We start from the raw sequence: 144,179 nt of genomic DNA on the forward strand, positions 1-144,179 counted from the left end.
ACAGAACTTTTTTGTTCTCGAGTTCAGGAGGCCAAAAGTCCAGAATCAAGGCTTTGGCAGGAAAGTTCCTTTTAAGGGCTGAGGGAAAATCGTTCTATACCTATCTCCTAGCTTCTGGTAGTCACAGGCATTCCTTGGCTTGTAGATAGTTCTACCCTGTCTTCTCATCATTTTTTGTCTATGTCCAAAATTTTCCTTTTCATAAGGACATCAATCACATTGGATTGGGGATCAGCCTTATGATTTCCTGGTAACTTGATTACTTCTGTAAAGACCCTATTTCTATATAAAGTCACATTCTGAGGTGCTCAGGGCTAGTGCTATAACATATCTTTGTTGAGTGACATAATTCAACCCATAACAGTGTCTTTGCAGATGTAGTTAGTAAAGAGGAGGACATACTGAATTAGAGGAAGTTGTGAAATCCAATATAACTGGTATCCTTATAAAAAGAAGAAACAGAGACACAGAACGTATAATGTCATGTGTAGACAAAGGCAAAATTTGGAGTGATGCATCTGCAAGACACAGATTGGCAGTAATCATGGAAGTGAGGAGGGGGGCAGGAAACAAATTCTCTCTCAGAGCTTCCGTTCTCTGTGTTCTCTCCTTTTGGGTCTCAGATGCATGTATTTTATCCTCAAGGCTGTTTTTACTTCCCTCAATCTTTTTCTCCATCTGTGGTTTAGTTTGGAAATTCTTTATTGACTTGTGTTCAAGTTCACTGGTCCTCTTTCCAAATGTGTCACACTCAATTGATTTTTAAAGTATTTTTTAATTTTAGGATTCTTTTTCTCTTTTCCAGTTTCTAAATTTCTTCTGAAATTTCCCACATTTTGATGACATCAACTTTTTCTTTACCTTAAAAAAAAACCCCACTTAATATTGATGAACTTGTCTGCTAATTCCATCATCCAGGTCATCAGTGAGTCTGCTTTTTGTTGACTATTTAAAAAAAAAATAAAAGCTACTTTCTGGCTTCCTCATTACTTTTTCATTCTGTACTGGACAAGTCAACATTGTGATTGGTACATCGAACAGTTCGGTATTGTTATCTTCCTCTGAAAGCTGTTTCATCCAAGTTAGCAGACTGTTGGCAGATCAACTTGATGTTGTAGAGGCTTGGTTTTATATTTTGTTAGGTCTGGTCTTTCCTCATTTTGTCCTTGGCCCTAGGAATAGTGCCAGATCCTTAAGAAATGGTCTTTATTCCTACACAGGGCCTTGGATTTCAATACATAGGCATGCTTTGTTTTATTGCACTTTATTTTGTTGTGTGTCATAGATACTGGGTTTTTTTGTTTTGTTTTTGTTTTTTTACAAATTGCAGGTTTGTGGCAACCCACTGACCACCTCTGTTGGCACCATTTTTCAAGTGGCATTTGCTCACTTCAGGTCTGTATGTTTTTGGTCAGCTTTTTGGTAATTGTTAAAATATTCCAAACTTTTTCATTTTTATCATATTTGTTATGGTGATCTGTGATCAGTGATCACAACTCACTGAAAGGTCAGAGAATGGTTAGCATTTTTTACCAATACTTTGAAATTATGAATGTACATCGTTATTGATGTTTTTAGGTATAATGCTATCGCACACTTAATAGATTATAGTGTACATGTTACCTTTATATGTACCGGGAAACCAAAAAATTCATTTGATTTATTTTATTGCAATATTGGCTTTATTGCAGTGGTCTGGAATTGAGCCTGCAGTGTCTCCAAAGGTATGCTTGTAAAGTCTGAAGTGTTTATCAAGCTTCTCCAAATGGAAAGTTTTTTTCCTCTGGACTTCTTGGAGTCTCATCCTGGGAACAGAATCAAACCATTCAAGCAGTTGAGGAAATTCATATGCAGATTTGGGGGCTCCTCTGTGACTCCCTCCTGTTTTAGATATTCTCCAGTTTCCAGCCACTCTGCTCAGAAATACAGTCTCTGACTCCTCAGCCTAAGACAACAATCTCTTATGACCACTACCTCTAGTGTGTTGTGTACACTGGGAATGCTCTTTGGGAAGAGACCTACATGTTACCGTATATAGTGCGTCCTTTTTAATAAGGGCTGAGTCCTCTACATTTTGTGCCCTTTGTTCATTTTCCAAGGCCTTAAAACATTATTTAAAAAGCTGTCCAGGACTATTAATTTATTGGCAGGTTTAGTCTGACACAAGCTATTATCACTTTGCCAGAACTTTGTTTTGGTGACACATTGGTGGCTCATTTTCTTTTTGGTAGTGATTTCATAATTAATTTGTGAGCATATAGGGGCTTAGATTAAGGTTTCCCCCCACAAAAGAAATACTGTATTCTCATAGTTTCCGGCAAGTGCCATAAATCTAGATTCACTTTATTCTCTAGATCTGCAGACTTCGTAACTGTGGTTTTAAACTCTTGATCTATTTATAAAGCAGGCCTTGGGGTGCCTGGCTGGTTCAGCTGGTGGAGCGTGCCACTCTTGATCTTGGGGTTGAGTTCAAGCCCCATGTTGGGTGTAGAGATTACTTAAAAACAAAATCTACAAAGTAGGACTTATGATCACAGTGGTGGCATCATTCTTGTCACCATTTACTACCTAGAAAAAAGGCAGAATCTGTCATATTTTACCCTCTGGTTTCCTTTACAAGGCCGACTTCCCTTGCATCCTTTTACTTGTAGATAGAATTCTCTGAATTTTCCAGTTGTATGTAGGGATCTTTAGTTTAATTCCCCAATTTTGTTCAGGCCCAAGGCTTAAGAGCAATCATTCCCCCAAACTCTGGTTATTCTATTATGTTCTTAGGAGAGGAAAGGCTTTCATATCTAGCCATTACTTCTGTGGCTTGTGTATCTTTTTCCCCCCTGGACCTTAGGGATTTTCCCATATTGTGAGTCCAGTTTAGTATGTTTATTGCAATTTAGCCAGTCTTTGGGTATTTTGTAGCAGTGGAAGGCTTTTTAGAAAAAAACTTGATGTCAGCAGGGTAAATATTCTACTTTCTCCCAGCACTTTTTTGAGGCATAATTTACAGATGGCAAAATGCATATATCCAAAGTATATAGCTCAGTAATAAAACTTTACATGATCTAATTTGCCACTATCTAAATCAATTTATAGATTACTTCCATCCTTCCAGAAAGTTTTCTTACCCTACTTTCAAGTCTATACTCACCCAAAGGTAAGCACCTTAGGTTTGTTTGGCCTATTCTTGAGATTGATATAAATTTACTATGTCTAGCATTCTGTTCAATATTTTTTCTATTTATCCTTATTCTATCAGTGTAGACTAGCTTTTCAGTAACTATTTGATTATCCATTATCTTGTTGATTGATATTGGGGGAGTTTCCAGTTTGAGGGTTATTTTAAATCTGCTTTGAATATTCTTGTACGCATCTTAATGTGGGCATATCCTTCATTTCTCTTGGGTTTTATCCCTAAAGTGGAATCAGAGTAGGAATGTGTTTATTTACATTTGTAAGAAACTGGGAAGCTGTTTCCCCAGGTGATTATACCAACTTACACTTTTTTTTTTTTTTTACCAACTTACACTTCTGCCAGTTTCTGTACCTTACCACCCTTTTGGCAAGTGTGCCATGGTTATTTCCTGGTGGTTTCATTCTTCCTTCCCTCATGGCTGATGGTGAACACCCTTCCCTATGCTGTGTGCTTGGATAGCTTCTGTGAAGTGTGTATTCAAGTCACTTATTAACTTTTGTATTGTGTCGCTTTTGCAGTGGCTTTTAAAAGCTGTTTTTCTGCATACAAATCCTTTGTTATGTGCCCTGCAGCTGTTTTGTCCTCGGCTGCAGCATGGTTTTTGACTTTAGTATCTTTTTGATGAGAAGGATGTAATTTTGGTGAAATTTATCAGTTTTCTTTTATGGAGTTTATTTTGTGTCCTAAGATATCGTTGCCTATCCCAAGAGTCATGAAGATACTGTTTTCTTCAATAAGATTTATTGTTTTGTCCTTCACATTTAGGTGCTGTGGTCCATGTTGAAAACATTGTGCACTGTGTGAAAGCATCAATATTCAGAAAGTTTCCCTATGGAGTTGAGTTGTGTTTTTTTGTTGAAAAGCCAATGACCATATGCATGTACAAGTCCACTTCTTGATTCTCTTCTATCCACTGATTAGTCCTAACCCTACTACCACTCTCTTAATTATTATAATTTTAAAGCAAGTCATGAAATTGAGTAGTGTTAAATCTTCCAACATTTGCCCCCTCCTTCAAGATTAACTGGGTTGTTCTGGGTTTGTTGGATTTCCATATATATCTGCATATTTCTACAAGTTCAATTTTTTCATTGAAATTTGAATTTCTAGAAATTGATTTGTGGGATATAGATCTTGACATTATGCAGCCTTTCAATTCATAAACAAACATTTACTGCAGTGTTCCATAGTTCAGCAATTTTGTAGTTTTCAGGGTAGAAGTCTCACATATCTCTTGTTAACATTCTAGATATTTGAGTTATTTGATATGATCACAGATGGTAAGATTTTAAAATTTAATTTTTAATTGTTGCTAGTGTATAGTCAATACAACTCAGTTTTGCCTCATTTCCTGCAAAATTATTAGTTCTGGCAGATCAAGCAAATTCCTCTTGATCTTCAGGAAGTCAGAATGGGAGAAGTTTTACATAACTGAAAACAAATCTCATTTTCCAGAGTAAAAAAAAAAATGGTTCATTCTTTGTTACCACCTGAGAAACACTACTTTCTGATTTTCTTTCTCCTTAAAAGAACATGTAATTCTGAGTTCAATTTACTCTTGGTGTGCTTCCTGAAAGATGGGTGAGCACCAGATCTTTACAGAGGAACTTCTGTTTCTCACCTAAATGTAGAATAGGGAAATAAGGACATGGCCTACCTGCTGCGCTTCATTTATTTTTTCAGGATGCCAATTGGAATGACTTTAAAATGGATTGGGATGGGAGGAAGGTGAATAAATTTGAGAGACTGATTATTCTTGTTATATTGGTGAATTCTGCATTGGTCAAATAATAATCTCCTCTTCTCATCCTTTGCTTTCTGATTCATTCTTTTCTTCCCAATTTGACTTAGAGTGATTAGCATACCGCCTGATCTACAAATAGCTGTAATGAATAGGGATCCATTTTAACTTCAAATAAAACCAATGTAAGGCACAACTATTTAGTAATAGTTTATATTTTCAAAGTATTTAGGAATTCTTTAATTAGAAAAATAAAGGCAATGGGATTATCTATCAGGTTCTAAAAGTACCCATGAAATAAATCACTCAAATCCCCCTCTTAAAAAACAAAACAAAACCTTGAATCACATTGCTATTGAAGCTTTCTTACAATAAGGAATAAGGCCAAGCTATACTAGAGTACAAAAACCTGAAATTCTGAGCATGAAAATAATTTATTAGACATCTGGTTTATTCAAACATTAGGCCTACTGAAGACAGAATAAACAGAGCTCATGGAGTAGGAAACAAAACAAAAAACCAAAACCACCCATCCAGCACCTGCTTCACTGCAAATTTCCTGGGGACAAAATGTATTCATTCTGTACTACAGTCTAACCCTAAAGCATCCATATGTGCTTGATGCTGATTAACTTGAATAGGAGATGAAAAACTCTCTACACTCAACTCGGCAAGTAGCATTAGTGATGCAACTTTCAGAAACATTCTTAGGCACAAGAAATAGCACTGCCTGCAGTGAGAGTCTATGATAAAGAAAAGAATATCACTAAATATATTCTTACAAATAAGAAAGAAAATACAAGCGCTTTTGCCAATGGACTGCTTTACATATCAGGGGAAATGTCATAATGAGATATTCTGTGAAGTTAAAACACTAATTGTTATACTCCAGTTTTAATCGATTCTGAAGTTATGCTGTGGTATTAAAAACCAGAGAAAAACTCAATTTAATCTAAATGGAATTTAGGGAAGAAATGCAGGACTAATCCAGAAGAACAGCTGCACTTCTTTGATTAACTCATTAAAAAAATGTCAAACGTTTTCAGTCAAATTTTATTTTAAAAAAAAAAAAAAGATCACCATTACAAGTCAAGAACCTAATCTAAATATGCACTTGACAATAAAGCACATTTGAGTATGGAGTGAAAAAAGTTTTCAAAAAAATCATCAAATGGATCCTCTCCAAATACCCAAATAATCACTTCTGCAGGCCTTTTGTTGAGTGGACTCATCAAGAACTGAAGATTTATTGCTGTGAAAACAAATCTGTAGTACAGTAGTATGAATCTTGGGTATTGAGCATAATCAGCTGAATCAAGTTAAGAAGTTCAAAATCTAATTAATAAGAAATTTGTGTGTGTGAAAGTTGATAAGCCAGTTGACCCAAGAGCAACTGGGATCTAATCTGTTCAGTGAGACCAGACAGTATGTTAAATCTTCATTCTTTGAAGGCAATTAAAAATTACAATTTCAACAGCCCATAAACCAAATAAAAACACTGAAGAAAGCAATTAAAACTACGTTCAAAGAGCCTTTTTTTTTCCAGCTCAATTTCAGCACCCCAAGGAAAAAAAAGCATCCATGACTATCACAGATGAAAACAAAAGGTCATTGGAATCCGTTATTTTCCCCCACTGAGGTATAAAATCTATATAGAAATTTGATACTATACTATAACAAATTGTACTTCTCATATTTCTGTTTTAATTTCCTTTAAACCCTGTTTAATATAGTTTTTTCTTAAATTGTAAAAATGTTGTTTTCATGATTCTGAAACTGGTTCCAGTTTTTCACTTATTTTTATATCAATATCTAGTATACTGGTTACCAGTCCTAATCAGAAAAAAAAAATCTTAGAAATCTCTTCATTAGGACAGCACATTCAGCGGAAGTTACTGACGTGCAAGCAAACCATGAAAGGTGCAGCTCTCCAGAAAGCACATTTTGTTGACTGCTTCACTGTCTCAATATTCTTGACAATGATGCTTGATGAAAGACTCTTCCCTTCGTGTAAACATCAGTGTGCGCAGTCTCGCTACTCTGTAGTTTCACGTCCTCGGACAAGAAGGCTGGTTCACAGCTAGTGAAGAGCGAGAGGAGTCTGTTTTAATGGCTGATAAACCTTACATCCCCGCAGGAGGAAAGCACTTGTCCTTTTTTGCTACTTAAGAATGTGGCAGAAATGTATGCTGAGGTAGCCCAGTCAATCCTTTTTTTCTTTTTCTTTTTTTTGTAAATTTGGTCTCAGAATATTTCTGGAAGGGTGACGTTTCGAAGAAGCCACTGTTGGGACCGGCTTCCATTGCAGTCTCTTATGCTGGGCACCTGGCTGTCCTCTTCTGTGGCTTTATCCAGGCACTGATTACTGTTCACATGCTGCAGGGTTAATTTCTGGAAGTGACAGAAAAGAAATCTTAACATGAATGTGACCAAAAAAACCCAAACATCTCAACCATCATTTCTGGCGAGTATTAAACTGCCCTTATAGGAAAAGGTGTCTACGTTAAGACCGCCTTAAGAGCTATGTGTGATGGCGAAAGACATTGGGGTGCGGTGGGTTACAATGAACTTAAAAAGAAAAATGACCAAAATGCTAGTCCCAATTCTGCACAAGCTCTGTAATACTGAGAAATTTCACTTTTTTGCTTGAGCTTCCTTAAAAAAAAAAAGAACCAAAAAAACAGATTAGTGGTTCCTAATTTAGGATCCTCAACCTATTTTCAAAAGCTATTTCAAAATTGCTTCATTTCCCTATGATAAGGCTGTTCAAATTAATTCTGTGATTCCAAACCTTATGTTCTTAAAATTCAGGTCCTTTTGAAGACTCAATCTTAAGAGACTGTAAGATTTAAAGCAGCCATTAATAAACGGCTGACAGATGGTGCTATATAACTTTCTATGTACTTATCTGTATTCTAGACTCGATGCTGTCATGATGATTTCTAGAGTAATTTCTAAAGGTCAGGACAGACGAGTGGTATCGGGAGTGATTAGTGTAGGCTAGTTTATGTGTCTGTTACTGCACACTGGTCACCAAAACAGCTGTGTAGGAATGTGAATTAAGCATTATCCTGTAAATGTATACAGCTATAAGGAAGTGTGAAATATGTCTACTAACACATTTATCAGACTCTTACTCATCCCTCTATTGTAATTCTTTTATCTGGAACATTTCATTTTCAGGGACTGTCGTCACTGTGCTCAAGAGAAGACCCAGTCAGTGCTGAGTAGTCTCCACACAGAAAAAGCTTAATTAAGGCAACTAGATAAAACAGGTGACAGATAGATAACTGTAACCTTTGAAGGAGAGGATAAAAGCTATAATTATCATTGCAGAGAGTCTACTTGCAACCTAGGAAAAGTAATTTGCTGGCTCCTGCCCCTAATCTCTAGTATAAGTAGGTCAAAATCTGCATTTTATTCCAGAAAGGACAGAGACATGCATCCAAGCAGAAGTGCCTAGTGTCATAATGGAATGTGACGTATAAATAAGACTCAAAGATGTAAGAATATATAAATCTAAGCAAAGACAGTATGGTATTACGCAAAGAATCCTAGATCACAAGTTCTAGGCCCACCTGAGACCTGGCATGGCACCTCATTTTACTTGCCCTGCGAGCCTGCGCAAGTTCCATGCTGGGCTGCAGTGTCTCTACACGTATAAAACAGGTCCTGGGATTTATTTCTACGGTTCCTTTGGAGCCTACGGTTTCATGATTTTAGATTTAGATTATAAATCACTGACCTGAATATTTTATTTTTCCAGATTGCTGTGGTTTAGACTGATGGAGGCAGGACACGGCCGACTGTCTGTCCTGGAGCTCCCTACGCAGTTGGCTCGGCCTCTGGGACCTGCATCGCGGTGTGACTCCTCCCTCTGCCCAATTCTGCCTTGTCCTTTTCCTTTTCACAGGTGTTAATCCAAAGAGTGTTCCCTAATAAATACTGTGCACACTGAACTTTATCTTGTGAACACTGAACTAACTTCGACTTTATCTGATAGAATCCAGCTTGTAATACTAAAGTTTTATCTCAGAGAAGATACCAATAAAAGGGCTCCAGAAGTTTTAAAACTTTACATTCACAACTGATTCTTTCTAAATACCCTAAAACCTACTTCAGCTCCTTAAACTTCTAACCACATGTTTGCTTTTGGAATAGCAGGTGTGGCAGATCGCAGACCTCAGACACAGGCTATGAACAGCCATTCCCACTTCCTGTCTCCATCCCATCACAGAGACTGGAAAAACAATGCCTGTTTAACCAGCCTCCTGTGCAGATAGATGTTCAGGGGAGGGAGGTCACCATGGGATGAAGTTCTGACCCATAAGACACAGCAGAGTCTGCAGAGGAGGGTCCAGGAGAAGCTTCAGCCTTCCTGATAAAGAGCAGAACAAGGGGTAGTGCAATGTCCCCTCTTCCCTTCCTCTCCCTAGGGTCGGGATGTGAGGGTAAGGACTGCAGCAGCCATTGTGGCCTTTCAAAAAGAAAAGCCAGGAAAATGCAGCAAAACTATCCCTGACATCACTGTGGTACTGAATCTCTAAATCAGAAGCCACTTACCTCCGCACTTAAGAAGCATAAGCCCCTATTTGTTCATGCCACCATCACAGGGTTTACATTACCTCAGTCATATACTGTCACTTTTCAGTGAATTCCCACTGAAGTGGGAGGCATTTTGATTTTTAAAATATTCTGGCTCTCATAATACCTGGGGGCTGCTGGTGGCATTTACTGTCTGAAGTCAGGGGTGCATACGTCCTGCAGTGCCTGGGGCAGCTACACCCAAAATAGCAGTAGCAGGCGGTATGGAAAGATCCAGAACAGATTATCCAGGCCATTTCTAATGGCCATATTAACTGAGCTAGTGGTATATTTAATATTAGTTTTACTACAGTTTGACACATGAAGGAAGGCCCAGTATTGGTCTTTGCCCTCTGGGGGATAACAGTGCAATAGTGGAGAAAAGACTGGCAGATGAAGAGCTACGAAGCAGCACAGCATTACAGGGGTCAGAGAGGGTTATAACTAGAAGAGACAGAGCTAGTTTCTGGCTCGGATTCATGGAAGTGATGTCAAAGCTGGGCCCCGAAGAAGGGGTAGGATTTGTTAGAGGCAGAGGAAACTGTATGATCTTCAATGTAAGTGTGAAAGTACAGGATATGCTCCAGGAACAGCAGAGTTGATGATTAAAGTAGACGAGGGTTTGTATATGACCTGATATAGGGAAAAAAGACAGCCAAAGTCGTGACTGCTAATTAAGTCAAAATGCTAATAAAGAAGTTAAGGAAAAAGAGACAGAAGGCTCCTGGCTTTGCATCCTTATGGAGATGCTATCTCCACAGCGTCAGGCTGAGGCTGGAGCTGTGGATGGAGAAGCAGAGGGATGAGTGCCGGCCTCTCATTTGCTGTTATACGTAGGACACATGATGGTGTGCAGGAAGTAAGGCGGGAGCAAAAGTTTTTCCTAACAGAAGAGAGAAAATCAGTGCTTGTGTGCAGAAGAAAAAGAACCAGAGAAGACCTAGTGCAGATTCTGGCGCTGGTTCCAGAACTATAAAGCAAAACCACAAGTGGGACAGTCAGCCAGATACCAGGTGCAGGAGCGAGGCTTACCGGGGCTGCACTGTGTGACCTCTGCACCGGTGTGTGAGGAGGACAGCAGCACGCAGCGTGTGGTGACAGGGAGAGGGAGAGGTTTCAGAGGAAAGCAAAGATAAAAAGCTTTGTTATATATGCCACAGAAAAATCATTATGAGCCAGAGAATTTCATTATTTAAAGCTCACCTTTTACCTAAGTGCTTAATTCGGTAAACAGCCTACTCCTAGCGGCATTTCTCCCACACTGGACTACAGAGCTCCAGCTCATGACCACAGAAGACTGGCTATCTATAGTGGCAACAAGGACCCAGGAAACGGGGGGCAAGAGTAATTACTGGGAAATTAAAACATGTTTACTTTACTTATACTGTTTTTCCCACCTGTAGATTTTTAGATTTAAGAACAATTTGATCCATATTCAAACTTTACAAGAACTCATTCTTTTTGCCATAAAGAATTCATTCTTTTGGCTCCAAAACACATATAATTTCATTCCTCTATGCAATTAAATAACTTACCACTGGGTCATACTCCCAAAGCTGGTTGCCTTTCAGGTGGTGGCATTTGAGCATTGTGACTGGGCCATTAAGTTTGGAGACATCCAAGCAAAGGTCATCTGTTCTAATTTCTTTGTTGGCAGTATAAGAGAAAACCTGAAAAATAAAAAAGCACACCATATATTACTGGCTAGTTAAAGAAACTAGCCACTAATCTGGCAGAGAAAAAACAAGTATCTCAAGATACATGATTTTTGAACTTTATTAATATAATATTAGGAGGATAGATGACTCAGAAAAAGCTACCACTAATTTTGCATACAGGAAAGAAAAAAATGACCTTTAGTTCTCTGTATACACTTAAGTGTATTGTCAAGGACTGTCAAAGGCTGTTCGACTATAAAGGGCAAAATAAATCTCATGCAAAGCAATGTAAATATGGTTCTCACAAGGGACCTTTTACAAATATTTTATTTGAAAACAATCATTAGACTGAGGGCTCCCTTCTCCTAAAGATCTTTATAATTGTTTCTTCATAGGTAGGAAACTTTTTCCCTGAATGACATCATAAGGTAAAAGGAGAAGATTCAAACAAATCTAAAAATTATTCCTTCTGTTATTCATTTTTCAGAGACAGAGAAAGAGCGTGAGGGGGGTGGTTAGGGGCACAGAGAGAGAGGGGGATACAGAATCTGAAGCAGGTACCAGGCTTTGAGCTGTCAGCAGAGCCTGATGCAGGGCTCAAGCTCATAGACTATGAGAACATGACCTGAGCTGAAGGTGGACACTTAACTGACTGAGCCACTAGGCGCCCCAGAAATTATTCCTTTTAAAGCTTTACTAAAGTACTCACCTGGTTACCTCCCATACCATGACAGTTAAAAATTCCAACTTTTTCATTCTCTTTTCTAGCCATGTTATCTAGACACTGATTTGTTTCCACATTTCTTATCTAAGGGACAATGAATAAAGAAAACAGAAGGAGTTAGAGGTAAACAAGACAAACATACCTACAGATGCATATGTACATTAAGTCAATCTAAACTCTCTACTACATACATATATACAGTGTAGGCTGACGGCAGAATGCTCAGTGGCTTCATTACACTATCAATTCCTTCCAGTTTACTCACATTCCAAGTTCCATCTTGATGACTGCCTTGGAAAGAGAAATAAGAGATGTCTTCTTGTTTGGGAAGATATTTGGTAATCATCAAGGATGTCTAATGGCAACTAAGATTCTAAATTATCAGGGACCCTTAAAGACTTGGCATAGGAAAAGAAAGGAGCTTTTCATCATTGCTGAAAATATGATCCTGATGTCCTCCTTAGCCTAGGAGGAAAATAACTACTGACAGGACGGTTTGGGAATATGATACAAGAACATCCCTACGAAAGTTGTTTTAGGAAGTACCTAAACTGTTTGAGATTACACAGGTATACAGTAGTTATGAGCTTTTAAAACGTCGGGTTTGACAAGCAAATGTGGACAAAGGTGGACATCTCACACCTTGGCAGGGAGTAATGTGTGGAATGACAGCAAGAGAGACAACCTCCTGTGTTGCCTATTTGTGCTAACAGCACTAATAGAACTTCCTGTAATGATGGAAATGTTCTATACTGGTGCCATCTAATATGGGAGCCCCTAGCCATAAGTGGCTACTGAGTATTTTTTTCTTTTACTTCTTGCTATTGGGCACCCATTCCTGGGAAGCAGGCAGGAGCCTATAGCCTACATTTCTTGGTTTTTGCTATAGTCTTCTCCAGAATCTTGGTACCTCCACTAGGCAGAACAACACAGGCAGTTAAAGACCTTCTGGATTCCAGTATAGTGGAATCTGGATTCACTCTTTCCCTTGCTGCAATAAGAGAAATATTGGTTGGAAATGAGAAAGGGTATGGGTTTGAATGGTAAGAGCACAAATTCTCAAGCCATACTGCCTATGTTCAAATCCTGTCTCTTCCATTTTGTGGTTATGACCCGAGGATGTTGTTTAAATCATTTACTTATGCCTGAACTTATGGTTAAATGGGGATTATAGCACCTATATCTCACAGTATTGATATAAGGCTAAAATGAGTTAATGTTTGTAAAGCGCTCAGACCAGGGCTTGACATAGAGTTCATACTCACTAAATCTTAGGATTATTAGATCTGCCTGGAGAAGACATCTGTCAGTCCGTAAGATTGGCTAAACTGTGAAAGGTCTGACTTGTTATCTGTGGTTATTGTTTAGAGTATTTATCTCCTGGAGTATTTCTCTCCAGGTCTGAAACTCTTTACTCAGTTTCAGGTCCTATCGGAGCCATGAAGTCAGACTTAGTAAAGGCAGAGACTCTAAATTCACACCTTCTCATTCCCCTTTCTACTCTAAAATCCTATGATTTCAGGCTTCTATAGACCCTTTGAAGCATGACAAAAGATCCCTGACAGGCTAAATTCCAGTTTCTAGCATAGGAAAGCTCACACAGGTGGAGCTATGGTCCCAGCATGAGACTCCCAGCTGCACTGGGGTGGGTGTTTGAGAACAACCCCAGCCCCAGAAGTCAGAGTTTTAATCTGCCTAGTGTGGCCAGATACTAAGGGCAAACAAGCTTAAGAGCATCTGCTTAGCTGAAAAGGCAGTGTGACAAGTAAGCCACAGAGGGTAAAATCTGTTCCTTTTACAGAATGCCAGCTGGCAAGAGGCAGGTAAAGAACAAACTTGCCTTGGCAATCATCTACTGTGGGTTAGACAAGTGGCTCTTTGTAATATGCCTGGATTCTGGCCCAGCTAACAATGCCTAGGTGTTATCCAAAATTGGGTCAGTTCAAGGATAAAAAAACACAACTCATTCTCTCTATTCTGAAGGCAAGTTAGAGAAACAACTGCTATAAATCTTCCCATAGTACATCCCCGGGCCTTTCTGGACTGGAATGAGGTTACAATAATGGGAACAGAGTCTCATTAATGAACCAAGAAACTCAGCCTACTCCTCTCCTGTTTGAGGATGAATTTCACAAACTGCTAGAGTTCTACAGAGTTCACAAGTAGGGAGCTCAGGTCTCCCCTGAAGTAGCCTTAGTAACTCCTAAGGACAAACGGTAGCCTGTACTCATGCTGGCACAGGCTGGATGGTTTCACTCCAACTCACCACCATCAGCCACTTGGCTCCCCTCTATGATGATTCTGCTGCTCTCTCATATCCTGCTCTTCTACGTTCATCTCTTCCTCGTTCCCCAAGCCCCTAACACCACCAATACCCTCTCTACACTCTCAACTGATAATGTTGTGTTGAATGAGGACATGGAAGAATCAGAGAACTTTGTCACACTCCCACCACAGACTACCCACCTCTACCCTCCAATCACGACTGACCCTGCACTTGCCCCCACTCCCTCCACTTCCTTCCTACTTCAACAGACACCCTGCCTTCTCATCTTGCCCCACCATGACCACCTACTACACGTGACTCCTGCCATCAGTGCTCTTTTCTGGCATCTTCACATTCTGTCTTTTAGTCATTTGCATCAGCAGTTCCAGCTTAGCAAAACACAGAAAAAAAACTTTCTTTAGCTCCATATTCCCCTTCAGCTACTTATTTCTCTGCTCTCCTTTACAACAAAATTTCTTGCAAGACTTGCCCAGACTCATGATCTCCACTTCCTCTTCTTCCTTGAACCCATTGGGGATTTTGTCCCTACCAACCTCCATGGGAACCCTGTTGACACAGCGAGATGGAGCCCACTGACAACTTCTCCCTTACCAGTCCAGTGGTCAGTTCTCTGTACTAGTCTTACTCAGCAGTCAACCACTTCCTCTTTCTTTTTCTTTAAGTTGATGTATTTATTATGAAAGGGGGGCCGGGGGGGGGGGCAGAATTCCAAGCAGGCACCATGTAGTCAGCACAGAGCCTGACTTGGGACTTGAACTTGCAAACCGTGAGATCATGACCTGAGTAGAAACCAAGAGCTGAACTCTCAATCATCTGAGCCACCCAGGTGCCCCAACCACTTCCTCTTTCTTCAAACACATCCTTCACATAGTCTCTGGGACACACAGTCTTGATTCTCTTATTTCAATGGTCACTCTTTCTTAAACTTTTTGGCTAATTCCTTCTTGTTTGAAAATTTCTAAATTGTGGAGTTTTCTATTGCTTTGTCCTTAATCCTCCCCTCTTCTCAGTCTACACTCACTCCTCCCAAGGTGATCTCATACAGTTTTATGGTTTTAAAAACTACCTATATATTGACAACTCCTAACTTTAGATCTCCATCCCCAATCTCTCATCCAAACTACAGATTTGTAAATGCAAGTACTTACCCTGTATCTTGACCTGGACCTAATTTAACATGTCCCAAACTACACTGCTGATTGCCTATTACCTTCTCCACCAGCCTTCCCATCTCAATGCCAACTTCTCTGCCCCAGTTTCTCAGGCTAACATCTTACCATAGTCCTTCATTACCCCTTTCCTTTCAGTAATACCCCAGCTCTACTCTTGTTCCCACACACTATCTGAACTTTTCCCAGTGAAAGTTTGCTTGTCTCTCTCTGGCTTCTCATCTTACTCAGAATAAAACCCAAAGTGCTTACTGTGGCCTACCAGCTCCATGTGACGTGACCTTCAGTGTCTCAACCTCATCTTCTACTATTCTCCTAGCCCCTGTTCACTCCATTCCAGACAACTGTCCTCTCTGCTGTTTCTGGAACACACCAAGTGCACTCTTGTCTTAGGGCCCTTGTACCTATTTTTCCCTGCACCCAGAACACTTTCCCCAGGAGTTCAAATGGCCTGCTCATTCACTTCCTCTAAATTTCTGCTCAAAAATCAAAAACTCTTATATGAGGGGCCTTTTTCAACTACCTGAACATAAACAGTACCGCTACCCAGGCCCACCAGTCATTCTCCTTCCCCTTTGCCCTTAGCACCGCCTGCCATACTGTATACTTTAAAAGCCTGGCTTCTTCCACAGACTGTAAGATTTGCAAGTGCGGAGACTTTATTCACTGCTGTATTCCTTGTATGTAAAATAGTACCTATCACATGGTAGGTACTCAAATATTTACTGAATGAATGAAGTGGCTGAAGAAGGGACAACCTCCTATGTAGTCGGGTTACTTTTCCCAAGTATCAGGAGACTGAATCCTGGGATGGGGCCTGGCTCTGGCCCTGGCCACACACATCATTTGCTGCTGTGAATTCTATTATATATGGTCTCTCAACTTTCCTTGTTCTTTCTTTACAATTTATCTTTACTTTGATGTTCACTAAATTTTCATTCAGGCTAATTAACACCAGGATATATGCTTTCAACTTCATGGGATATTTTGTTAAAATAAGAAGTCTACTGAAGACACTAATATATTGAAGCAAGAGTCAACCTTTGAAAGGTTAGGGGTGGAACATTATTATTTTAATAATATATAACATGAAAAATTAATAAGACTTCAAGTTATGAGGTAGACTGTGCTAATAAGAATTGTCTCATACTTGAAGTTATTTAATTTTAATATGAAGGGATTCCTTTGTTGGATGTTTAAGCTCTATCTTTTTTGATAAATGAGAACATAATAACCATACAGGATATATATATTTTACCTCTCCCAAAGAGAAATAGTGACGTGGTATCTGTGAATCAGGATAAATATTCTCTAGGTACCAAGAGAAAGGTTTGCATTGTAGTTTGTGTCTTAGGCCAAGTCTTGATGATATATCTCCATAATCTACCTTTGTAACACCTGTTGAAAGAAATAATTGACTCTGAATTATTCATGTTCTATTAGTTAACATATTTCTATTTAAATAATGCACTTATTAACAAGCCAGGCAAATGAGAAAAGTGGGATCATTTTGGTGATGTGACATCACCAAAAAAAAAAAGGTGATATACCATGAATCCACTGTTTAAAACAGAAAACAAGGAAATCTGTTTTTTTCAAAGAAAAATTAGATTTTCATTGTCAGAATGAAATACAATACTAGTAATATTACACACAAACATAAGTTATTACAGGATCAGAAAACTTGAATATATATGTTCAGGCAAAAACAAGAATCAAGATCTATTTTGCCCAAGTATGAAGCAAAGCAACTGTTTCCAGTCAGGTTTCTCGCCCACAAGTCTCGGACCTGTGCAAGCTGACTGGACAGTCTTACGGGTAATTACAAGGGAGGCTGGAATGGCAACAATGTCAGGAAGACTTAGAGCTGAAGGAACAACTGTTCCCACAAAACTCTGAATAGCAGAGAAGTTCCTGGAGAGAAGTCCCTTGAGGTATGCTACAGTGCTCCACACTGGCCCAGAGAGACTCCAATTTTCATGTAAATGTTATACATCATAATTAGGTTAAAAATAGACACCTGGGCTAACAGTAACGGGTGGAATACTGACCTGGATAACTCATTGTGTTACTATTTTAGGCACTTTGCTAAGCACGGTACACTGCGTGAGATTTCCTTTATTCCTTACAACAGCCCTTTGAGGCTGGTGTTCTGCCTCTCCTCAAGGCTTTTCTACCTCTTCTTACCTTACAGATGCATTAAGATCAGGAACAAGAAAGTTCTACTCCTGTACTTCTAATGCAAAGTAATGCTAACCTGGAGAAATTATATAGAAGAAATTCTTGAACTCATCCATCCACACTTCTGCAAGTCGCCTGTTATTTTTATTAATAATTTGTCCTGTGCCTCCAGGAAACGTGTAAGGTGTGGCTTTCCGAAATACATGTCCGACGTGTGAGCAGGTAACAATCTCCAGCGTTCCTCCACACTGCCAAATCTGGAAACAATAGCAAAGAAGACCACATAAGACCCTGATGGTTTTTAAAAAACTGTTCAGGTTCACCTGGGTGGCTCAGTCGGTTAAGCCTCCGACTTTGGCTCAGGTCATGATCTCACAGCTTGTGGGCTTGAGCCCTGCGTTGGGCTCTGTGCTGACAGCTCAGAGCCTGGAGCCTGCTTCAGATTCTGTGTCCCCCTCTCTCTCTGACCCTCCACTGCTCACGCTATTCTCAGAAATAAATAAAACATTAAAAAAATTTAAAAAACTATTCACATCTATGGATGTTTACAGTTAAAACTTCACAGAATCATGGCTACAGTCACAAAGCTCTACTTTCTCAGAAGGATACTATTGTATAACTTTTGGTTCTGATCAAACCAGAAGTTGAAGGTTAAATTCAGAAAAGATATGTTAAACGCTAAATGCAGAAAAGATATGAAGTCTAGAGTAATATTTTTTTTAAGTTTATTTCGAAAAAAAGAACGCATACATATGCATGTGCAGGTATGAGCTGGGGAGGGACAGAGAGAGAAGGAGACGGAGGATCCCAAGCGGACTCCACTCCGACTGCATGGAGCAGGATGCAGGGCTCGAACTCACTATCCATGGGATCACGACTTGAGGTGAAATCAAGAGTCAGATGCTTAGCTGACTGAGCCACCAAGGTGCCCCTAGAGTAATATTTTTCTAACTGCAGGCCAGGACTCATAAAAAGATCCTAAGTTAAAATTTGAGGCATTGCAACCAGCACTTGCTAACAAGGACATACTGTTTCATGAACTGTTTAGATTTTGTGTGTCGTATATGCATGGTTCATGGTCAAAAAACTTTTGACCGTGGAGTATTCGGCCAGAGTCCTATCTATTCCTCCTTCTCCAAACCTGTCATAGCCTGTCCATTCAACAGACTCTAGAAATCGAAACCGGATCTCTCATGAATTAAGATCATCATGTTTGAGTTCTCATTCTTAGTTTAATGAAATTAACCTTCTGCTCCTTTTGAAATGCATTTTTCTGTAAGTTAAAAATCTGCGATTTACAATTTAAACAGATTTTGAGAAGTTTTGATTTTGTTACATATTCAGTGTCTCTAAAGTTCTCTCCAGATCAGAAAGTGATACAGCTGGGTAGGATCTCCCAGGTGATCTAGAGTCCAGACCTCTCCTTTTCTACGGGAGCAAAGTGATCCGCTCGAAATGAAGTGAGGTAGCTGGTTTAGATTACAGAGCAGTTCAGTGTGGTTACCACTATATGCCAGGTGTCTCATGGTAATTATTTTCAGAAATACACAATGTCACTAAACACATTGATTATAGTGAACGTGAAATGCTTCATTAACAGTTTTACATAAGGTTGACTGGGTTAAATTAACTTAGAGCAATTTTAGAACTCTTGTCTTTTTCTTTTTATTGAAAAATGTAAAGCCAGTAAAGTGACCAGGTTTTATATAAGAGACAACAATTTTCACGACAGAAGGACAAAGCATGTTACAGAAAGTAAAATTACATTTCTGGCAGTTACGTACCATAGTAGCATATAGAAACAACATATTGTTTTTTATTTTTAGAGCTTGAATTAGTTCCTTGTAAGTAACAGAAATTCAAAACAACTAGGGGATCTTGTGTAAGTTTTATAGCTTAACTATTAACTTAACTGAATTATTTGCTTAAAATACAGTTTATAAGGAACTCTTAATATTAACATCTAACTTTTTATGAACTGAGGTTCTGGAGTCTGATGAAACTCTTGTTAAATTCAATTTTTATTTTTTGGGGCGCCTGGGTGGCTTAGTTGGTTAAACGTCCGACTTTCGCTTGGGTCATGATCTCGCAGTTCGTGGGTTCGAGCCCCGCGTCGGGCTCTGTGCTGACTGCCAGCTCAGAGCCTGGAGCCTGTTTCAGAGTCTGTGTCTCCCTCTCTCTCTGACCCACCCTTGTTCACGCTGTCTATCTCTCTCTCTCCTAGAAATAAATAAAAATTTAAAAAAAAAAAAAAATTCAATTTTTATTTTTTATTTAAAGATACATGACATGAGTAATTAAAGTGCACCTATATTTGAGGTTAAATAAAAGATCTTTTTTTTCAAAGGGAACTTACCCTAAAGGAAATCTCTAGGTTTTCTCCTCCCCAGATATCCATTCCAGCATCGTATGTTCCAATCTCCTGGAAGTAATCTCTGTCTATTGAAAATAGGCCTCCTGCCATTGTAGGTGTTCTGAAATTCAATCATAACTCTATACCGTCAATTGTAAGAATTTAAAATGTACAATCAATTTTTGTTTTTAAAAGTAGTATTAACTGTATACAACTGTATACTTTTGTATACAAAAGTAGTATTAACTGTATACAATGACAAAATAAATGCTTATTCTCACATTCTTCAGAAATGTTCATAGGCCCCCTAAGGCTTTTTCATGTTTTTACGATCTGCTCTTTGGTCTTCCTTCAGGCAGATGTACACCCACCGTGCTAACCGGGGACCTACTCTGTCTCAGCCTTTGCCCTGACAGCCTTCTCGGCCCCAGGGCCACTCCTGTTCCTAGTACCTGTCTTGGTCCTCAGGTCCTGACGAAGCTTAGTCACCTGCAACTCCTTAAATTAAGGCTAGTTCTTCTAATTCTCTCCATCTGACTGTGTATCTTCCCACAGTTCCTAGCAACTACACTGACTATATTAACTAACTGTATTGACTATATAATCAACTAGCTTCATGTTAGCAACTCTTACACACCAGGTTCTAAAGTGTGGCAAATACTGCAAAGATATAGATTAAATACGACAAAAACAATGAGATGGTTTTTCCTATACCTAACAGAAATCTTTAAGGAAAGGAATGAAGTACAGAATGAAATGAGTACACTCATAAGGGGACTATCATCCTGACCAAGTATGGTGTATTCTCTGCAGATGAGGAAACCCATTTCATCAGCACATGGCCCAGGTTTGCAGAGTGGGCAGAAATAGCTGGAATTCAGTAGAGAAATGATAATGAAGGAGTATTTAAATAAACAAATACCCATCAACCATTTGATTTCCATGAAGGATGAGTATGAAGAAAAATGGACTCCAACTAGAAGAAAATAATTAAGTTCCAGGGAAAAAGGAAACCATGGCCATCTTATTTTAGCATGAACTGTCGCCTCTGATGGCATGCCCTAAAACATATGGATTCCGTGCTGTAAAGGGTGGCAGCATTTGCCTTTGCAGTAGAAACAGTTGTTCCCACATGGAAGTTAGGATATACTCTGATTTCAGAAGAGAAAAAGAATGAGAAACGTCTACTATCTTAGGAGGCAGAGGAAACAGGCCAACACCCACATAGTTACCATTCAGTACCAGGTTTCTTGCCCTTGGTTTTGAGGTATCTTGACATTTCCTGGAATTGTATGCTCAATCTTGTTTGCACATGTGCATTTTCGCCCTATTAGAGAAGACTCACAGCAAAGAAGCCTACTGTCTACAAAATGTTTGGGAACCCCTGATTTAGAGAGTGATTTGTTACATTGTCAGCAAAAGAGTGGACAAGTACCTTTGTTAGCAAAGGACTCTGGCAGGGCAGGAGAAAAAGCCCAGAATTAATGAAATTCTCCTCAGCTTTGCCAGAAGAGGACTTGAGTTCGAGGGAAAGCAGGCCTTTGGAGAAGGCTGGGAAGGGAGAAAGCTAAGGCGTGGTTCTGAAGGGGCTCCCAACCACTGCTGAAGCAGCAGGCGGGTGCTGCGGGACAAAGCCCAGGACGGCTCAGAGAGCTCAAGGTCTGTTCTGAACAGCATAAAGAATCTTACCCCTTTCTGAAAAAAATCTACAGATGACCAAATATAAAACAAAGGATAAGTCAGAATGTGTCCATGGAAATCCTTTTTTATACTTCTGTCAAGTCTAGTTATTTCTGTATCTGAAACCAGATTTTCTAACCTTATCAGTCAGTAACTATCATCCGGATGGTACAAGTCTGAATTTACAATCTTATTTTTTGGTGCAACCACCCGCTTCAGGTAATATTTTCACAGACCAACACTTACAATTAATTAAGGGACAGTTTGATTTAAAGCCCAATATTATTATCCTCAACAACTGAATCAAAGCATAAATCTGACAGATTTGCAAAATGTTCACACAGGAATGAAGAAACATATGCATGTTACCATCACTTTTCAGGTATGCTAGATTTATATAAATGAAAAACTGTAAATTTAATAAGTGATCAGAGTAAAAAGCCCTCTTTAAAATAATGATACATGTGAAAGATGGCTCTTGACTACATATATGGTATACAAATGCCTTGTGTTTTTCAAAACAGAACACTTAAAATCCTTCTGAGAGGATGCCCAAAGCTTCACTATCCCCCGCTGATAACACTTTAGGGAAAATGTTTGACAAATCAATCACCTGACAGGAAGAGTCCGATCACCTTTCCTTCTGTCCATTTCTCTTTGGGGAACAGGATACCAGCGAAAATTGAGCTTCCAGTTGAAGCCACCATAGGTCATATCAGAGCCTGCCATGTACTCAAAAGTGTCATCGCTGATCACATCAATGATAGGACATACCACTGTTTTCCTAAAATCATAAAAGCAAATGAAAAAATCTTTACAACTTTCCTTTTGGAGGCATGGAATAACAACTATATTATAATCCTATATGCTAAGTGTGTTTAAAATAAAAATACATTCCATAATGTTAAAAGTAATGATGAAAAAACTTCCTGCTGTATCCTACTAAGTTAGCCTATCACTTGTCACACTCACTTGTAACCACTGATAACCCTTCATCCCTTTTTCATCCATACTTTTACATAACGGACACATATAAAAACACTTCAGGGGCATGCGGGTGGCTTAGTCGGTTAAGCATCTGACTCTTGATCTCAGCTCAGGTCATGATCTCATGGTTCGTGGGATTGAGCCCTGCGTCAGACTCTGTGCTGACAGTGTGGCACCTGCTTGGGATTCTCTCTCTCCCTTTGCGCCTCAGCTGCATGGTTCTCTCTCTCTCGAAACAAATAAACTTAAAAACAAAACAAAACAAACAAAAAAAACCACTCCAAATATTTCCAGGTTTCAAAACTAATACTTTTAATGACTATGTATTTAATCATTTTAAGGCAGTAATATTAAGGTAATAATATATATATATTTTTTAATGTTTTATTTATTTTTAGGAGAGAGAGAGAGACAGTGTGAGCAGGGGAGGGTCAGAGAGAGAGGGAGTCACAGGCTGAAACAGGCTCCAGGCTCTGAGCTGGCAGTCAGCACAGAGCCCAACGCGGGGCTCGAACCCACGAACTGCGAGATCATGACCTAAGCGAAAGTCGGACGCTTAACCGACTAAGCCACCCAGGCGCCCCTATTAAGGTAATAATCTTAATAAACACTTGGATATGTGTGTTCCTTACAGTTTTTTTGCTATCAAGATACTAAGTGAACATGTTCGTATAACCAGTATTTTGTTTTTGCTTTAGGAGTAAACTTCCAGGAGTGAGTTTACTGAATTAATGGAAAGAAATTTTTTTCTAACACTAATTCTTGCTGCCTTCCATACAGAGATGCCATATGTATATCTTTCTCCCTGCAGCTTGTTTATAATGCTATGCTACCAACTTTGGATGATATTTCTTGCATTTTTGCTAATAACGTTAAATAGTACCTCACAATTTAAGAATTTGTTTCTAGTTATCAAAAAGGGTATTTTTCCTGCAGTTTTTATTTCTTCATACAGATTGTCTGATCACAGATACATTTTTTTCTACTGGTATTGTGACAGTTTTTATAAATCTGAAAAAACTTCCACATGACCACTACTCCTTCCTAGGAAAGGGTGCACTACTCAATAGCCTTTGGTAGCCACATTCTAGAGTATGTAATGTCCTCACCATCCCATCTTTTGTGTTTTATTTAAAAAATCTTTCCCTACTCCAAAATTATAAAGGTATTCTCCTATGCTGTCTTCAAAAAGAATTATTATTTTTGCGTTTCATATTTAAGTCTTTAATCCTCATGGAATCAATTTTGGTATGATACCATAAGTATCCAACTTCATTTATTTTCCTTATGGATAACCAGCACTCTCTGATGGTCTTTTTTTCCTCTGCTATAATTAACAAGGCATCCTCTGTCCTAAGTCAAGTTGCTGTATAAACATGGGATGGTTTCCAGACATTACTGTTTCACTAATTTATTTGTGAATTTCTGCATCAATATGTCACTGCCAGGGGTGGCTGGGTGGCTCAGTTGGGTGTCTGACTTCGGTTCAGGTCATGATCTCATGGTTCGTGAGTTCGAGCCCCACATAGGGCTCTGTGCTTACAGCTCAGAGCCTGGAGCCTGCTTCGGATTCTGTCTCTCCCTCTCTCTCTGCCTCTTCTCTGCTCACACTGTCTCTCTCTCTCTCTCTCTCAAAAATAAACATTTAAAAAAATTTTAAAAAAATATGTCACTGCCACAATTAATATAGCCTCAAAATAAGTCTTGATATCTGGTAGTGTCAGCACTGTTGATCCTTAGTCTTTAAGAATACCTTACCTATTTTTTAAAATATGCATTTCCACATAAATGTTAAAATCAGTTAGTTCCTCCAAGAAAATTCTGTTGAGATTACAACTGGAAATGCACTGAATTTCTAGATCAATGTGGGGAGAACTGATATTTTTAACCTTTCTATCCATGACTATTATCCTCCTCTCCACTTAATTTCCAGTAAGTTTCAAATGTTCTATTTTAGGCATATTTTGTTAAGCATATTCCTATACCTAAGCTAATAATTATAGCTTATTATTTCCTCTGCTATTGTAAATGGGATCTTTTTTTTTTTTTTTAACATTTTATTTTCTAACTATTCCTTGCTGGCTGTTCTATAGAGAAGTGGAGAAGGCTGTTCTATAGAGATCTTATATTTGGCAACATTGCTAAACTGTTATCTCTGTTTTGTGTAAGATTTTTTTTCCCATTAAGACATCATCTGCAACTAACAGCACTTTTTTTTGTTGTTGTTTCCAATCCATACACCATTTACTTCTTATATTATTGCAGAACTTAAGGCTTCTATTAATACTGAGCGAAGTAGTTAATTCAGGGCATCATAAGAATGTTTTTATCTTTTAAAAAACATTTTCAACTTTTCTCCATTAATATGATGTTTGCTAGCTAAGGCTTTTTTTTTAAGCCATCCTTTCTGAGATTAGTAAATTTCCATTCTATAGTAGTTCACTAAATACTTTGTTTATTAAAAAAAAACTTTTTTAATGTTTATTTTTAAGAGAGAGAGAGAGAAAGAGAGAGAGAGAGAGGGAGGGAGGGAGGGAAGGGGGGCAGAGAGAGATGGAGACACAAAATCCAAAGCATGCTCCAGGCTCTGAGCTGTCAGCACAGAGCCTGATGTGGGGCTTGAACTCACAGACTGTGAGATCATGGCCTGAGCCAAAGTCGGACGCCCCACTGACTGAGCCACCCAGGCGCCCCAAGAGTTCATGAAGTACTTTTAATCATAAGTGATGTTCACCTTAATCATAAATGAACACGTTTTTCTGTACCTACTGAAGTGATCACAGATTTTTACTGATAGGGTTTTAATTGTAGTTTTAGGAATGGTATATTACGTGAACTGGTTTTGTAATACTAAAGTGAACCAATTAGTCATGATATGTTCTTTTACATATTTTTCATATAAAAATAAAAATATATTCTATCGTTATTTTTTACTCCCAGTAGACTCAGTTTTCTGGTATTCTGAGATTTTGGGGTTAGTGTTCATGAGTGGGTTTGGATAACTTTCCATGTACTTCCTTATAGTATTTCATACCAGAGTTATACTACTCTCATAAAGAGCCGGATTGCTTCCCTCCTTTTCTACACTCTGTTTACATATCCTGTCTCCCTGCCGCCACCCCACACCAAGGTTGAAACAGGCAAGTTTTCTTGGGCGTGGTGGGATTTCTCATTCTCACTCACACAGCGGCACGAAAACTTAGCTTTATGCACGGGTTTGCACTTCATCTCCCCGCCTCAGGCGGGGCCTGGGCCTGGTCTCCTATCTTCCCGTCGTTTGTCCATCAGGGCAGAGGGGCTCTGCGTACTTTGAGTCTGGCAGAAATTCTCCAAGTGAGGGCTGGCCTTAGCATTTGGACCACTCACTTAGCTCACTTTTGAGATTTGCAAAACTTGTGGTTTCAGTGCCTGCTCAGTGATGCCTTTCAAAATGCATTTTATAGTTTATCCAGCATTTAAACTCTTTCAGATAGAAATCATACTCAGGACACGTAACCCACCATACAGCCCCAACTAGAAGTTGTGGCTGTCGTTTCAGCCAAGCCCTCTTCAGTTCTGTCAGCTCCTCACACTGCTTTCTCTCCCTGGGCCTGGGCCCAGACTCTTGCTTATGTGTGGTCTTTATGCAAGCCAGTATTTCCCAAATCAGTCATCTACTCTTCAAAGCCAACAATTTACAGAGATATTCTCTTTCTTCTTCAGGCAGTGCTCTCCTTCCTGAAGCTGCTGTACCTTCTCACTGCCCCAGTGCTGGTTCTCCCTATTTATTCATCTCTGAAAGGGCGAGCTGTACGTTTAGCATTTGCTAACAAACAGAACAGATGCAGTGGTGTGTGCTGTGCTTCACTTACCTGGTATGAGTTTGCCTTCCTCAAGTCAAACCTTAAGGTGGAGTGGCCACAGACCGCCTCTGGCTCAAATGGCAACGGGGAGGAGAAATTCAACTAATCTAAGTCTAGCAGACCAGGGTCAGCCTCTCCCCTGGGACACAAGAACTGTGCAGAGACCGGCAGGTGACAGGTCACTCTCTGACAAATGTGTGCATTACTCCCACAGCTCTTCTGCACTGCCAGAGATTACAGGGCCTTTCCATGCACAGCTAAGCACCTCAGGCTGCAGTGCTGATCTCTCCACCTGCCTTCTCCGTCTTGCTGTGCCACAGGCTGAGTGCTGCAGTCCCAGTAAGGAAGTAGAGAAGGATGAGGTGACTTGCCTGCCCCAGTTCAGCCTCGGACAGCAGGGACGATCAAGGGTTTAATCCTGCCATTCCCGAGTTCACCGGCTTCTGGTCTGCTCCCATGTAATAAACAGAGTATGAGGCACACATCTGAGCAACCTGGTTCCTGATCCAGTCTCATCAACAAGACTGCAAACATTTCTTCATGTTGCCTTCACATTTAGTTTAGAGTGTTCTTCATGGGTATTTTAAAGCAAACTTTGGAGGAAATTATTTTTGCATGTATTTAAAAATCCAGAATTCTGCAGCTTACCATACCGTTTAGGACAAACACACTGAAAGCAAATTCACTGACCCCGGGAAGTTACCTGTCGTGTTTGATCCTGGCTAAGAGAGGCTCCAGCCATCCCACTGTGCATTCACAGTGAGCATCCAGAAAGGTGATCACTTGGCCCTTAGACACCGCAGCTCCTTTTAATCTAGCTCTGATCAGTCCAGAACGTTGTTCCATTCGAATTACGTGAACTGGTACTTTTAATTTTTTCACATAACTCTCTAGAGGTCGTTTCAAAAAGTCTGAAAAATTAACAAAACGAGACATCACATGCAAAGACTGACCCACCTGGTGCTACCCTGATGAAAAGCAATTCTGATGTGCAATATTCATTCAACACATATTTCCTGAGCACTCTCAGTGAGGCTCTCTGGATCACAAACCCATTTCACAGAAGGGAGCCTTTTTCTTTCCTCAGAGCACGTCCTAGAGATGCCTCTACCTTCCTACAGGAAGACTTGGGGGAGAGCCTTTAGGTGCAGGCTCAGTCAAAGCCAAGCAGGTCACCATGGTTCCCTAACACCTCTCTTGGCTTAATTCTTCTTTCTCTAATCATGCTTAAGGATCAGGAACAGAAAGAAAGTAGTTCAAGAGCATTAAATCCAGACCTTAATAGAGAGAACAACAGACTACATAACAGTTGTTAGAGTTCAGACAGTTGTGGGATTTCATCAAAGGCAGAAACTAACAGTCTTAATGCTTACCACAGACTCTGACGATGGTTCCTGTACTGGGAGGCAGGGAGTGAGGTCAAGCTCAGAAGAGAAATGCTGGACTACTTAGCAGACAAGTAGGTCTAAGTGACAAGCATCTTACGGGGGAAGAGCAATTGAAGGAAAAGGGGGGAAAGCAGAAAGGGAGAAGAAGTGGCTGCATGAAACCAGCAACCGTCCTGGGGTGTTCACATAGAGGTTGTGCCCCTAAGCTAAAGAAGTCCTGCCTCCAAAATACATAACACTTTAAAAAGCAGAAAAGTCTCAGCTTCCTCAAAGCAAAGCAAAAGAATTTTTCAGAGAAGATTAGTTCATAGGATTTATGCTATAGAAGCTACTGATGGTGGTTTGGTCAAATGTCTTTCCAACACCCCAACAACAGGATAGGTATGAGGATAATGTCTTTAGGGAAGGAAAATCCTGAGACAGAACTCCTGGGGCTCCTAGGACTAGCTCTGTCCCATGGGACTCTAGTAAGGGGGAGCTCCCAGGGATCAGAGTGTATGCATTAAGGGGCTCTTAAAATAGTAAACATGGAAATTCAAAGGGCTTCCTATAAAGCACAAAGGAAAAGACAAATCAGGGTGACATGGTTCTTGCCTGTTTGAACTGGAATGACTCAACAATGAAATAATCAGGGATATGAAACTTATGAAAGAAAAAGGCCTATCTATCCCACTATGGAACACTGATTCCATTTCTGCTCATATATTTCCTAATGTATTTGGGGCTAAAAACAGTATCTGTAAAATACTGGGAGTAGAACTCCTACTGAGTCACCACTGTGATTTTATGCAGCAAGTCTTAGGGTCAGAAAGACAGAACTCCATTCTGAATAACAAGGTGAGGGCAGTACCCATCCTAGAGAAGAGGAAGATTTGGCAGTAGTAGCTATATCATTTTGTGTCTGTTTAGCATAGTGCCAAGCTCTTTACACCAATTTAATATCATTTAATCCTTAAAGCAGTAACCCTTTGAGATTGTCATTACACAGATTTGAGACACAAAAATTCAAGGCTTAGAATATAAAATGAACCGATCAAAGTGACACAGCGTGTTGAGGGTTGGAGCCAAGATTCAAACCCAGGTCTGCCTGGTTTCAAAGCCCATCTTCTCACCCCCAACAAGAAATCCCAGAAAGGAATTACACAGAGAATAACTCAGGATAGTATAATCACCAGAGCTAACACAAATTTAAATTACTTTATGTCCAGTTGGATGGACTCCCATGTGTTAGGGTGTGGTATATATTCTAGTGCTTCAACCAACTGAGGTTGGGTGTGCCACACACAAGATGTCTCCCAATAAACTTTCCCAAAAATACCAGACAGCTTAAAGTCTTAAGAATCAAAGCAATCTAATTCCCAAGTCCCACGTCTTTGAAAGCTAAAATACTCTGTCCTATCTATAAATAAAATGAAAAATGCATGATTTTCTGGTCTGGCAGCTCAAAAAAGTTGCTATTCCACAAATTTTCTTGGCATCTTTGTGGCCTTCATGCAATAAGGCTAAGATATAGGTGTCTTACTAACAGATGATATAGAATTATGAACCCAGGGCTGGGGAGGGGAGGGGGGGGATTAGGAACTACTTATTGAAGCCTAATTCCACAAAAATGAAGCCACAGAGGGTTAAGTGATAAGCTTCCGTGTCACCTACAAATGAGAATCTTGTTTATTAGAATATCTTTATAGCCATTAGCCTATAAATGAGTCCCCAGGCATCTCTCTGTCAGGGGGTATGAGGCTGCCAGAGAGTGTGTCAGGGGAAGGTTCATTGCTTACAGCAACATTGGAGAAATCTTAGGCAGAACTCTAAAGAGCAATAGAAAGAACAAGGAATTTAGAGTCTAAAAAATCTGACTCCTAATCCCTACTAAATAGGAACCTCTGCTTCCTTCTGTGTAAAATGAGGACAACAACAGCCATCTCAGATTAGGAACATGGTGTCAGTTCTAGGTCTTAAGATAACCTTCTGAGATGACAATTACATAACTTCTGACGTGAAGTGAAGACTCGTCCTGAATGCCTTCAGTACAGACCCTGCAGCAGTGAAGTTATGAGATATGACGTACGTAGCCATTAAGAGGTCAAGTTTTAGGTTTATGCTAAGCCTCATCAGTAAAACAGGGATAATTATAGCACCTACTTCATACGTAATAAATGGGGCTACTGACAACTCAGCAGGTTAACTGTGCAACTGGGTATCCTGAGGCCATAAGCAAACTATGCATGCTACATGACCTAATTAGAAGTCTGCACAGACAAGAAGTAAGGGCAAGGATTAATTGACTGGTAGATTACTTTTTCATTCACTCATTAAATTCTGGACTGTTTATATAATAAGTGCTGTCAGCACTGAGAACAGAGAGGTGAGCACATAGTCCTGACGGGGTATACAGTCTAGCAGGGGAGATGGTCATTAAACAGACGGATAAATAGTTAAAACTGATGAGAGCTGTGGAGGAGTCTAGTGTTCCCAAACACGCTCAGAGGGACACGGCCTGGTCTCTGGAGTTCAAGGAAGGCCTCTCTAAATATATCGTGATTCTGAGTAAACATCTGAGCTGAGCTGCAGGGATGGGGTGGGCAGGGAGTGGTTTGGGAAGTGAGCCGAGATGCAGGCAGTGGCCAGGGCATACAGGCCTCAGAGGAACGGTTTCAGTCAGAAGTGCCAGGAGTTTAAAAGCTCACTGTGCATGCAGCGTGGAGAATGCATGGGAAGTCAAGGGCATCTGCAGGGAGGCCGGACCAGCTAGTCTGTGTCATTAGTCCAGGTGAGAAGTGAGGGTGCCTTGGATGTGTCTCAGGACTAAAAAGGCAGACATAAAGAGTTACATAAAACCAGAGCTTGCTCTAGTTCCTGGGCCTAACAGTTACCACCTAAATAAGAGAACCAAAGAAGATTACCCTAGATAATTCTCAATCTGGATAGAAGGGCTACAAACAATTATAACCACAAAGACACAATACCTAGTGGTTCCCAAATATGAGAAATGCTGAGCTATCCACCTGAGGCTTTCCAGGCAGATAAGGGAGAAGCAGCCCCTGAGCCAGGGCTCTGGGATACTTCTCAGGGACCCTGTGTGGTGACTAAGAGCCCCAGGTGGAGCCATGAAGTAGACCTCTGCCCACGTTTTCTTTTACAGATTTATACAGGCTGGGTGACTAAGAAGGGCCTACGTGAGGAGTGGAAAATACAGTTGGTATATGTGACTTTGTCACTTTACAGTTGTGGGGACATGGGTCTTTGATTAGACCACATCCTACAAAAACGTACTATTCACACAGCCCTCTCAGTCATTCAACAGAGTATTAGAGAATACAAAGGAGGAAATGGAAAAACAATTCATTTCTTCTGAGGAAAAAGATCTTTCCTTGAGGAATATTTAATTTAGCAAATATCAACATATAAGTAAAACAAACATAGTCACTTGCAGAACCGATGTTCATATATATTGCTGCTGAAATGAACTTAAGCTAATTTTCCTAAAGGAGTAATTATCTCCTGGCAAACAATTATCCACATGAGGATTTACACTTCTACTGTCAATAGTAACTATTTAATTGCCATATTCTTAATTTCTAACAGTTCACACATGTTGATATTAACTACATTACATATTATGCTATTATTTAAATGCTTTGTTTGTTTATAAACTGTCTCCTTAATTACATTAAGGAGGCAAGCTATAAGGTACTCCGGAAGGAAGACCATATATTATTCTTTATTTGTTACTTCTATAATCTGGCAAAGTGGTGAGATTTAAATTGTTATTAATGTGCAAATTACTCCCCATAATTAAGACATGAAGTGATTGTGATTAAATTTACATATTTAGAACAGTCATGGAAGGAGAAGGTAAAATACTTAGATAAACCATCTTAGTAGATGCAGTGATATTGGGCAAGAAAGTTGGAAGTAGCACAAGAGGCTGAAATAATGATCAGGAAGTCTATGGCTGGTCAAGGAGGAGCCATTTTCTGTAGTTCCTTCCAAATTTTTCTCATAGGAGCACAGGAATATTGGGGGAACGAACACAGGCCACCAATGATCCTCAATAGTACTGTGGGGGAAAAAGCCTGGAAAATGCTGGGTATGTCTCAGTTTAACAGGTTTCTCTATAGATGGGACTTAGCAGAGCCTTCTATGCTACCTTGTGGTGTGAAATCTCCATGAAGGATTTGAAATAAATGATGTTGGCTCAAGGTACTTTAAATGAATGCACCTTACCCAAACAAGTACTTCATGAGACAGTTGGAGAGATTCTAAGCTTATGAAAAATTCTGAGCTCCCTAGAAGAGTATTTGGGCAAGAGTCACGGTATAGATTTATTATAAGAGTCATATTACATACCACTTTCTCATAAGTTCCTTTCTCAGCCTTTTATATAATCAGCCATAGATCATTACTGAACCTAGGAATGGAGAAAATGGGAAAACCTAAGAAGAATCTGGAGGACTAAGGCTTGTCCAGCTGAGACTCCATTTTCTTGCCAGAGGTACTTCCTACTACACATGGAACTCAATTTCTCCATCCTGGCTCTAAGGAGCATCTCATTTCTCTCCATGGACTCATGGCTGCAGCTTCCCACAGGGAAAATTCTAACAAAATTACGTGGTTTTTTTCAGGAGTTCTACATAAATATTTATATTATATAGCATTATTTCTTTTTAAAACAAGATTAAGTTGTGACACAAGTTAAATGCTAATAAAGATAATATTTTATGTTTCTTTCACAAGGATGTAATTTTTTGCATATGTGAATGAGTCCAAATGCCACAAATATTCTTAGGATAAATTAGAAGTCTGTAGAAAATTATTAGGTTAAAAATGATAGCGACGTTTCTTAACCATTAATGATAAAAGCTGTAGCATATTATGGCATTAAAATTTAAAATTTACCTCTTTCACTGGCATCATCTACTAGAACAATTTCTTCTAGCATGTGTCTTGGTGATCGATTAATGACACTATGGACAGTTCGCAGAAGTGTGCTCCAAGCCTCATTGTGGAAAACAATCACCACACTTGTTGTAGGAAGATTATCGGGATACACCTTTGTTTTACACCTAGAGACAAAGCAAATGCCTTTATAAAAAGTGACTGTTAAAATAGCATACTCAATGCATCTGGAGTAGGAGGGGTAAGAGAACAATAAAGACAGTTTGCTCTAGTGGTGGGACTCTTGGGAACTGTTCATTTTTAAGTTTTGGTTTATTTAAGTACCTATTTAAAGTTATATTTTTAGATTTAAATTATCTTAAAGATGTTAACTGTATACTTAAAATCAGGCACCTCTTCCTGGTCAGTGTTTTCAGTTGATTCATTTTAATGGACAATGTACTAAGGCTACATCATCAATCTGAAACTGAATGCGTCTCAAGAATCCAATTAGGGGAAAAACAAAACAAAACTGGAATCAATGGAGTCTACGCAGTTTAATAATCTAAACAAAAAGTACTTTCCACAAAAGAAGAGAGCTAATAATTACTGAGTACTATTTGGTATTAGCAGAAAGGCTTCCCAATAATTCTGAGAAGTATCTGGAGCCACATTTCACAGAGGAGATGAGGACAGACATAATGATGAGGACTCCAAAGTCCATGCTCTGCTGAACAAAAACGCTTGACTCACTTCCCCCATGCTGAAATACCAATATGCATCTCGTGTAGTAATGACCAGGTCTAGAAATACAATCATCAAGAAGACCAAACACACCCAAAATATATTCACACAAAATCAACATATTAGTCATGTTTCCAGCACTTCCTTGGGCAACATGACCTCTCCTTCCAGTCTTGTTAGCTGGATCAAACTTCTACACCACAGAGAACTGTAAACACAGTTAGCAAGCAGACACCAGGGGATGCAGTTCAGAACAGGAGCACTCCTAACAAATGCACATGTAACTCTTTTGTACGTATCTACAAACTGCAACCGTCACTCCAGGCTTCTATTTCCACCTTTGTTTCCTGCTCTCTCACAAGCTTCTCAAACCTTTTAGTGTCTCCAATCTCATCTGTTAGCACCTGCCAGTGAGTGGAGAAAGGAAAGAAGGGGAAAGAAATGAGAAAAATACCAATGAAACCCCTCTTCTAAAGCCGCCATGATAATCTACTTACTGAAGTCCCATGCTAGGGCGGCTGGCTGGCAGCTGGAAGAAAAGGAAAATGGAAAGGAAAAGAGATGACGAGGGATAGAGGCTGAAAGGAGGAGGAAGAGAAGGAACATTTACTGTCAGGGCCCCATCACCACCAGTCTCTCCTCTCTCCACAGAGAGGACAAACAGATAGTGTCCACTGTCCTTCATTAAATCCCTCTTCAGGCCCTACCATCCTCTTGACCATCCTCCAGGTCCCCCTTCACAGTGTGGTCTCTGTCACCTGTTACTAATAACCTCACTTCTGTCCAATCGCCCACAGCCTCATTTCCACATCACAGTCCATGCCCCTCATCTTAGGTTCACTCCAAGCCCCACTAGGAGGCCACCACACAGCCTGCTGCCCTGTCTACAGCTTCTTCCAAGTCCAGGCAGCATTGGTGAGGCCCAGATGACCAGGTGTGTAGACTATGGGAAGGATATTGTAGGGTATTGTGTCCTCAGCATTCTAAATAATACTTCTAAATAATACTTCCCATCAAAACTGTTATGTTATAAATGGTGGCTAGATTATACATATACTCCGTGCTATGCTTCAGGTACATCATAGGTGAGTAAGCCCAGACACTCATGTTTTCATAGGAAGATCCATCCTGAACGCCTGACTCACAGACTACTGGCATAGGACTTTGATATCAGGAATGGCCTGTATGTGAGCAAAGGGGGTTCAGAAAAATATTGTTAATATTATTTAATATTAATATTTTAATTAACAAGTAATATTTAAAATATTAATATTTTAAAATATTATTTAACTGAGTCGTATTAAGTCATATATGATCTCTTTTGCCAAATTAATCCTACTCATTATTGTAGGAGAACTGGGAAACAGAAAACAGCCAAGGTGACTAAAGTTGTTGGCTTACCAAAACAACAAAAGAATAAAATCAAGACCCAGAGGATAATTAGGCAAAATACGCAGCATGTAAACAGTACTGTTAGCCATGTGCATGGCTAGCAAGTGGACAGGAAGAAGAGATCTGGTGCCCAGATGAAGCAGACTGTGACCAACACCCTACAGGTTTCCTTTGTGCCTCTTCACAAACCTGCCACTCTGCTGGACCTTTAGCATTACAGAGGAGTTCTGCCTCCTCCTCTTCTTTTTTTGAACTTTATTTAAAAAGAATAATACAGAGCAGTAGTTCTCAAGCTTTGTGATTCATAACCCCTTTATGTGTTTAAAAACTGATGATCCCAAAGCATTTTTATGTAGGTTATAGCTATTGATATTTACATTATAAACTAAAAAAGAAAATTTTAAAACATAAGAATCCAAAAACACGCATTACACTAGCTATCAGAGACGATTCACCGCCGGCACAGTGTGCGTCCATTATGGATTCACGGTCTCTGCACCCCTCATACACTCTCCACTGCCTACTCTGTGGTGATGTAACTGGCTCCTCTCAGCATTTCCCCTCTGCAGCTGGCAAGAGGCATACAAAAGCTCTGCATGGCACACATACTAACAGAGGGGGCTGGACGGACACTGCAGGAAGGAAGGACTTCCCTTCCTGGTTCACTTTCATTTTTCTTCTCCTTCCCATTTTGTGGCCACCAGTGGAATGTGTGGTGGATGCCCAGATGCACCGTCCCCACTGAGTTTCAACAGCACCTACTCCTTCAGGAAGATTCTCAGCAAGTCTCCCAGGTACCTCAGTAGCTGGCTTCTCAGTTTGAGCTTCCTGCACCCCAAAAGGAGAGTTCCTGTTTGCCATTTCTGGCTCTGGTTTCCTGTGTCAAAGCACTTCAAAGTGTATTTCCTGCTTATTAGGCCTGCCTACCAGCCCCCACTCTGAAGGGTACCTTGTGCCAGGTATCGCCAGGAGTAACCAGTAAGTTTCCTCTATCTAGTGAGCAGCAACTGCACATTCTCCAAGGAGGTCTGAACCCCAGCATTAGGGTGGGGGCTCCCTTCCAAGGTTTTTCATTCCTTGGTACTCTCAACCCGTGATATACTTTATAATTGTCTTTGCCTCCCTGCAGTCAATCCCACTATAGTTATCAGTTATATTAAACTTTCTCTGTTCAAATTATTGCTGGGAAAATTCTGCTTCCCAGCTGGACCTTATGCATCTAGTTTCTCAAACTCCACTGTGCATTAGCTGGGTAAGACAAAAAGAGTCAATAATTGTCTTGGTATTATTATGAAAACGTGATGACCCTGCAGGCTCCCTGAAGGAATCTGAACGACCTACTAGTGTCCCGGGATCACACTTTAGGAACAACTGATACAGAGCATATTCTTTTGTGTCTCAATCCTTTCCTTCAACATTGTTTGTATATCATCTGTATTGTAATGGGTAATATTTTATTGCCGAATAGTATTCTTTTAAAGGACATATAAATATATTTATTTATATACATTGAGGTACATCCCAGTTGGGGCTATTATAAATAATGTTGGGTGCCTGGGTGGCTCAGTCGGTTAAACATCCGACTTTGCTCAGGTCACGATCTCACGGTCCTTGGGGCCAAGCCCCGCGTCAGGCTTTGCACTGACAGTGCAGAGCCTGCTTGGGATTCTCTCTCTTCCTCTCTCTCTGCCCCTCCCCTGCTCGTGCTCTGCCTCTCTCACTCTCAAAATAAATAAACATGGAAAAAAAAAGATATAAGAATGGCCAGTAAGTACATGAAAATAATTCCAATACCACTGGTCATGGAGAAATACAAATTAAAACCAAAATGAGATGCCATTTCACACCCAACAGAATGGCTATAACAATAAAAAGGTAAAAAGAAGTGTTGGTGAGGATGTGAAGAAACTAGAACTCTCACACGTTTTGCTGGTGGGAAATGTTCATGGTGCAGCCACTTGGGAAAAAAGTTTTGACGATTTCTTAGTTAAAAACAAGGTTACTATATGACCTAGCAATTAGGAATCTACAAGAAAAGTGAAAACATATATCCACATATGTACCTGTACCCATTCTTGTACTCCTATCTTCTACACAAATGTTCTCAGCAACACACTCATAGTAGCCAGAAAATGAAAACAACCCAAATGTTCATCAGCTGGTGACAGGAGAAAGGAAACCGGCTGTGTTCACACAACTGAGTAACTGCAGCTGACTGTGGAAAGGCAAAGTGACTACAAATGGACACCAGAGATATTCGGGGGGGGGGGGGGTCAGAAATGTTCTGAAGTTGTATTACCTGCTTAACTACAAATCTGTTGAAAATGCAACTGAATCATACACTTCAAATGGGTGTATTTTCTTGTTACAGGAGAGATGGAGTAAGTCACTCCACCTGTAACTCCTGGACAGAATGCCTGGAGCCGCTTCCTGTGGGGACTCTGAAATGTAAATGGTAGCAGCAGCAGCAGGTCAACCAGGGAAGGACCAGAATCGAAAATTCCACCAAACCAGTGGGGAATTCGCTACTTTTGTCCTCTGGCATTAGCTAGCCTGCACTCAAAGCCAGCTCCACAACTGGAAGTGTACAATGGGTGCACTGAGGCAGAGCCCCAAGAGCAGCTCTATCAGTCTGAGGAATGAGAAAGGAGTGCCCTAAAGGTCGCCCCTCTGTTTTTTTTGTGGGGGTTTTTGTTTATTTCCCTTCTCCCTCTTCCGCCACCGTAGCCAGTCTGAGTTTGAGCAGTGCTACACCAGTGAGTCTCCTGGGAGGTGAGATGTCTGTAGAGATAAAAATTACCTGGGCAACATTATTTAGTTCTTGTTTTGATCCAAGGCCATGTACATAGCTTAAAGAATAAACGACTTTGCAAAGCTGGTTTTGAAAGGCTGTTCTCTCACCTCTCTGCCATTTTCTCCTTTCCCATAAAGCAAACCACACACAATTTTTTCACCGCTTTCTCTTGGTATTTACCTCCATAATTCTAAATACTAGATCTGAATTTTTATTTGCTGACTTTTTTTTCATTTCTAGATATTACATATTGACTTACTATAGAACATAAGGGTTTATTTCCCTCCTGTCTCCATCCTAACACACACACTTGCTACTCCCCAGTGTTCCAATATAGTTCTATTAGAAATTTGGTTCACTGTTATTTACTGTTCATATAAGGACTATATAAAATACTATTTATAGCTGATTCATCTATTGTGAATACTTTCCCTTTTCTGCACAATATTCCCTACCACTTTACCCTGGGTTATTTTTCCTCTTTTCTTAGTTTCCTATGTATTTGTCACTAATTCAAACCCAGACTCTCTACAAATTGTTTAAATAGTCATCAACTATAATATCAATGAAATCTTCTTAAAACCACCTCCCCTGGAATCTCCTTGGCTGGCTGCCTCCATGCCTACACCTGGGCTCTCCTCTACTGCCTGCCTGGGGGCTCTGGGGGCTCTCTCCACACTGGATGTTCTGGCTTTCACAGTGTAGGTCTTTCTCTTCCTTAGCTTACTGCTTCAGTTGGCAGAGAACACAGACTGAGAAAGGATGAGGGGAGATGGGCAGGTTTTTTGAAAACTGTATCATCACTACCACAGTGGACTGATGCTTTTAATGGGAGTAAGTTATATGCTGAAGTGGAGCTGGAGTTAAATGAAAATCCCTTATTTTAAACGAGTGAAAACACAAGTGGTTTCATTTAGGACTCTATGTACAACAGTAATTAAAAGATGGCTTACATAACAAGCACTCTTATAAGTGAAAGAAATGCTGAATTAATGCTAATGCTTGAATTTCACTATGCGGTCTAAGAGTTAGTTTGAGGGCCTGTGTGAGTGATTCAGCAGTGTTTTGGGAAATAGATTATTAAATTTACTTAGGACAGTGTTCATCTCAGCAAGACTGGGCTTAACAGAGAAGCAATCCATACAAATACCTAATAATTCAGGAATGTAGAAGTCCCATGATAATTACTATTTATATTATTTTGCAACTGTTAAAGTCCCACTATACTTATTTTAACCCTCCTAGGGCCTGAAAAATCATTAAGAGTTTTTATGCATTATCCCACTTTATCCTTACAACAACCCTAAGACAGAGGCATTCTCCCAATTTTACAGATGAGAAAACTGAGGCTTAGGGAAAGGAAATAGTTCTACTCTAAATCAAGGTATGTATGCACATATAATCCAATTCTCTTTTCTCTGTCCCTTTCATCTATCATTTTTAAAGCATTCTTTGTCATCCACTAAATTCAGCCTGTCACTATCATTTACCAATGACAAGTCAATATTTCTTAAGGTGGCTGGCCACCTGTCTGGAAATGTTTGGCAAGGTTCTACAATTTCTATTCGTGTACTCTCATTCAATGAATGAGACAAGATCAATGAAGATCCAGCCATAAAAGTGATGGCAGAGCAGTGATTAAGATTACATGTTTTGTCAATGACAGATTTCACTTGGATCACTTATTAGCCATACTTTGCACAAGTCATTTAATCTCCCTAAGTCCAAGTTATCCTACCTTAAACTGGGCATAGTAATATTTTACTCAATTGCTTAAATAGAGAAACTGTCAAATCCATAATCATAGTGGGAGGTTTTTGTTTTTTTTTTAAAAGACAATGTAATCAGAATCTAATAGAGCATGCACTCTAAACCAGAAAAAAAATCCTGGAAGTTAACAAGCAACTAAACAATGTTATTTTCAATTACAGAAGAAACAGTTTAAAAAAACTGAACACTTTCTAGATTACCAAGGAGGCTTCAACACATTTGAAATAGATCATGTTCGTATACAGATCATGTTCTCTGACCACAACAAAATTAACCTAGAAATCACTAACAAAAAAAGTGAGGAAATCAAAAGGCAAAAAGAAATGTTCCTAGAAATATTTAAATATATTAAATTTATATTAAATAAGTATATTTAAATATATTTCTAGGTCATCCTAACTTAAGCAGAAATCAAATAGAAACTACAAACTACTTAGGAATAAGTAAGAATGAAAATACTATAAATCAAACTAACAGGCTATACTGAAGTGATTCACACATATAGGGCCTTTAATAATTATTAAAGAGTAAAAATATTTTTAAATAATAGGTTAAGCACTTAATTAAGAAGAGAACAGATAAAACACAGAAGAGATAATTACATAGAAAACAATTTTTTTAAAAAATCAGATAAATGAAAGGAAAACCTACTTTTTTGAAAATTAAAATATTACACACCACTAGCAAGATTATTTAAAGAAAAAGGAGAAAAGTAACAAAAAAATATTAGAAATGAAAATAACTACATATTATATACCTAGTGGAAATGTTTTGAAACTATAAGATAATGCTGTGAACAAGTAACAGAAAACCCAGGGCTTCCAGTCACTGTGAATTACCCAAATTTTAATTGCTATTGGGCTAATAACTAAAGCTCCTGACCTGTGTGAAAATTAATGAAGAGAAACCTCACTTTAACAGAGTCAGGAGACCAAGCAGATGGAGGCATTCCACCCAGCCTAGATTATAAGAAGAACGTCAATTACAGGCCCCAACATTAGAATGGTCAATAGGAAAGGATCACCAACTACAGGTCTCAACAGGAAAAGATGCACACTGCATTTTCTACAAGAAATCGACCCCCTGCTTATACCTCAGCAAATGAGAAACCATCATCACCCCAACTCTTGCTTTTCTCCAATTAGCTTTCATTTAAAACAACTCCTCCCAATTTCCTACCTCCTCTATAAAAGGTCTTCTCCTTTGATCAACGCATTTGCCTATGGTTTTGTTGTAGTTTGTCCTGAATTGAAATTCTCTGCTACTACCGAATAAGCCCATTTTGCAGGTAAAATAACTGCCTGTACTATTTTTTCAAGTTAATACCTGCAAACCTTTCCACAGTGCTCTGGGGAATTCATGGTTTTGTCATCAGTAAAATCCGCTATCATCACAATCTTAAATTCACAATTATCTGAATATTCCCTTCCTCTTCTAGCACTAAAGTATTGCCAAGAACACTGATTCCAGAGTTGTCTTTTAAGAGGAGCTTGCATCTCTTCCCTATCTCACATACCACTGAGTCTGGAGATGGGGGAAGATACCTTCCTTGTTCCTTACTGCTGATTTAAGATTACTGCTTTTCCCTCTTCCCTAAGAAGCCTTAAGTCTTTAAAAAAAAAAAGTGCTGTCAGAAGTTGCCACCCTATCTTTGTTACTGGCATCCATCACTTTCCCTATCGATTCCATTGCTAAGTCTCGTCATCACATTTTTGGTCATTTTAGCATCTATGTAGTCAATTTTTCAACACCCTGGCTTCTCAGATCTTTGTTTGCTCTGCTCTCTTCCAGTGAAACTGTCCTCCAGGACATATCACCCATGTACTTTTTCATGCTATCCCCCTAGATCCTGCCGTTACTGATCACCTCCATTTGAAGCATCACCGTATCTGGTCACCATTTCCCACCTTCTCCCCAATCCTGGCTCTTCCAACTCAGTTACTACAATAATCCCAGATCTTTAGCATCCTTCACTGGTGTCTCCACTCCATACCCTCCCACTTTTTTTGGTAAGTTTATTTTGAGAGAGAGCAAGTACACATGAGCAGGGGAGGGGCAGAAAGAGGGAGAGAGAGAGAATCCCAAGCAGGCTCTGCACTGTCAGCACAGAGCCCAACTTGGGGCTCGATCCCACAAAACATGAGATCATGACCCAAGCTGAAATTAAGAGTAGGAGGCTTAACTGACTGAGCCAGCCAGAGGCCCCAGACCTCCCTCTTTTTACTTTCTGTTCTCCTCTTCATGTTTTCCAGTTCCTAGACTCTGCTTAGATCCAAGACTCTTCATTATTATCACCACCTTGAATCTCCCTATTTTTTTTTTTTTACTCACTTGCTGGAATATCCTAATCATAGCTAAATCCAACTTTTTGCTGATTTTGCTTCTCACTTGAGCTGCTGAATATGGCTAAAGAAAACATGAGCATGCTCAATGACCTCATTTTCAATTTATAACCACAAACCTCAAGTAGGAGCTCTGTACTGTGCAGGATTCTTCCTGCATTTCCTAGTCACCTCCTTCAACCTGTTTCACATGTCCACAGATCTCCAATCCCCTCCCTACCTTCCTACTCACAGGTGGCAATTTCCCCCAAAAAACAGAACTTGTCTGGGGAGAATTTCCATACTCCCATGAACACACCATCCTGTAGGCATGTTGTGATCATGAACATTGTGTCTCTTTCCCCCCACACAAGGCCTGATCTATCCCTGCTCCTGTCTGAAAACAACTACAATCTCCTTACCCCCTTGGGTTAAATGTTCTTGCTATAATACTCCCCTCCCCTCTCAAATTTTCCCTCAATGGGATGATTCCCATCAAAACACACAAACATACTGTACTATACACCATGTTTTAAAAAGAGAAAGAAAATGTCTCCCTTAATCACACCATCTCCCCAGGCAACACCTCCACTTCTCACCCTTCTCCCACAACTCAAAGCCACTGCTACGCTTGCTGCCTCCACTGCTTCCCCCCAATTCTTTTTTTCAAGTTGATTTTATGTGAAGTATAACAGAGTGCACAAAACATAAATTTAGAGTCAAATGAGTTGTCACACAGCAAACACCCATGCAACCATGACAGGGGAAGAGCCAACACATAGCCAGGACGTCACAAGGTCCTCTTGTTCCCATTACCTCTCCTTATCTCCCCAAAGGTGATCAACTCTAACACTTAATATCATCATTCTGTCTTGCCTGTTTTTGACCTTCCTAGTGACAGCATAATCCGTGTATCTTCTTGTGTGACTCTTGCTGGGTCTAAGGGGGAGATTCATCCATGTTGTGGCTTTTGTTCATTTCCTGCTGTAAAGTATTCCATTGTACGAATCTACCACATTCCATTGCTGATATACACTTAGATTATTTTCAGTTTGGAGTCAAAATAAAAATACTACTATTAACAATTTTTTTTTTTTTTTTTACTATTAACAATTTTGTCCTTGGGGTGGCCAAGTGGTTCACTCAGTCGAGCGTCCAACTTCAGCTCAAGTCATGATCTTGTAGTTCCTGAGTTCAAACCCCACATGGGGCTTGCTACTGTCAGTGTAGAGCCCACTTCGGATCCTCTGTCCCCCTCTCTCTGCCCCTTCCCTGCTTGCACTATCTCAAATAAATAAAACATTAAAAAAAACAAACACACAAAATTTTGTTGTTGTCTTCTGATGCATACGTGCTTGCATTTGCAATACAAGGTGTGGATCTATTGGGTCATTAAGTATGTTAATATTCATGTTGGTAGATACTGACATAGCTTTCAATGTGGGTGTAACAATTTATACTGCCACCGCAGTATATGAGAGTATGAAATGGTATTTCATTAGTCTTGTCTTCTTGATTACTATATGGAGTTGAGCATGGTGTGGTGTATTTATTGGTTGTTTGGATGATCTCTTCAAGTCTCTCATTCACTTTTCTACTGGATTGTCCATCTTTTTCTTACTGATGTGTAGGAGTTATTTATATATTCTAGATCTGAGCATTTTGCCGGTTTTAAGTATCATAAATTTCTTCTGGTCTTTTCAATGTATTTTTTCACCTTTTTTTTTTTTAATGAACAGGAAGACTTTCATGCAATCCCATTTATCAAACTTTCCCTGCATGTTTGGGTGTTTTTATGCCTTGTTTAAGAAATCTTCCCCTCTCTCAAGACCATAATAATATTCTATGTGATCTGCTAGGAGCTTCATTGCTTTGCCTTCACATTTATGTCTGAAATAAAATGACTTTCTGTATGGTGTGAGAAAAAGTTAGTTTCAGTTTTGCCCTTAAATTATTATCAGGCTGACCAAGCACTTTTTTCTTTAGAAGATCATCCCTCTACTATGTAGTACCATTTTTGTCCTAAACCAAGTGTTCACGTATTATGGGACTGGTTTTAAACTCCATTTTGTTCCACCAATCTGTCTAGCCTTCCAAAAATACCACATTACCTTAATTACTATACTTTTCTGAGTAATTTTGATAACAGTTACTGCAAACCCCCCTACCTTACTCTTCTACAAATATGTCTGGCTCTTCTGGGTCTTTGCACCTCCAGTTACACTTCAGAACCAATTTATCAAATTACACACACACACACACACACACACACAGTGACTAGAAATGCACTGAACCTGTAAATCAATTTGGAGGAAACCAACATTTTTATAATTTGAACTGTCTACCCACAAACACAGGCATTTCTCCGTTATTTAGGTCTTTAATTTCTCTCAATAACATTTTAGAATTTTCTTTGAAGAGTTTCTGATATCTGATATTTTCTGACTGCACTGTAAGTGGTATTTTTAAAAAAAATTATTGTCTTTGGTTAGAAAACTGACATAGAAATACAATTGATTCTTTTTGAGTATCAACCTTAAAACATACTGCTAAACACTTATTGATTCTAATCCTTTAACTGAAATTCTTCTGAATTTTGATTATATATTACCATGTCAATTACAAATAGTACGTTTTAATTCTTCTTTTCCAATACTTGTAACTATTATTTCTTTTGCTTACCCACCTTATTTTGGCTAAAACCTCAAGCCTAACGTTGAATAGAAGAGATAACAGACATCTGTATCATGTCCGAGGTCTCAAATGGAACACTTTCAAAATTACCATGGAGAGGCTTTGTTTCATTTTGTTTTGGGTAGATACATTTTATCAAATTAAGAAGGTTCCCTTTCATTCCTAGTTTGCTAGAGTTTTGTCATAACCAGTGACACATTTTTTATCAAATTCTTTTTCTAGATCTCCTGAAATAACATGACTTCTCTCCTTTATTCCTTTAGTGGTAACTTTAAATGATTTTCAAATATTAAGTCAACCTTGTATGCTGGCATAAGCCAATTTGGTTTTAATGTATTATTAACTTTACACTGCTGGATTCAGCTGATTAACATTTTATTTAGACTAGTCTATCTATGTTTATTAAGGAGACTGGCTTGCAATATTCCTTTCTCATCAAGTCCTTGTCAGATTTTCATATCAAGATTATGCTCATCTTGGGGCACCTGGATGTTTATATTATCTACTGACAATTTTTTAAATGTCTGCAGGGTGTATGGTAATTGTCCTCTTTTTCATTCATGATAGTTGTTATTTAGGAAAGAAGTTTTTGAGGAGTGCCTGTGTGGCTCAGTTGGTTAAGTGTCCGACTCTGGATTTTGACTCAAGTCATGATTTCAAAGGTCTGTGAGATGGAGTCCCATTTGGACTCTGCGCTCAGAGTGCAGATCTTGCCTGGGATTCTCTCTTTCCCTCTCTCTGTCCTTCCGTTGCTCACACATGATCTCTTTCTCTCAAAATAAACATTTCTAAATTTAAAAAAAGGAAAGGGTTTTTCAGTTTTGTTATTCTTTTCAAATAACTAACATTTGGCTTTATTGACTATACTCCATGTTTATACTGTTGTATTAAGTCCTCCTCTTTGTAACAGATTGTTTTTTGAGGTCAGTGTCTCTGGTAATGTTACCTTTTTCATACCTTATCTGGATTATTTGTCCCTCCTCTTATTTTCTTGAATGGTCAATTTTATTAGTTTTTTCAAAGAACCAACTTCTGGCTTTGCTGTTCCTCTATTGTATATATTTTTTTTATTAACTTTAGATTCTACTCTTCCATTTGTTTTAAATTTAAGTTGCTGTCCTTTTTCTAATTTCTTATAATAGTTCATTTATATTCTACCTTTTTAAAAATATTATATGATTTAAATATATCTAATTTTAATCTGGGTATGGAATTAGCTGTACTTCATAAGTTCTGATACTCAGTATTTGCACTGTCAACTAGGATAAAATATTTTCTTTTTAATGCAGTTAAGCTTTTTGCCTTGAAGTCTCCTCTATTTACCAGACAGTAATATAGATCAGGTATATTCTGTTCTATTTTTTACCCTACATGTTCCTATATTCTTTTTTTCTTTTTGTCTGCCTCTCATAATAACATATGTAGCTATCATTTTTCTTAATCTAAAATCTTTACAAAACCTTCAATACATTTAATTATATATTTGAGTTTAAATCTATCATCAGGGGAAATTGGGTGATGGGCATGGAGGAGGGCACTTGTTGGGATAAGCACTGGATATTATATGGAAATCAACTTGACAAGAAACTATAGTTTAAAAAAAGAGAGAGAGAAAATAAATCTATCATCTAACACAAATAAGAATTAATTGCACTTTTTTCTCCCATCTTTCCTTCTTTTGAATTTTTTTTTTAAAGTGGGCTCTACACCCACCACAGGGCTTGAACTCAGGACCACGAGATCAAGAGTCACATGCTCTACCAGCTAAGCCAGCCAGGCACGCCTGAATTTAAATTTTTTAAATTTCTACGTTCTCCTCTAGATGCTGGTGAGGATGTGGAGAAACGGGCACCCTCTTACACTTTGGTGGGAATGTAAACTGGTGCAGCCCCTCTGGAAAACAGTGTGGAGGTTCCTCAGGAAACTAACAATAGAACTCCCCTATGACCCAGCAATAGCACTGTTAGGAATTTACCCAAGGGATACAAAAATGCTGAGGCATAGCAGCACATGTACCCCAATGTTCATAGCAGCACTCTCCACAATAGCTAAAACATGGAAAGACCCTAAGTGTCCGTCAATGGACTAATGGATCAAGAAGATGTGGTTTATCTATACCATGGAATACTACATGGCAATGAGAAACAATGAAATCTGGCCATGTGTAGCAACATGGATGGACCTTGAGGGTGTTATGCTGAGCGAAATAAGTCAGGCAGAGAAGGACAAATATCATATGTTTGCACGTATAGGAGTATTGGAAGGAACTTAACTGAGGACCATGGGGGAGAAGAAGGGGGGAAATGGTGGGGTAAAGGGAGAGAGGCAAACCATGAGAGACTCTTAAATGCTGAGAAACAAACAGGACTGATGGATGTGGGGGGGGGGGGGGAGATGGGCATGGAGGAGGGCACTTGTGGGGATGAGCACTGGGTGTTATATGGAAACCAATTTGACAATAAACTATTTGTAAAAAAATAAATAAATATTGCTGAAATCACACACACACAAAAATTTCTACGTTCTCCACTCTACTAACATTTACCTTCTTCTGATGATAACCTTAGAAATTACAACACACAACTTTTATTTATTAAAGTCTAATATTAATTGGTATTTTTACCCATGACTTGACAACACACACACACACTTCCCCAAAAAACCATTATAAATATTTGATACCCAGAGAAAATGCTTTGTTCTCTATTTTAACTGTACAGATATTTGTGCTGTAAGATGCTGTTGTCTTATATGTTGACATTAATTCATCTATATATTTACTACTTCTGCTACTCTTCCTTCATTTCTATACCTGATCATTCCAGTGGGAAATTTTTTTTTTTTTTTGGTTAAAGAACACTCTTTACTGTTTTTTTACCGCACTGAATTATCTCAGTTTTGTTTATTTTAAAGGTTTGTATTTTTGAAAGACACTTGGTATCTTGGCTGAGTACAAAATTTTGGGCTTAAAGTTCTCTCTGACTACAAAAGACACCATGTTATCCTGGCTTCCTTATTTTTTCTCTTGAGAAATCAGCAGAGAGGTCAGCTGTGAGACTCACTGTTGCATCTTTGAAGGTAATCTTTACCTTCCTCCTCCTCATTCTTGCTTGTTTTTACAATTCTTTTCTCTAGCTCTAGCTTGCATTATTATGATGTGGCAGGTATCCTGCTGAAGGTTCATCAAACTTACTGATATTGTGCCTTAATGTGTTTTTTTTTTAATTTTTTTTTTTATTTCTGGGGGTGGGGAGAGAGAGAGAGAGAGAGAGAGAGAGAGACAGCGTGAGCAGGTGAGCAGGGGAGGGTCAGAGAGAAAGGGAGTCACAGACTGAAACAGGCTCCAGACTCTGAGCTGGCAGTCAGCACAGAGCCCAATGCGGGGCTCGAATCCACGAACCGCGAGATCATGACCTAAGCGAAAGTCGGACGCTTAACCAACTAAGCCACCCAGGCACCCCTGTGCCTTAATGTTTTAACATCAGTTTTAGAAAATTCTTAGCCATCATATGTTTGAATACTGCTACTCCTAAATTCTTTCTTACTTTGACTACAATTTGTTGACAATTCTACACTTCTCATTCTAACTCCTATATCTCCTACTATTTGTTATTTTCTATCTTCCATGCTTCACTCTGGATGTAGTTCACCAATTCTCTTCAGCTATATCTCATCTGCTGCTGCTAATCCCATCCATTATGTTTTTACTTTTTATTATTGTACTTTCCCAATTCTAAAATTTCCACTTAGTTATTTTCTAGTAAGTTCTAGTTTCTGCTAAAATTCTCAATCTTGTTCTAAAATCTCCTTGAACACATTAATATTATATAAAATCATTTTAAACTCTGTGCCTGTTAACTCTCTTACTTGGGTCTATTTCCATTGTCTATTGTTTTGTTTTCTTTCATGTTGCCTTGTCTCCTCAGGTGTCTAGTGTAAGCCAGACACATTTAAAAATTTATTGGCCTGGGGTAACTGGGTGGCTTAGTTGGCTGACTTCGGCTCAGGTCAGGATTTCACGGTTCGTGGGTTTGAGCCCCACATCAGGCTCTGAGCCGACAGTGCAGAGTCTGCTTGGGTTTCTCTCTTTCTCCCTCTCTGCCTCTCCCTCACTTGAATGCATGCTCGCTCTCTCTCTCAAAAATAAATAAACTTAAAAAATAAAAATAAAAATTTACTGGCCAAACATCTTTCTACAGAGAGGATTTACATTTGAATCTAGGGAGAGCCAGAGGCACCAGTAAACCTTAATCATTTTAATTCAATTTCCTATGTTAATTAAGATGGTTTAAACTTGGGCTTCAGTCACTGCCAGAGCTGATCTACTTGAATTTCATCATTATTTCTAGGAACCTAAAACTGAAGGATGCAGGAAGAGCTATCTGACTCTCCCCGTGCGTGCGCGCGCACACACACACACGCTCTCTCTCTCTTCTCTCTCTCTCTCTCTCTCGTTAAGCCCTGGACTCCAGGTTTTCTGTCCCAGCACCAAAAGGCTATCAAAAGCACTATTTAGTTCCTCAGTATACACCTTCTGGAATCAGTAAAGGCCCCCAGGTAAAAGTTCCAGGGTTGTTTCTTTGAGTTTTCATCTTTTCCCAAATCTTGGCTCCATAATTCTTTTATGCACACACACACACACACAATGTTTGTTTATTTTTGAGAGAGAGAGCTAGAGTGCGAAAGGGAGGGCCAGAGAGAGACAGGGAGACACCGAATCTAAAGCAGGCTCCAGGCTCTGAGCTCTCAGCACAGAGCCTAACATGGGGCTCAAACTCACAAACTGTGAAGGTCATGACCTGAGCTGAAGTTGGGCACTTAACTGACTGAGCCACCCAGGTGCCCCTTGGCTCCATAATTCTTCAATGCATTCTAAGCTCTGCCTTTTAATATCTGGATGCTTTCAAGCAAATGATTTATATACATAAATATATTATATACATATTTAAATATATAATATATTTCCCCCCCTAACTTTCTCATTGTCCTCAGCTGAAGAGGTGATACAAATCACTGAGGCTGCCATTACAGTAACTGGAAGTCTTCCTCATTCTTTTAGATCAGGGTCTCATTGCTATCACTCTACAGAAACAATGTTGGCTAAGTTCCAGCAGCCTCTATACACTGAAATCCACTGGTCCATTTACAGACCTCCTCCTCACATCCCAGCAGCATTTAACAGTCGACCACTTACCCCTTCAAACATCTGCTTGACTTCCATATGCCCTTCCCCTCATACCTCATGCTTTCTTACTTTTGCTAGATCTTCCTCTTCTCACTCCTCAAAAGCTGAAAAAAAGCAGTCACCTAACCTTGGCTCTTTTTCATCTCATTCACTCTGACTGCTATCTCCACCAATCCCATATTTCTATTTTCCCCTCTATCTTGGCAAGTATTTCTGTAACTGAGATGGCTGCTCAAGCCTAAATTCTTACTCCTCCTTTCCTTTTACTGCATACCCAACCCATCAGCATTCTAACAGGTACCATCTTAAAGATGCAATCAGAATTTTAAAATTTCTTCACCTGTGCTAGCCCAGTCCCTGCCACTATTATCCTCTGCATGAATATGCACAGAAGGGAAAGTCTCTCTCATTCCCTGTAGCTGAAAAATGTAAATTGGTGAAACCACTGTGGGAGCAATTTTTTTTTAAATCGAGTAAAATAAAAGAGCACATACCTCTCAGCATAATAATTTTCTTTCTACTGTCAAACACTTCTGACCATAACCCATGGTAACAAATATATTTTATGTTAATCTAGTGCACACATCCTGAAACAATGACTAATGAAAAATGTTACTACATGAAACACACTCTCATATCTTCTATTTCACTAATTAAAATGCTAACAGGTATTCATGACTGATTTCACGATCCATTAGTAAGTAAAGGGTCATGAATTATAATTTGAAAAGCACTATTCTACAGATAACTGTTATATCTACAGAAGAGAATACATGTAAAAGAATGTTTACAGAGACATTATAACTGCAAAATACATACACATAAAGTAGAATAGATATATTATGGCATATTCATACAATGGACTTCTACAAAGCAGTTAAAATGAATCATCTAGAATTACATGTACTAACATGAATAAATCTCAAAATCAATGCATGACAAAAACAATTTTTAAAAAGTTGCAGAAGGATATGTACATATCCATATGCTGTACTACCATTTGTTAAGTTAAAAATATACAAGTATACTATATATTATTTATATATATAGACATGAAGAAGTACTTTTAAAACATGAACAGTAAGGATAAATGGAAAAATTAGAATGACTGTTAGAAGTGGACTGGAACTGAGGAGGAGTATACAAAGGGATTCAACCAAAGCCATAAAGTTTTATTGCTAAAAGCAAAATATAAAGAAAATATTGCAACTAAAGCTTCAATAAACCTGGTGGTTGGTACAAAGATTTGTTACCTCCGATATCTTTCTGAATGTTTAGAAGATTTCATTTTTATGAAATAGTTAAGGAAAGAGAAAGCTAGTTTTTTAAAAAAAATTCCAAGATCCCTAGTAAAAGATGGAAAATGCAAAATAAAAAATACATAATAAAAAATTTCAAGACAAATACTTTGAAGCATATTTTAAAATTATAATTTATCATGTCTCTCTGAGGCAAAAGATAAAACAAAAAAATCAGGGGATTTGCTAAACTTCTATAACAGAAAAATGTACATTTCATGAAGCAGGTAGAAACCAAATTAGAAGACAAAGGCACAAAAAAGTAGTATTTATGCTAGAATATCCACAAAATTTTATCTAAGTGAAACAAAATCACCATCAGCCTTAGAAATGACAATTATTTAGGGCACCTGGGTGGCTCAATCAGTTAAGTGACCAACTTTGGCTCAGGTCATAATCTCAAAGTTTGTGAGTTCGAGCCGCATGTTAGATTCTGTGCTGACAGCTCTGAGCCTGGAGCCTGCTTCGGATTCTGCGTCTCCCTGCCTGTCTGACCGTCTCCCTCTGGTGCTCTGTCTCTCTAAAAAATAAATAAACCCCCCAAAAAATGCCAATTATTAAAAAAATTATTTTTAATGTTTATTCTTTTTTGAGAGAAGAGCACGAGTAAGGGAGGGGAAGAGAGGCAGGGAGACACAGAATCCAAAGCAGGCTTCAGGCTCTGAGCTGTCAGCACAGAGCCTGACGTGGGGCTGGAACTCACGAGCTGTGAGATCATGACCTGAATCTAAGTCAGGATGCTTAATCAACTGAGCCACTCAGGCACCCCAGAAATGACAATTATTTATAAAACAATGTCAAAATTACTGAAAGCACTTGAAAAATATAAAATCTTAAAAATTATAAGCAAAGCAACTTCCACAAATTCATTCAGACAAGCTTATCTGATAGAAGAAAATAAATAGAATTCTAGCAAATACATTATTTTAATCTGTTTCCAGGATTTAACCTAGCATTAAAAGGAATGGTTAAGAAAATGAGAAAAGTAACTTTCAGCAATTAGGTAGAGAAAGAAGAGAATTAAGAGGCAGAGGACCTGGATTCAAAGCCAGTTCAATTATCCTGGCCCCAGCCATTTTTCTGAAGACCTTTAAAAGCAGCCTGACTCATGGAACTATTTTTTAAACCAAAGTTAAATTTACTTTAAAAACTAGAAAGACTATGGCACCTGGGTGGCTCAGTTGATTAAGCACCCAACTCTTGATTTTAGCTCAGGTCATGATCTCACGGTTTGTGGGTCTGAGCCCCACATTGGGCTCTGTGCTGAGAGCACAGAGCCTGCTTCTGATTCTGTCTCCCCCTCTCTATGCCCCTCCCCCGTTCCCTATCTCTCTCTCTCCCCCTCACTCAAAAGAAATAAAGTGAAAAAAAATTAAAAACTAAAAAGTTTAAAATGCTATTGTTATACTAAATATCTCACAAATATTTACATGTATAAAAATGGTAAAGTACAGGATTTTGTGCCTACATTTTAAAAATGTCAGATAACAAAGACTTAGTAATAAAAAATTTAACAAATAAATTCAAAAGAATAGCTCGAAGATAGTCTAGAATTTTTCCCTGGAAGAAGAAACAGACAAAAATATGAGACTAAGAGAATCAATGTGAGTAGCCCAAAGCCTGGCTAATGGGAGTTCCAAAAGAAAAAAACAGACCGATGGACACAGAGCAATGGTGATGCACATGACTGACCAGACCGCACACCTTTCCTACCACAGACACACCTTAGTTGACTTGGAGGATACTGGTACAAAATGCCTTTAATCTACCAATCCACACCAAAGAGAGGAAACGGAGGAAGAGCCAATGACACTGGAGTGACGCAGTCCAGAAAATGCAGACTGAGGGAAGATACAAGACATTCAGCCTGGTCTTCAAATAACAAAAGTCCAATGAGAAAAAAGATGGAGAGAGAACCTACAGAGACTAAGACTTAAGAGACACGTGCACCAGTTGCAATGTGTGGATCTTATTGGGATCCTGATAAAAACACTACAAAAAAAAGTATGACATAAACTCGGGAAATCTGAACACTACCTAGGTATTTCATGTTATTAAGGAGTCACTGTTAATTATTTTAGGTATGAAAATGGTATCATGACCTTCCTACCTTCCTTCCTTTCTCTGTAAGCCCTTATCATTCAGGGATACATAATGAAATATATAAATGATATATGCCTTTGCCTGGAATAGGAGAATCTGCTTCTAAGCGCACTCAGCTGGTTATTCACAAAAGGCCACAAACCACATGGGCTTTACCACAGGGATGCCCCTGTCAAGTCGGCTGGCTAATCCCAGAGCTAATGATCCAAGTGAGAATAAAAAACCAAACTGTAAACCACAATGTATTTTATAGCCTAATCCTGAAAGCGACACTCCATCACTTGTACTGTGTTCTACTGGTCATACAGACCAATCCTAGCACAGTGCAGAAGATACATAGAGGTATAAATACCGGGAGACAGAGGTTGTTGGGGGACACAGAAAAGGGTATTAAGAGACAAGACTATTAGGGATTATTGAAGTAAGGTGATGAACACATGAGGATTCATTATACTGTTGTCTCTTTCTGTATACTTTTGAAATTTCCCATAATAAAAGTTAAACAAACAAAAAACTTTAAAGGATACCTGCACAGAGATGGAGCAAAGTGTAAAAATGCCACTCAGTGGCAGGTGTGACTTTGTGCCAGCTTCCTACGTGGCTCCCTCTCACAGGGACCAAATGCCTGATAAGAAGCACTGTGTATGATCAGCATCTTGTGCAAAGTAAGACCTTCAAATCTGAGCAGTTCTCAACAAGCCCAAAATTGAGTGCACAAGCCTGGGTATCCCAGCATTTAAACACCGCTCAAAACGTAAATGCTTAACAAAATGTGTGAAGAGTGGTAACGTACACAGGGGAATTACTACAATTAGAAAATAACTCTGCCAAAACAATAATAAGTGAGTCTCTTTTAACACAGATATCATTCAAATTTTAACTGCAGGCTTCCCTGAAGATTCTGGCTTTCTTTAGTAAGAAAGTTGTTCTTTAATTGTTCTGGAGAGTAAGCAGCTTGTGAAAACCTGAGATTTACAGTGAATCTGCTGGATGAACAAAGAGATACTCTCAATCCTCCCCCACCAGTTTAACTGTCATATGCACAATATTAAACGGTGACATTTTAGGACTGATTCACAGTTGTGCTATGTAGTAAATGATGATTGCTCTTGCTTTCTCTGAATGACTTTTTAAAGTTTCTCCTGGAATGACAATTTCTTCCTTGCTACTGTTTCCTGTGTACTTCTTAATTGCATCCCAAACTCTCCATCAAGTGTCAGATTTAAGTCTCTTCCAGAGACATTCAGCTATACCATGCCTCACCTTCTTGAAGTCTCTCCTGGTGTGCACATCCTGATCTACCTGCATCTGGGTGGGCCGCCTCCTGGCCTGAGGAGGCTCTCCCTCCACCATCCTCAACGTCTGCCCACCACACTTATTTTATGTCAGATCTCCTGTCTTCTATATCCTGTGTCCCTCTTTTCCTTAGTTTGAGTCCTCAACTGGTGGAGCATAATCTCCAGTAACTTCCCAAGAAAGGATGTGTGGCAATTCAGTGTTATGAGACCCGGCATTTCTAAAAATGCCCCCCTTTTTTTTTTATTTTTTTAATTTTTTTTATTTCTAGGAGAGAGAGAGAGACAGCATGAGCAGGGGAGGGTCAGAGAGAGAGGGAGTCACAGACTGAAATAGGCTCCAGGCTCTGAGCTGGCAGTCAGCACAGAGTCCAATGCGGGGCTCGAACCCACGAACCGCGAGATCATGACCTAAGCGAAAGTCGGACGCTTAACCGACTAAGCCACCCAGGCGCCCCTAAAAATGCCCCTTTTTAACTTCTACGTTTGACTGAAAGTTTGGACAGATAAAGAATTCTAGATTGGAAATTATTTTCCTCTAGAATGCTAGTCCTTTGTTTCTAGGGTTGCTGCTGAGCCGCAATTGAGTTCTGTCTTTTTCTTTCTTTCTTTTTAAACTCCCCAGAACTCTTTTTGGCTCTCCTAGTGTATCTTTTGAACAGTACCCTAGTCTTGTTTTATGGTTGTAATATCTTATTTCATTGAGATAATTAATGATTTCTTTTTAAGTTTTTGTCTCCCTGAATAGTTTTTGCTTCTTCCAAGTTGTTTTTTTTCTCTTTTTGGGACTATACTTTTCATGTTTGAGGGTTTCTTGTCATTGTCTAATATTCCTTGGTTACCCATTTGCTATCAAAATAGGGAACCAAAAAGCTGATGATTAGCCCTGAATGATGCTTACTACCAGTATGCTTGTGCCCCCCCCGCCCACACTGTGTGTGTTTAGTCCTATTGTGTTAAGAATGATCCTCCAATCTCTTGCTGGGAGAGGGAAAGGCCTGGCTGGTGGCATTAATGGGAGCCAGAGCAGGCAAGGTGATAGGGTCTCAGGAGCTAGATGCATCTGCCCACTTGCTCCATGTGTTTTCCGTAGAGTTCACTTGCTCTTAACTGGGCCTGTTGTCCCCCAGCCCAGATACCTTATGTACTTTCATATGGAGCAAGGGGGCCTCTCGTACTGTGATGGGAATGTAAAATGGCACAATCATCCTGGAAAAATGTTTGGCAGCACACACTAATGCTACTTAAGTGTAAACCTATTCCTTTTCCCTGGACACACCAAACAGAAACAAAAGTCTAAGTCCTCCAAAAGACATGCCCAAGAATGTCACAGCTGCTTTGTTCATGACGGTCAAAGGGTGGAAACAACCCAAATGTCTATCAATGTGTAAATAAATTATGGTATATTCAGATAAAATATATATCTTCATTTGGATGATTAGACACGTATGTATATATATGTAAAAATTCAGTAATCTGTACACCTAAGACTGTATACATTACTATTTTAAGTTACACACAACTTAAAAGAACCTTTTTTAAAAAGCTGATTATAGGAACATTTTGATAAATTTAAAATCCCCTACTAACCTAAAGCCTAAAATATACAGCCTAAGTATCCGTACTATTTTTATCAGCATTTAATAAGTTAAATGGGATCAGCGGTAACAGTGTTATAACGTTCACTTTCAGAATAGTCAACACTAAAATGCAATTTACTGGGACTTAAGAATACACTTTTCATTTTAATTAAATGCCAAAAGGACCACACTAGGTACTTACCCTTCTAACCTAACATCTGGTAAAGATCTGTTGAGTGCAATCATCTCACTTGCCATTAAATTGAACTGATTGATTTTAAACATCTCTTTCATCTTTTCTTGATCCTCTTTAGGAATGACAACTGGTTTCCCCATTTCTCCAGGACCTTCATGAGGCTTTTGTACTGGCTCTAGAACTAAGAATAAGGAGGAAACTTAATTAACAATTTTACAGAAATTGATAAATGTTTCTGTTTAATAACATGAGTTTAAGTTGTGCCCTCAGTACTCAGTGCCATCTCTGAGCCCATCCTCTCCGTCTGTGAAACCTCCTCGGGCTGCCCTGTCCTCCGCTTCCATACTACTGTCCTTACACAAGACCTCCACACCCTGCACTGCTTACTCACCTGAATTGCACACAGCCTTGGCATTCCCGTCTCAAATATCATCACCACATTAACCTCTCTAAAGCATGACCTTCATTGCGGTATTCCCATGGTCTCCTTGAGTCTAACCCTTTAATAGGGAATTAAAAAAACTTTTTTTAGGGGCGCCTGGGTGGCTCAGTCGGTTAAGCGTCCGACTTCGGCTCAGGTCATGATCTCACCGCTCATGGGTTCGAGCCCCGTGTGGGGCTCTGTGCTGACAGCTAGCTCCAAGCCTGGAGCCTGTTTCAGATTCTGTATCTCCCTCTCTCTCTGACCCTCCCCTGCTTATGCTGTCTCTCAGAAATAAATAAAACATTAAAAAAAAACCCACAAAATTTTTAATGTTTACTTATTTTTGAGACAGACAAAGCAACAGAGAGAGCATGGGGGCGGGGGGAGGTGGGCAAAGAGAGAGACACAGAATCCAAAGGAAGCTCCAATCTCTGAGCTGTCAACACAGACCCGACGTGGGGCTCAAACTCACAAACCGCGAGATCATGATCTGAACCAAAGTCAGACACTTAATTGACTCAGCCAGGCAGGTGCTCCTCTTACTCAGCCTTCTACTATGCCACACACCCCTCATGCCCACTCCAGTACATCATTTTTTTAGTCAAATAACAACTCACTACTTTCCTTCAGAAGTGCTTCATGTTTTCCTGTGTTGGTTCCTTTGCTCACACAGGCCCCCTCCCATGGCATCTCCCCTCTTCTATTTCTACAATAGCAAACCCCTACTTGTCCTTCGAGGCCCAGCTACAACAGCTTCCTTTGCCTGCAGCTTTTCCAAATCTCTCTGCAGTGATCATCTGCTACTCCTGACTGCCACATCATTTCATCTAGGGCTCTTAGATCTCTAATCAATTACTACCTCCTATAATGATTGCTAACCTGTCTTGTGGACTCCCCAGTAGATTATGGTCTCCTTTTAGCTGAGGTTTGATTCATTTGTGTACCTTTTGTGGAGTTTAGCACAGTGTCTGATAGGAGTTTTATAAGTATATGCATAATTTATATGTGAGCAAAAGTGCTATTCAAAATAAGTCAAAATGAAACCCTAGAATTGATAATAGACATTAGAATAAACATCAAGCAAGGTGGAGCATCCTGAAAGATCTTTCTAATCTGAAGTCATGTTATCACTTGGTAACATAAAAACAGTAATATTCCAGATCAGCAATTTCCAAATATTATTCCTTGTTTTACACTTTTGAGATGTTAAAAAATGTTCCAAGTAAAACAAGTTCTCAGATATATTAAACTTGGGAAAAAAAGTGTATTACACTGCACATCTAAAAGGGATGGGAAAAAATAAAAGGGATGGGTAGAGAATGGGGTGAGGCCAAGAATGGGATAAAAATACCTGTTTTGGGGGCACCTGCGTGGCTCAGTTGGTTAAGCATCCAACTTCAGCTCAGTTCATGATCTCACAGTTTGTGAGTTTGAACCCTGCATTAGGAACTGTGCTGACAGTTCAGAGCCTGAAGCCTGCTTCAGATTCTGTCTCCCTCTCTCTCTGCCCCTCACCCCCTCAAAAATAAACATTAAAAAATTTTAAATACCTGTTTTGTACATTACTTATTTTTACAACTGAAATTTTTATTCTCCTGTTTATTTTTTAGGCACCTCCAAAAATGTCTGCGCAAAAATAGAGACATCAAGGTAGCAGGCAAGCCATCTCTCTTCTGCCAGGCTTCATCTGCCCAAGAATAGAATTAGTTGGTAAAGCTGACCTGGATGATGGTTGTTTCAGATCATGGTGGAAAGCCACCTATCAACACCAGAGCTATAGAATATGAAATTACTGTGTCTTCAACAACTCTGTCTAGAATATAAAAACCTATCTTAGACTACCATCAAGAAAAAAATGTTATAAGATAATTTTGCTCCTGTTCTCAGAATGAACTTGATTTGGGAAGGCATTAAAATATTAGGAAATAGGGGCATCTGGGTGGCTCAGTTGGTTAAGCGACCAGCTCTTGGTTTTGGCTCAGGTCATGATCTCACGGTTCATGAGTTCAAGCCCCACATCAGGCTCCCCTTTGCTGACAATTCAGAGCCTGCTTGGGATTCTCTTTCTCCCTTTCTCTCCGCCCCTCCCCCTATTCAATCGATCTCTCAAAATTAATAAACTTTAAAAATCTATTAGGAAATAACTTCAAAATTATAGGAAACTCCTGTAAAACAATTTTTAAAAACAAAGCCTGTCTAAAGTTTGCCAAGTAACTAAGCTCTTTAAATATCACGGTTGATAGAATTTCAAACTTTCTTAGTCACAAGTGTAATGAAAACTATAATACAAGTACAGATGTTTAATTCCCATACATGATTTGAAATATTTAAAAATCATAAATTATAAAACTCCTACTGGAGTCAATTCTACTTACTTAACTGTCTCTGAAAAAAAAAGAAAGAAAAAAAGCAACCAACAGATTTGGGGACTGGGATGTTCAGGGGTGAAGAGAAAGCGGCTGAGTTCTGGAACTGGCAATCATACTGTGTGCAGGGCACAGTCAACACAAAGAGTGGGTGGGAGACATCTAGTGGCTCTGCTTATAAATACCTTTTGGTTATCAGAGCCCAATTTTAGTAGACGATGATGCTTTAAAGTTAAAATGGAAAAAACATTTTCATGCTGCTTGACTTTTAAATTAAGAGTATTAAGTTATACCCAGGGTACCTGGGTGGCTCAGTCAGTTAAGCATCCAACTTCAGCTCAGGTCATGACCTCACGGTTCGTGGGTTCAAGCCCCACGTCGGGCTCTGTGCTGACAGCTCAGAGGGTGGAGCCTGTTTCTGTGTCTCCCTCTCTCTCTGCTCCTCCCTCCATTCATGCTCTGTGTCTGTCTCTCAAAAGTAAATTTTTTAAAAAGTTAAACAAATTTTAAGAGTATTAAGTTATACAGAACACCACCTATAACATATTTTTGCTGGGGTGAGGTGGTCGGGAAAGGGGAGATCCTGAATTTGATCAAGCCTCCAGACCTACCTATCAGTTCATAGAAAATATAGGGCACTGAAGGACATGACAAAAAATGCTAAAGGATGCAAATCCTAACTAGAGGAAGTTGGGGGGAAAAACCCACCCAATTTCTTCATTAACAACAACAAAAAAAGACTGAAAGCGAGAACAGAGAGAAAGAGGCATCCATACATCCATGCCACCAGACTAGCTTGAAGTAAAAGCTGCTGAAGCCAGATGGTAAATATATGGAAGTTCTATTTCTCTACTTTTGTTTATGTTTGACATTTTCCATGGGGGTTAGGGAGCATGAAGGAGGACTCTAGAAATTATTACTGTGAGGATTAGTAAGTATGAACTTGACAGCTTATAGCTTAAGAGACTATATGACCAGAAAGTTAAAATCCTGCCCCATCGTTGTGAAGTAAAACTCTGGTCTTAATATCTAAAGAAATAGACAAAACTGTATAACATATACAATACTGCTATTGCAACATTTTACTAATTTGACCATCTGGTACTTATTAATAACCTGAATATCTAGTACAGCATTCACAATAAATAATTTAACCTACTGGTATACATGAGACTTCCAAGCTATAATGGAAATTACCAAAAAGTATAGGACTATTGGATGACTTACAGATTCCACCATGACACTCTAATTTAGAGATTATAATATCCTAAATAATTAAATGGACTAGTAAACTACTTTTCTTTGGCAAAGAGCTCGGGATAAAATGCATGTGGATAATGAAAATATTTTTACTACTAATGTACTTGCAGATTAAATGGTACACATTAACTTTCCACACACTCTACTTACTAGTCTTTTACATAAATTAAAAGTTCAGTGAAATTTTTGTTTGAAACCAACCGAAATGGTTGGCATAAAATTTTACATGCAGATCATTTCTAAAAATCAAATCAACTCTGACAAGAAAGAGACTAAGGTGTTTTAAATCCATAGTATTACGTGAGAACAAATATATTTTATATTTCAGGTAAACCTCACTTATAAAACTTAATAAATATGTTTTATTTGATTTTAGATTTTTTTTTTCAAACTAATTTCTATTCCCAACACAGGGCTCGAACTCACAACCTCAAGACGAAGAGCATGCTCCACCTTAAGAGGCAACCAAAGTATCATGTTCTGAAAACTTAATTACCAAGAAAACTACAGATTCACTGAATGCCACCAAATCAGATTAATATACACAAACCACAGGCTATACCTTTGAATGTATTTTAATAAATCTTACAAATTTTTAATTTGCATTTTTCTCACATAAGCAGAATAAAGAGGTATAACAAGTTATGATACCCTTTTGAGGAAAAATACAAATAAAAGGCTAAAACCATTTCTCCTAAGTAATTTTATATTATTACACAATTATCATCCTTTTTAAAAATATTTACTTATTTATTCATTTTGAGAGAGAGAGAGCAAGCACACACATGCAGGGGTGAGGGAGAGGGAGACTCTGTGCATCAGTGCAAAGCCTGAGGCAGAGCTTGATCCCACAAACCTGACATCATGACCAGAGCCGAAATTAAGAGTGGGGCACTTAACCAACTGAGCCACCAAGGCGCCCGTACACAATTATCATCTCTAGTGTTTTTAGGCATTATCTTTTTTATATATTCCAAAATAATTTTTCCACATTTTAACATCTCTGACTTGGATGCTGCTTACAATGACAACTGGAACGTTTCTGCTCCCTGCAGTATATAAACTAGTAAGTATGCTAGCTTTGAAGCCCCATCTGGAACCGTCAGCCTCTTACCCCCTCTCCATACAGTTTCCTCACCTCTTGGCTTACTGCTCAGCCCTTCTCTCACGCTTCCCTCCTCCTCCTCAGTCATCCAAACAGCCTGATCCCCTCTATCCCCCACCCATGTAAAGCTTCCTCATCCTCTTTCTCCACAACACATAGGCCCCTTCTGCCGGATCTCACTCAAATCTGCCTTCCCTCAGAGCGCACCACCCTCACAAACCTCTTCTGGGAGAACTGTTCATTCTCTGTGTCTCAGGAGGTTCCGATGAGATCTCACCGCTCCACACTGTTACTCCCAGACCATTTCTCCTTTACCTAGTACTTTTGTACTTTGTATAAAAGCTATTTTTTATCTGTGACGCTCATGCTACCATGGTTTTCAAAACTGTATTAACCTTGGCAATTTCTTCAAATACAATCCTTTAAAAAAATTATTTTTTTGTAATCTTTATTCATTTTTGAGAGAGAGAGAGAGAGAGAAAGCATGAGTGGAGGAGGGGCAGAGAGAAGGGGAGACACAGAATCCAAAGCAGGCTCCAGGCTCTGAGCTGTCAGCACAGAGCCCGACGTGGGGCTTGAGCCCACGAATGGTGAGATCATGACCTGAGCAGCAGTTGGATGCTCAACCGACTGAGCCACCCAGGCGCCCCCAGAGACAATCCTTTTCTTTATGGTTCTGACACCACAGTTTCATCTGCTAAGAGTTTGCTCTTTCAGGTATTACTTTTGTCCCTTTTATTTTATTTTTTAACGTTTTATTTATTTCTGAGAGAGACAGCATGAGCCGGGGAGGGTCAGAGAGAGTAGGAGACACAGAATCCGAAGCAGGCTCCAGGCTCCGAGCTAGCTGTCAGCACAGAGCCGACATGGGGCTCAAATCCACAAATCGTGAGATCATGACCCAAGCCGAAGTCGGACGCTCAACCAACTGAGCCACCTAGGCGCCCCTGTCCCTTATATTTTAACCTCTCCCTCAATGTACACAAAAATACACACAAACATAAAACTTTGCCTCCATTCCTTTAACTACTGCACTAGCATTTTGTCCTGCCAGGGTTAAAACAAACCCCATTACCAAGCATATAGAAACACCTCATCTTCATCGCAGATAAAATCTCTAACACCCAACACTCCAAGGTTTTCATGACCACCTTCCTTCATGCTTCTCCTTCCACCTCTAACTTCCTGAGATGCCTCTCTTCCTTTACTGATGTCCATGATGCTCTCTAACACTGGGTCCATCTCTTCTGAGTCTACACATGCTCCCAATGCAGTCTTCTGCACCACCCAGGCTTATACTACCACCTTCGTTCTGTACCTCGACTGTTCTCTCTTGCAGAACATCTCTACCAGAACTTTCCCAGTTAAGCATTCCCAACCCACCTCATCCTTCCGCTTTCCATCAAAGCTGTTCCACCTCTGGGGGCCTACCTTCTCTCAATTCATCAAACAGGGAAACCCAAGAGGTATCTTAAACTCTTCTTCCATTATTACCTACATTCAGAGGCTCCTCAAGTGACATAAATTCCACTGTTTACATACTTCTTATATATTTTTTTCCTTTCTACCTCAGTATCACTTTATCGTAGGCTCCAAGAACTTCTCTAAACTTTCACAACAGCTTCAACAAGCTGCTGCCTTATTCTCTTCTAGTACGTCAGCCACATGACCACCAAAGCTTTTTCCCCATCAGATTACTTACTCCCTTGTTTAAAATCCTTCAATGGCATGCCACTGCCTACAGGAAGAAATCCAAAATCCTTAGCGTGCCATAAAAGGCCTTCGGGGCTGTGGCTTATGCTAACCTCCCAAGCTTCATCTGTGCTTTTCCCTCACATTCTCTATCCATCAACTCTGTTCTCACTTGTTTATCTGGCACATACTTCTTTCCTTTGCTTGTTCATCAAACCTAAGAAACACCTGCTCACCATAACACCTCTCAACATGAGCATTATTTCCCTACTGCACCTTCTAAGACACCCCGAAGTGTTCCCAGGACTTTCTGCTCTCGTGCACATCTCTAGAATGCTATTTATTCTATCAGTATTTTACTTATTATTCTTTCTCTCTTGGACTGTGAGTTCCTCAATGGGAGGAATTCTGTCTTACTTTTTGCTGTTGTTGAACTCTGTATCACTAGCTCCTAATATATTGCCCAGCACGTACCAGAGTTTTAAAAACATTCACCAAATGGATCTTCACACACTAACGGTCCTATTCTTCTTAACTTTTATGTCTCTGTATTTAAAATAGAACACCATGAGCTCCCACTATAAATGGCAACAAGTTAAAGCAGGGTGAGGGGAACGTTAATCTGTTCTACTTGGGAAAAGAACATCCAAGTTACTGGTGGATGGTACTACCTGCCCTCTGAGTTAAATGTAGACAGAGTTATATTCTGACAACAGTTAAGGAGGCAGCCATCATGTCAACCAACAAAGGTACTAAACAGCAGAGCCACAGAGTAAACCAGGAAAGTCAACAAATTAATAGGATGAATTTGAATTAAAGTATATTTTATTAAAACTTAAGGGGAGGGGCGCTTGGGTGACTTAGTCGGTTAAGCGTCCCACTTCGGCTGAGGTTATGATCTCATGGTTTGTGGGTTCGAGCCTCACATCAGGCTCTATGCTGACAGCTCGAAGCCTGGAGCCTGCTTTAGATTCTGTGTCTTCCACTCTCTCTGCCTCTCCTGCACTCACACTCTGTCTCTCAAAAGTAAACATTAAAAAAATAAAAAATACTTAAGGAAAAAGTGAAAATTAAAAAGTCAGAGAGGGGTAAGCGTAGGTATTACTAGAGCCCAGTGCAAGCAACTGAGTCTAATTTTAGGCAAATTTCCCAAGAAGAAATAAACAGGACTTATTATACAATCCCATCTATAAAAATTACAGTAAGTATGTCAGTTAACCAATATAAATATTTTTAGATTATAACTATTAGAGGACCAGGTGCTCTTATTATAAAAATATAAAAAATTTAACTGTGATTACATACTCAAATAAAAATTATGTTAAAACAGTAATCATTCATAGAATTCCTAAAAATAGTAGAATTACTGTATAGCCAGACCTTCTATAACTAATCATAGAGAGTTCAGAGCCCAGAACAGCTGAATTATTGACTCATAATACAAAGTCATTTTTATTATGTTAGAAACATAAAAAATAAAGAGCAGTACTTGTTTGTTGGTTTGAACACAAGGTATTCAAAACTAAATTTTCCAGCTGTCCACTACCAAAAATGTCAGACTTCAAACCTAGATCCTTCATATTTGTGTTTCCTTTCTTTTCTATACTGGATATTGCAGTCTCACTGCAGCCTTGATTATACAGCCCTCCCCAAAAGTGCTAAGTGGAGCTATTTACAGCATTAACAAAAAGAACTCTCCAGACCACCTCCATCCAGAATGATTTCCCTCAGCACTGAGATGGAAAGGCGGGAAAAAAACATCTTTTAATACCTGACAATGAAATTTTAACACCCCACTCAGTATTTATGGCATTACACTAATGCCATACCATTTTGCTGGTTCCAACTATTAATTATTATTAGTTTAATAACCATTAATATTAGTTTCCTCCACATTACTTGGTAACACAGTTTGCAGAAAATTAACTACATGTACCACTGAACACGAATACTGAATTCAGTAATTCTATACTGATATTTTAATCTTTTTTTAACTGTTGGAGGAACCTACTAGAAACCTGCTGGTAATATGATCATCACATTTAGGAAGCCAGGGATTACTATTAATCTAAAAAAAAAAAGAAAATTTTGTAGTATCCAAATTAGTGAACAAACCAGTGACATACTTACTGAAAGAGATGTATCAGTATAAAATTGTCACTCACCATCCCCAGCAGGAAGTCCTCGCTCTTTTTTTTCATCACATTTGTTGCATTCACTGAAGTAAAGCAGCAGGAACATATCCAAGAGTACCCAAATCAAGGAGGTGGCGAGGACCACCTTGCAATATGCAAATTTTCTCATGGCACTTTAAGTCAAATGCAAAATTTTAAAATATATATATATATAAATATACAAAGATCATGAAAATCATTCCAATCCAGTTTCATCAGATATCACTTTCATAACCTATAGAGACAAAAAGAAAAAAAAGATGAACTTAAAATATCAGAACCTTAAAAATGAACTTTAAGATTAATTTAACGTGTTGTGGAAACTAATTGGACAATAAACTATTTGTAAAAAAAAAAAAAAAAAAAAAGATTAATTTAACATGCACCTGAAATTTTACTATTCAGACTAAATTTAAAAATCAGGCTTAAAAAACACTTATAAAATACATAAAAATTAATACTGTCAAGAATGTACAAATAAGGGGCGCCTGGGTGGCTCAGTTGGTTAAGAGTCCAACTTGGGCTCAGGTCATGATCTCACAGTTCATGGGTTCGAGCCCCGTGTCGGGCTCTGTGCTGACAGCTCAGAGCCTGGAGCCTGTTTCAGATTCTGTGTTTCCCTCTCTCCTTGACCCTCCCCTGCTCATGCTGTGTCTCTCTCTCTCTCAAAAATAAATAAAACATTTTTAAAAAATTTAAAAAAAAAGAATGTACAAATAACTCTTACAAATCAATATATAACAATCCAAGAGGGAAAATGTGTGAAGAATATACACAAGCACTTTGCAGAAAAGTAAACCTGAATAGCCTATAAACGTGGAAACGTGGAAAAACTCTCAGTTCAGTATAATTAGGAAAATGCAAATTAAAACAGTGTGCTACTATCTCATATCCATCAAACATACATGGCTGAACTCCCTTTTCAATTTTTAAAGAGTTTATTGTCAAGTTGGTTTCCATATAACACCCAGTGCTCATCCCCACAAGTGCCCTTCTCCATGCCCGTTACCCCCCTTCCCCTCTCCCCCATAGCCATCGGTCCTCAGTTTGTTCTTAACATTCAAGAGTCTTTCATGGTTTGCCTCCCTCCCTCTCTCCGCCTACTTCCCTCCTTCTTCTCCCCCATGGTCCTCTGTTAAGTTCCTCCTAATCCTCCTATACGTGCAAACATATGGTAGCTGTCCTTCTCTGCCTGACTTATTTCGCTCAGCATAACACCCTCAAGTTCCATCCATGTTGCTACACATGGCCAGATTTCATTCTTTCTCATTGAGATCTGGAAACGAGGCCTGGCCTGGGGTATAGAGCAAGGCCCACCTTGGCTATGCCCCCAGCACAGGGGGCTGAACTCCCTTCTATCCAACTGCTATATTAAATGCTAAGCCATTAACTGCCACTGGAGTTTAAGAAACCAGTAATTCTCAGTCCATTCAGGTACCCAGGTCCTAAGGAGTGATAGGAGTTCTCCAAGTGTTGTACCACAGTAGTTTACTGGGCTAATTCTTATCCCTCTGTCCCACTGCATCCCATTCTAAAAACACTACAGTCAACCATTCAGAAACACTCATGCCAAGTATAATGGAGAAGAAAAGAATATAAGATCTGAGACCTAGTCCTGGCTCTGACAGTAACTTTATAAACTGCTCTGATTTTTAGTTTCTATTCCCCCCACCCTTGCCCCTTTTAAAAAAACAAAAACAAACAAACAAAAACAAAAAAAAAAAACAAGAAAATGACTAAAGAAACTGTCACCAGATTTGGGAAGTCATTTGGGATAGTCTAACTAGTAACGTTTCTGTTACATAAGGAGCTCATCTTGGGAGCTCTGGCGCAGTGTGAGGAACCTCAGAGAGGTCAGGAATCATTCTGATGAGCAGCTGACAAGGCTGCTCAAAGGCCTACAGCACTGCTGATCAGGAGGGATGCAAGCCAAGTGCATTCAGATGAAGTGGATAAAAGAAACACTTTGCACATGCGCCTCACAATGAAAGCCAAATGAGCAGATGCTCGGAGGACTGGGCTGATGGGCAATATAGCAGCTTCTTAAAGGACAATTTTACATTCCATGTTGGGCAGCAGTGATATTTATTACCTGAACAATTCAGGACAGGCCAGAGGGCTTATCTATGAAAAAGATATACAGTTCATGCCTACTTCACAAGGTTGCTACAGAGCAACCTGAAAAGCACCCCAAAAAATACAGATACTTATAAATGTAAAGTATTATTTGTGCTCTCTTCTCTCTGAGACCTTTGCTCTCTTGACTACATTCCTCCTTTCATCAAACCAACATTCTCTGACTGCACAGTGAAAAGGGATGTATGTTACTGTCATATGCTTGCCTCAAAACTGTACTTATTCAATCGGTATCTGACACTGTGTCCTATGCGGTTAGCAAGTACTGATAACTATGGTGACTAGGGCTGGGGAGAATCAAAAGCATTAGAGTGCACAGCATCACAGAGCAATAGTTCTCTCTGGAGGAACTGTTGGAGGAAGCATGAGGTGTAGGGAGAAAGGAGGATAAAGAAGGGGCAAGAAGTCTTTGAGACCTTGTGAGGCAAAGTTTCCTTAGATAGAATGGAACAAAAAAAGTACAAATCATAAGATGATAACTTGGACTTCACAATTAAAATCTTCTCCAAAAGATGGTTAAGAAAATAAAAAACATGTCACAGATTGGGAGAAAATATTTACAAAGTACACATCTGATAAACGACTTATATCTAGAATATATGAAGAACTCTCAAAATACAGTTTTAAAAAAAAACAACAAAAACCCAATCTGGGGGCACCTGGTGGCACAGTCAGTTAAGCATCTGACCCTTGGTTTCTGCTCAGGTCATGATCTTGTGGTTCACGAGTTCGAGCTCCACACTAGGCTCCACACTGACAGTGCAGAGCCTGCTAGGGATTCTCTCTCCCTCTCTCGCTGCCCCTCCCCTGATCGTGTTCTCCCTCTCTCTCTCCTTCTCAAAATAAATTAAATAATTAAAAAAAAAAAAAAACCAATCCAGTAATACAGGCAAAAGGTTTCAATGGTATTATCACCAAAAAAAGCAATACAGACAGTAAATAAGCACATGAAAAGATGTTCAACATCATTAGCTTTTAGGGAACTACTAATTCAGACCAAAATGAAACACTACTATGTGCCAATATCTATGGCTGAAGGGAAAAAGAAACCTACCAAGTGCTAGCTAGGAATTGCTGGAACTATAATAATGCTGCCAGGGCAATGCACAATAGTACAGCCTCTGGAAAACTGGCAGTTTCTTCCTACAGGAATCTTGAAATTTTGTCCCTAGCTCTTTACTTAAGAGAAAGGAAAACATATGTCTATACAAAGACCTATACATAAATCTTTACAGCAGCCTAATCGTAATCATCAAAATCTGGAAACAATCCAAATGTCCATCACCTGGTGAATGGATAAACAAACTGCACCACACCAAAAGTGAAATACTAACCCAGCAACTAAGAAGAACAAACTCTTGATATATATGCAATCGTCTGGGCAATTCTCAAAAGCATTATGCTAAGTGAAAGAAGTCACAAAAATGCTGCATACTGTAAACTACATGATTCCATTTATAGGGCAATCCGGCAAAGGCAAAGCTATGGACACAGAAATCAATCAGTGGTTGCCAGGGGCTGTGGAGGAAGGAGAGAACTCCCTCAAAAGGGGTGTGGAGGAACCTGTGATAATGAAAACATTCCAGATCTTGCTTGTGGTGGTGGCCAGATGACTATGTCCATTTGTCCAGTCTTATAAAGCTACATCTAATAGGGCAAGTTGAATTCAACCATAATTCCCTTAAAAAAAAAAGATAAATATGGGGGAAATACATCAAAGAAACAATGCCAATTTCAGGAGACAAACAGTGTACATTTCCTCAAATGACACATACCAGAATTTATCATGGAAATCAGTTAAACCTCAGAGTTTTTGTCCCTACATCATAAATTAAAACTTTCCATTTGAAATGAATTTGACCACCTAATTTTAAGTTACAAAATTGTAATTAATATCAAAGTACAGTGATCAATTATCAGCAAACTTCTAATCCTACCCCACTTCATACTGTCAAGTTCCTTCAAAAATTCATCAGCATTTTCTAGGGCTAAATAATTATTCTTTTTTAAGTTTATAATATTTTGACACAGAAAGAGAGATAGTGAGAGAGAGCACACTCATGGCACAGGAAGTACAGAGAGAGAGGAGAGACAGAGAATCCCAAGCAAGCTCAGAGCCCAACACAAAGCTGGAACCCACAAAGCATGAGATCAAGACCTGAGCCAAAACCAAAGAGTCAGATGCTTAACTGACTGAGACACCTGGGCTCCCTTAGGGCTAAATAATTATTTTCTCAAGGCTCTCTGGAAATTTCAAACCTAAGAAGAGAGTCTCAGCTCAACAGTCAGTATCTTTAGGAGAAAATGGAAGTTTCATTCTCTTAGCCAGAAAGCTTTAGACTTCTGGGTATGTTGCATTGCATATCTCTCTCCTCTAACAAGAACATGGTAGCCTCAGGCACCTACGATCACTAATTTGGCATCGTACTGACCTGACAGAGGCAGAAGAGATGGGCCCTTTCAACAGTTAATTTGTAGCTGGAACTTCCGTCAGAAACACTAAAGACTAAAAAAGCATGATAGTTATCCTCTAACATGGTAAGGGGAGGCTAAATTATTTTATTTACTAGTTATATATTCTACTCTATTTCTCAATCAGAGCTATAATCAAAAATATTCATTCACTTTTTAATTCATTCAATGCACACAAATTCAGTAAATATGTCAAATGTAGGGAATACAAAAACAAAATGCACACTCCCTGCCCTTATGAAAGTTAGAGATGGCTCTAGGAAAGCAGGCATTAATCAGTCACATATACATAAAATTTCAATGGTGACAACTGTTTTTGAAGGGTCGTATACAGCAATATAAACAAATATCTGACTCTGTCAAAAAGGCTTCCTTGTGGAAGACATGATTTGAGGGGAAAATAACTATTTGGGGCAGTGAGTAGCAAGGGCTCTGTAGCAGGAAGGAGCCCAACACTGAAAAGTCAGGGATCAAAGAGAAAAGAAGAGGAAACTGTGATTAAAATAAAGCTGGATCTGGATAAAAGTGGGCAGATTCAAGAGGTATTCAAGACACAGTCAACAGGATTTAAGGATGAATGAGACAGGAGGAAATGCTGGCCTATGCAACTGGAGGCAGAGTGGTGCCAGGCACAGAATCAGGACCAACAAAAGGGGACCAGAGGGAGAAGCAAGATGAGAAGAAACCTAACTTTGACTTTGGACATGTTAAGTATGAGTAACCCTGATACCTTCAAGAAGAGATCTTAACCACAGCTAGGATACAAAAGTTTAAGGCTCAAAGGAGGGGTCTAACGTAAAGATATACAGAGAGAAGCCCCTGCTCTTATGAAACTTTGTTAGGGCAGACAGACTTTACAAAATTAAGGTGAAAAATAATTCCTGTGGAGTTTAACTTCCCCTCTGGAGTGGGGCTGGACTTGGTAACATGCTTCTAAGCAACAGAATATGGTGGAAGTAATGGCGTGTAATTTCAAGGCTAGTCATAAGACACATTTCCTCGGAGTTTTCTCTCAGATCATACTCTGGGAAAAGCCAGCACTAATGTCAGAAGAACACTCGAGCATCCATATGAAGAGGTCCACATAGTAAGAAACTGAAGCCTCCTGCAGATCACCAGGCATCTATTACACCAGGCATGGAAGTGAACCCCTTTGGAAGCAGTCCCAATTAACCCTTCAGATGACTGTAGCTCTTGCTGACACTGACTGCAACATCCCAAAGGTTCTGGAGTCAACACCACCTTGCTAATAAGCTGCTCCTGCCTTCCTGACTCAAAGCAAATACAATAAATGTCTACTGTTTTGAGCAATTAACTTTGGAGGTAATTCATTATTCATCAATTATAGGACTTTAAAAACAAAACAGGCCTAGAAAGAAAATTCTTCAACCCATAGTAAATATATTTAGTGACAGAACTTCTCATGTATTTCTATAACATGACTTATGCATCTTTACTTCAATTTTACATCATACTAGAGTCTAAGCAATAAGAAAAAGGAATAAAGATGAGAGGGGGAGAGAGAGAGAAATCTGCAGAAAGCATGATTTCTATACAGAAAATCTGAAAGAGATCAATAGATAAGCCATGAGAACTAATTCATGGTTTCATCCAAGCTGCTGAATACAAGATGAACATGTCACATCAATCATCCTCCTGTATAGTAATAACTAATTAAAATATATTAAAAAATCACATTCAAAATAGCTACAAAAACCCTAAGGTATTTGAGGGTGACCTTAACAAAATACATGCAAGACACAGAAAAAGCCATGAAGCTTTATTGAAAGATATAAGAGAACACCTGACTAACGGATAGACACACTATGTTCAGTAAAGGAAAACAACAGCCTTTTCTCAAAATTAATCTATAATTTAATATAATTCTAATCCAAACACAAAAGATGCTTTTGGGATTGGATTTATACTAAAACAGAAGATTAGAAAACCACGTGGTTCTCCAAAACAAACCCATCCATGTGTGTGAAAAACTGGACAGGTGCTACTACAAATCAGAGTAGAAAACTGGTACAGGGACGAATGGCTTTCCATATGGTAAAAAAGAAATTTAGATCCTACCTTATACCAGTAACAAAAGTAAATCTGTGAATAGATAATAACTGAAGCCAAAGTCATCAAAACAAAGAGCAACTATTCTGGCCTATTACCTACTGGCTAAGGTAAGTATGGGGCTCTGGTCCTTTAGTTTTTAACTTTATGTTCTGCTTCCTGTGAAATGGTGTTTAGGCCAACATTTCTCCCACTGTCTCTGAGTTGTCAAGTGACTACTGATTAAAATTTGGCACTGAGAAGACTCATTCACAAGCCAAAAAACACAAATCAATTTTTAGGTATTAGCATACTCTCATTCTGAGTATTGAACAAAAACTAGTTAAGAACCAGTCTAAAAATTCTATATAAAATGGTATCCACATTCCATACAAATTTGGAAGTTTTCTTTTTCTGTTTCCTAGGTGTTACCAAGTTTACAGGTTGGGGGAACAAGTTTATCATTTGGAGTACTCATGGTATAGACCCCTATAAAATTTACGAGTATCCTGAATTTAATGTCAGTTTCCAAGGTGGTAAGTTAACTTAACCTGTGGCAATACCTTTAAAAGTTAATATTTTTCCTAATTATAAAAGTAATATATGCTCAATGCAAAGAATCTGGCAAACACAAAAAAGTAAAAGATCCAAAACCACCTAGTTAAACACTACTCATCCCAGTTAAACAATGGGTTTAAGTGTCCTCCCAGTCATTTGGAATACAGTAAATATGTCTTAAAACAAGTTCTTAGTGTCTATTTTGACTCAAACATTTTAATGTCTTTATAAATGTCCTTATCAGGGGGAAAAGAAAGAAATGTGTATGACTATAAAGGGGACGGCAAGACAGACCTCTGCGGTGCTGCTATATTTTGATTTTGATTAATACACTCAACAGACATTGCTAACCCCTCTCCCCATCCCAACCACTGAATATCAAGTCCTAGGCAACAACAAATGTCTTGTCATTTCAAAATAGCCTTGATATTTACAAAGCTATGTTGAATGCCACATACTGATTCACACTTAAAGAACAGACATAAAGTAGATACAAACTGAGAGAGCTTTCTGGTTCATGATTCTGACCCTTGCTCCCCTTGCCTTTCCCCAAAGGTTTCTTCTGGTAATAGACCCAGCCTGTTTGGCCACAAGACAGTCAAATGATCTGGTCAGACCAACCACGAGATCTTATCCCTTGGCTTCTTAAGTCACAGAGTTGGAGCCTATGCATGTAGCTCTGCAGTCAACCACAATGCCCAACACATGGAGAAAGCCCACCTGAAGTCCAAGAGAACGAGCCTAAGCAGAGGCATACAGAACAAGAGGCAGAGGGTCCTGATGGAGACCAAGTCCCCAATTCTTCCTTGGCTTCTACAAATATCAACAATCCTTCTACTAATCACCTTTTCTGCTTAACAGTTTGAAATCTGTTCCTGACACAACCAGAACACCTGGGATGTTGGCGGTGGGGGAGAGGGAGTGCAGGGTGAGGGATGGTGGAGAGAGGAAGTGACCTATAGGTGAAATCAAGCAGGTTCTGGCCCACCGATGAAGTTCCCCTCTGGTAGTTATAAACAATTATACTTTATGAGGCAAACTACACTATTTGAAAAGATACCTTTTAATGCTCCAAATCACAAAACTTACCAAATATCAAAAGTATGTATAAAATTACACAGCACTGAAAAGAAGTATCACAATACAACAGACATGTATACCTACCACCCAGTTTAAGAATAAGAACATAATCTGGGACACCTGGGTGGCTTGGTCAGTTAAGTGTCTGATTCTAGATTTCAGGTCATATCTCATGGTTCTTGAGTTCAAGCCCCGTGTTGGGCTCTGCGCTAACAGCTCAGAGCCTGCTTGGGATTCCATCTCCCTCTCTCTCTCTGCCCCTTCTCCACTCTCATGTGCGTGTACACACACTCTCTCTCAAAAATAAACAAACATTAAAAACAAAAAGAGAGACTTAAAAAAAAGAACATAATCTTTAAAGTTCCCTCTCCAATACTATCTCTTCCCCAGCTCCTCAAAGGGAACCTCTATTCCAAACTTACCACTCTCTTTTCCTGATAGTTTTACCTCACTGGTATCCTTAGCAATGCCGTCTTTACATTTGTCTGTTTCTGAACTGCTTACAAATGGAAAAATTGGAGACTTGTGTTTTTTAATACCAAGTTCTGAGACCCATCCATATGTTGCAAGTAATTACAGTCCATTCCACTACTGAACAGCACTCCACTGGCTTAGCATATCATGGTTTATCCATTCTATGCTTAACGGACATGTGGTTCTTTCTAGGTTTCTATTATCACAAACAATACTGTTATGAACATTCCTAAATGTGTTTCCCAGCACACACTCACAAGAATATTTATTTAGGGCAGGGGTTGCTAAACCACTTCTGCAAAGGGTAAGGTGGTAAGTATTTTAGGCTTTGCAAGATAGAAGATCTCTGGTATAACTATTCAACTCTGGTGCTACACCACAAAAGCAGCCATAATGATATATAAACAAGTAAGCATGAGAGTATTCCAACAGAATTTTACTTATGGACACTGAAATTTGAATTTTATATAATTTTCACATTACCAATTACACAATTTTTTTCACCACTTAGAAATGTTAAAAATCTTTAACTCATGAGTTGTCACCAACCCCTGATCGAGAGTACATACATTAAGGGTATTAGGTCATAGGATATGCATATTTTCAATATGACTAAATATGACCAATTTGTTTTCCCAGGTGGTTGAAGCAAAAGAGTAAGCAAAATGAGAGATCAGGATGTGTTATATCCCTGGCAATACTTACTGCTGTCAGACTTTCTTATTTTTTGACAATCAAGTAAAGTGTGTAGTTGGTATCTTAACATAGTTTTAATTTGCATTTCCCCACTGTCTCTGCCATTACTGGTCATTCCATTTCCTTTTCTCTAATGTGCCTCTGAAGTCTAGTCCACTACTCCATTCAATGGGTTGTTTTGTCTTTTTTTTTTTTTTTTTTAAAGTAGGCTTCATGCCCAGCCCGGAGTACAACGTGGGGCTCAAACTCACAATCTGGAGATCAAGACTTGAGCTAAAATCAAGAGTTGAGTGACCCTGGGTTGTTTTCTTTTTTCTGTTAGTTTGTAAAGATCTTTGTTGCAGTCTGGCCTCTAACCTTGTGTCCATTACATGCACTGCAAGAATATTCTCCCAATTTATACCTTGCCTTCTTAGTAAGAGGTGTCTTTTGGGGCGCCTGGGTGGCTTAGTCAGTTAAGCGTCCGACTTTTGCTTAGGTCATGATCTCGCGGTTCGTGGGTTCGGGCCCCGCGTCGGGCTCTGTGCTGACTGCCAGCTCAGAGCCTGGAGCCTGTTTCAGTCTGTGACTCACTCTCTCTCTGACCCTCCCCTGCTCAAGCTGTCTCTCTCTCTCTCCTAGAAATAAAAACCCTAAAAAAAAAAAAATTAAAAAAAAAAAAAAGAGGTGGGGCGCCTGGGTGGCTTAGTCGGTTAAGTGTCCGACTTTTGCTTACGTCATGATCTCGCGGTTCATGGGTTCAAGCCCCGCGTCGGGCTCTGTGCTGACTGCCAGCTCAGAGCCTGGAGCCTATTTCAGAATCTGTGTCTCCCTCTCTCTCTGACCCTCCCCTGCTCACACTGTCTCTCTCTGTCTCCTAGAAATAAATAAATATTAAAAAAAATAATAAATAAATAAAAAAAAATTTAAAAAAAGAGGTATCTTTTGTGGTTTACATTTTCTATGTCTTAAGAAATTCTTCTCTATCTAGAGATCATTAAAAATACCATTCTAGGACACCTGGGTGGCTCAGATGGATAAGCAGCCGACTTCGGCTCAGGTCATGATCTCGTGGTTCATGAGTTGAAGCCCCGCATCAGGCTCTCTGCTGACAGCTTGGAGCCTGGAGCCTGCTTCAGATTCTGTGTCTCCCTCTCTCTCTCTGCCCCTCCCCTGCTCATGCTCTGTCTCTTTCAAAAATAAATAAACGTTAAAAAAATTTTTTTAATTCAATTAAAAAAATACTGTTCTAATGTCTAAAAATGTTTAAGTTTTACCTTTCAGGTTTAAGTATAGATTCAATGTCACTTTCTTCCATGTGGATAACCAACTGTCCCAGCACAATGTATGGGGACCTTACTAAAGGTGTGCAATGCAAACTTTGTCATAAACCAGGCTTCCAGGTTTCTATGTTCTATTCCACTGGTCCGTCTACCCGTACACCACATTGCAGTCATACTTATTACAGCTTTATAATAATTCTTAATAGATGCTAAAGAATTCTTCTCACTTTGGGTACTACTTCTTAAGGAGGACCTTGGCTACTCTTGAGGGACTGACCTTCCTTAAGCTATGACAACCATTTAATTGCCATAGATGAAAAAAAATTCCACATACTGAAAAAAATCTAGTAGTTAAAAGAGTTTACATGTCTATGGTGGAACAATTCTACTGTTCTGAAAAAACATATTAAAAATGATACAAGTCATAAAAATAGAACTACCCTACAACCCAGCAATTGCACTACTAGGTATTTATCCAAGGGATACAGGTGTGCTGTTTAGAAGGGGCACATGCACCCCAATATTTATAGCAGTGCTATTAATAACAGCCAAATCATGGAAAGAGCCCAAATGTCCTTCAACTGTTGAACAGATAAAGAAGATGTGGTATATATGTACAATGGAGTGTTACTCAGCAATCAAAAAGAATGAAATCTTTCCTTTGCAACAATGTGCATGGAACTAGAGAATATTAACCTAAGCGAAATAAGTCAATCAGAGAAAGACAAATATCATATGACTTTACTCATATGAGGAATTTAAGATACAAAATAGATGAACATAGGAAATGGAAGCAAAAATAATATAAAAACAGGGAGGGGGACAAAACATAGGAGCCTCTTAAATAAAGAGAACAAACTTAGGGTTGCGGGAGGGACTGTGGGTGGGGGGATGGGCTAAATGGGTGCAGGGCATTAAGGAAGACACTTGTTAGGATAAACACTGAGTGTTATACATAGGGGACAAATCACTGGAATCTACTCCTGAAAATATTACAGTACTATATGCTAACTCGGATGTAAATTTTAAAAGATAATAAATAAATAATGATACAAGTCATAAAAAAGAAGATGGTGATAAGGAGTTCAACTCAAGAGGCATTTAAAAGAAAAGTTCCAAAAATGTCTTATAAAATATCATTATTAAAGTAAATGTATAGCACCCAACTTTTATGTCCACTATACTGCTGTTCCTTTAAAAAAAAAAAAGTTTCAGTATTTTAGTCACAGTTCATTCTATGCTCTCTGATATTTACTGAGTCTTGGCCAATTATATTCTTGATACCATGTCAGATACTACAGATAGTACTAACCTGAAATGAATCATACCCTGGAAGCTCTTATCACACTGTCAAACACCAATCTAAGAGACACACCATTCACATTACAAAAGAGAAACATCAACTCAGGAAACCTGACAGGAAAAAGACATACAGATAGGGAAGTTTCTAAACAGGTTTTATCAGAAAGCAGTATAAGACACTAAACTTTTCTGCAACAAGATTTTCCTTATTTTTTTTCCTGCAGTTGTTTTGTTTCTGTCTTTTCTTTACCTAAAACCATTTAATGGCATCCTACTGTTCTTCTAAAGAACCCTATTACTGCAGGACCCATACCTCCAAGTTCTCACTAAAGAAATTCCATGGTCAAAAAAGTTAGGAAAATGTTATATACTCGATACGCCCTGGGAGATTCATACTGTTTATTACTGCCCTAAAGGTTCTGTGAAGTTCTACAATAAAGAAAACTACTTCACTTAGTTAACTCAGAACTTCTCATTTTCAAGCATGGAACTTTTCCCCCATCCATTTTGTCTTTTTTGCATAACACAAAACAGGTTTCAAATAACAATAGATTAAGTAACAGATTGGTTTCAAATTCTGTAATCAGCCAATTTTTAAACTATGGCTTATTCTTTCTGCAGCAAAAATGGTTTTTCTGTGCACCTGCAAATTCCATTAATGAGACCCTATCATGTTCACAAGGAAGATCTTCATAAAGTGAAGGTTAATTTTGTAATTATCTAAATTTAACTGTTTAAAGTTCATATTTCTGTACCATCTTTTTTAAAAATAAATGTTTATTCATTTTTGAGAAAAAAGAGTATGAGCAGGGGAGGGGCAAAGACAGTGGGGTACAGAGGATCCGAAGAAGGCTCTGCACTGACAACAGTGATCCAGCCCGATGTGGGGCTTGAATTCATGACCCATGAACTGAAGTTGGATGCTCAACTGACTGAGCTACCCAGACACCCTTCTGTACTATATTTAATGTAACATATACAGCACATAGTTGTAAACAAAAATGGTAAATTCAGAAGTCATCGTTATTATTATAGATCCCTAAAAGAATGTAAAAGAAGTGAAAACAATTCTAAAAGAAGTGAAATTTAGCAATTATTTACTATCAATTATTTTTTTCTAAGTTTAGAATATCATATACTAAAGAATATATCAGCATTTAAATGTTACATTCAACAAATGCAACATTATTCCACATAGGATACTGTGAGGAAAGAGTTAACACAGCAGGTCTGTTTTACTCAGTCCATGCTATTCTCTGGGGCATTCCTGGAGCCATGGCAATGACCCCTGGCCAAACTCTGAGAACTAAACTCCTGGAATGTTCACAGTCACTGGGTAAGGATGTTAAAGGCAATGGGTCAGGATATATCAGGCTGTCAGTGTTGTTTAAAGTAATCATCAAGATTTATGATGTGCACCTGGTATCTGGTCAAGTCCTAAATTTTAGTTACCAGGGCTGGCCACAGAAAGTCACGTCCATGTGATCTTCACAGAGGAAAGACGTGGATGTTTCTGTCTGATCTTCCTGGCATTCACCTGTATATATCTTTTTTCTGCTGCTCCTGTACTGTATCCTTTGCTGTAATAAACCTTAGCCATGAGGACAACATTGTTATATTGGGGGAGTCCTTCTAGCAAACCAAACTAATGGGCAGTCACTCATGGGACCCCCCCCCCGAAATGAACACCATTAAAGCATTTGGTTTGCCATAGTACCTACTTCTCTCATTATTTTTCAGAAGCTAAATGATCATAATCACAATCTGCTTAAATGAATAAATCAACGTACAGGATAAAAACTGAACAAAGCAGGCACAAGATTCTTATCTTTAGAAAGGCTGGCCCTTGGTTGGCAACTGGGAATTTGAAAGATAAAGAGTTCCCTACACTGATATAAAACTTAGCTCAAATGGTAAATGTCTAACTGTGTCTAAAATGTTTGTATAAACAATATAGTTTGTGCAAAACACCTGATTTCCTTCTGGGAGACTGAAATTTTGGTACATGCTAGGCAGAGGGTGCCTCCATGACCAGCCCTGAATAAATACACAGACACTGAGTCTAATGATCTTCCCCAACTGATAACATTTCACATATGTTGTCACAATTTATTACCGAGGCTTGTGCCTAGTTTCCTCCAGACTTCACCGCATGCACTTTTTCCCTTTGCCAATACTGCTCTGTATCCTTTCACTGTAATGTTAGCTGCTATTATGACTATATGATGAATCCTGTGAGTCTTCCTAGCCAATCATTAAACCTGGGGATGGCCTTGGGAACCCCCAATACAATCAGCATATGAAGACATAAGTGAGTGTCTATTAGGCCAAATGCTAAAATTCAAATTTGGGTTCAAATTTTAATTCCAACACTTAGTAGTTAAAGAATCTTAGCAGGGGTGCCTGGGTGGCTCAGTCATTTAAGTGGTAGAGATTTCACCTCAGGTCATGACCTCAGGGTGCTTGAGTTCAAGCCTCACATCAGGCCCTTCCCCTGCTCATGCTCACTCTCTCTTTCCCTCTCAATAAATAAATAAATGAATAAATAAATAAACAAAATAAACAACCCTAGCAATGTTATTCTTTATTTACAAAAACCTGGGGCTCTTTATTCCTGTGAGAAAAACATGCCCACCTTATAATTCCATTTCACATTACTGATTAAATGAGGTAATGCACAAGGCTTATATATTATAGTACATACTCCGTAAGTATTGAATAGTATTCCCAGAGGCATTTTCTTAGATGAAACAAAAAATCAGGAACCTTTTATATTTGTACTGATGTAATGATTATTCGAATGGCCACAGTACTGCAAAAAGCAGCTCCAAGATAAACTTTAACCCTGAATCTTTTTTATTTTGAGAAAGAGTGCGTACATGTACTAGCGTGCCCACAAGCCTATGTGAGCGGGAGAGAGGCAGAGAGAAAGGGGAAGAGAGAGAGAATCCTGCGGGGCTCAAACCCACGAGATCATGACCTGAAATCAAGAGTCTGATGCTTAACCGAGTGAGCCATCGAGGCACTCCCAACCCTGAATCTTCAAACTGATTCTAAGTGATTTCCAGACCACTTGACATGATTATTGGGTGAGCTCAGGCAGGTTAAATCTAAATAATAAGAACCTTTTTATTTCTAAACTTTATATTCATCTAGTCTTCAAACTGACCACCCTAGTGAGATATGAATGCACTAATTAATTAGTACCAGGACTATGTTTGATGGTTACATTTCTGAAATAACTAAACTTGGATTTTAGTACAAGCTATTAACTTATGTATATATGAGTCATAAAGTCCAATCAATGTTAAGTGTGACACCTACATAGCTGTAAAAGCAAACCCCAAGGTAACAGAAGTGAAACCCTGAAGTCATTCACTCCCAGCTATCAACTTACCCCAAAGTGGTTTTTCAAATGAATTCATATCCCAAATCCACATGTCCCACATGTCCTGTTGAAAAATAAATTTCCTAAAATCAGATTATTACAGATAACTCTACCATCCCCCCTGATAACTTTAGCCACACTATTCCACTAGACTTTAGGTGAGTCACACCTGAGGGCAAAACCCATGTCTTATTCAGCTATTTCCCCAGTGCTGAGCACTGGCACATAATAGGTATTTAATACCTTGCATATAATAGGTATTTAGTTAATGTCCAGTACATGAGTGAGTCAATGAATAAAATACTATTGAGATCTAACATCAAGCTTGGTGGAAATACTATAAAAGATTCATTCCTCCTCTTAGAAATCTATCAAAATATTAACTTGTCAGGTGGGAAGGCCAACGACAGATAGCATTTGGAGCAGTACTGTTTATTCCTTATCCCACCCCCACCCACCATGTTTTTCACTGCATTAGACCACCAACTGAATTCAACTGATCATTCTCTGCAAAACTACCTATTCTTGTATTCTTGTTTGATTCAAGCTAGCCATTGCCGTTCTATTCTTCTTGCTGGTACAAGTGATCAAATCTCAACCAAGAGGACTGACCAGGGGGGAAATCTGTTGGGTACATTCAGGAAAAGTTATCTTCTCTCAAAGATGCTGAAGGAGAAACTGTATTTTTTTATCTTTAGATACTGTTTATATAGTATATTTATAAATATATTTATAGTAGCCATCTTGATTCATAAGGGAAGCCAACATCAACACGTTTAGGATGACAAGCCAACATCAACATGTTTAGGATGACAAAGTTAAAATATGGAAAGCACACAGGAACCTGATGATATCATGGAGCCACTGAACAGACCAAATCTGGAATCTATGTCTGGACTTACTGTTACCTGAGATGATAAAGCCCTCATTGTTAACTGGGTATTCTGCAACTACAGTTGAAAGCATCCCAATACACCACGCTGCAACCTACAATTACTGATTTACACAGGCATGTATGCTATGAAGAAAAAAAATAAGATGTGAATCAGTGAAGGGTCCAAATTAAAGAGTCTACTTTTACAGGAGATTGCACAGAAGCAGAATTTAAAGGTAAATTTAATAGCTACAAAACAGAACTTGGTGTAGAACATGCTTACCTTAGACACAGCATTATTTAATCTTTCACAAAATCACATATCCCTAATTCATTCAAAGTTTAATAAACATCAAGACACTATGCTACGCAGTCTGATGTACACAAATATGAAAGAGGTTCAGTGTCTGTCCTCAATGAGCTTGCAATTCAGGGGGAGAGAGAACAAGGTAAGTCTGCATGCCGCTTCACAATTTATAAAATGCTTTTACATATTTGCAACAGGTGCCATGTCACAAGGGGATGTAGTGCACAAAGGAGAGAAACTGGTGGGGGAGAGTAACGGAGGAACTGGTTTGAGTCAGAAAAGGGAAAAAGGAGATTTCAAGTAGACAAAACAGTGTGAGCTAAAATAAGGGAGGCAGGAAAATTCAGGGCATGCCTGGGGGACAGCAAACAAAAACTGAAGACATGGTTGAAGGAGTATGTTCAGAACAAGAAAAATCTTGATTAGCAAACTAAGTAGAGTTGGATGAGCAATGGTGACCATAGTTTTCCCATGTTTTTACTTTCAGCTCTTCTATACAAATACCAAATCATTACCTTAGAACATTGCAATTTCAGAAAATGTACACCCTTCTGCCAAACCATGAACTCAAGACACTACGAAATAACACTGCCACCATCCACAATGGCAAACCCCTCAGATCATGGGAAGTAATTTTTAGCAAGGATCCAGCAGGAACTTCCTCCAGGCCAGGGGCTCATGCTGTTTTCTGGCTATGAAGTTCCCAAAGTCTCCAAAGGTGTTGTTTATATTTTTGCCCAAACACCAACCATAGCCTTGAACTCCATAATCTGCCCTCTTCTCCCAGATTATCACCTCTGTGCAAGTAGTCTTTATTCTCTGTCTCTAATTTCTCAACTCCTCAAGCCAAGGTAGTCTGACTTCGCTTCAATGAAACAGTTTGATCAAGTTACTCTAATATTCTAACTACCAAAACCAGTCTTTTTCTCTGAATCATTCTTAATGTCTATAACATCTTCTTCTCTGGTCTCCCAGGGTCATTCCTTGCTCTCCTCCTTTTCTGATCATCCTCTGCAGTCTTCTTTACTACTTCATCCCACTCTGCCTTGGATCTGTCCCGAGGCTGACTGTCACTCCACACACCCTCCTTGGGAAATCTGCCAACTGTAAAGATTCGCGCCTAGTGTGCCAGTGCTTCCCGTATCTGTGTCTTCCTGGGACTTTCTCAGACTGCAAACTCCTCCAGCATGAGAATTATTTTGAGAATAATTGAGAATATTGAATATTTTCAGAATCATACTTGAGCCCTAAAAATCTTATAAAATATCTGAAGACAGCAGAAAGGCATATGCGATAAAGCCTTTCTACCCCCAATGTCATGTTTTATCCTTTTCTAATAGCTTTACTTTCCATTCTAGCACCAAACACTAATTTACACCAAAATATATATTGATTAGTTTATTGCTTATGTTGCAAACTTCATGAGGGTAGAGATTCTGTTTAATGATTTTATAGAGCATCTGGAATAATACCTGGCACATGGTAAAAGAGTTCAATTATCATTTGTTAAATAAATGAAAAACCAGAAAGCAATACTGTATAAGAAAAAAAGTAGCTAAAATTAAAGCATTTTAAGGTTGTTACGTTCAGATACAGGATAAAGATAAGTGATTAATTTTAGGCTTTTAAAGATTAAATATTGAAAATTTAAAGCTAACAATTAGTAAGGCAAAATCAGAATGTACAACTTAAAAATCAAAGGTGAAAGAAAGAATATCAATCAATTAAAAATAAAACAGGAGGAGGGGTGCCTGGGTGGCTGTTGGTTAAGCATCTGACTCTTAATTTTGGCTCAGATTCATGGGATCAAGCCCTGTGTCATGGATTCTCTCTTTCTCTGTCTCTCTCTCTCTGCCCTTACCCTGTGTACACATGCTCTCTCTCCCAAAATAAACATTAAAATAATATAAATATTTTTTAAAAATGAGCTATCAAACCATGAATAGACATGAAGGAATCTTAAATGTATAATACCAAGTGAAAGAAACCAATCACACACTGTATGATCTCAACTATATAACATTCTAGAAAAAGCAAAACTATGGAGACAAAAAAGATCCATGGTTGCCAGGGTTGGGGGTTGTGATTAACAGGCAGATTAGAGAAGAGTTTTAGGCAGTGAAAATACTCTGTATGATATATAATGATGGATACAGGTCATGATACATTGGTTGAAACCCATACAATGTATACCACGAAAAGTGAGCTCTTAGGTAAACTATGGACTTTGAGTGGTTATGATATGTCAATGCAGGTTTACCCTTGGTGAAAACATGTACCACTATGGTGAGTGATGCTGATAATGGGGGAGCTATGAGCATGTGAAGGCAGGAGGCATATGGGAAATCTCTATACCTTCCTCTCAATTTTACTGTAAACCTAAACTGCTCAAAAAAAAGTCTTAAAAAAAATGAAAGCATGAAAGACACACAGAAAGGTGAAACAGCTTATACTGGACTAACCTTCCCACAAACAACAATTATAAACTCTGGCCAAAATGTAAAACCCAGTATTCAAAAGCACTGCATAGGTTAAATAGGTGATGGGGATTAAGGGATGCACTTGTGATGAGTACCTGGTGTTGTAGAGAAGTGTTGAATCACTATACTGTACACGTAATACTAATATTACACTGTATGTTAACTAACTGGAATTCAAATAAAAACATTAAAAAAAGAAATTTAAAGAATTAGAAAAGCACTAGATAGCAACCAAAAGAGAGAAAAGAGAAGCCAATCCTTGAAATAGGGGAACTGAGATTTGCTTTTATACTGGTGTTTGCCTGAGGGCAGATACCAGCCTGCATTGTGTAAAGCAGGTGAAACTCCAGTGGAAAATCACTCACTGGCTCTTGGTATCAAAATAATGAAGTTTGGGGCTAGTAGAGCAATTGGAAAGTGAGGAAGAAAATCCTAGATATATTTAGATATGTAAACTCCACACCACAATCCTTAGCTGAGCCTGAACACAACACAGGACACTCCAGAGGCTCCGAAGAAAAGCAACAGCTAAAAATGCCTGAAAGAACTGAGCAAGATACCAGGTGTTGCCCAATGCAGAAGAAACAAAGTTTGGAACTTAAGTCCAACCAGCTGACTGCCTGCTAGAACAAGAAAGAACACTTTTTAGGAGAAAACAAAATTACCCATCACAAAAACATACTTAAAATATGAAGTATAGGGGAGCCTGAATGGCTCAGTCAGTTGGGCATCTGACTTCGGCTCAGGTCATGATCTCACAGTTCATGGGTTCAAGCCCTGTATCAGGCTCTGTGCTGACAGCTCAGAATCTGGAGCCTGCTTTGGATCCTGTGTCTCCCTCTCTCTCTCTGACCCTCCCCTGCTCACACTCTATCTGTCTGTGTGTGTCTCTCTCTCAAAAATAAAAAACACTGGGGCACCTGGGTGGCTTAGTTGGTTAAGCATCCGAATTCAGCTCAGGTCATGATCTCACTGTCTGTGAATTCGAGCCCCACATCAGGTTCTGTGCTGACAGCTCAGAGCCTGGAGCCTGCTTTAGATCTGTGTCTCCCTCTCTCTCTGCCCTCTCGCATTTATAATCTTTCTCTCTCTAAAATAAACAAACACTTAAAGAAATTAAAAAAGAATAAACATTAAAAATTTTTTAAAAATTCAGTATACAATAAAAAATTACTGGCCATGGAAATAAACACGAAAATGTGACTATAGTTTGAAAAAAAAAAAAAAAAGCAGTCAATGTACATTGGACACAAGATTACCCAAATGTTGGAATTAGTTGACAAGGGCTATAAAGTAGCTACTATAAATATGTTCAAAAACTAATAATAAACGAAGACAGGTAACTCACCAGACAAACATGAAGTATAAAAAGGAACCATAGAGGACCATGCAGAACACAAAAATACAAAGTCTGAAATGCAAAATTCACTTGACAGGTTTAATAGCACACTAAAGGCAACACAAAACAGACATTATCTTGAAGATAGTGTGGGTTTGGTTCCAGACCACCACAATAAAGTAAATATTGTAATTAAGTGAGTCAAATTAATTTTTGTTTACACTATAGTCTATTAAGTATGCGATAGCATTATGTCTAAAAAAAAAAAAAACCCAATGTGCATACCTTTAAAAATACTGTTTAAAAAAAAGCTAACCATTATCTGAACTTTCAGAGTCCTAATGTTTTTGCTTGTGTAGCATCTTATCTCTATGCTGATGGCTGCTGACTGATCAGGGTGATGGTTGCTGAAGGTTGGGGTGGCTGTGCCAGTTTTTTAAAATAAAACAACGATGAAGGGGCACCAGGGTGGCTCAGTTAGTTAAGCGTCTGATTTCCCGATTTCAGCTCAGGTCATGATCTCACGGTTCATGAGTTCAAGCCCCACATCAGGCTCTGTGTTGACAACTAGGAGTCTGGAAGTCTGTTTTGGATTCTGTGTCTCCTTCTCTCTCTGGCCCTCCTTCTCTCAAAAATAAATAAATAAATAAATAAATAAATAAATAAATAAATAAATAAGACAACAATGAAGTTTGCCATATTAATTGACTCTTCCTTTCATGAACAATCTCTCTGTAGCATGCTATGCTGTTTGACAGCATTCTAACAACAGAACTTTTTTTTTTTCCAAATTAGAGTCAATCTTCTCAAATCTTAACACTTTTTGATCAACCCAATTTATATAATATTCTAAACTCTCTACTGTCATTTCAACAATCTTCACAGCATCTTCACCAGGAGTAAAGGCCATCTCAAGAAACCACTTGCCTTACTAATTTGTAAAAGGCGAAAGATTTATGCAATCTGAAGAGAAACCAGAGTATTTTCCTTACTAATTTGTAAGAAGCAACTCATCTGTTCAAATTTTATGAAGATTTCAGATTTCAGTCACATCTTCAGGCTCTACTTCTAGTTCTCTTGCTATTCTCACCACATCTGCAGTTATTTCCTCCACCTGAACCCCTCAAAGTCATCCAAGAACACTGGAACTAACTTCGTCCAGAGTCCTGTTAATACTGACATTTCAGCCTCTTCCCATGAATCACGAATTGTTCTTCATGGCACCCAGAATCCTTTCCAGAAGGTATTCAATGACCTTTGCCCAGATTCATTAGAGGAATCATTATCTATAGCAGATATACAGCGATATAAAATGTATTTTTTGTTGTTTATTTTGAGAAAGAGAGAGCAAGCATGAGCAAGGGAGGGGCAGAGAAAAAGAATGAAAGAATTCCAAGCAGGATCTACAACACCAGCACAGAGCCCAACACAGGGCTCAATCTCACAAACCCAGAGATCATAACCTGAGCAGAAAACAAGAGGTGCTTAACAGACTGAGCCACTCAGGTGCCCCAAAATGTATTTCTTAAATAATAAGACTTGGAAGTAAAAAATACTGTTTGATCCATGAGCTGAAAATGGATGTTGTGGTAGCAGACATGAAAACATTAATCTCACTGTAAATCTCCATCGGAGCTCTTGGATGACCAGGTGCACTGTCAATGAGAGTAACATTTTGAAAGGACTTATTTTCCTTAGTAAGTCTCAACAATGGGCTTAAAATATCCAGTAAAACATGTTGTAAACAGATGTGCTGTCCTTCAAGCCTTGTTCCATTTCTAGAGCACAGGCAGAGTAGATTTAACATAATTCTTAAGTTCCCCTGCTATTCTCACCACATCTGCAATTATTTCCTCCACTGAAGTCTTGAACCGCTCAAAGTCATCCATGAGCGCTGGAACTAACTTCGTCCAGAGTCCTGTTAATACTGACAATTCAGCCTCTTCCCATGAATTTTCAGAATGATCAACGAGCACTGGTTTCAACTTAAAGTCACCAGCTGCATTAGCCCCCAGCAAGGGAGTCAGGCTGCCCTCTGAAGTTTTGAAACCAGGCACTGACTTCTCTCTAGCTATGAAATTCCTAGATGGCATTCCCATCCAATAGAATGTTTTATCTGAACTGAAAATCTATCGTTTAGTATGGCCAGCCACCTTCTTTAGCTTTGCTACATCTTCTGGATCAACTGCTACAGCTTCTATATCAGCACTTGCTGCTTGCCTTTTGATAGAGATGGCATATTTCCTTAAACCTCATGAACCTCTGCTAGCCTCAAACTTTTCTTCTGCAGCTTCCTCACCTCTCTCAGCCTTCACAGAATTGAAGAGAGTCAGGATCTTGCTGTGGATTAGGTTTTGACTTAAAGGAATGTTGTGGCTGGCTTGACACACGAAAACTTCCTTTGTTGTTTTTGCTTTTTGTTTTTTTAATTTTTAATGTTTTATTTATTTGTGAGAGAGAGAGAGAGCGAGAGAGAGCGAGCGAGCGAGCATGAGTAGGGGAGGGTCAGAGAGACAGGGAGACACAGAACCCGAAGACAGGCTCCAGCCTCTGAGCTAGCTGTCAGCACAGAGCCACGAACTGTGAGATCATGATCTGAGCTGAAGCCAGACCCTCAACTGACTGAGCCACCCAAGTGCCCCCCAAAACTTCCTTTGTATCAGCAATAAGGCTCTTTGGTTTTCTTATCATTCTTCACTGGAGTAGCACTTTTAATTTCCTTTAAGAACTCTGCTCTTGCATTCACAAGTTGGCTATTTGGTAGAATACACCTAGCTTTCAGCCTCAGTTTTCAACATGCCTTTCTCACTAAGCTTAATCATTTCTAGCTTTTGATTTAAAGCAAGAGACACGTGACTCTTCCTTTTACTTGATGCTGAGAGGCCAGTGTAGGGTTAAAACTGGCCTAATTTCATTTTTGTGTGTGTGTGTCTTGGTGAATAGGGAGACCCAAAGAAAGGGAGAGAGGGGAAGCAGTCAGAACACACACAACATTTACCAGTTAAGTTCACTGTCTTCTATGAGCACAGTTTGTGGCACCTGGGAACAATTATGATAGTAACATCACAGCTCACTGACTAAAGGTTACCATAACAAACATAATATAATGAAAAAGATTGAAATTCTTTAAAAATTACCAAAATATGACACAGAGACACAAAGTGAACAGATGCCACTGGAAAATGGTGCCAATACATTTGTTCAACACAGGGTTGCCAGAAACCTTCAGTGTGTAAAAAACAGCACCTGCAAAGTGCAATAAAATGAGGTATGCCTGTAAAGGATCAGTCAATTGAAAAGTAAATCAAAAAGCAAGTATCTGGAGCGCCTGCCTGGGTGGCTCCGTTGGTTAAGTGTCTGACTCCTGATTTTGGCTCAGGTCATGATCTCATGGTTCGTGGGATTGGGCTGACACTGGGCTCTGCACTGACAGCACAGAGCCTGCGTAGGATTCTCTCCCTCTCTCTCTGCCCCTCCCCTGCCCAGTCTCTCTCTCAAAAAAAGAAAAGAAAAAAAAAGCACGTATCCAATCTGAAGATCTGAGAGGAAAGAACAATCTTTTAATAAACAGAGCTTCAGTGAGTTATGGTACAATATTGCAGAGTTTAATATATGTGAAATCTGAGTCGCAAAAGGAGAAAATTATACAAAAATCCTAAGAAAATATACAGAACAGCATATGCAAAAATAATAGTTGAAAATGTCCACAATTTGGAGAAAACATAAAATTTCAAATCTGAGTCCAGTGAACCTTAAGCAAGATAAATACAAAGAAAATCCCAACTACATCACATCATATTCAAAGTGCTGAACCCTAGGGGCACCTGGGTAGTTTAATGGGTTCAAGCACAGAGCCTGTTTGGGATTCTCTCTCTCCCTCTCTCCCTCTGCTCCTCCCTAACGCGCTCTCTCTCAAAATAAATGAATAAACAATGAATAAACTTAAAAAAAAAAGTGGTGAACGCTAAAGGTACAGAGAAAATCCTGAAAGCAGCCAGATGAAAAAAGACATATATACAGAGGAAAAAGTAATGGTTGACTTCTCATTACACAAAACAATTTTCAGGGAAAGAGAAGCCAAAACAACTCATCTCTTGCAGACCTGCACTACAAGCAATGCTATAAAGGAAGTTCTTCAGGCAGAAGGGAAATGACACCAGATCTGTAAGGAGAAATGAAGAATATAAGCAATGATATATATATGAGTAAACATAAAAGCCTGCTTTTTCCCTCTTGCTTGCTTAAAAAAACATATGGCTGATTAAAATTCTAACTCTGTATTACATAATTTCTTAATATGAAGATGTAATATATGCAAAAATTAGAGCAAACAATAGAGGTGGGAGTAAGTGGAACTACATAGTTGCCCTGGACTTACATTTTACCTGAAATAGAACAACCTAGTACCCATTCATGGTATTTAAAACAAACTCCAAAAAAAACTCAAGTTAAGAATAAACTTTGTTGGGATGCCTGGGTGGCTCAGTCAGTTAAGCGTCCAACTTCAGCTCAGGTCATGATCTCACAGTTCATGAGATCGAGCTCCTCATCGGGCTCTGTGCTGACTGCTCAGAGCCTAGAGCCTGCTTCGGATTCTGAGTCTCCCTCTCTCTCTGCCCCTCCCTTGCTCACACTCTGTCTCTCTCTGTCTCCCAAATATAAATAAACGTTAAAAAATTAAAAAAAAAAAAAGAATAAACTTTGTTAACCTGATGAAGGGTATCTGCCCCAAATCTACAGTAAACAAAACAGTTATTGATAAAGTGCTAGAAGCACTCTCTTTAAAATCAGTAAGAGGATAAAAATGTTTTCTGTCACTTCTTCCTCTCAATGATGTACTGTAAGTCCAGAAGAGTAAAACAAGAGTATGAAACAAAAGATTTAAGAATTGGAAAGGAAAAAAAAAAAGATAGAAAAATCTAAGAAAATAATGACATTTAGAACTAATGAGAGCCTTTGACAAGGTTGCTTGATACAAGTTCAACATGCAAAATTCCATAAATTGTTTTTGCCGATAATAACCAGAAAATTGCTTAGACTCTTCAACAAATGAAAATAGTGTGCTCAAATATGGATAGTTTAGTAACGAAATAAATTATCTCAATATTCATCTATACACTTAACATAGTTCCAATCAAAATCTCCATAGTTTTTCTTATACACAGAACTTTAAAAACAGAGTAAAATCATATGGAAGAGCAAAGCCATCAGAGCAAATTAAAGTCTGAACAGGATGAGAGAACTCTACCATATACCAAGCTGCAGCAACTAAGTCAGTGTGATACATGGGCAGAGGCAGATCAAAGGACCATAAAAGAAAATGGAGAGTCCAGAATCAGAGCCAAATGATCATGCAAACCTGATACACGACAAAGGTGGCACTACACTATAACACATCATCATAGACCATTAAATGATAAGCCAAAGACTAGGGAGGAAATATCCACAAAAGAAATTAATAAGAAAAGATTAATATCAGAATGTATTAACAATTTCTCCGGGGCACCTGGGGGGCTCAGTTGGTTAAGAGTCCAACTCTGGGTTTAGGCTCAGATCATGATCTCACAGTTCATGAGAGAGAGTCCCATGTGGGCTCTCCACTGCCAGCACAGAGCCTGCTTGGGATTCTCTTCCCCCTTCCCTCCCTCCCTCTCTCACTCTCAAAATAAATAAAGATAAAAAATATTTTTAAATAGATAAAAATAAACTTAAAAATAAAAACAACCTCAATTGAAAACAAGCAATAAGGTGCAAGTGAAAATTGCCATGGTAATGGGTAAATCACCAGCAAGGAACCATAAAGAGCCAATGAACATGAAAATATGCTCTACTTCAACAGCATTAAGGGAAATGAATGTGACCTCATCAAACTGGCAAAACACAAATGTTAGTAAGGAATAAATGGGGCACTCATACAATGCTGTTCCAAGTGTAATTTGGCACAGCCACTTTGAAGAGCAGTTGGGCATTATCAAGAATAGCTGAAGAAAACACTACCCCATTACTCAGTAATTCCACTTCAGGTACATACCCTGGAGAAACTCTCTCACATATTTCCAAGCAGACATGCACAAAGACTACAGCATGGTTTATAATGGGGGCGGGGGGAGATAACAGCCTATAGATGTACAGCAAAAGGAAAATGAATAAACTGTGACAGAAGAATATAGAGCAGTTAAAATTAAACTAGAAACATGTGCATCAATATAGGTAAACGCAGTTGAACGAAAAAAGCAATATATGTATCATAGTATGTTTCATTTATATACAGTTTTAAAACATATTAAAATAAACATCCATGAACACAAACATATATTGTAAAGACAGTAATATGCAGGAATATAATATGTAAAGTTCACATTATGGGTATTTCTGAGGAGGGAAGGAACAGCTTCAATAATACTGGAACTTTTTTTATATAAAAGATCTGTAGGCTCTGTGCCGGCAGCTCGGAGCCTGGAGCCTGCTTCGGATTCTGCGTCTTCCCCTCTTTCTGTTCCTCCCCAGCTCATGCTTGGTCTCTCTCTGTCTCTCAATAATAAATAAATGTTAAAAAAAATTTTTTTAAAGATCTGAATTGTGGCAGACTGCTAGTCTCACTAAATACCTATTTTCCTCTTCTGTGTTATACATAAAACTGTTCTATTAGTAACAGTGGCAATTTACCTCTCTTGGTCTGCCCAGCAGATGAAGGTAGCCAATAAGATAAAATCAGCAATCATTTGGTGGGAATATGGGAAAGATATTGAAAGGGTGAGGACTTCACAGGGACAGGGGCCCTTTGCCCTTACTCCTTCATTTATCCTCTGGCCTGGAATAGGAATGGGAAGGATGGAGCTGTGTTATGAGATGACCTTGAGAAAGAAAGCAAGCTACGAGGTTAAGGACTGGAAAACAGAAGTGAGATGTCCAGTCCTTGAACCAAACAGCTGCCACATCCAGAGAGGAAAAATGTCCCCATTAAAGCACCTTTAAAGGGAGGAAAAAAGGGTGCAGGGATCTTTTACATGCAGTCAAACCTAATGCTAACTGACACAGAAGAAAACGGGGAAAGTGTGAAGACACGAGGGAAAGGCAGATTCTGCTACTGTACTTTTCTGTTTTTAATTTTTTATTAAGAAAAATCTTTTAACTCTCAGATTTGAAACAGAGATTCTCAAATGTTAACCACACACAACTGCTGGCCCACAGATCAAAAAAAAAAAACAAAAAAAAAACACACACACAAAGGCAACACGTATACTTTCTGAAGTGGCCAACCAGAGTGGATAAAGAATTCACCAGAAATGGGCCAACCACACTTGGAGAGTGCAGGCAGCTACTATACTATTGCCACCAGCACCGCTATGGCCAGTTTGGATAACAAACAATCCCACAGTCTCTTGGCTCTGGGCTAGGGATGAGAAAAACCAAAAACAATTTGCAGACTAAATGGAAATCTCTCTTGTCACTCCCTTTTCCCTGTTTTTCCTTCCCCATGCGTTCCCCAGAGCTCAGTGGCATAGTTTTCTGCTTCCACAACTGGATCATCTGAGAAGCAAAAATATCACAGGACAACAGTACCTTCAGGTAAAATTTAGCTGTCTTTTACAACTGCAAACAGGAAGGTTCTTTTGAGAACTACTTCACCTAAAACATGACCTTTTAAAAACTAAAAGTTTTTAAAATTTGCTCAACAGACCAGATGAAAACACAAGTGAAGGTAGATTTTGGCCCAAGATAATGATCTGAAATATTTAGTTAACCATGTGAAAAAGAACAAAAGAAAACAACAAAGCTCTTGTGTACTGACTGGCCTGTTACAGAAAGACAGTGATCTTGTCAGCCATGACTTATCACAAGTACCACACAATGCAAAACATACCCTTCATCTTCTTTCCTTACCCAGTCAGCAATTCGGTAAATTTTTTTGTGTGGGTTTTTTTTTTTTCCTAATTTGATTTCTCACTTATTTGGTTTCTCTCTAATGCCACTTAATTTTGTTTCTTAGCTTATAAAGTTAGTGGTTGTTCTGCATTCTCTCCTGCTGATTTTACTCAACTTTCTGGCCCCTTGCCTTCTGTTTCTGTGAATAGCCTTTCTCCACCTCACTCCCTCAATTTGGTTTTCCCCTAGTCTCAGATGGCTTCTGCACTGGCACTAACTGAGGTCCATATGAGGCACTAGTTGATAGCTGAGATCCATACAAGGCCCTAGCATCGCGAGTGCCTTTTCTTGGAATTTTTTTCAGTTCTTTGGGGACAGATGATAGGATCTGCTTCCTGATCTCAGAACCAAGAAACAAAACAAAGCAACAACCTCTGATATCAGGATGTGTACATTCAAGAATGTAGTAGAAAGGGGGCACCTTGGTGGCTCAGTTGGTTGAGTGTCAGACTTCAGCTCAGGTCATGATCTCATAGTTCATGGATTCGAGCCCTGCGTCAGGCTCTGTGCTAACAGCTCAGAGCCTGGAGCCTGCTTCATAGATTCTGTCTCCCTCTCTCTCTGCCCCTCCTCCACTTGATCTCTCCTGCTCTTTCTCTCTCAAAGGTAAATAAAATATTTTTTAAAATTTTTTATGTTTTTAATTTATTTTTGAGAGTCAGAGAGAAACAGCGAGAGCAGGGGAGGGTCAGAGAGAGAGGGAGATAAAGAATCCGAAGACAGGCTCCAGGCTCTGAGCTAGTTGTCAGCACAGAGCCTGATGCGGGGCTCAAATCCATGAACCGCGAGATCATGACCTGAGCTGAAGTCAGATGCTTAGCCGACTGAGCCATCCAGGTGCCCCTAAAATATTTTTTAAAATTAAAAAAAAGAATGTAAAAGAAAGTTAACAGGAAAATTATTGGGAAAAAAAAAATCCCTGTAAGAATCCTGCCATATTCACATCAATAGCTCAAAACACATCACATTTTTTTTCCAATTCCACTGAATTCTCCCAATTGTATTCTGCTAAAACCTCTGAACACTGGGGTTCTCTTTCCTTCCTACTTAACACTCAACAGTTTCATGTCTTTTTCTTTCTCACTAATAAAAGTATAACTAAAAGATAATTTTCTGCAGATGAAATGTCTCTATTCTAGCTTTTCAGAATTTAGAATTAAGTTCACATATGATGAGAGTTCTTCAAACATACCTACTATGTTCCAGCCTGGATTTAGCTTCCTTCTTATAACTATAAATTCGAGAAGAATAACTAAAATAGTTAAGATACATTTAAACATTATCAAAGTGCATATACTTTCTAATGAATATAAAATAATTTTACAGCTTTAATGAGAAGTCCTAACACCACTGCAGAGAACAGTTAAATTTAACTATAACTTTCAGTTTTGCATTTTGCTATGTTGTTAACTGTAGTACTGCCCTATATACATGAAGTGCTTGATTACCAAAAAAAGAACAGCAAAGCAGTCTTAAAAGAGAAGATGAAAGATTTACATGATATAGCAAAGTTTATGTGTTATGATAAAGAACCTTAATCTGGAGGGAGAGCTATTTTAAAAAGAGCAAAGGAGAAGGAGAGAGTAATAATAAAAAATAAGTATCATTTTATTTCCCCACAGAAGAGTTTTTTCACAGAAACCAAATGTAATGTGTGGATTTGTTTGACTTTTGAATCTACAAATCAACTCAGACATTTTAGAGACCACTGAGGAAATCTGACTGGGTATCAGATGACACTAGGGAATTAATGCTAGTTTTATCAGGAATAACAAGAGCACTAAGGCTAGATTTGAGAACGTTCTCATTATTAAAGATCCACACTGAAGAATGTTAGAGGTTAAACAACATGATGTCTTGAATTACTTTAAAATACTTGGGCTTGAGGATCAGGGGTAGAGGAGATTGAGAAGTAAGGCACATGTGGCAAATCTTAACCTTTGTTGAATATGGAAGATGGATACAAGTTTAAGGAGATTCATTCTATTATTTCTTTTACTTTTATATATTTAGAATTCTTTGAAAGACAAAACAGTAACTTTTTTTTTTTTTTTTAATTTTTTTTTTTATGTTTTATTTATTTCTAGGAGAGAGAGAGAGAGACAGCGTGAGCAGGGGAGGGTCAGAGAGAGAGGGAGTCACAGACTGAAACAGGCTCCAGGCTCTGAGCTGGCAGTCAGCACAGAGCCCGACGCGGGGCTCGAACCCACGAACCGCGAGATCATGACCTAAGCGAAAGTCGGATGCTTAACCGACTAAGCCACCCAGGCGCCCCCAAAACAGTAACTTTTAAGTTTGTTGTAGATAGCTAAAAGCTAATTAAACATTCTACTGTGGCAGGCCAAATATTACAAACATTAGTGTTTTGTGAACAAAATCAAGGCATGAATACATTCATTCAGTTAACTTTAATTTAATAATACATACTTACTAGATCCCAAGCATTTTACCAGATCCCAGGAGAGCAAAGAGCTAGACAATGTCATTGTCCTTAGGGAGGACACAGTCACCATGAATACCTGTGATAAAGGGATTCCAGGTGGTCTGACAGACAGAGAAAACAGCAGCCACAGACAGAAGATTGAGGGAAAAAACTGTCAGCCTGCTGCAATGTGCCATACATTACATTCATGTATCCCTGCTCCTCAAATGAAAGAGGAACTACTCATTAGCTCTGTTTGTCTTCACACAAGACTCCACACCAATCAGAATCTATGGGTAGAAGGTCCTCTAGAGATGACTGTGCATGAGAAAGTTTTAGGCTAACAACAAACCTTTCAAGTGTGTTTTATCTTCATGTTTCAGCTAAGGAAGCTCAAGAGTCATGTTTTAGGAGTAAGCAGAACATCCACATTTAAAGAACCGGAAGGTCTAAGAGGTCAGAGAAGAATCTGGAGAGTGACACATAAAACCGAAAAAGAACCAAGTTCTCAGAAAGGAGTTCACCATGCAAAATGCTGCAGAGGAAGGCAAAGTGATACTGGAAGCTGTTTCTGTCAATATTTAGCAAGATTCAGGGAGTTTCATGATTTAAACGTGACACTAAAAAACATCGGAGGGTCTCATAAACTGTGCTAAGTAAAAGAAATGAAACATTACTCAAGCCTTACTACTGGTCCCACTTGCCATATGCAGTAGAAGGCTATGGATAAAAAAATATCTACAGTTCCTAAGGCTAGGAAGACTACTCCTTCCTTTAATGAGGGTAGAGAAGTTAAAGACAGAGAATGAAAGCACAGTAAAGGCTACTGATCACTTACTGAGAGCTAAGCACACTCACAGGCACTATGTTACATAATCCTCCCCCAAGCCAGTGAGCTAGGTACTGTTCTGCTCATCACCTTACAGAAAAGAAAACAGACACTTCAAACGGTTGGATAATTTGGCCAAAGTCACACAGAATTTGTCACAACTGGAATTCAAAATCAGTCAAGTCCCAGTAATCATGGTAAAACCCATAAATCTCTAGCCTTTATCACCTACCTCCAGGATTTACAGAAATGGGATCATAATAGACTACAGTCTCTAGCTACCTTTTTGTCCATGTTTTTAAGGTTTGTCCACATGCTGTATTAATAGCTGACTAACTTGTCTTTGGTGCCAGAGAGGGTTGGCAAATTGCTATTTTTATAAACAAAATTTTATGCGAACACAACCACACCCATTCTATTTCTTTATGAATGGTTTATAGCTGCTTTTGCACTGTGCCACCAAAGCTGAGGAACTACAACAAAGACTGTAATGGCCTGCAAAGCTTAAAATATTTACTATCTGGAGCTTTACAGAAAGTTTGTTGACTTCTGCCATAGAGCATTGCAGTGGTATACCTGATATTGTCCAAGTTTTATATTCAATATAGTTTTCATTTGCATTTCCTTGTTGACAAATATTTAATCGCTATTCATTTTTCTTCTGTGAAATGGCTTATCTTTTCTATTATCCATTTACCTTTCTCACACCGTCATATATGTGTGTATGGACATATACACATATATGTGTATATTACTGTGATAAAAATTTGTCAATTGTATGTATTAGAAATATCTTCAAAAAAATATCTTCTACTTCTATACGTGTAACTAGTCTCTACACTCTGTTGTAAAGAAGAAATAAAAGATCTTAATTTTGATATAGCCACATTTATTAACCTTTCCCTGCAACTATTTTGCTTTTAGCATCTAGTTAAAAAAGACTGAGGTCATGAAATTCTCTAGTATTTTATTCTGAAAGCTTATGTTTATCATTTCACAATTGTTTTTAATTCATCTGGAATTAGTTTTTTAATATGGTGTGAGGTTGAAATCTTTTTTTCAATGTGGCTAAATAACAATGTCAACACCATTTACTGAGTATTCCATTTCCTTATTTGATTTGTAACACTACCTCTGTTATAGACTTCCAAGTATGTACAGTTCTGTTTTTTCACCTCGATTTTCTTCCATTCTCTATTGTCTATCCCTGCTCTATTACTAGATGATCTCAATTACTATAGTTTCACATTAGTCTTAATATCTAGTAGGACAAGTGGTCTTCAGAAATATCTTGGCTATTATTGGCCATTTGCTTTCCCAAATAAATTTTAGAATTAATTTCTCAAGTCCCACAAAACAAATAAAGCCATACTCTACAGGGTTTTTATTGAAATAGTAATGAACTTATATATTAATACAGATTAATTGATATGTTTAGAAGACATACTTTCTTCCTATAAATATAGTTGGTTCCCAAACTTATTTAGGTCTTCTTTAATGCCTTCCAAGATAACTTTTATAATTTTCTATATAAAGATCTTGTCACCTCTTTTTATATTTATTCCTAGGTAGTTTTTTTTTTTTTACTGCTGTCAAGTATCCTTTTTTTTTTATTGTGAGCTGCTAGGTTAGAGTAATAATAGTGATTTTACTATATTGATCTTATATTCAGCAACTTATTATTATAAACCCTAAAAATTTATCTGGCTTTGAATTGCCTCTGACAGTATTCATACTGACTTTAAGGAAGACCATTTTGTTCATTCTTTATAAAGCCTTGTAACTTTTTTTTTTTCCATACTGACTGACTAGCAGCTCCAGTGCAATGCTGGACAGGTGAGGTAGCAAGGGCCATCCTTATATTGTTGCTGATTTATAAAGGAATACTTTAAAAAGGTTATGGAATTTCTCTCCTTAGTTTTTTGTATCCTAAAAGAGTACTAAATTTTAACAAATGTTTTTCTTGCATCATTTTGGATGATACTTTTTTAAGTTTTAAACTGTTTATGTAGGGGCGCCTGGGTGGCTCAGTCGGTTAAGCAGCCGACTTCAGCTCAGGTCATGATCTCACAGTTCGTGGGTTCGAGCCCCGTGTTGGGCTCTGTGCTGACAGCTCAGAGCCTGGAGCCTGTTTCAGATTCTGTGTCTCCCTCTCTCTCTGACCCTCCCCTGTTCACACGTGCTCGCGCTCTCTCTCTCTCTCTCTCAGAAAATAAAAAGAATAAAAATTAAAAAAAATAACTTGTTTATGTAGATTACATTAATAGATTTTTTTTTTTTAATGTTTATTTATTTCTAGGAGAGAGAGAGACAGTGTGAACAGGGGAGGGTCAGAGAGAGAGGGAGTCACAGACTGAAACAAACTCCAGGCTCTGAGCTGGCAGTCAGCACAGAGCCCGACGCGGGGCTCGAACCCACGAACCGCGAGATCATGACCTAAGCGAAAGTCGGACGCTTAACCGACTAAGCCACCCAGGCGCCCCATTAATAGATTTTTTTAAGTTTATTTATGTTGAGAGAGAGCAAGAGTGAGTGAGGAGCAGCAGCAGAGAGGGAGGGAGAGAGAATCCCAAGCAGGCTCCATGCTGTCAGCACCCGATGAAGGGCTTGAATTCACGAACTGTGAGATCATGACCCAAGCCAAAGTCCGATTCTTGACTGACTAAGCCATCCAGACACCCCACATTCATAGATTCTCTAATGCAGAACGCAGCTTGCCCTCTTGGAATAACCCTTTGTTCAATGTGCAGTATTTCCTTTATACATTACTGTATTCAGCTTGCCCAGTTATGTTTGTTAGCCTCTTGCCTTTTTTTTTTTTTATTTGAAATGTTTTAATTGTGAACTCATGTTCTTAGAAACTTTGTGCCAATGCCCTGAGGTCTGTGTTACCTATATTCCTCCAGAAACCATTTGTTTCTCAGTCCTAATAACCTGAGACCACTGTTCACAAAACTCTTGGCTTGGGTGTTTTGGTTTTGTTGTTGTTGTTGTTTGCTCCATTCAAGTAGTATGAGCTCCAACTCCAAATCCAGTGAAACTGGACTTGCAGTTACCATTTCTCAGGGGAAGACTCCTCTCCCCAATGAAAGACAGGCTGAGACAGGTAACCCTCCTTACCGACTCCTACTTACCCCACCCCTCACTAAGGGAAAAGCGTCTAATTTTTTTCCAAGGTTACCCGCCAACACCTTTCATAGAGTTTCAGCTTTATACACAGACCATACATTTTCTCGTCTTGCTTGATGCCTACACTCTACCTAGTACTCCATTGTCACCCTGAAAATCCAACACTCTAGGCTTCCAGGGACCTACAGATACCAGAAGCCCCAGCATAGCAGTCAGTATCAACATTAGTTTACCTCTCTGGATTCAAGATTTATTGTTTTTGACCCCCGAGGCATTTCCATCCCTGCTTGTCAGCTCAACTATTCATTTTAAAAACTATTTTGAATATTTGGTCCAGTGTTTTTAATGTTATATAAAGGGAAACTTATAAAAAAAAAACTGTAGTCTGCCACATTTCCAAAAACTGAGGCCTCTAAATATATTTGAATAGTCCTCCAGCTGAGTATTTTTCCCCAGAAGAAATGTATCTCTACTTCTAAAAGCCAAAGGAGAAGTAATTCATTCAATTAACAAATATCTGTCAAACACTGTTCAAAGCACTTGGCTTATATCAGTAAACTAAACAAAGATCAATGCTTTAAAAACTCTATGTGGGAGGAGAGGTGCAGACAGCAAACAAAAAACATAAGTAAAACTGACCTGTATCATATAAAGCAGTGACAGCAATGGAAAGAAAGAAGAAATTGACTGGTCAGGTAGAAGTATCAGAAGTAAGGCACCTAGTATTTCCCCACAACATTATACCAATTATTTTTTTTATTAAACATAAAATTATAAGAAACTATGAGTATTCCTCTCTTGATGTGTAGTAGGATGGCAAGCAATCTATAGACCTGTTAATATTATATGACTCTGCCCACAGTGAAATAGGAACACATTTTAATATCAGTAACTGGAGATGATGCTCAAAAAGTTACAGTACTACCTATTCAAAAACTAAAACTCAAATAAATGGAATTTAAAAATAAAATTATGAGGGCGCCTGGCTAGCTCAGTCAGAAGAACATGACTTTTTTTTTTTTTTTTTTTAAAGTAAGCTCCATGCCCAATGTAGGTCTTGAACTCACAACCCTGAGATCAAGAGTTGCATGCTTTCTACCAGGCACCCTGAGCATGCGACTCTTGATCTCGGGGTTGTGGGTTCGAGCCCCACACTGGGTGTAGAGATAACTTAAACTTTAAAAAAATGCTAAAAAAAATAAACTTATGATGTGATCAAAGTAGGCATTAAGTATTGAAAAATGGTTAAATGTGCATTATCTTTTATATTTCTAAAGATACTTAGAATTTAATTATCACTATTAGACAGTTCTTACGAATGTTGAACCTAAGCTAGAAGGCAATTAGTCCAATTATATTTCACTCTATCTTTTATGGAGATCTACTACTCTGTTTAAAACTACTTAAAACAGGATTTTCTCTTTTCGTAAGAAGAATCATGTATGAAGTTGAATTATTAAATCATGCCTTAAAATATTTAACTCCAAATCCAAGACAGTACTTTTCAGTCCTATAATCATTTTCATTGCTTTTCTCTGTATTACTCAATTTTTCCTTCCATGTCTTATAAGGTAGACAATAAAGCTAGAGTTTATAACACTGTGTCATAATTATATACAATAGACGATCTCTCTTTTTTAATGATGCAGGTAATAAATAATGTAGTAATGTAATATAATGTAGTAATGTAATGAATGTTCCAGCAGAGCCACTTTATGTTGTATGTCAAAGAAAACTCCCTAAGGACAGAACCTATAAAACTTAAAGACAAGATTTACATGCAACAGCAGAAGCTTTATAGGAAACTTGTGACCCTCTTTTTCAAGACAAAAAATTAGAAATGGTTTCATGTAACAGACTAACTTGAGAAGCTGCCTGAGGCAGACAACAGTGACATGCTAAAATCGGCTACTGGTAAGAAAGCTTAAGCACTGTCCAAGTCCTGTCTTCTGCTAGCTGCTTTCTCCTCCATTTTCCAGACAATGAGAACTCTTCTGCTATTTGGCAACTAGAATTAGACTTCCTCAAACTCCTTACATTCATCTTGATGTACTAGGGCTTGACTAAATTTTACTTTACCTACTCTCAGACATGAAAGACAGCAAATTACCTAAAAAACCTGAGTTAGATGATGTCTGATGACATAAATACTTCTAAAAGGTCACTGCAAATTTCAGTTAAATTTTCTTACTTACACAAAACTGGAAAAGTAAACCCCTAAAACAAAATTAAGTCTCTGGTTGCAATTAAATCTTTTTAATTATTTATTTTGAGAGAGAGAGAGAGAGAAAGAGAAAGAGAGCATGGGGGAGGAGCAGAGAGAGAGGGAGAAAGAGAATTCGAGCAGGCTTTAAACTCTGTCGGGAACTGGGACTCAATCTCACAAACCTTGAGATCATGATCTGAGTCAAGTTGAAGAGTCAGAGGCTTACCCAACTGAGCCACCCAGGCACCGTGCAATTAAATCTTTTTTTTTTTTTAACTGTATTTGTTTTTGTTTGTTTTTGAGAGAGCACTAGTGGGCGAGGGGCTGAGAGAGGAGAAAGGGAATCTCCAGCAGGCTCAGCGTTGGTGGCGGGGCTCAATCTCATGAACCGTGAGATCATGACCATGAGAACTGAGCTGAAATCCAGTTGGATGCTCAACCAACCAAACCATCTAGGCACCCCAATTAAATCCTTTTATGAAAGCAAACCAATGATAACATACTTAAAGGAAAATGGCCTTGATAAAATATTAATACAAGTATTCCTATGCTTGCCATGATGTAAAGAGCCATGAAAGAAATCACTGAAAGCAAAGCTATGGTAGAGTGCAAAATCTCCACAGCATGCTCGCCTGCCTCCTTCTCTCACACACAGTATTCCCAGGATGGAGGGATTGAACCTGTGATCAATTTAGCAGCAAGGCCAAGGGAATGAGAACAGAAAAGCAGGGCCCCCCGTGGCCCTCCTTCTCCTCCCTAACCTCCAATACATATGCACCTTTATCTGTTTTATACATTGGAGCTTGGCGGAAGATATCTGCAAATGTACTCCTGCCACTAAAAAGTTTCAAAACCATCCACCTATTGCAGCAGATCTTAAATTGGTAACACAGAAACCAACTCCAGGGATTCTCAACATCCTTTTACGGAGTCTGCAAGGTCAAAACTATTTGTAAACTAATACCTAGTTATTATTTGCCTGTTTACTCTCATTGTGTCATGAGTAGCTGAGTTCCAAAAGATATATGACATGTGATATCACAACGAAGGATCGCAAACGAAGATGCAAGATGTGAGGAGCCAGACATCAATGAGATTTACACAAATGTAAAACAAGGACACGTTCCTCACTAATTTTGTTTTCCAAACAGTTATTTCCATAAAAATCTATTTATGTTAACAGGTAATGGGCTCATTATTTTAAATGAATTAATGTTTTTTAAGTGTCTTAGTTTTTATCTTTAATATCATAAATACTGATAGACATAACCCACAGAATTTTGTTTTGAAGCCTTCAAACAACAAAATTCATAGTAAAAAAAATCCATACCTACATTTGCTCCATAAACATTTGTTAAATACCAGCTTTACGCTAGGTTCTAGGTGCTGGGGATACAGCAATCAACAGGACAGACCAGGTTCCTCCTATCATAGAATTTAATCACGTGTTAGAATACAGACAATACACAAAAATAAACAAAAAGTGTCTGCTAATAAGGAACGCTCTATGAATAAAGAGGAAGGGAGCATGTTGGTAGGTGACCAGGCAGGTCCTTTACACTGGGTGATCAGGAGAGGCTTCTCTGAGACAGCGCCACTGAGAGGTGACCTGAAAGAAGGGCCAGCCGCCAGCCAGAACAGCATCCCAAGCAGCACCTTTGGGACTCTGCCCAACATACCCCCACGACACTTCAGTTCTGCTCTGCACCTCCATCAGGTGCCTGCCCTTCAGTCACATCCAACAACTCCTAGGTCCCCAAACATACCACGCTGCCTCTCGCTTCCATGTCTCCACACATGCTGTTCCTGCTGTCTCATACGGTCTCTGCTTGTCCATCTGTCAAACTCACACAACATTCGGGCCAAAAGTTCATAAAGGCAGAGCTCCTATATTTGCAGGCCCTAGGGTTGTGCCTGCTGACGCACTGCTGGGACTCAAAATAGTGGGTTCTAACCTCCTCAGACTTCCCCCTCCGTACCATCTGCACTGATGTCATCAGCTGTATTTTTGTATGCCATGTTCACCTATTTGACGTTGAGTCCTTGAAGGCACTTCTGAATGCAGCGTTGAGCACAGTGCCTGATTCGTAGTGGTAGGTGCTTAATAACTATCAAACCATGACTAAGTCATGAATCACATTTGTTATTCTAACTACAGCTATTTTTATGTCTAATCTCTTAAAAGCGGGAATTATGTCTTATCTTTCTATCACCCACTCAGTCCACCACTGCACCTTTTACATCATACATATTCCATAAATGTTTGTCACGTTAACATTACTGAATGTCACCTCTAAAGCATTCAATAAATTTCAAAGCCTTTTTGCAAAGGGCAACATTCTCAAACTGGAATATGTCCCATTTGGTGTTTACCCTAATGGTGTAGGTGGCCAGTCTCCACATCACAGGTCTCAGCTTGCAGACAAGCAAATCCTCGTTAGGTAGATACCAGACTGTAATAAAAGTCAGTTAAAAATTGAAAATTAAGTAAAGTAGATTTTGTGTTCTTGGGAGCAACCTCACACAAAAAGCAAACCAGTAAAAGATGATTCCCAAATTATTTCACTTTGAAGGGTGTATATTCTTACTGTTTGTTGTTATGGGGAGGCAGCTCCCTTAACCTCATCAGTTCTCAATTCTCACAGACTATGAACAGTTTGTTTCCTCATAAACTTTTCTGGAAGTTCTCTTCAGCTGGCTATCCACTGTACTCACCTGAGCCTACAATGCTAGAGGACCAGGTCTTATTTGTATTTCATTGTCTATGAGTTAAAACATACAATGCATTATCATTTACTCCAAAAGACCTTCTGAGATAAAGTTTAAACTGTAATATTTAGATTTGTATTTAGAACGTTAGAATGTGTCATGTTCTCTGAACTGTTTATGGAGTCCAGGACATCAGATAACTTTTCCTCTGGAGAATACAAGCCTTAATAAATATCTATTGAAATATATATGTATCTAATTAAATATCTAAATATCTATTTAGCAAAAAACGAAAACAAAACCACACACAAAAAACAAAACACATCACACAAAACCATGTAAGCTAATAAGATTCAAAAATACACCCAAAAGTAGCTACCATAGGGTCAATATTCATATTTTAAAGTGATTTAACCATGAATCACGGTTAAGTAGCTGGTTGCTTCCATTTATTTCTATCAGCAACCACAATAAACGTGATCCTGCAAAAGCAAACCAGAAACTGTGATTAATGGCTAAAACTATAGTGACAAAGAATGTGCACAGCAGACTTTTCATAACAAACATATGCTGCCTATTCTTCCTCATGTCCTATGAGTAACAGGACTTGCGCTACACTGACATGAGCACCACTCTCCCTTATAAAGAGTTAGTTACTCTACACCGTAGATTATAACAGCCCTTTGCTTCTCTTCATTCCCCTTCCTGTGGGTCCTTTCAAGGCCCATCAGAGATCTCAAAGAATTTATAAGAAAATAAAGAAATTTAAATCTAAGCCAGTAAATTCTGCAGCAGTGCAAAAACTATGACAGATTTTAAAAACAAAAATCCTTATTGGATGGTGAATTAGTAAACAGTTCAGGATAAAAATCTTTGGGATTATTTACTTCAAATCTTGTCATTATTTTTATGACCACTGAGAGTAACTGATAATAATTTTAATTTTTGTTTGTTTGTTTTTGTTTTTGAGAGAGAGACAGAGAGACAGAGAGAATGGGAGTGGGACAGAGAATCCCAAGCATGCTACACACTAGCAGTGCAGAGCCCAATGAGGGGCTCAAACCCACAAACCATGAGATCATGACCTGAGCTGAAACCAAGAGTCAGATGCTTAACCAACTGAGCCACCCAGGTGCCCCTGCACTAAATGAATTCTAAGAGTTCCTTGCAGTAGAGTTTCACAGACCCATAACCTATGCCATTACAAAGGCACCAAACTTAGAAGGACCCTGCACTGGGTTTAATGGTCTGCTGTCACAGTCTTGAAGTACTCAAAGGTTTTTTAACAAGGGCTCCAGGTTTTCATTTTGTACTGGACTTACATTATATAGTTGGTCTATTCTCTGAAATTCTATTATTCTGTAAAAGTACCCTTCCATGGTTCCAGGAATAATGAAGATAAAACACAGAACTGAAGATAAAACACAGAAACAATGTTCCATTTGTTCCAGAATAATGACTTTCAGAACTATTTTCTATGTCCTTCAAAAAAACAATTATACATGGAAGACAATTCAAATCCTAGGAATTAATTGCACTTTTAAACATAAAAAATATTAAATATTATTTGGGATGTCATTATACAACTTATGTCACTCAAAGCAGGGAATCTAAAGGGAATAATATTAAGCACAGGGCTCATCATAATCAATATAAAAAAATAATTCCCTTTGTCTCCTAATCACTGCTTTCTTCAAAAGCTTCTGATAATCTGTCTTTCCTACCTTCCACTTTTGAAAATATAGTTGACCCTCAACCAGCATGGGAATAAGAGATACCATCCCCCCCAGAGTCAAAAATCTGTGTAACTTCTGATTCCACACTTAGTTATTACATACCAATAACAGAAACAGTCTATTAACACACATTTTGTATATGTATTATATAAATGTATTCTTACAACAATTTAAGCTAGAGAAAAGAAAATGTTAAAATCTTAGGGAGAAGAGAAAACACATTTACAGTACTGTGTTTACTGGAAAAAATTCACACATGAATAGACCCCCCCAGTTCAAATCCATGTTGTTCAAGGGTCAACTATGATTCTCCTACAGGAAAACTTTTGGGGGGGAGGGACAGTCCCAATAGTGTTATGATATCAAGATAGTAAGGAATTAAAAACTAAAATGTAGGTGCTATAGGGACGGCCAGGGTGGCTCAGCTGGTGGAGCATCTGACTCTTTTTTCCGACTCTGTTGTTGATCCCAGGAACGTGGGACAGAGCCTCTCCCTCATTGGGCTCCACACCACGCACAGAACCTGCTTAAGGTTCTCGCTTTCCTGGGGTGCCTGGGTGGCTCAGTCGGTTAAACATCCAACTTCGGCTCAGGTCATGATCTTACAGTTCGTGGGTTCAAGCCCCGCATCAGGCTCTGTGCTGACAGCTTAGAGCCTGGAGCCTTCTTCAGATTCTGTGTCTCCCCCTCTCTCTGACCTTCCCCTGCTCGTGCTCTCTCTCTCAAATAAAACATTAAAAAAATTTTTTAAAAAAAAGATTCTCTCTTTCCCTCTGCCCCAGCAAGCACAAACATATGCACTCTCTTTAAAAAAAAAAAAAAAAAAAAAGGAGCTATAATTAATCCAAATAATCTACTATGGAAAATAGTGCTTTCAACTCATATAATGAACACATACTCTGACAGAGCACAGAGAAGATGCCCAATGGTAGTAATGGGCTCCAGGTAAAATAAAAAAACACTATTTCAAAGAGGAAGTCTGAAAAATAAAGCTATTTCCACACACGAAGAGATGGGCTGTAGGAACAATGCTTTATTAATCTCATTTTATTCCATGTATTCTGCATAAACTGACAGCACTTTAACTGACACGAATTCTTTTGTATAAAAATTCATTTCAATCTAAGCTTATTGTGTAGATATCCCCTAAAGCACCACTAATACCAACGATCAACTTTTTAGTTGTTTTTTTTTTTTAATGTTTATCTGTTTTTGAAGGAGACAGACTGCTTGGGAGGCAGGGGCAGGAGCAGAGACGGAGACACAGAATCCAAAACAGACTCCAAGCTCTGAGCTGTCAGCACAGAGCCCAATACCGGGCTCGAACTCATGAACCATGAGATCATGACCTGAGCCAAAGTCAGATGCTTAACCAACTGAGCCACCCAGGAGCCCCATAGATGAACGTTTTAAAGACATACAATAAGAGTAAATGAGGATGAGATTTAAAGTAAAACAGGGGCACCTGGGTGGCTCAGTCAGTTACGCATTGGACTTCATTCAGCTCAGATCATGATCTCACAGCTCGTGGGTTCAAGCCCTGCGTCGGGCTCTGTGCTGACAGCTCAGAGCCTCAAGCCTGCTTCGGATTCTCTCTCTGTCTCTGTCTCTCTCTCTCTCTGTCTCAGAAATAAACATGAAAAAATTTTTAAGTAAAACAAAACACCACTGGTAAGTCAGTCCATGAAAAATTGTCACATAAGGAAATTTTCAAAAGAGAACTTGGTTTTGATCAAACTAGGTAACTGGACTATGTGGAAAACTGGGGATAGTAATGAGAAGAATTTTCTACGACATAAAGCATTGTACATACAGTTATATGTATACTGCTCTTTACTGTGATAAGTTTGGGGATTTATTTTTAAAAAGCTTTTATTCTGTTCATTGACAGGGTAGAACTGGGAAGTTCTTGTAAGAAAGAATCTCTGAATTTGGACTGACACTAGCCCTGCCAAGGCGTGGGTCTTCATTTCCTATGACTTGCAGAAAGAAAAGAGGTAGCCGATACAGCTAGGCGCCTTCTCTGTCATCCTAGTAGGTATACTGTCCACCTTTAACACGTTAAACTGTTAATACTTACTTATACATCTTCTCTCTGCCAAACTGTGAACTCCTTGAGGGGAGAAATTACACAGTATTTCATTTTTGTATATTTTCAATACCGAGGACCATACCTGAAGTACATGAATAAAATGTTAAATAAATTAACAAACAAGTAAATCTTTGTTTAGTCTGGCTGAACAATTAGTGGAGCAGAAACTCAAATACAAATGGGCATAAAATGAAAGAAGGAAATGCTGAGAGGATATTTAGACTCTCTCCATACCAAAGCACAGAGACCACCTCAAGCAACACAGTTTATTTTCAAGATATGTAAAGCAGACTAAGAAGTGTCACTCAATATTCATGCCCCCTTTTTTTGCAGTTACAGACCCCCAATTTTTACTAGACATGTGGACTGCTGGAATAAAGACATACTTCCCAGCATCCCTTGCAGTGAAGACCTAGTTGATAAAATAGGAGAGAAATCTTATGTGCAACTTCTAGAGGTGTCTAAAAGGACTGGAGAATATTCCTTCTGTTCTTCCTGCTTCCAGCTGGAATACAAATGTGATGGCTCAAGCTCCATTTTAGTTTGTGAGGATGAAGACTACACTCCAGGAGGGCAGATAAGAAAGCTAAAACCAATGGGGCACCTGGGTGCCTCAGTTTAAGCGTGCGACTTCAGCCCAGGTCGTGGTCCATGGGTTCAAGCCCCATGTTGGGTTCTGCACTGACAGCTCAGAGCCTGGAGCCTTGTTCAGATTCTGTGTCTCCCTCTCTCTCTGCACCCCCCGACTCGTGCTGTCTCTCTCTTTCTCTAAGATAAATAAAAATTAAAAAAAAAAAAGCTAAAACCAAGAATCTGGAAAATCATGGAGGTACGATACCATGAGCTGTCTACATTTAGATAGTGAAAAATAAGTATCTCTCAGCTACTCTTACCTGGGTCTCTATATCAAGTTCAGAATCCTATCCTACAGAATGCATGCCTGAAACCCAGACATCTGTCTCAACCTTGGAAGTTAATTTCTTGGAAAGAGAGAAGAGCTAGGTGGCCTCACTTATCTTTTCAAGCCAGGTCATGTCACAGTAGCCACTAGTGACCTGACTGCCTTCGGTCCGGTACATACTTCTGAGGGGTATAAAAGATGACCAACCAAGAGGACCTATGAACAGGGGTTGTAAGGCTTAGTTTCCTCCAGAAGGTGATATAAACGTGACTGGTGCTATAACTGATATAACTCGTATGGGATGGTCAGAATCTATTTGTTTCAATCCCAGCTTCCAAAAGTAAAAGACAAAACAAAAAGAACCGATCTAGAATCCTGAACCCCATTTGAAATATTCCAATTGTCTGACCTGGGATTTTACCTATGTCAGAATTCAAATCCAGGGGCACCTGGGTGGCTCAGTCGGTTAAGCATCCAACTTTGGCTCAGGTCATGATCTCACGGTTCGTGGGTTCAAGCCCTGCGTTGGGCTCTGTGCTGACAGCTAGCTCAGAGCTTGGAGCCTGCTTCAGATTCTGTGTCTCTTCTCTCTCTAACCCTCCCCTATTCATGCTATCTCTCTCAGAAATATATAAAAACATTAAAAAAAATTTTTTTAAAGAATTCAAATCCAAAATGCTACTTAAAAAAGGAGGAGGGGCAGGGCTGAGGAAGGTCTTCGGTTAACAGAAAGTAAAGAAGCTGTAATTATTCTGCCCCTTCACTGGGGCACTAGATCACCTGAGAGAAGTAAAAAGTCTTTATCTTCCAGAATGAGCCAAGGATCCAATCTAGAAACTGGCATTTCCTCTTTTGAGGATGTTTTGGACTTAACTGGTTAAATTAACTTCCTTAATTTAAAATAAGGGAGAGTTAAGAAAACAATAAGGTTAATTTTAATATCATTGCCAACACTTGGTCTTAAAGGGTAACTAAGTCTTGAAGCCCGAGCTATTAACAGATAAAGTTCAAAGGTAGATGAGATTTTCTATTTCCCATGATGCTATGACAGTCATTAGTGCTATCCACCAAATTTCTCTGGTTCTCTTCACAGGCAATGGCAGATTGGCACTTTTCCATCCCCTTGACTTTCTCTGACCCATGACTTGTGAATAGAAATGATATGCCTTAATTCCGCAAAGAAGCTTAAAGACACAGTGCATCATTTACTCGATTCTCTATCCTTCTATGACAATGCTGCCAACATACGAAAACAATAACTGCTCCCTCAATATGAGTCCCTGAGGAGGTTGAAACATAACAGAGTCCCCAGCCAACCAGTAACAAAACCAACAAAATGTGTTAAGACATTGATATTTGGGGGTTCTATGTTAGTACAGTATGACTCATCCTTCCTTGACATGCATAGACACGAATGCCTAAATATTCACAATTGTTTGACCACACTGGTAATATAAAGTTTTCAGTGTTGTAACTTCTTTTGATGCCAGAAAGAACAATAGTAAATAAACACAGGCAGGCAACTAAAACCTTAAAAGCAAGGAAGGCCTAATTTAGCTCCAAAGTTTAGGTGGAAAAAAGTCTCTGTCTAGAAGAGTCAAATGTAAGCACTTAAAAGTTACTGGTTTTAAGACTATCAAAATGTTGGTAATTCCTGAGGTAAGAGGATGGAAATACAGGAAGTTCATTATACTATTTTCTCTACCTCCACATATATTCTACAATTTTAAAAAGTTTTAAAAGAAACACAGAGAGAGAATGAACAATCTGAAGAATCTTAAAGAAACTAAAAGAAAAAAGTTCTCTGGTTTTAAGCCCTCAGAATGAAAAAAAGTTTTAATAACACTGTTAAAAGACTTTACCAGTGCTACTTATAGACAAGTTGTAGAAATCGAGTGTCTTGGCACTACTAGATTATAGTAAAAATCTAAGCTGGCTCACTGCTTTTCAAAAAACATCTTCTTAATTCATAATTAAGTTTAACTGGGTATTTTTCATGGGTTCCAAAATTACAGAATATCTGAGATGAAAAGGGCATTACAATGTATCCAGGGCAACCTCCTTGTCATTACTGATAAGGAAATTTAAATCTGGTGACATAGGTTGTTAATGGCAAAGTAGAAACTAAGGTCGAGGTCCTTCCAACTCTGATTCACGCTATTTTTACCTTGCCAGGTTAGGGTACTAGCCTATTTAATATTACCTTGATAATTTTACTTCAAACATCCAGCAGAAAAGATCTTGTTAACTCTTCTCATTGCAATTCTGCATCATGACATCAGCTGGGATACCTTCAGCTGTTAAATGATAGAGAACACCTCAAACGGCTTAAAAATAAGGAAACTTATTGGCTCACATAACCGGTACTCTGGGGTAGGATGAAATTCAGCAACAGTTTAACCTAGCAGTTTTAGCTCCATTCCTCTTCAATTGTCTCAGTTCTGCCACCTTCTTGAGCTAATTTCCTCTTTGAGTTTGAAAACAAGACTGCCATAGCAGCTCAGAGCCTTACATTCACATGTGGCAATGTCTACATGGGGAGGTAGCCTCTTCCCATGCACAAGTCAAGGCAAAAGTCTTTTTTAGAAGCCAGTAAACTGCCTTCAGCCTAAAATGATAACATGCCACTTCTGAATCAATCCCTATCAAAGGTAATAAGACTTCCATGATTGCCTTCAATTATTCAGGGTCCATCACTGAATACCACACAGTAGGGAAGAGCAAAAGCCATGGTTGAGAGAGCCACATTTAACTACAAGGACAACCAGTGACTCCTAATGCACAGTCCAAGAAGCCTTAGGAAGTTGAAAAACTGCCTAACTCTGAGTAAATTGTATAACATGCATGCGTACTGAAACAGAGAGAGAAACACTGATTAAAAATCTGTACAGAAACTCTAAAATAAAATCCTTATTCACTTAAAAGGATTAACTAACTCATGGTAATTTTTAAAACTGCATAGAGGCAATACCACACCAGACTACTTGGGTTTGCACCTGGTTATGACACCTTCTATCAGGTAAGTTCACACAAATGATTACCCACATTACAGTATTGTTGTGAACATTAAAGGGGCTAGGATCAGAGTATAAATTGTACATAGCTAAGTATTAAATAAATACTGTTATTATTTGTCTCACACAAGTGAAGTACTATGATGTGGAAAATTATGACTTTTTTTAATGTTGAAAGTGGGCATGTAGAAGATATTTCTTTTTTAGCTGCCCAGCACCCATATGCTTCCCCTTCCTAATTTCCTTTTGGAGAATTACCTTTCCTCTGCCTTATAGTCTTGCTGACAGTGTAAATCCATGTGCCTACCTTCCTACTATGGAGGCCATGGGGATTCTGGACAGTTCTTGCAACTAAATCCCTCCCGCTGCCACTGGTATACCTAGCATTACACAGGCTCAGCCCACCAAATGTGCTCTCCAGGGGCCTGAAATCTTGAGCAAGTTATTTGTGAAGTTCAAATAAGCAGGTGGAGTTCATCATCCCAGGTGACACGCCGACCAGATCGTTCCTGTAATGCCGTTTTGCAGCTCTCCCTGCAGCCTCCTGCCACTCTCTCCGGCTTCTGCCTGTTACCCACCTTGGTTCTCTAGCAGTCCTTTCAGTTCTTTATGTTGCCAATTCCTTTCCAACTAACTACTTCTCGCATAAGCTAGCAGAGCTAAATACTACACCTACAGCTAAAGATCGCAACGGAGAAGTTGACTAAGATTGATCACTGGAGTACAGCATGAAGGTGCAAGAGTGGAATGGGGGACTCTGTGAGAATGAAAAACGCAAGTCTTAGAAAGATGTTTCTCTGGAAGTACAGGGAGAGGCCAGAAGGCTAAGCTGTTAAGCAATGGGATAAAGTTTATTCCAGTGTAGGGGTGTGAAGGACTGCCCCCCAGAGATCTGGTCAACCCAACATTTGAGAGGTAAATTATATAGGAAGAGAGACCAACTACTTCCCGATGAAAATTTCTGCCTGGGGAAATTCTAGGCCAAGTATTTTTTACGAGGTCTCTTCCAAAGAGTTACATGATAAAAAGCATAACCTCAGGTTCACTGGTGCCATCTGTGCATGAACACAAAGTGGGGAGACCTCCCCTCTCTTATTCTCCTTCTGGTAGAAATCCTCTTTCCTAGGTCAGCACACTCAGGCATACAGAAGTTTCAAGTCCATAAATGGAACTCTGTTACAGCTCAACAGTATTTAAGGGTAGAGAATATTCAAAGGTAGGAGAACAGCGTAAAAGTTATCCATTGGGCTTGGTTTAGGTTTCAAGTCCTCAACGGTATTTTCCAGGAATTCTATTTTTACTACCTTAATCTAAGTCACTAAATCCCAGTCTGCTTTGACTTTACTACCTATTTCCATCTTCCTGCCCAATCTGAATCTAGCTACTGTTTTTAGCTTCCATGTTGCATCTCTGGAGAAAATAAGTTTGGCCCAGTGTAGGACTCAAATAAACTCCTGCTTAGTGACTGTGCACTTCTCTCTGCTCTGACATAAGCTACCCTAACCTCTATATCCAACACTAAGTGTCCTAAGTTCTCCCTAAGTCCATCCAGCTTCCCTGGTCTCCACAGAATCTTCTCTTTTCAAAATACACATTCCCTACTTTCTTCCAATTTTCAAAATGTACCCCAAATTGAACTTTAAAAAAAAAATGCCTACTAGCATCACATCCAATTGATGGATTTCTTTCCTCTCTAGCTTAATTATCATATCCCCTCATTACATTCTTTTTTTTTTTTTTAAACTTTTTTTTTTTAATGTTTTATTTATTTCTAGAAGAGAGAGAGCGTGAGCAGGGGAGGGTCAGAGAGAGAGGGAGTCACAGACTGAAACAGGCTCCGAGCTGGCAGTCAGCACAGAGCCCGACGCGGGGCACGAACCCACGAACAGCGAGATCATGACCTAAGCAAAAGTCGGACGCTAAACCGACTAAGCCACCCAGGCGCCCCTCCCCTCATTACATTCTAATTCACACAAAAAATTTTGAGTCAACTCTCATCTGGCCCAGAAATACCTGTGAGTTCCACTGACAAGTTTAAAAAAAGAAAAAACAAGACGGAAAAATTACTTTTCACTGTATACCTTTTGGTACTATAAGGGTATTTTACCACACAAACATGTTATTGTTTTTCTATTAATAAAAATGTCAATTATTTAATAATGCAAAAAAATGTTTTACCTTACTCTTACTTTCCCAGTAGTATCTGTATGCAGAAATATGTGGACATTAAGGCACTTGGGTGGCTCCTCGGATAAGCATCCGACTCGTGATTTCAGCTCAGGTCATGATCTCATGGTTTCTGAGTTCAAGGCCTGCATCAGGCTCCACAAGTCAGCTTGGGATTCTCTCTCTCTCTCCCTGCCCTTCTCTCTCTCTCTCTCTCTCTCAAAATAAAAACATTTAAAACCTTTAAAAAGAAATATGTGGACATCAGGTGAGGAGGAGAAAGCACCCCTAAATTCATTTTAAGTTTTGTTTTCTTTGTGGAAGTTGGTGAGTGGACAAGCAGGAGCTTGTTATCGCTGATTTAAGGTCTGATTATTACACAAACTGATGGTCTGACATTGGTGAAAGTTTAGGAGAAATCTGAAGATCTTTTATAAGCCCCTGACCCCTGAGGAAGTGATGCTGCAAGTACTTTCAGGTTCCTGGTGATGGCGTGACTGGGTTAGTCACTGCCACTTCTCAAAAGTCTGGAAGTGGCTAGCAAATTAGAACAGAACAGGTCAGGGCCGGCAATTGAGAATCTCTGTAGGTGTGGGTAAAGTGAACCCCTGGTACGCTCCACCTTGCCTGTCTAAGCAAAAGGTTCAGTCCAAATCTTTTTATGTATTATTTTAGAGTTCGAGCAGGAGCAGAGACCAGACCGCAGAGAGCCCTGAGCAGCCCCGCGCCACGGGCCTAGTTACCCTCCCACCCAGAGGAGCCGCAGCTGCTGGCCAGGTCACCCTCAGGCCCCAGTCACCATCACCACAGCTGCAAGCAGCCACCCGCCACTCCAGCTGCAGGCACCAATCTCAGCACCACGGGCCGCGGCACTGGGAACAGAAGCCTCATATCAGCTGTACCTTGCCCACTAGGGACATGAAGGCCATCACAACAAAGTCAAATGGTTCAATGTAAGAAATGGATATGGTTTCATCAACAGAAATAACACGAAGGAAGATGTATTTGTACACTAGACTGCCATAAAGAAGAATCCCAGGAAGTACCTTCGCAGTGTAGGCAATGGGAAGACTGGGGGGTTGTCGTGGAAGGAGAAAAGGGCGCCAAGGCAGCAAAAGTGACAGGCCCTGGCGGAGTTTCACCACAGGGCCTTAACCATTATAGACACTCTCTATGGCAGGGGTTCTCCACGGAATTCCCGGCAGAATTACCACAACAGTGAAAGTGGGGAAAAGAATGAGGGATGGGAGAGTGCTCCCAAAGGCCAGGCCCAAAAGCACCAGCCCCACCAAAGGCAGCAATCTCACCACCAGTGGAGGACGCGTGAATGCGGACCACAGTCTTCCACACCTCGTGTGCAGGGAGAAGTGATGGAAGGTGCTGACAAGCAGGGTGCAGGAGAACAAGGTAGACCAGTAAAACATACTAAGTGCCAAGGTTACAGACGACTCTGCAGGTGTCCTCCTCACTAAAGATCGGCTAGAGAGGATGGCAATGAAGAAGAGAAGGAAGATCAAGGAGATGAGACCCAAGGTCAGCAGCAAGCTCAGCTTCGGTACCGCTGCAACTTCAGTTACGGAAACAGACACCCAGAAAACTCTCAACCACAAGATGGCAAAGTACTGCTGGTGGGAATGCAAACTGGTGCAGCCACTCTGGAAAACAGTACGGAGGGGGGCGACTGGGTGGCTCAGTCGGTTAAGCATCCAACTTCAGCTCAGGTCATGATCTCACGGTTCGTGGGTTTGAGCCCCGTGTCAGGCTCTGTGCTGACAGCTCAGAGCCTGGAGCCTGCTTTGGATTTTCTGTCTCCCTCTCTGACCCTCCCCTGCTCACGCTGTCTCTCTTTCTCTCTCTCAGAAATAAAACATTAAAAAATTAAAAACAAAAACAGTATGGAGGTTCCTCAATAAATTAAAAATAGAACTACCCTACAAACCACCAATTGCACTATTAAGTATTTATCCAAGGGATACAGGTATGCTGTTTCGAGGGGACACATACACCCATGTTTATAGCAACACTATCAACAACAGCCAAAGTATGGAAAGAGCCCAAATGTCCATGGATGGATGAATGGATAAAGAAGATGTGGTATATGTACAATGGAGTATTACTCGGCAATCAAAAAGAATGAAATCTTGCCACTTGCAACTATGTGGATGGAACTAGAGAGTTTTATGCTAAGTGAAATTAGTCAGAGAAAGACAAATATCTTATGATTTCACTCATATGAGGACTTTAAGATACAAAACAGATAAACATGAAGGAACGGAAGGAAAAATAATGGAAAAACAAGGAGGGGGAGGGGCGGCTTAGTCGGTTGAGCGTCCGACTTTCGCTTGGGTCAGGATCTCGCGGTTCGTGGTTCGAGCCCCACATAGGGCTCTGTGCTGGCTGCCAGCTCGGAGCCTGGAGCCTGTTTCAGTCTGTGACTCCCTCTCTCTCTGACCCTCCCCTGCTCACACTGTCTCTCTCTCCTAGAAATAAATAAAACATTAAAAAAAAAAAAAGTTTAAAAAAAAATAAAAAAAAAACAAGGAGGGGGACAAAAACATAAGAGACTCTTAAATATGGAGAACAAACACAGGGTTGCTGGAGGGGTTGCGGGGGGGGGGGCTAAATGGGTAAGGGGCATTAAGGAATCTACTTCTGAAATCATTGTTGCACCATATCCTAACTAACTTGGATGTAAACTAAAAACAAAACAAAACAAAACAAAAAAACCCAAGATGGCAAAGAGACAAAGGCAGCTGACCCAGCAATGGAGAATCTGTCCGCTGGTGAGGCTGATCAGGATGGGGCCGAATAAATGCCAGCTTACCATCTCTGCAATCATCCGGTTCAGTCACCTAACAAGAAATGAGCTGAAGACCTCAAATGATTGCTTTCTGCCCACTGACCAGATAAACAGATCTGCATTATCTATGCAGCATGGGGTTTTTATTTTCTTTTTTTTTTTTTTTAAATTTTTTTTTTTTAATGTTTTATTTATTTCTAGGAGAGACAGAGAGACAGCGTGAGCAGGGGAGGGTCAGAGAGAGAGGGAGACACAGACCCTGAAACAGGCTCCAGGCTCCGAGCTGGCAGTCAGCACAGAGCCCGACGCGGGGCTCGAACCCACGAACCGCGAGATCATGACCTAAGCGAAAGTCGGACGCTCAACCGACTAAGCCACCCAGGCGCCCCTGGGGTTTTTATTTTCACCTACAGACATCTCTTTGTGGTAATGACAAATGTGTTTAAAAAAAAAAAAGCCCGGTTTTTATCAAGACCAAAAAAACAAAAACTTTTTCCCCCCAATACAGCTTTAAGGGTTTTTAAATTGTTTCATATCTGATCAAGTTGAGATTTTTAAGAACGTTGTTATAACTTGTAATAAAAGTTTACACCTTGATTTTTTTTTCCAAAAAAGTCAACAGCAAGCACCTGTTAATAAAGGTCTTAAGTGATTGTAAATATATATATTATTTTTTATGTAGAAGTATTTCACATAACAGTACAACAGCATATTGTGATAGTTAAATCTGAATTGTAGACTGGTCAAAATCTGCTACTTCACTTAGCACCCCTGCCCCCCCAAAAGATTTATCCTTCTGTTAGGAGACTGATCTTCAAGGCACCATCCAGCTTCCCCAGTAAGTTGATGTTAAGCACTGGATCCACCATCTTCCTCCCCACATCCAACCTCCCGAGATCTTATGGGCTCCAATGCACAAGCTGATTTCAAACACTATCATGCTCCATCCTGGTCGCAGAGCCAAACACCAACCTACCTGCCTATCAACACTGTAAACTGACACTTCCCCCAAAACCAAATCCAGATGCAAACTATCACCCATCTCCTGACCCCCTGATGCTTAGATTCCCTCACCCGGCCAAACCTGCTCTTCTCCATCTGCTTCCAAGTCCCCTCCTCCTCTACCTACAAGGCTTCTAGTTTCACGTGCTTAGCTACCAATGTAGAAGTCACACAACTTCTGTGATTACACCCTTTCGGACATCTTCAGCCTTTCCATCCCTAGCCCTAAATAAGTCTCACTGCCCACTTGTTCTGCTCCAGCTTCCAGGATATTAACATCATGGACAAAGTTCTGAAACACAGCCGGCTGAGTCCACTGTATAGCCATGTTACAGTAACCAGATGTAAGAGCCCTCACCGCTCTTTACAATTCCTTTCCTGGACTCCCCTCACCCCCTTCCTGTGTGCACACCCTCGTGGATCACCCCACATCATCCTGGCCTCTGACTCTACAGTCTTACCTCCTCAGACTCAAGTCCCCTCCACCTCACTTTCACCTCACATTCCCTCTGCTCCTCTCGCAGGGTCCTTCCTCCTTTTCAAGGATGATGCTATCCTCACTTGTACACTCAACTGCATCCGCTTCAGCCTCGGAAGCCTGGATCCACAAAACAACTCTCCTTTTTCACACTCACCAGCCAACTGCACTAGCCTTTCTCCAGAGGTAACTTTTAGGCAAACTGCGCCCGAGGGTTTTGTCCCTCCCATCTCCGCAAGAAAAATATTCTTAAAAACTGAATTGTCAACATTTACAAATCAGGACACTTCACTTGAAAAATCAAGATTCCTGGCTTCTCTGGTAAACTAGAATCCTCTGCCACCACTGAATAAGCACACTCAAATCGCGAAATCCTAGGAGCTGATTACTGGTGACCTCCTTTCAATGGGCATTGGCCGTCTCCAGTGCACCACATTACCCTTTCCTCATCCCTTGGTCAAAGGACTCTCACGCTCCTTACTTCCCAGTCTCACTAGCCGCTGCCGCCGCCGCCACCGCCAGCAGCCCACTGCTTGCAATTAACAGGCTCTGCTCCTTCCAGTTCTAAAAGACAATTCCCTCAACTACCCTAATTCAAGCTACACCCTCCCCTTTCCTCCTCCCCACAATACTTCCTTCAAGGAAAGGTCCACACTCACTGTCCCACTTTCCACCATGCACTCACTCCTACCCACCCTGTAATGTGATTTCCACTGTTACCTCTGCTGAAACTGAAGAGAGCAGAGAAAGCAAGGAAGTGGAAAAATGCTGTTCACATTTCTGCCTGCTCAACAGCACTGGACATCTTCAGATGACGGTGCCTGTCATTCTTCAGAAGGTCTCCCACCTTGGCTTTTCTTCTGCTACAGAAATCACATAGACTTTCCCATGGTCAGAGACCTAGAAACACCTCTGAATGACACACTGGCCCTGTCGGCATACACTTTCCCCGGAACACTGCCACCAGCAGACCCAGCTTTCAGATTTTCTCTAGGGAGAAAAACAACAAGAAAAAGACTCCGTCTAAATAAAGCCTGACCACAGTCTCATACCTCTGAAGGTAACCACACTCATTTACTAAACATGTACTGGTCACTTCTCAGCTGACAGGGACTGGTGTTTCAGGTCCTTGCCCTTGCTTAAGGAATTCAGTCTAGAAGGGACACAGATGGATACAATGACAGTGTCAATATGATACATGATATGATAAGAGGGTGAAAAAAGGAAGCACAAAAGAGAAGGCCAGGGAGGACCAGAGCAGCTTGCTGAGACACTAAAGCCTCCCTCAGCCTCAGACAGATCCACTGTCACCACTTTAGTGCAGGCCCCCTGCAATTCTCCCAACTGGCCACCATGCCTCCTTTTTAGTCACCCTACCCTCTAGCCCAAATCCATTCTCCACATTGCAGCAGGGGTGGTCTGCTTACAAGTCAAACCAGAGCTCTCTCCTGCCCAAAACCTCTCAACAGCACTGCAAATACGGTCCTGCATCATCTGCCCCATGCCGACTTTTCTCCCTCATCTCACCCCACCTTCTGTGGCACCAGCGGCCCCTCAGCCACACTGATCTTGCCGTTCCTTTAAACAGAATGAGTTCTCCTCAGCGATATGGTCTCTGCACACCCGTTCTTTTTTCCTGGAATCCTCTTGCCACCGCTCTCTGTACCAAAATCGTTTTGAACTCTGAGTCTCAGCTGAAATGTCATTTCCCCTATTTACTTGTTTCTATTTCTGTCTGCCCCATTACATTGTATAATCAAAACAAAACCACGTCTGTTTTATACACTTCATATTCACAGTATCTGACAATCAACACGCTACCAATATTTGCTCAATGAGGACATAAAGGGCTCGTTCCTCCTCTAGAGCCCTAATGCAAGCATCCCCTCGGGTTCATTTCTCAGTCCTCTCTACCACTCCCCATTTTCACCACCCCAAAGCTGATCATGCCTATCTGTGCCTCCAGACCTTCCCTGTCCTCCCAAGATCAAGTTCTGCTACTATGATGCCTGCAGGATAATTCCACTGGGAGTCCCTTTCTGATACCTGTAACTGGACATGTCTCAAGACACACTCATTAACTATCCTCAAACTGTTTCTTTTCCCGCTGCTGTTAATGGTAGCATCCTCTTACAGGCTGAGTGACTGACTTCTCTCTCTAACCCACTGACGAGAACAACTGCTTCCATCTCCAAAAATGCACCCGTATGTTCCTATATACAGGCAATTGACCTACTGCATTAGCCTCATTTTCCTGTCTCTAATCTTCTAAAATATGGGTACATTAAAGCTTAATTCTGATGTCTACCAGTACTCCCATCAAAATCCTTCAATGGCTCCCTGCTGCCTTCAAAGTTCATACTGTTCAAAGCTCTTATCAGTCTTGTCCACGCTATTCTAACAAGGCAGTCTGTTTGGTGGTTAGGACCAAAACCTCTGGAGACAGACTGCCACGCTAAACGCAGAGAAACAAGGACCGATGCAGATCTCTCTGTACTACCGTTCCTCATCTTTATTTACTTCTGGGGCGCCTGGGTGGCTCAGTCAGTTAAGCATCTGACTCTTGATTTCGGCTCAGGTCATAATCTCACGACTCATGAGTTCAAGCCCCGTGTGGAGCTCCACACCGACAGTCCAGAGCCTGCTTTGGATTCATTCTCTCTCCCTCTCTCTCCCTCCCTCTCTCTGTCCCACCAGGTGCAGTCTCTCTCAAAATAAACAAACTTTTTAAAAAAAACGTATTTACCCCCAAGGGTCATTATAAAGAATTAAGTGATAACATAAATAGAACCCTTAGAATAGTGCTTGGCACAGGTCAGTGCTATATATATTGTGTTCTACCGCCTCATCTCAAATTATCAATAGCCTACATGCCAGTCTATCTGAACCAAGTCACTCTTCCCTTAAAGCTAGTCAAACTTTCCCTTCCAAGGTAAAAGCCCACAGCTGTTAAGTGCCAGCCTTTAAGCTGCCAGTATTCCACCCCTCCTGAAGGGCATTTCCAGTCAACAGCTTCCACCACTTTCTTTCTCTCCAGGAGTGTCCGTATATCTCAAGCACTGAAGTTTCCCAGAGGCTGCTCATCAAAGACTGTTAGTCTACAATTAACCATCCTCTTCTTCCCTTTACTTTCTCAATTCCCTCCTAAGTTTCAGATCAAAGGCAATCCTAACATCATTTTCTATGCCCAGTGGCAAAGGTATCTTAGTTTTCTTATGTCCCTGATTTGGGTAAAAATGGAAACTTTCATGACTACTCTCCCTGTAACAGCCCTATTATATCTGACAGTGTTCCCTTTGCATGGAAACAATTTAATTAAAATGAAATTCTGCAATGTTATTATGAGCAAGGCTATGGATGGACTTCAATCTCTGAAGTAGCCAACCCTCACCATCATGTCAGTGCTGCCCTCTAAACCTCTAAAGTCCTTGCTATGCACAAGAACTTAGGAATAATAGTAAAGTGTGTGTTAATAACCCTGCTCATTCCTAGAGATGGAAAAATAGGAGTTATTACCAGAGTTATTACCAGAATATGTAACCTTAAGGAAAATAATAAATTATAAAAATGTGTAATTTCCAAAGAACAACCCAGTAACTTAACATGTGGCTTTCTCAAAGCAATGCAAATTCTGCTTCTTTTAATAACTGAACTGATACTTCAAATAAACATTTTTTAATGAGAAGGAAGTCATAACTGTCAAATACACTAAAATACAGCAAAAACCATGACATCTTAGAATGACTTTAAATCACTTTATGGCTCTCCAGAAGGCTTTACCTAGTGTCCCTTAGGTCCTGCAGCTGAGGTTGTCAACCAAAAAAAAAAACCAAAAAAAACCCAAAAAAAAAAACAAAAAAAAACCATACCAAAGCCTAAAGAGGTCTTTACAGAACTAAAAAGAATCATCTGCTCTCTGTAACCTATGAGGTCATAAACTGCAATGACTGTAAAATATTCTTATGAACATTTATTTATAAGTATTTTATAATTTACAACAATTTAAAAGAATTCTAAAAATTAGAGGAGAAATGGGTCCCATAAAACCAGGGATGCACTCTCGACACTCATCACTATTGCTACCGCTGCCCTAAACAAATCTCAACATTCCCTCTCCTTAAGGACTAAAAGAGTTTCACACTGAGGACACCTTTGAAGACAAAAGTACAAGGAAGACAGTAGAGCAGAAACTAAGCTGAACTGTTAATCATTCTTTTATAACTTCAAAAAGAATTAAGTAGTAATACCTTAGGCAGGGCTAATCAAAGTGTAGTCCTTGGAGAGCAAACTGCTTGTACCTACTCCGTGAAAAGGTATATGCAGAGAGTGAGAGTAGGCATTTATAAACTGTTCGCAATTTGACAGAAACTTTATGTCTACTAAATCTAATGATTAAAAAAATCTGGGAGTTGCATACCGTAAGTTTTTTATTTCACTTGCCACATACTTCATTTTTTACATGTTAGAAAACAATCAGTCCATGACAAAGGGGGGGGGGGTGTTAAAAACTGATCCTTCAGAGATGTTTGCTTCTGGGAGGATGGAGTAGATGTACTCTTCCCTATTCCTCCCTTTAACTATAAAAACTTTGAACACTGCATATAAAACAAACATAAGTCTCTTGGATGTGCAAAGGAGGCAGACGATCTCAGACCCTGAGGAGAAACACAACGGTTAGTTTCCTGGGTTTTATTTTTGCCTAATATATCCCAGACTTGGAGCTGAATAAGCTGGCAACCTGGGAACGCCAACGGGCATAGACAAAACAAATCCCAACAAAAGCCTGTTCTCTCTAGCCAAAGGACTAGAAATGGGACATCCTACCAAGACAGAAGACTATTACAGGAAGAAAAAAAAGAAAGAAAAACAACCCTCTACTCCAGACAAATACTACAGAAAAAACTGTGGTCCTACCTAGGCCAGCAAAGGCCAGGTGAGTAGCTCAGACTTCCACTTCTCGCCAAGCTGTAACAAGGCACTTCAAGCCTCTCTATGGTAGAGTGACACTGACAAGGTCAAACAGGGAGCCCAGACTTTCATCCATGTCAGCTGGTATCAAGGCACCCTTCCACACCACCTCCAGAAACCCTGGACCTCTACCCCCACCTGGCAAACAAAACACTCTACGTCTGGGTCAAGGAAGACCAGGAGCCTGCACATCTAATTCCTCTAAGCAATAACAAGACAGCACCACATGCTGCCCCCTGCCCCTACTGGAGTCGTGTCACCAAAAAAAAAAAAAAAAAGCCAACTAAAACAGAGACTTAAATAAGATCCAAAATTTCACAGAATATGAAAATTTCCAGGTTTTAATTTTAAAAATTACCCAGCATACCAAAAATTAGTATAAATTCAAACTCAATGAAAAACACATCAGTAGACACCAAAACTAAAATGACTTATTGGAATTATCTGCCAATGATTATAACGCAACTATGACACAAATACTTGAACAATTCAAACATGTTTGAAACAAATAACCTTAGAAAAGAAATATAAGATATAAAGAAGAACAAAATAGAAATTTTAGAGCTGAAAAATATCAAAATAAAAAGCTAAGTGGATGGACTCAATAGCAAAATGTAAGGGAACAGAGAAAATAAAAGAGCAACTGAAATTAGGCTGAACAGAGAGAAAAATAAAGAAAAATGGACAGACATAGGGGCCTGCAGAAGATCTACCATTCAAGTCATCAGTCTTGAAAAGAAAGAAGAAATAGCGAGGACTGAAAAAGTACTCAGAAATAATGGTGAAAATTTTCCCACCTGTGGAAAAGAATGTGAGTGAACTCCAAACAGTATAAACCCAAAGAGATCCACACCAAGATGTATCATAATTAAGTTTCTGAAAACTAAACTAAAGGAAACTCCTGAAAACAGTGAGAGAGAAATGACCCCTTAACCACAGAAGGATAACTGGATGACAATGGATTTCTCATCAGAAACTACAGAGGCCAGAAAAAAAGTGGCACAACATTTTTCAAGTGCTGAAAGAAAAGAACAAGATGGAATCCTATGACCAAAGAAAATATCCTTCAGGAATGAAGAAGAAATCAAGTCAAGAGGTGCCTGAGTGGCTCAGTCAATTAAGTGTCCAACTCCTGAATTCAGTTCAGGTCATGATTTCATAGTTCATGGGATTGAGTCCTGTGTCAGGCTCTACACTGGAGCCTGCTTGGGATTTTCTCTTTCTCCCTCTCTCTGTCCCCCCCACCACCACCAAATTAAATTTTAAAATAAAACTGGGGAGGGTAAAGGAATATAAAAGGAAGGTTCCTATACTTTATTTGAACAGGGAAAATGATGATACCAATACACAATAAGTTATGTATATAAATGTAATATCTAGAGCAATGAGTAAAAAAACAATTTTAATTTGTTAAATTAAAATTTAATTTGTTTGGGGCACCTGGGTGGCTCAGTCAGTTAAATGTCCAACTTTGGCTCAGGTCACGATCTCATGGTTCATGAGTTCAAGCTCCACATCAAGCTCTGTGCTGACAGCTCAGAACCTGGAGCCTTCTTCAAATTCTGTATCTCCCCCTCTCTCTGTCCCTTCCCCAGTCACACTCACACGTGCTCTCTCTCAAAAATAAACAAACATTAAAATATTTTTAAATAAACAGAAATAATATTTAACTTGTTTAATTTAAGTTAAATTAAAAAACATTTAGGGCGCCTGGGTGGCTCAGTCGGTTGGGCGGCCGACTTCAGCTCAGGTTACGATCTCACAGATCATGGGTTCGAGCCCTGCGTCAGGCTCTGTGCTGACAGCGAGCTCAGAGCCTGGAGCCTGTTTCAGATTCTGTGTCTCCCTCTCTCTCTCTCTGGCCCTCCCCTGCTCACGCTGTCTCTCTCTCTCAGAAATAAATAAAATGTTAAAAAATTTAAAAAAACATTCAAAAACAGTACAGATAAATCAACATGGATTTTTAAAAAAATAATGTTCAGGTAATCCACAGGAAGTCCTAACAAAAAATGATTACATTAAAATGTAAATGGCCTAAATGCATCAATGAAAAAACAGAAACTGGCAGAATGGATTAAAAGACATGATTCAACTACATGCTATCTATAAGAAACATACTTCAAATATAACAATACAGGTGGGTTAAAAGTAAAAGGATAAAAAAAGATGTATTCCCCAAACAATTAAAAACAAGCAAAAAAAAGTGGCAATATTAATATCAGATAAAGTAGAATTCAGAGCAAAGAAAATCTCTAGAGACAAAGAAGGACATTATATAATGACAGAAAGGGTCAATCCATCAAGAAAGCAAAGCAACCCACATGTGTATGCACCAGAGAGCTGTAAAATATGTAAAACTAAAAAGTGCTATAACCTCAAAGGAAAGATAAGACAAATGCACAAATATAGGTGGAGATTTCATACCCCTCTCTCAAGAGCTGACACAATATCCAGACAGAAAATCCACAAGTATAGAAGAACTCAACAACACAACCAACCAACAGGATCTAACTGAACAATCCACACGACAACGGCAGAAAACACATTCTATTCACATATTCATAGATCATACGCCAAGAGACACCATACATTGAGCCGTAAAATAAGCCTCAATAAATTTAAAAGAACTGAAATCACAACATGATTAAGCGAGTTCTCCAATCACAATGGCTTCAAATTAGAACTCAAAAACAGAAAGATAACAAGAAAATCTCCAAACACTTGGAAACTAAACAACTTACTTCTTTTTTATTTATGTTTTTTTATTTTTGAGAGAGAGAGAGAGCGTGGGGGGGAGCAGAGGAAAAGACAGAATCCCAAGCAGGCTCTGTGCTCAGTGTGGAGCCCAACATGGGGCTGGATTCCACCACCCTGGGATCACAACCTGAGCCAAAATCAAGAGTCAGCTGCTCAACCAACTGAGCCACACAGGAGTCCCTAAACAACACACTTCTAAATAACTATCGGTCAAAGAAGAAATTTCAAGGGAAATAAAAAAATATGTATGAACCAAATGAAAAAAACAAAAACCTATGACAATTTGTAGGATACAGCTGAAACAATGTTGAAATGGAAATTTATAGTGCTAAATGCCCTCATGAATATAAATGCAAAAAAATCCTCAAAAATTATTAGCAAATAGGATTCAGCAACATAGAGAATTATACACCATGACCAAGTGGGGTTTATTCCAGGGATGTAATGCTGGCTCAATTCAAAAGTCAATCAAAATAATCCATCATTATCAACACGCTAAAGGAGGATAATCACATGATCACACCAATGCACAAAAAGCACTTGACAAAATTCAACACCCACTCATGATAAAAACTGTCAGAAAGACAGGAATAGTGGGCAACTTCCTCCACTTGATAAAAAGCATCCACAAAAAACTTACGATAAACACTACACTTAATAGTGTGTAGTGTGAGTGCCTGACAATTAGCTTTTTCGACTGTGGTATGAACGCCTGACATTAAGCTTTGCATCACCCAGGCATCCACTTCAAAGGCATCCATCTTGAATTAACAGAACAGCCAGCTACACAGTTACATAAAGAACCAGGCTGCCCCACCCATGAAGTCCCTCACCCACTCTTTTTTAGAAAATGCTATTACAAGTAATTAACCATTAGACAGCTTTCTTTTCCCTTCCCATGCCCTAATTCCCACTCTTATGTTTTAAATTAACCAATAAAGAGTGAACCTGCAAAACCCTAGACACCTCACCATCTACCCCACTTAAAGCAGAACCCCAGGTGTGCATGCTCTGCCTGTTGGGTACCCTCAAGGACCTGTATGTAAGAAAACTTATCTTTTCAAAGGTCACCAAAGGCTCCTGCTGAGGTGTGTCTTGCAATCATAATAAGAACTACAAGGGCCAGTCCACAACACTGGTTCCAAAAGGGAAAGGTCTATGGGAGGCGCGAGCTCCCAGACATTTCTAATCAACAGTATCGCTCTGGGTAAACTGAGATTGGCCCAAACATGATGAAAAACAAAATGCTTTCTCCCCAAAATCAGGAACAAGGCAAAGATATTCTCATTCAACTATTCTCTGTCACTATTCTCATTCAACACAGGACTGGAAGGCAAGAAGAGGAAATTAAAATCATGCTGATTGAAAAAAAATAAAACTGTCCCTATGTATACATGACATGCTTATCTAATTAGAGTCACAAGGAATCTATAGAAAAACCCCTAGAAGTAATAAATGCATTCAGCCAGACTGTAGGAAACAAGATCCACATGAGAAAGTTAAAGGTCTCTCTATATTAGCAATTAACACATGGACACCAAAGTTTAAAATATGTATCATTTTCAATTGCTCGAAATAAAAACACCAACATGTAAATCTAACAAAATACAAAAAAAAAAACCCACCACAGATATGTATAATAAAACTACACAATATTAATGAAAGAAATCAAAGATCTAAATAAATGGAAAGGCATACCATGTTTATAGACTGAAAGACACAACTTAGTAAAATGTCAATCCTCTCCAGATTGATATACAGGTCTACTGCAATTCCTATCAAAATGCCAGCAAGATTTTTTTTTTATATAAATATAGACAAGATTATTCCAGAATTTATATGAATAGGCAAAGGAACAAGAATAGTTAAAACAATTTTGAAAAAGAAGCGAGAGGAATCAGTCTACACCAACTTACGACTTATTATACAGCACATTAACCAAAACCATGACAGTGGTGGAGGGACAGACACACAGACCAACGGAACAGAACAGAGAACTCAGGAATGGACTCATGCAAATATACCCAACTGTTTGTTTACAAAGACAACCAGTTCAATGGAGGAAAGATGTTGCCTTTTCAACAAATAATGCTGTAATAGCAAAAACTGCAAACAACCGGATGTCTTTAAACAGCTAAATGGTTGAAAGAACCATAAAAGCACACCCACACTATGAAGTACTACTCAGCAGTACAAAAGAATCAACTACTGAAACACGCAACAACCTAGATGAATCTCGAGAAATTTATGCTGAGTGAAAACAAAACAAAAAAAAGCCAATCCCAAAAGGGATTTACTGTATGATTCCATTTACAAAACATTTTTGAAGTGACACAATTATAGAAATAGAGCCCAGATTAGTCATTGCCAGGGCTTAAGGAGCACATAGCAATAGAAAGCAAATGGATGTGGCTACAGAACAGGCAGAAACCTTGTAATATAAATGTTCTGTAGGTATCTTGACTGTATCAGTGACACGATCATGGGTCTGATATTATATTTTAGTTTTACAAAATGATACCACTGAGAGAAAATGGGTAAAGAGCACACAGGTTCTTTCTAATTCTTATAATGGCATGTGGATCTACAATTATGCCACAAAAAGTTTCATTGAAATTGGACCTTCACTCACTGCTCTAACATTTATCACCCAAATATTAACACTTCAGAATGGATCTAGCCTCTTAACAACCATTTATTAATCTTGGCTTTGCGGGGCGCCTGGGTGGCTTAGTCGGTTAAGCGTCCGACTTTCGCTTAGGTCATGATCTCGCGGTTCGTGGGTTCGAGCCCCGCGTCGGGCTCTGTGCTGACTGCCAGCTCAGAGCCTGGAGCCTCTTTCAGTCTGTGACTCCCTCTCTCTCTGACCCTCCCCTGCTCACGCTGTCTCTCTCTCTCTCTCTCTCTCTCTCCTAGAAATAAATAAAACATTAAAAAAATTTTTAAATAAAAAAAAATCTTGGCTTTGTGCTGGACTAAATGAAGACACACAGATATAAATGTAAAATATTATCCCTACCCTTAAACACCATACACTCAAGTAGAATGAGAGAGGGAAGACTTCATAAAGGAGATGGGATTTGAGCAATCAATGATTTTTTGGGAAGTAATCATGTATAAAGACAGAGAGCTAGGAATAAGCACAGTTCTTATAGAGAAAGAGGCAGGTAACGTTGCGAAATACTGGTACTGTGGAAAAAACAATGTGGGGTAATTATGGAAGGCAAGAGTCACAGAGAGAAGGTCAAATTTTACTTACTCAAAGAGGCCTTTCTCAGGAACCCAGCCAAACAAAAGCAGCAGCTGTCCCCACCCACAGTCTCTCCAGCACCCTTTTTCTTTACAGCCACAAGGCGTAACTATTACATACTTATCTGCATGTTTATTTGCTTAATGCTGTCCGGTTTTCAGATATCTCAACTATCTAGTACTGGGTCGGGGCCACAATATGCACTCAATATCAGCTGCACGAGTGAACACACAGTACTCACTCCTAGGTCTCTTCTCTACTCTTCCTCCATATCCGTCATTCTGTTCGCCTTGGTCCCTCCATCACCTACTGTCTCTTTCAGCCAATCTTTTCCCTTGCTCCTCCACCTCAGCCCAGCTCTTACCCCATCACAAAAATAACAACTCTGTATTTTTTTAAATAGTGGATCACAATGGCAATACTGTAATAATACTCTTCTGAACTTCAACCAATCGGGAAGTGTGTCCCAAGAAATCTGTTACTGAAAAAAGGTGCTAAAGTTGTTATGTTGTTACATAAGCACAATAGATACACATATTGTGTAAACAAACATAAGCAGAGGAAGTCATTCCTTTCACAGCCTCATTGTCCTGAACAGGAGTCTTTTCCCAGAACTGGATGATCCCAGCTTGTCTATGGAAAGCTGTCTAGAGAGAGCCAGGACAGTAGTCCTCAAGGCTATAGAGTTACGGGAGGGAGGGAGGGAGAGAGGAAGGAAGGAAGGAAAGAAAGGAAGGAAAAGAAAGGAAGGAAGGAAGGAACTGCCACAGACCAAAGACTAAGGAGACATAATTACTAACTGCAGTGTGGTACCCTGGACTGGATCCTGGAACATAAAGAGAATATTGATGGAAAAACTACTGAAATCCAAATAAAGTCTGCAATTCAGTTTAAAAATATATAATTTGCACACATACTGGATTAATATGACTGAAATTTAAATTTGTTAATATTATTTTATATTATCAAAAAGAGAAAAAACAGTGGGGTGCCCAGGTGGCTCAGGTGGTTAAGTGTCTGACTTTAGCTCAGGTCATGGATCTCATGGTTCTGGATTTTGAGCCCCATGTAGGGCTTTGGGCTGACAGCTCAGAGCCTGGAGCCTGCTTCAGATTCTGTGTCTCCCTCTCTCTCTGCCCCTTCCCCACTCGCGCTCTGTCTCTCTCAAATAAGTAAGTTAGTAAGTAAATAAACAAAACATTTTTAAAAAATTTAAAAAGAGAGAAAAAGAGATTGGCCATGCAAGCGAGCCACGAGTGAAACTCAGGCTGCAGTTGTTGGGGCTTGGAGTTGAAAAGCTACACATAGTTATCCCTTTGTTTTGACTCTGGTCCCATGCTCTTACCTGACGGCTTGAGAACTAACTTGCATGCAATTGGTTGAGATGAACAACCAGTTCGGACTTCCTAGCAAGCTCAGCAAGTATTTATTAAGTGCCTGCTGCGTACCAGGCACTGTGAAGTCTTTGGGGATACAAGGCTAGAAACAAAAGGTACAATCTCTGCTTTCACAAAGCTTTATGTTCTACTGGAGAAGCCAGACATTTAACAAGTATCTGTATAAATGTCCCAAGAGTTTTAGAGCCTGTTTCTTAAAAACCCTACCAAACAATGCATCAGGACATCTGTTCAAGTAGAGTATCACTGATGTTCTGAATAAGGCCTTCGATGTGAACAAATCACCTGAGATCTGTTAACTCACTTTAACAGATACGTTTTCAGTTGATGTGGTTTAGGACCTGAGATTTTGGATTTCTTCCCAACTTCCAGAAGATGGGGATGCTGCCGCGGGTTCAAGAACCACACTTTGAATTAGCAAGGTTCTAAGTACCATGGAAACATCCCTCAAACTATCATGCAAAAAGCAGGCTCCAAAAAGGCAAGGACATTGTTTCTCTCTTATTCACTACAGTACACACAAGAAAACTGTCTCATAGGCAGCACTCAATATGCATTTTCATAATAAACAAATGGATGCACGGTCCTGATGAGCACTGTTCAACAGTAGTCACGGGTCACACCTGGCCGCCGAACACTTGACATGTGGCTAGTGCAACTGACGAGCTGAAGGTTTTTAAAGTTAATTTTAATTAATTTAAACAGCTAAATGTAGTTAGTAGCTACCACAAGGGACAATCCAGGTGTAGACAAAGATGGGATGTAAAGGCCTAGGTTTGAATCCCAGCTCAGCGGCTTAGCATGTGACCTGTAAAGTTACAACTTCTTCAGGCCTCAACTTCTTCATTCGTAAAATGAGGACGAGATCCCCTGCCTCCAACACACACACACACCTTTCTTTGGAATTATTATAAATTAACGTATTAAGCATAAGGTATGATGAAGGTAACCTTCTCTGCCCTCCAGAAACAGTTCACAATCACAAAGGCTACTTTGCCTTACTGCCCACACTCGCCAGAAAATGCCAAGCGCCCCTGGCTAAAGGGCTGGTTAGTTAGCCCAGTGGCTTTGAGAATGAGGCCAAGGTCATAAGTTTGGAGGAGGGAGGACCCTCACTTAGCAAGGCTGATCAGGTAAGAGGCAATGACAATGCACATCAATACAATTCCTGGCAAATCTTTAAATGGGCATTGTGTTGACTGTGGATGAGTAAATGACATTTCATTCATTCAATCTTCCAGGAAGAGCTGCCACATTACCTAAAGCCCGCTACTTCCCATCCACAGACCTTTGCTAATTCGGGTCCCCTCGGCAGGCAGTGCGCGGGGAAGCCCCCGCCCCTGGCCGCCCGCGTGTCCTCCCCTCCCCCGCCGCGCCGGCCCGGCGAGGGTCAGCCCGGCACCACGGCTCCAAGTACCACGCCGCCGGGCCGAACCCAGGAGCCATATTTAGCTGTATTTCTGGTCAATAAAACAAACTTCCGTCTCCTAAAGAAAAACGGTTCTAACTCAATGACAAACTAGGACGGAAACTCGCGGCTCGCCGCAGTTGCCAAGCAGAGGCGCCGCGTGTCCGGCAGCCCCGGAGTCCCGGAGTCCCGGAGTCGGACCCCGCGCCGAGCGCGCTCGCGCCCTGGCCACGGCAGCGCCGGCCACAAAGGACGGGAGACGCGGACGCGGCCGGGCCTCCTCCTCCTCCTCCGGCCCCGCGCAAGCAGCCGCAGCTCCGGGACGGCCCGGGCGCGCGGAGACACTCACCTCGGTCCGCGCGCGGCGGCGGCGGCGGCGGCGGGCGCTCCTCGGGGCCGGCCCCGGGCGGTCGCGGCGCGGTCCCGCGGGCCGCAGCGCGGGCGCTACTCTCCGGCCGCCGTCCGCCGCGCCGCCTCCTCGGCCACTGCCGGCGGCTCCCCCGGCGGGCGGGCGGGCCCGGCGCGGGCCCCGCCTCCGCCGCGCCCGCCCCCGCCTCCGCGCCGGGCCTCGCGGGCGCGGCGCGCTACTCCCGGCCGCCCCGCATGCCGCCGCCGCTCCCACTCGCTTGGGGCCGCCTCACGCGGCGGGCCGGGGCCGCAAGGCCGCCCGCGCAGGCCGCTGGGGCGCAGGGCTCTCGGCGCGCGGCGTGCTCCGCGGCGGCGGGGGCGGCGGCGGCCCGTGCGGCTGCGCGGGGGAGGCGGGGGCGCCGCGCGCTCACCCGGATGCGCCGTCCCCCGCCCCTGCGGCGAGCCCACCTCGGAGCCGCGGCATTTCCCTCGGGGCCGGCGGAGGGGGGTGTTCCGGCGTCTCGGCGCCCCCACCCCTGCCTGTCCGGCCCGCGGGGCAGTGCGGAGCCGAGGCGCCGTGCGGCCGGCCTTATCCGCCACCGGCTCGGCCGTGCCGTCCGCGCCGATGGCCTCCACCTAAACCTGTGTACGGACAAAGAGGCTGCCGCAGCAAGTAAAGGAAAACTCGGGCCGTTTCACGTCGAGCAGATCACGGGGTGGGAGGAAGTGGAGGTGCCCTCACCGCGCCGAGGAGGTTCTGGGTCGATTCCGGGCCCACCCCAAGGCTGCTCTTGACCCGGGTGGGGCCGCCCGGGAGCGGCCGAGGTGCACTTGGTGCTGGAGGACAGCCGGCGGCACCTTCGTCCGGCCCTGCTGAGTCCTGCGCCAGGCGACCGGGATGCAGGCGGTCTACGGGCCGGGGTGGGCGGTGAGAGGCGAGGCCACCGACCGGCACCGCCGGAAGAGGCAGCCAGGCCTCGGGGGACAAAAACAGCCCCGGCCCCCTGCGGAATGGGGATTGTTTGGGGAAGAGTCTCCTGCCTAGTGCTCTGAGAGGGGTCCTTCCACTGCACCGTCTTGGGAAAAGCTCCACTTTATCACTAATTCCGTTACCGAGCGGTACTTTCCTCCGAAGGGAAGACACAACCCTGGTCCTATATCACACACAACCAGCCGTTCTGTAATAAATTAATTTTATGCTTTTAAATCATCTAGAGGTCTGTGTGTCTTGCTTACCATCCAAGAGCTGGAATGATTAGAGACTAATGTTGATACTATTATTTAAGTGGCCCCATTTTTACTTTTTAAAGAAATGCTGTGTACGTTCACAGAAAGAACCAGAAGGCTGTAAGCAAAAAAGCAAAAAAAAAAAAAAAAAAACACCTTGGGTGTTACCCAAGGTTATCTCTGGAACTACCCTGCTTTGTGCTTATCTATATTTTTCAAGCATTCTAAAATAAAAGTTGCTTTTTAAAGATACTTCTATAATATTTTGAAATTAAGTGAATCATGATTGGGCTGTGGGTACTACAAGGAAACTTCACTTTGAAGTTTGTATCTCTTTTTAAAATATTGTATGAAGAAAATAAAATACTGTATCTAGCGGGGAAAGGCTTGCAAATCATCTTTCTGATAAGGACTTGTATTTAGAATATATAAAGAACTCTTACAACTCAATAAAATTAGTAATCCAATTTAAAACGGGCAAAAGAATTGAAAAGACATTTCAACCAAAGAAAATATTTCAATGGTCAACAATAGCATGAAGAGATATAAAACATCATTAGTCTCTCTAGAGAGGCAAATCAGAACTACAATGAGAAAGTTCTTCACACCCACTTCAATGTTAAAAAAAAAAAAGCCTGACAATAATAAGTATTAGTAAGGAGACAAATTAGAACTCTCATACACTACAGATAGGAATGTGAAATGATGTGGTGACTTTGGAGAAGTTTGTTAGTTTCTCAAAAAGTTGTATGTAAAAGTATCCTATGACCCAACAATTCCATTTCCTGGGTACATACCCTAAAAAATTTAAGACTTGCCCATATGGCAAGTTGTATAGAAATATTCACCAGCAGCATTACTCATAATACCCAAAAAATGGAAACAGTCCAAATGTCCAGCAACTGGTGTTTATCCGTTGCTGGATAAACAAAAGGTGGTATATCTGTACAAGGGAAGGCTATTCAGCAGTAAAGACGAATGAAATATTCATAGAAGATACAACATAGAGGAACCTCAGAAACATTAAGCTAGGCAAGGGCAGTTGCAAATGAACACATTGTATGAATCCATTTCTGTGAAATATCTAGAAAAGACAAATCTATACAGTTTATTGGTTGCCTAGGTCTGAGGGGTTGGGAATGAGCAGCGAATGCAAAGGGAAACAAGGGATAATTTTGGAGTGATGGAAGTGTTCTAAAATAAAATTGTGGTAATGCTTACACAATCCTATAGATTTACTAAAAATCATTGAATTGTGCATTTGAAACTAATGAATTTTATGGTATGTAAATATGACCTCAATAAAACATAGTGGGAAAAATCTGTGTGCCACGAAGTAGCCCAGGATAGTAGTACCTTATCTAGTTGTAGCAAGTTCTTTGCAATAAAAGAAACTTCTAAAACAAATGGAAAACTGTAGGGGCACCTGGGTGGATCAGTCATTTGAAAGTCGGACTTCAGCTCAGGTCATGATCTCACGGTTTGTGAGTTCCAGCCCCACATTGGGCTTGCTGCTGTCAGCTCAGCCCACTTCAGATCCTGGGTCCCACCTGCTTTCTCTGCCCCTCCCCCACTTGCGCTCTCTCTAAAAAAGAAATTTAAAATTAAATAAATAAAACAAATGGAAAATTACATGCTGTTTGCACAGTACAAGGTAATAAAACACACTTTTTACAACTGGTTGTGTAACCAAGCACCACTGCTTTCAACGCCCTCAATCTACCTACTCCTATTCATTCAAAATATACCTTACTTTTACCCAGAATTGGAAATGAGGTAGAAAAGGGTAAACATGCTTGAAAGCAAGAAAGAATATCTTACAACAAGGAGTGGGGTGTAAGGGCTCTTCTGGGACTCCAAAGTTAGGACACTGACCTATTATCCTTCCCAATTTTATTCTTGCTTCCCCCTCAGTCCTGTGCCCCAGACTCACCAGATTCTTCCAGTTGTGGAGATGGGCATCACATTGTTGTGCTCAGAGAGAGCACTATCTTTGGACTGGATAATGGTGTGACTTAGGATTTTTTCATGATTCTACCATGGAAGAAATTAACCTTTAATTAGTGGTGACACTGAAAGTGGACAAACCTACAAAAACTAGTCTACCTGTTCTGACTTTTTCTCACTAAGGCGCATGAGGAGCACACCAGGGGAGCTGCTCCATTGCGTGAATGATTAACTCAGTGCATTGTTTCTATCTGGCTCTCCTTGTTATTCAATAATAATAATGCTAATATTCTTTTTGTGAATTAGGGACTAGTTGTTTGTTCCCAATTAGCTGGAAAGAGATGGATTCATTGTAATGGGAAGATGTGAGAGATCACCTAAAGTGGGGTAAACTGCCCAAGAATAATTGGGCCCTGTGGTGGGCGGCAGCGGGAGGAGGAGAGAGGGGATCTGTTACAGAGAATTGTGTGTCAAATATCCTGACAGGATGGGGAAGAACTGAAGAAGGTGACATTGAAAGAGGGATAGGCAAACACAAGCCCACACAGGAGTCAAATGACATGAAGTAGGTGGTAAGTATGCAGAATGTGTAAACGCTATCATTTTATGATTTTTTATTCCTTGTTTTGCTTTTCCAACCAAAGCCTTGTGGCTGAAGCCTTAAGACCATGGCTGCCCTTTCTCCTCTCCACACACGGTGGATTTCACATGGTCTCTACTTCTTCCCCAAGTGGCTCTTTCATGCTTGCGTTTCAATGGCCAAATCAAACCCCATGCCACATCTGACTTCCAAAGGAGCAGGCAAATGCAATCAATTTCAGCATTGTCCCCAGAAAGCAGAAAGCTGCAAAAATTTGTATTATAACTTTAATAACTATCAGAAGTACGAAAATCAGAGGATAACACTTTCTTTAAACTTTTTATCTTGAGGGGCACCTGGGTGGCTCAGTCGGTTAAACATCTGACTTTGGCCCAGGTCATGATCTCATGGTTCGTGGGTTTGAGCCCCACATCAGTCTCTGTGCTGACAGCTCAGAGCCTGGAGTCTGCTTCAGATTCTGCGTCTGCCTCTCTCTCTGCCCCTCCCCCGCTCACACTCTTGTGTGTCTCTCTCTCTCCAAAAATAAATAAATATTAAAAAAAATTTTTAACTTTTTATTTTGAAATAGTTATAGATTCATAGGAAGTTTTAGAAGTTGTACAGAGAGGTCCTTTGTACCCTTCATCCATTTGTCCCCTTTCACATCTTTTCTTTTTTTTTTTAAGTAACCTCTAAGTGCAACCTGGGCCTCGAACTCACCACTCTGAGATCAAGAGTCGCATGCTCTATCGACTGAGCTAGCCAGGTGTCCCCCTTCAGTTACATCTGTAACATAAAAAGGACTATTAACTTTTAACTGTAGCATAAAATCAAAGCCAGGAAATTGACACGGGTACAATGGGAGTGTATCGTTCTGTGCAGTTTTATCACGTGAACATGTTCCTGTAACAGCTACCAGAGGCAACCTACAAAAGTACTCTTCCATCACCATAAAGATCTTCCTCACACTAGCCCCTCATGATCACACCTCCTTGCCCCACTGTATAAAACCCCTGGCAACCACTGCTCTCCATGTCTATAATTTTGTCATTCCAAAAATGTTTTATAAATGGAGTCATATAGGATGTGAAATTTTTGAGACTGGCTTTTTTTTTTTTTACTAAACCTAATGCCTTTGCATGTACTTGCTCATTTTGTTTTGTGCTAATCACTCAGTCAGCTGGGCGTGGCTCCCCACTTGCTCTTCTCTGACACCACCCAGCAGAGGTTAGAGGGGTCACTCCTGCTGCTGCCCTGCTGTGTAACAACAATGGGGTGAAGGTGGGAGTGTAGCCTCTCCATTCAGCGTTTGCTGAGTGGGATGGGGTGAGGTTGCATTTTTTTCTGCAGTCAGTTGGAATTGGGTAGTTACTGTGTAAACATTTTCTAGGTTGCCCCTTTCCTGGTTCTTTAGCTCAGAGAACAGGCATTTCTTGGGTTTTGTTTTGTTTTGTTTTGTTTTGTTTTGTTTTGTTTTGTTTGTTTTCCCACAGTGTTTCCAGGTTGCCAGCTTCTCTAGCACTCAGACCAGGATATATGAAGTAAAAGAAAACTCAGAGAACTCATTCCCTGTCATGCGTCAGATCCCAGGGTCCTTAGTAAATTGCCTTCTTCTCCCTACCTTTCAGAATATTCTCATGTTTGTTTTATATACAATGTCCAGGACTTTTAGCTGTTCTTAGAGGGAAGTGTACTCCATTCACTGAGCCATCTTCTTTTGGAACCAGAAGTTGAAAATGAAGTTTTAAAACATAAATTAGAGAAGATTGCTGATTATTCCTATAAAAATGTCATGTCCAGTTTCTTGCATTCCAATAGGCTTTCTTGAGTCAGAAAGGAAAAAGAAGATTTACTTCTGGTTTATTGGGAATTCCACACGTAACACTAGGGACATTTATATGGGCCGCAATGTTTATTATATGGAAACAAATGGGGAAAATGCCGGAAACTGCTACATTAGAGACTCAGTGGAATCTGAGGTGAGTAAGTATGGCAGAATGAGAAGGTTGAGATAGTCAGAGCCTGAGACATTGCAGGTGGAACAGGCCTGGCACTGATAAGGCTCAGAATACACCGTGTGGACATACAGCCAATGATGATGGCAAAGGAAGAACTGAGGAGCTGAAAATGAAAACGAACCAAAGAAACTGAAGATAAAAGAGTCAGGGGTGTTTGGGGCAGAAAAGCATGTGACTCTTGATCTCATGGTCCTAAGTTTGAGCCCCATAGTGGGTATAGAGATTACTTAAGTAAATAAATAAAATTTAAAGAATCATGGGGCACCTGGGTGGCTCAGTCAGTCAAGCATCTGACTCCGGCTCATGTCATGATCTCATGGCTTGTGTGGCTCTGTGCTGACAACTCAGAGCCTGGAGCCGGCTTCAGATTCTGTATCTTGCTCTCTCTCTCTGTCCCTTCCCCACTCACACTTTCTGTCTCTCTCTCCCTCTCTCAATAATAAATAAGCGTTAAACATTTTTTAAATAAAAGGATTTTTAGGGGCACCTGGGTGGCTTAGTCGGTTAAGCGTCCGACTTTCGCTTAGGTCATGATCTCGCGGTTCGTGGGTTCGAGCCCCGCATCGGGCTCTGTGCTGACTGCCAGCTCAGAGCCTGGAGCCTCTTTCAGTCTGTGACTCCCTCTCTCTCTGACCCTCCCCTGCTCACGCTGCCTCTCTCTCTCTCTCTCTCTCCTAGAAATAAATTTAAAAAAAGATTTTTAAATAAAAAGAAAAAGTGATCAACATAAATTTTTTAAATTTTTAAGAAAAACAGGAGTCAGGATATAAGGAAAACTGAAGGTGGGGACAAAAATCAAGGACAATAGAAGCAAGTCTTAGTTGGCAGCAGATTTGGACAGTCATTACTTAAAAGGAAAGCAAATGGCATGGACCTGAAATGAAGAGAAATGGAAGAGCTGATGGGTTTGGAGCTCAGAGAGGTACTACAGATTAGATGACCACAATTTTAACTGTGAATGCATAGGAATACACAGTGTGGTTGGATGGCTTTTAGAAAGACTCATTTAAAAAAAAAAAAACCATGTTGAATAGCACAGGGTTGGGGAGAAGACTGCAGAATTTTACTAGCCGAAAGTGGCTTTTAGAGATTTATAAAATACATTTTCTTGGCCTCTTCTTGCCCCAAGTCATAGCTTTTCAGTCTTGCGGGACATCAGTCTATCTGCATACTACTCTACATATCTCTACCTTTTTATAAATTTAGGCCCAAGGGATATGGTCGCAGAAGCTACATGGCTGATAACCACACCCTCACCCTGTGTAGGCCATGCCATGTGCCTACACAGACCTTGGGACAGTTTCCACTAGCTCTGAGATGGCCACCCATCCTACATAGCACTACTATACTGGTTTTCCTAAAACACCTTATTCACAAAGCCACTCTCTGTCTACACACATCAGTCTGGGATTCCAGGCCCTACACAGTCTGGCCCCATTTCCACCCGCCACAAGCCCTCTTGCCCTCAGCTCACTCTTAAGACTTCTCTGCTCTCGTCACACCACCTACCTCGCTCTTCCCGACTCTACATTCGTTATGCTATTTGCTCTCTTGCCTACTTTCCTCCATCAATCTTAATTCCTCAGGATTATTTGACAACCTCTTCAATCAGATTGATTTTTTCTTTTTCCTGGATTCCTGTGACGTCATCATCTCTAGCATTTTTCCCCCAACACAAATTAGCTGCCTCATCATATTGCTGCTATAGTGTTTTATGTATTTAAGGCTCCTATCACCTCCTGGACAGTTTGCACGGTACTTTGTACATTTTTTAAAAATGTTTATTGGGGCGCCTGGGTGGCTCAGTCGGTTGAGTGTCCGACTTTGGCTCAGGTCATGATCTCATGACTGGAGGGTTTGAGCCCCGCATAGGGCTCTGTGCTGACAGCTCGGAGCCTGGAGTTGGATTCTATATCTCCCTCTATCTCTCTGCCCCTTCCCCGCTCACACTCTGTCTCTCTGTCTCTTAAAAAATACACATTAAAAAAATTAAAAATAAAATAAAATATTTATTTATTTTGAGAGAGAGAGAGCACAAGTTGAGGGAAGAGGCAGAGAGAGAGGAGAGAGAGAGAAAAGAGAGACAGAATCCCAAGCAGGCTCCATGCTAACAGCATAGAGCCAGACATGGGCTCAATCCCACAAACCAAGAGATCATGACCTGAACTGAAACCAAGAGTTGGACATTCAACCATCTGAGCTGCCCAGTTGCCCTTCTACTTTGTACACTTTGAATATAAAAGCAATACATACATATGATACAAAATTCAAATAGGACAGGAAGATATGAAGCAAAAACATAAAATTCTCTCCCTACTGCTCATGATGAATACCTCTTCTAACTCTAAATACTATTCTTATAGTACCAATTCCTGATTTATCAACTTTAGACAGTGTGCTTATTAGTTTCTGCTGTCATATAAACAATCCCCAAATCATGGCTTATAATACACATGATACAAGTTTATGAGTCATTGTCTGCCACTATCCTGGACTTGGCTAGGCTTGGCTCTAAGTGTCTTCTAATTTGGAGACTTGGGCCAAAGGAGTGTCTATCACTTGACGTGTGCTCTTCCCAGGCAGAGGGCCATAGTTAAAGCACATTTTATTGTTCAAAATAATTCTATGAGTAAGCCCAGAGTCAATGGGTAGAGATGATACTATATATGCCGTACCAGGAGGCACAGCAAAAATCATATGACAAAGAGTGTGGATGTATAATCTATTGCAAAGAGGGAGTAGAAAATTGAGAACAATGATCCAGTCTATCCCACACAAGTTTCTATTGATTCTCACTTGTCAAAGATAAAGAATTGAGTTCATTAACACCACCTGTGTCTCTTTCCTTTTCTCAAAATTGTGTTAGTTGTACTGTAAATATTTTTCCTTTAAAACTTTATAGAAAAAAATACTTTCTCAATCATTCAACTTCAGATAGTGCCTAAAGTACCCAAATTTAGATAGTATCTTCAAGTCTTCATTATAAAAATGAAAACATGTATACCTTTATACTTTCATATTTTCTCTTCCCTTTCTATCTCATAATTCATACATTGTGAAGGTTTATTACATTTCCCTTCTGTTTTGGAACTATAATTAAGTCTTCTATGTGTTATATACAAGCTGATTCAAAAAAACCTAAAATCCAATAAGGAGCATTTAAAATACTCTAATTGTTGTAGATATTCTCTGCAGAATCAAGAAATGTAGTTGGACTTGTAAGAAAGAAATGAAAGTATTTTCCTAAATATGTAGAGCTCTAAAATGAATCTTTCCAATACCAAGAGCTAATACTTTCTCATTCATGATATTCTATATGCTATTCAGAATCATGCGACATGTGACTTGTTTTACACAGGCCATGATTTTCATTTTTGAGGGAGTTTCTGTTTGCCTTACTTTTTCCTCCTTGACAGAAGAAACAGTCACCTTCACTCTGTCCCTAAATTCATACAACTCTTAAATCACATTATTTGTTGAAGCGAATCCATTTTCTTATCAAATACATTTATCTGCAAGTCTTCTGACTATGTATTTTACTTTGAACCAACTGCTTCTATACCTGCTGCCCAGCCAACAGCCTAGGGATTCTTTTTATTACTATTCTGAGATGTGGCCATTATTTCTTGGGTTTTATATCTTCATCTTTTTTGATTATTATTTTCATTTTCTTAGAGCATATACTCAAGTGATTTCTTTTTCCCAGAAAGGGAGGTAAATATTGAGTTCTTTCAGTCCAACCTGCAGACTGATAAAGTGGCCAAGTTTAGAATTCTATGTTCCAAGCCGCTTTCTGTTTGCATCTGAAGGCAGTGTTCCATTGTATTCCCGCCTAAAGCTGGAGAATCTGAAAGCCAGTATGATTCCCCTTTCTGCAAATGAGTTGTTTTTGCTCTCAGGAAGCATTTAAGTATTTTCTCTTTAACTGAGTGTACTGAAATTTCATTAGGATATGCGAGTTCACAATGAATGCTTTTTGAAAAGCATTCAATTATTTAACCAACAGGCGTTTTTGATATCCTATTACTTGCTCAGCAGTGCTGAAGACATATGGGGTACCTACAAGAGGAACACAATTATTTCTCAGAGAGCTTTAAGCTATAGGACAACACGTGCAGTCTAGCTGAAGAATGAATTTTTAAATGGTGCTTACAGAATGAATTCATAATGAGCCAAATTGAATTCAGACATATTTTGTGTCTGATGAGACTGTGTTTGGTAAAGTCTATTTGGTTTTGCATCTTCTGGTAAAAATATTAAATTTTGTGACTTTGTGAGGAGGGAACAAAGTCAACTGTCCCTTTGCTCTGTTGCCTCTTTTTTGATAAAACTTAGATACCGTTTCTACGAATCCTTCCCCATTACTATCATTAAAAAATAGTTGAAGGGGCACCTGGGTGGCTCAGTCGGTTAAACGTCTGACTTCGGTTCAGGTCATCTCACAGTTTGGGACTTTGAGCCCCACACTGGGTTCTGTGCTGACAGCTTGGAGCCCGCTTGAGAACCTCTGTCTCCCCCTCTCTGCCCCTCCCCTACTCATGCTCTCTCTCTCTCTCTCTCAAAAATAAATATTAAGGGGTGCCTGGTGGCTCAGTTGGTTGGGCGACTGACTTCGGCTCAGGTCATGGTCTCACTGCGAGTGGGTTTGAGCCCTGCATCTGCCTCTGTGCCCAGAAGCTGGAGCCTGCTTTGGATTCTGTCTCCCTCTTTTTCTGCCCCTCCCCCGCTTGTGCTTTGTCTTTCTCTCGTGCTCTCAAAAATAAACAGTAAACAATTTTTATCAAATAAATTGACACTTAAAAATAATAAGTTAAAATAAACACTTCAAATCATATTATTATAGAGCACTTAGTTAGCGAGTGACTATGGAAGTTGCGATTATTTTCCTCTTTTTGGCTTGTCCTGCAACTTGATCCCATCTATAATAAGCATTTTGCTGGCTTGGTTTGTCCTCGTGAGACCATTATTATACTTTCTTTCAGGGTCATAGATCTCACATTCCCTAACCCTGGTTTCTAAACTAGCAAAGAAAATAAAGCCACAAGCATTTTGTCTTTTTCTTGTGGGTACATTCTGAGACCACTTAGACCATCACATTGAGCAATGACATGATCTCCTTTCAAAGTAGATAAGAAATAAAAGAAAAATGACTGAAAATAAACACATGAAATGGTTTCCCACCAAAAATGAATAAGAACACTACCTCCAAAAGTCTTTATAATCTCTGTCTCCAGTAAAAGAAAACAATCAAGGAATATTCTAGAGGCATTGCTAGTTAAAAGCATGGGAAAAGAGCTTACTTCTTTTATGCAAAGGCCTTGAGATACCTTCCATTCATGTTTCTCAATCCTTAGTGTGATTCAGAATCTTCTGGAGACACTTGGGAAACCACTTCTC

General features: G+C 39.7%; 1 protein-coding gene across 1 annotated transcript; it reads right to left on the reverse strand.

Moving 5' to 3' along the window:
• Positions 1 to 7,138: 7,138 nt before the first annotated feature.
• GALNT1 (polypeptide N-acetylgalactosaminyltransferase 1) lies at positions 7,139 to 80,536 on the reverse strand. Its single transcript, XM_039238954.1, has 12 exons — positions 80,482 to 80,536; positions 65,047 to 65,290; positions 56,041 to 56,215; positions 32,684 to 32,850; positions 27,100 to 27,307; positions 22,181 to 22,351; positions 19,891 to 20,008; positions 17,611 to 17,791; positions 16,612 to 16,751; positions 11,883 to 11,981; positions 11,051 to 11,185; positions 7,139 to 7,322 (listed from the first exon to the last, which is right to left on the reverse strand). Exons 2-12 carry the CDS (start codon positions 65,183 to 65,185, stop codon positions 7,176 to 7,178), a joined length of 1,680 nt encoding a protein of 559 aa, XP_039094885.1. The 5' UTR covers positions 65,186 to 65,290; positions 80,482 to 80,536; the 3' UTR covers positions 7,139 to 7,175.
• Between the last annotated feature and the right edge of the window lie 63,643 nt (positions 80,537 to 144,179).

Source organism: Hyaena hyaena, unplaced genomic scaffold (assembly GCF_003009895.1).
Source record: "Hyaena hyaena isolate Hyena2069 unplaced genomic scaffold, ASM300989v1 scaffold_150, whole genome shotgun sequence".
Classification (NCBI taxonomy): Eukaryota; Metazoa; Chordata; class Mammalia; order Carnivora; family Hyaenidae; genus Hyaena; species Hyaena hyaena.

What these genes read in the sequence shown, in the direction of transcription:
- GALNT1 (XM_039238954.1), bottom strand. Translation starts at nt 65,185, where the DNA reads ATGAGAAAATTTGCATATTGCAAGGTGGTCCTCGCCACCTCCTTGATT. An exon ending in AGATGATGCCAGTGAAAGAG is followed by an intron (nt 27,308 to 32,683) that starts GTAAATTTTAAA and finishes TTAATTTTTCAG; the next exon opens with ACTTTTTGAAACGACCTCTA. An exon ending in CTTCTATATAATTTCTCCAG is followed by an intron (nt 16,752 to 17,610) that starts GTTAGCATTACT and finishes TTCTTTCAACAG; the next exon opens with GTGTTACAAAGGTAGATTAT.